A 144,179-nucleotide genomic window follows, 5' to 3' on the forward strand; every position below is an offset into this window, starting at 1 on the left:
TTTGACCGCTATGTGTTTACCAGTTCCATCTTTTTTTTTTTTTTTTTTTTTTCAAGCATTGTAACAATGACAACAAAGGTTCCTGTAACCTTAATCACTCTGTTTTCCTCAGCCTCACTAAGTACTCACTTTAATCCAAACCACAGTCCTTCCCTAAACATCAAACATTATCGTTAGCATAGTATGCTAACAGTTGTAGGACCACACTGGAAGCCTGTGTATTTGATCTAAAATGCTACCAGTATGTTGCTTCTGCAATGACCAGTGTCAGTTCTCAGGACATGATCACTCTCAGATTTCAGATGAAGGTCTGAACTCTCTGATCATTTATTAAAAAGGACAAAAGAGTAATATTCTAGCTGAGTTCACAATATGATGTTGATAAAACTGTCACACCATCACCCCCTCTAAACCATCACTGAACACGCACATTTTAATCTTGAAAGATGTATTTGATAAAAAAAAAAAAAAAAAGCTTGCATAATGCTCACTGTAATCCCAGTGATCACAGCTGTAGTGTGAAATACAGGCGATAATGCTCTTACCCAGTAGATTAAGGTCAGACTATAGGCGTTAACATGTGCCAACATGCTAAAGTGGGTATTCCAACAGAGACGCATTTATCCAATGCAAATAATGTTCCTGGAAATCAGAAATGTAAACATAATAATCTTTGATAAGTGGGACTTAAGTATATAATCCTTTCATTTGTCTGATAAGGAAAATTCTCCTCTGAACTTTTAAGCTTCAACATAAGTCAAAGCATCCCAAAAAATATGGGCTTAATTTTTTTTTTTTTTCTCTTTTTTACCCTTTTCAGATGAGCGTTTTATCCTTTGGTGTTACTGACACAAAATGGTTCATTACAGAATGCTTACTGTGTTATGTGCTGTGGGTGTTGTGTTGGTACATCAAAGGTGGGCCGTATCTGTTAACCCTTACCTGTGCCGTAAACGGGTCACCACTCTGGGGAGGTGATTATTCTCTAGCCTGGTTAATGGTCCTTACTGACAGCACTTAATGAAAATTAATGACTAGCTTTAGAATGCTGTGCACACAAATAGAGCGGCAACTGTGTTTTGCCTTAAGATCCCATATTCAGAAGCCAACCACAGTGAAATTAGATAGATAGATACATAGATAGATACAGACGGATGGGGGGCGCTTGGAGTTTACAAAATCTTATCAGCATGTTTGTAGCCCTTGCCAATTTGTCCCATTCAAAAATAAATCAAACTGCCCCACTCTAATACCCCAAATTTACTTGATGAAATGAACTCCAGGATGTATTTCTGTCTAATAATAACAAATTTCAGATCTTGGCCAAGCCTCTGATGAACTACCTTGGCACTATTCGTGCTTCATCATCCATTCATTGGTCGGCCCAGCTGGCTGCGGAGAGAAAGCAACACCGGCTAGAAGAGATCAGCCCCAGCCTTAAGCCTGTGTGAATCCCATTAATGAGTATTAATGGATGTCTTGGAATGCCGTGATCCCCGCAACATGGATGGGATCTACAGCCTCTTAACCTGACTGAGTCTCAAAGATTAGGCCTGACTGGATTTACAGATAGATACACCCTCGCTGTTGTTGAGACTTCATTGCCGTCATTGCACACGGGCGCACAGCTTGTCTGTCACATTCTTGGACAGTGAATAAGCAGTGAGTCAGTAGATGGGTGTCATCGAGTGTGTGATGGTTAATTATTAGATTGTTTGCCTTATGATGAAGTTTGTCCCGTCATCTTTATTGATTAGAGTCGGGGCTGTTGACGTCACCTGCTGGTCTAATAATAATACCTTTCAAAAACAGCAAAAAGTTGGAAAATATGAAGCTTGTGTGAAGCTCCCTTCATCTTCAACTGTCTCTGCAGAGGTCACAGACCTTGTTGCCCACTTTGCTTCATCCATCATCTCATTCAAATTAGCTTTTTGCTCAATGTTTTTGCTTTTACCGCCAACATTACTTGGGCATTACTACATTGTTTTGGATTGACGTTTGTGTCTGTTTTTTGTAAAGTCATGTATGTATGAGCTTGCTGATTTTGCATGGTTGCCTAGCGACACAGTATCAACCTGTTGTTCAGTTTACTGTCCACGCTGTTTTGATTTTATATTGGATGAGTTTTTAGTGTTTTGGTTAAGATACAGATCTGGAATCAGTCAAACTATGTAAAGATCTGGGATCCATATACACAACTGCACCACCATTCTGAGAGACCTGTTTAAGACTGCTATTTTGGTATTTCTGGTATTTTGGGATTCTCTGCAACACAGTTCATTAAAGAACAATTTGATCATTTTTATGAGTTCACAGGCTTTCACCAGCTTTGGTTATTCGTGGGGTTTAGGATGGGAATCTCCAAAAGTCATACATGAATGTGAGATCATTTGACTTTGGAACAGACTTGTGAATATGGTGAAATCAGTAATTTGCTTCAATTACTCAATTGTTGAGATACAAAAAAGTGGTCTCTTGATGTGTGTTGAAAACCTAAATAGCATATTGTTAGAAAAACAACTACAGTGTGGAGCCTTACGTGAGGCAGAAATGAACCAAAAGTCAAGTGTGTACAATTCTGTTCAGCTACATTACCATAAAAACAGGCAGGTTTAGTGGTCCCCCTGAAGAGAAAAGACTTTGTTTGCTATGTGATTTAGGTGAGAACGAAGACAAAGTCCAATTCCTGTTTTACAGTTCATTATGCAATGATTTAAGGTCTACTGAGAAAATATTCTTAATTTCTGAGTTGTTCTGGATGAATGATGATGAGGGACTTAAGCTCCGTTTTAAGAAGGGGACCTTAGTGTGGCAGATTTTATTCATAGAGCATGTGACAGGAGACAAAGCTGTTTGTCTGCAACATAATGTATGAAGTTACTTAGATGTCTGACAAATGTTTCACCACTGAAACTGTAAAAGTATTTTATGTTGTATAAATCCATTTGGGCTGGACACTGGTATATACAAGGCAGACTAACTAAGACAACTAAAGTATTGACTGTGTAGCCTGAAATGATGTGTATATAGTGGACAGTAGTTGAACAGTTTGTGTTGTTTATGTGGTGTGCTTCTATTTCTGTTCTTAAAAGGTCACAATTTTTGTGCCAAGAGGGGCACATTGACATTACTGTTTGGTCCACATATTTCACTATAATACTCACCTGGTTCGATTCTGTTGTCTTGCGGAGGAATGATTCATCCGACCTAATCAGCAGAATAAATGTTGGCGTTCTACATTTCTGCAAACCACCATTATGTTGACACTTTTACATACATTTCAATTTTTAATTGTATGCCATGACAATGCTGTGGTTACGCCCTGAGTAGGTATAGGCACAAAAAACACTTGGTTGATTAGGGATGGAAAAGATCATGTTTTGTCTTAAAATATCCAGCTTTGTCACCACAAACGCAGCTTAAACTGTAGTCTGCTGCTTGGCAGTCATCTCACCCAGCTGTCACGCCACCACCATCAACCCCTCCTCCTCCTGATGTGAAACCTGCTCATGCACATGTAGCAGTAATCTGAACTACCTCACTTTGATACTTGTTGTAGAAACAATGGCATCACATCTCAGACATACATGTTAAACATGTCCATGGTTTGCAGAAACATGCAATGCCAACATTTTATTCTAGCAACTGAATGTTCCAGGTTCAAAGAGGTTCAAAGAACAGTCCAAGAAGGCAGTGTTTGGTAGATTCATTAAACCAGTTATGCAGTATTTTAAATGCACAACACAAAAATCAATCATAATTAAAAGAGCAACACAACAGCTGTTTAGCTAAAAGTGCAATTAACTTGTTTTACAGAAAGTCACGACAGACTTGAGATCATGTGCTATGAAGAATATACAGGGGAATAAGTAATGGTAAACATGACATTTGCCCCCGAGCCAATCTGTAACAAGTTTGTTTTGGCCTGTAAATCTAACCTAGATCCCAAAAAAGTTGGCATGCTGTGTAAAACATAAAGCAGAATGTGATCATTTGCTAATCCTTTTTGACATATACTCAATTGAAAACAGTACAAAGGCCGAATTTGAATTTGATGCCAGCTTTTCAAAGAAGTTGGAAAAGGAGCAACTAAAGACTGGGGAAGTTGTGGAACGCTCCAAAAACACCTGTTTGGAACCTTCCACAGGTAAACGGGTTCATTGATAACAGAAGTTCAGTCTTTGACAAGCAACTTTTTTGGAATCTAGGTTATATTATCAGGCCAAAACAAACTTGCTACAGATTAGCTCGGGGGCAATTCCCCTGTATATTCTTCATAGCGCATGATCTCCAGTCTGTCACGACTTGCTGTGAAAGAAGTTCATTGCACTTTTAGCTAAACAGCTGTTGTGTTGCTTTTTTAATTATGATTGATTTTTGTGTTGTGCATTTAAAAGACTGCATAAGTGGTTTAATGAATTGACCAAACATGCTTATTATTAAGCATTCCCCAAAGTTGTCCTGTTTTGCAGAGTCAGAGTAGCCTTGGCGAATGTGCAGGAGTGGTGAATATTTAGTAAAAAAAAAGGTGTCACATTCAGCAAGACAAACACTTCATATACAGTAGACGTAAGCATCAGAGCATGAACACACAGAGAGCATGGTTGTATATGTAAAATGTGCATGTCAGTATGCATGTATGAATTAAAATGTATGTATGTATATTGGTTTCAACTATGTTCACACATATGTTCCTGGAGAATCACAGTGTCTTTCAGAGATAACCAATATTTCTGTGTGGCTGGTTTGTTCTTGTGCTATTCCATTGGGGCCCAGCCAAGATATTAGCAGTCAATACTTGCATGAAGCATCTGAAACCAGTGCAATTTATAGGCCTTGTTTCTGCTGATACAGCCTGGCTGTCAGAATCATCAGTGTGTGCACACAAACACCGGTCCTTCTGGAGGCACGGAAACACATACAGAGCAGACACACCACACACCCCGAGAATGAGGAGGAGGAGGAGGAGGGAAGAATTGAATATCTCTCTCTCTCTATTTCTTTTGGCCTCTCGTTCTCTTTTTCTCTGGCTGTTTATCTTCCCCTGCCTCTCCCACCCCTCAATACTTCACGCTATTCAGAGATTATCTTGTTTTCCTCCACTTCCACGGCCGCGAACCCCATCAAGCTGGGATTTGTGCGGAAAGCTGTCATTCAGAACCTTTCAGCCGTGTTTTTACAAATAATCTATAGCATTAAAGGGAAATAGCTGAGATTATTACGTGCATGCTGCGTGGAAGAAGTAAAGAAGAGAGAAGATATTATTCAAACGGTGTGAAACAGAGTTTAGAGTTGCAAGTGTCTTGCATCACGAACAGTCAATATTCCTATACACCTCTGGCTTTTTTTTTTATGACTGACGTTTCATTTTAATAGACCCGTTTTTTCCTTAATCAAGTTTTTTCCTGCTCTGTCACAATTCGTGCCATTATTACCGGCACATTTGCTTTTCTTTTATTCACAGCTAGCGTTGTCCCTGTGGATTAGTGTACACACTGAATCTCTTCCAATTCAGAAATCATGCATTTCAATTTGCCACAGTGGATATGCCAAAAATCCACAGAGATAGATAAAATAGGTTGTGCGAGGTTTTTAAGCTATCAAGGGCTGATAAGTCAAACTGATTAACCCCACAGTGGTTCCTGATCTAACATACCTGTTTGTATCAAGCTATACTGTCAATAGCACGCAGTGATTTGATCTCTGCCTCCAGGCCCTGTGATAATTACCCTGTGAGAGCATCAATAAGGATTTATTGGTCTTCGCTCCATGGTGCACAAAAGAGCCTGCCTTTAATCTTTGTGGGGTGAGAGTCTTCGACTTGTTAGCAACGTGTGAGAAGCCCCATCGTTTCTTTATCCTTGACTAATCATTAGTGGAAATTAGCGTGAACGGGGATGGAGTGAGTGTGGACGCTGTGTGAAGAAAAATGTGAAAAGTGAAAGGTACTTAAAGGTAGATGGTCACCATCCATAACAAATGAGGCACGCATGACCATGAGAGGCCAAGGACAAGGCAGTCCATTGAGTGTTAAGGGAAAGTGAAGCTGAACAGATAAACACATGATAGGAAATTTGAAAGTGATTTTCATAATGTGCACCTAGTGTGAATCTTTCTGTTGTCTGTGCCTGTGGATGTGTGTGTCTATGTCTATGGCTACATTTGAGGACAAAGTTTTGAATCCTTTTGTTTGAGAAGAGCTTTTAAAAGACTAGAACTAATACAGCACCGTCACAATCATTTAACTTTTGACTTAATTGGGGTTAGATTACACTTGTTGCCTTTCAGGTGCATTTTCAGCGGTCCACCTCATGGTCCACCTAGCAAAACAAACCTGAAGCATCTTTTTAGGCTTCAAGTTATTTGTCTGACTTGCGCACGGAAATACATGATTGTGTAATGGGCTGTGAATGCTGTCAAATTGGATGTATTAAGAGTTGCTCACCAGGCGAATACGCCACAAAGGGTTTTGAGGCATCTGCAGTTTTAGGCATGTGCAGTACAACGCTTTACTGGCTGAGCTGGCACATATTCATAGCATGAAAGTAATTTACTGCTATGGCTTTCTGGAACGTCACCATTGCTAAATCATTGGCTCAGTGCGTGAGAAAAAGCCTTTTTGGGTGAGGGTGGACTTCTCGGGCCTGCAGTACTGATTGTAGCCACAACGTGGATCACAATCGCTACAGAGCTGTCACTCTGACAAATTTCCCAATATTTCCCAGTCACTTAATGTTGTTGTGATATCATGTGATTATGAGAGCTGATCAAATAGAGTAAAAGCAGGAAATCACAAGCACATCTTCCAATGAGGTATTCTTTTAATTTCACTTGTTCTTGTCAATTGATTTATTTGACAAACTGGCACAGTAAAACAGAAATATCCACCAAAGGTCCATTAGCTAAAATGTCAGGCTGGAGCAGCAAAATCACTGAGGTTAATGAATTCAGAGTTATTGATTATACATGTAACTTTTCATTTGTAAGAATAATGTGCCATTTCTCCTTAGTGTGTACACAGTACATTCAGACCTTAAAGCAGTTATAATCAATATTTTTATTTTTAATTAGCACTAGATCATGCCTGTGTGTAATGCGAAAGGGATCACTTGCAGTGATGAATCTACAGATAATTATCACCCAACTTGGCAGTACCTGTTAGCATTTTAGAGTCTTTACACTCATGGTTTGGTTTTACATTTGGCAACGTTAGTGCTTTGACTCCTGACACAGCAAGCAGCTGTTTTCAGCAAATAAACTCTAAAAAAAAGCCACTCCAGCCAGGACCAAACGGCAGACAAATTTAGCGACTAGTTGGTGAACACAGTGGATTATTTAGCAGGTTAAGAGCCAGATACTTCCTTTAGGAGTTGATGGAGATGAAACAGAGCTAAAAGAAAGTGACAGTGTACTTATTCACCAGATGGACACACAACTCCAAATGAATCATAATATTGCTCCGTGTCTGCTGAATGTGTAAATAAGCAACTGTTGGCTACAATTTCTCATTCAAACTTGAAACTTTCCTCTGGCTCCAAGAGACCTAAAAATGCAGGTTTAAAGTAAAGGTTAGGTTTAGGCATGGTTAAAGGTTAAAGTAGACTCAAGGGAATGAGTGAAAGTCAATTAAATGTCCTCTAAAATATGCCAAACTGTGTGTGTGTGTGTGTGTGTGTGTGTGGGTGCACGCCTGCTTGCGCGTGCATGCATCTGTGTTGTGCATTCCCATACCATCCAAATCTAGGTCACACAAGCCAGTGCGTTGTGCCCTTGGCCTAAGTGTGTGAACCCCGAGGTCTGAGGAAGGTGACTCCCACAGTGTGTAATTAAACAGCAAACTGCCTCACTAAACATGGACGCTGCCCTACTGAGCGCCTCCTTGCTCTGGCATCTGTGCCTGACACCAGACTGGCTTCCTTCGCCCATTTTTCATGGCATACTTCATGCAGTCAAAGAAGTCAACAAGCAAACCGGGGGAAAAGAGCTGCACCATGCCATCAACCTCATGGGTTATAAGTCAGGAACTTCGGAAAACACAAAGAAAAGTTTGTTTCACCTGAAGTAACACATCTCAAAGTGCCTCATTATGCTGCATATCCCAGAACGCTGAGGTGCCATTTATTAGAGAACAGCAAAGAGCACACTTTGAAGATGAGGCTTATGTATTCTTTAGAAAAAATGTTGTGAAATGTCAAAGACAACAGCACTGAAAGAGGATGTGGTATTCGCTCAGTTCTCTCAGCTCCTTTACTTTACACTGTCCAGGCAAAATGCCAACTTAAGATTGATATTGAGACATACGGAGATAAATATACTTATTTCATGTGTATTTACGCCACCAATTTATGTGAGAATATAGTATTTTGCTTCTTATATTGGCAAAGCTGCAGATATTTTGCCTGCTAGTGTGGACCTTATTGTTATCAGGTTGCATAAGAACACTTGGTCCAAGTGCAAGGAATCTAGGAAAAGATTTCTATTACAACTTACATCTTTCTGTTGCAAGATAGTGACATATGTTTCATGGATAGATAGATAGATAGATAGATAGATAGATAGATAGATAGATAGATAGATAAAGATTAGGAAAAGGCTGCATTCATTGACGGTTAATTAACCTCTGCAGGAATCTTCTTTGATGCTGAGCCAGAAATCAGAGGTGCTGTACATGTGACATGGTACAAGCACACAGAGCACATTTGACTACAACAAAAGGGCCACATCGCACGAGTTCAAAATCAAATACTCTCTCACCGAGCTACAAGTAATGAAACCTTATATTTGTGTGGGTTTGAAAATGATTCTGTGCATTGGTGTTTAACCACGGTCACCCGTATGAAATAGCCTGAGACCATCTGCGATTTATGATTCGCTCCCAGCCTCTGGCAAGCCAGGCTGAATAATTTACATTGTGCTGAGGTCTACGTGCCCAGAATGTCTGATGCCAAAAATAGAGGAACGAGGGGAGCGAGCGGGATGAGGGGACAGAGTCAGACGAACTACCACTACTGTTGGGATGTGGCGTGAAGTGGGTGTGTTGAGGAAAAGGGAGTGGGTAGCATGCCGAGTAATTGGCCAAACATGCTGAGTCACATGGAAATGCTCTTCAGAGCCTTGCTAATCTGTGCGCCTCCAGTGTGTCACCATGACACCATAAACACTATGTGCAGGAATCTCGTTCCCCTTCCTCTTCAGCATTAGAAAGAGACGCTCACACCGTCGGTGATCCACGTGTCAGCAATAAAGTGGGTGGATGTTTCCTTCATCTGTGAAATACTATTCATTCAGCTCAGGTGTCAAAAATGGGAAACATCAAACAAGCAAATGAAGCTCTGCATAAGTCTTGGAGTAACAAATATACACAAAAGAGAGGTATGGAGAAATGTGCTTTGGACTTTTGAGGAAATCTGTGGCAGTTTGTGCGGGAGTGTGTGTGTGTCTGTTATGTGTCTCTGTGTGTACAGGTTTGCAAAAGAGTCTGTTTTCTCCCCCAATGCCTCCTGGCTATAACCTTGGATGGCTCTGACTCTCTCACAGGTGAATGCACTTTAACAAAGGTGCAGTCCCACAGCTCACAGCCCTCCCAAAGGCCCCAAAAACTGCAAGATGGGGGAAAAACCAAAAACATAACAACGACCCTGTTTTCCATGGCTATCGCATGTGTTCATTTAGCAAAGGTCGCAAGTTAAAGTCATAAACGCTGCTCGAATTATAGAAAATAATGAGATACAATAAGAGCTAAATGATATCGCCTCCACAGAAACACAAAATACTATTTGTCACTAACCACATAGAATGTGTCCTTGAGGATGCTTTTCTTGTGTCTTTGAACACAAAAGTAAGCAGGCAAACAGCGATAGCGTTCGGTGATAATCTTCAACTTGTGCCAATCAGCCAGCCTAATCACATTGGGGATTTAATGAAAGTGGAGGACCACAGGCAGCACAAAGTTAAACTAAAGCAGATAAGAAACTCCAGTGGCCTGTAATTGGACCTCATTGATCTGCTGCGTTTATAGATCCTTATCATTTTACATTATGTAAATTCTTCCATATCGCAAGAGCATTAGCTGACATCCCTTTTGTCTTTACTATTGACCCCACATAGCTGGAAAGGGTTCTCTGAATGGGGGAAAAATTGGGGTAAAAATACACATTGTAAGACTGTGTTTGGTCTTGGTATTCTTTCTATCTGATAGTACCAACATGAGACCACATCACAGCTATGCAAGTTACTTTATGGCTTTCTCCTGTTTTTTTTTTTTTTTTTTTTTTTTCCTTAGATATGTATATTACCCCCTAGAATAATAATCTTGTGTGTTGAATGTCCCTTGAACTAAACTGGAAACTATCTGCCTACCCATGTTCTACCCATGTGAGCTTATGTCCACAGAGACCCCATGGGCAGTTGACAGATGGCAAGGCACTGCCATACACAGATGCCCACCTCTTATCTCGCACATCTTTGCCAAGACAAAACACATGAAGCAGGCATGGAATCAAGCAGTCGGGGGAACAAAAATCTGGGGAGAAATACTCAAGGAAGGAAGATGAATAGGAAGGATGAAACTCTTATACGACAGTGATAAAAAGTGTCTAATCAGCAGAAATTGTTGTCATGTCTGGCACAGACACAAAAGGCTAATTATTCTCTGTGTTTATGCAGATTTACAACTGACAAATCTTATGCTTTGAATTCTACTAGTGTAAGGTACAGAATGAGCTTAAATGACCACATCAATAGGTTTTCAAGTTTTAGCTACTTCATTATAAATCATGTATACCATAGCTTTTTATTGGCCTGGCTCTGAATGCATGTATGCCGTTTCAGAAGGCTTGTGTTGCAAAGCTTGGGAAGCAAAGGTTTTCAGCCTTCATATATATAGACTTGTGTAATTTACCATACTGTCCCTCAATTCCATTGTCAGCTATACCTCCCTCAAGATGTCATCAATAAAATGAAATGATATACGTACATGGAGAATAACGCAACAGTGCAACAGACTAATTATCACTATATATTGTTGAATTCCTAACAATAATACAAGCTTTTCAGTGGGCGGAGAAGAACAGCATAGACAACGTGATAATGAATTCTCAAGTACGAAGAACACAAAGTCTTCACAAAAACACAATATTCTGTCGGTGTGGAAGGCAATGAGGATGCTGACATACTGGCCAAACGATCTCTAAACTCACAGGCAGTTGATATACAGGCTCCATTAAGTAAATGTATACTGAATACATTATAACAAGACATATGCAAAAAAAAAATGTGCTGGGACATTAGTGAAACAGTAGGTTGGTGCTGTTGGAATGCAGGGCAGGAACGGAGAAGAGGAAACCACCATTTCCTGACGTGCAGGTCTCAAACACTTCATCCAGTAGATCGGCACCCAACAGGATAATGCACACATTGCAATCAGCCAAATCTATAGACTGCTGGAATCTCGTGACTATGATAAGAAACAACTGGAAGAAGTATCAGCTCTAAAGGAAGCAAAACATTGCACTGGGAAATGTCATATAGTAACTTTACTACTTGAAAGGTATTCTGTTCGTATCACTTCACACTGCGCTCCAGCAGGTGCCGGTAATGCACCTTTGCAAACCACAAATGCACTGAATTATCTATCAATGATCAGATTGAGTTACTCATCATCACAACAGACTACTTGTAAAGGAATTGCATTCCTTTACTGATTGTGTAACAGTAAAAATAATTGGTTAGATTCCTCATTGCATTACTTTGTTATTGAGCACAGCTCCATCAGAGGTATCTGCTTTGCAAATGTAGAGACAGAAAACATGACATTGTGGTTTTTACAAGCAGCCACACTTACTATCAACACCTTATCTTAACACTAGCCTGAGTGGCTGCATGCAACACTCCATTGTCTCATCCTCACAGTGAAAGCCCCTCCAACTCTGAATAAAACCAGGTGATTCCTTATAGGCTTACCACTGGCTAACATGAGCAAGCCAGCAAAGAAGACCAGGCATCACATTTCCTCCCTTTTGGTCAAAGGGGAAACCTCCAGCTCCTTTGCAGATCAAAAACATGCAGGTCCAGTCTCTCCACTGAATGACAGACAAAACTGATGTCAACCCTTCCCCGATAAATCAAGAAACAAGCCCACCCCCAAATTTATGAAGCAACAAAGCATTACACTACGTCACTGGAAAAGTAATCACATTAGTGTAATGCATTACTAAGCAATGCATTACGGCACTGCTAACAAAAAGACAAAAACAAATATGGACTTCATGATGGATTTAACAACATAAGCATGTTTCCAGAGTCTACTGATGTATTTTCCTTTTGTAAAGAAAGTAATGGATAACCGGAATGCTAGATGAAAAACATTCACATTTCTAAAACAATGTTTGGCAAAATGCTTTTCCTATGTTTAATACATTGGATGTGTAGCCAGGGAGCTAAAACATGCAAAACCACTGGTGCAGTCTTTTCCCTCCATATTGGAATTCTACTCCCCCCCTCTGCGATCAATACAAAGAGTGTGCTTTATCCTGTTTGTTTAACATGTCTCAATCACTTTGTATATGTCTGGTATCATGTATATCCAAGCCCAAACACCTCAGCCCCAACCTGAGCTGCAATGCGTGGAACACAGCCCTCCAGATTGGAACCCAGCTTGGGGTAAAGGTTAATGGAAGCGACCTGCAAAACAGAGATTTACAGCTACTGCATCTGCTGTGGCAGACCTTGGCATCATAAGATCCTTTGTACCAAAAACAACTTTTTAAAGGGAAAAAAAGCAAAGGGGAACAAGAAAATGTTTTATTTTCGCACGGCACAGTGTTGGCTGTATAAGCTGTCCCTGGATATTTGCTCGATGATTCACATTCATAGGTGAACTCGAGAAACTCAGTGTCAGGTTGAAAATTGCCTTGAGGCAGGTTAAGATGATTCTGCCAGGCTTAAGATCAGAGGAAATGGAAAAAGAAAAGAACACTAGAGAGAACAAGTCCCAGTCTAATGTGAACATGGGAAGGACAGAACTGAGCTGTCTCTCACCCTGGAGATAGCCTGGAAATATCTCCAGTTGTCAGAATCACTTAGACAGAACACATGCACCATGGAAGGCCATACATTTCCAAAATACAGGTCGGTCATCAATCCATCCACAGCCAGCTCATTCATCTTTGTATCTATCTTATAGTCCCATTTTTTAAATGTAACTCGTGTCTCTTATTTTCCCAAAAACCCAAGACAAAAAAAATATCTAACATTCTATATTCAATTTCTATTTATCAAAATGGAGCTTTGTTACTAACAGTAAGAAGGATAGATTGGCCCATACACATTTCTCTATTTATTTGGTTCCCAGCAGCTTTACTTATAAGCTTATGAATTGCTTTCGGGGAATACAGATTACCTCTATTTTCAGTCACTGAGTCACGCAATCAGACATTTATTAGATTTAATGCAATCTATTTGCTGTGTTAATTCTCACAAGAATATCCACGTTCTTTCTGTGTTTCGTGTTACATTCACAGTCCCCATACCATACTGTATTTGTCGATTTTAATGTGTATACACACACATTTTTGGAAAGCATGTGCAGGATGTTTGTTCCATTTTATTCTATCAATAGCTTCAGAGAGAGCTGAAAAAGAAGTGCTATTGAAATCACCGAAGGCTTCAACATTTGTGACCTGAACGATTATTCAACATGTGAACGTTGCCGGGCAACAAACACAGTTCCAACCAGGCAAGGGGTTTTGGTAAATATCACCTTTAAAACTATATTAAAACAACCGCAGTTTGCTACACATCGTCAAAACAAAGAAAAAACATTTTACCTGAGAGCAGAGCAGAAGAGTGTTCTCTGTTCAAAGCCTTTAACGCGTTATTCCATTTAACTTCTTTTTTTCCCCACAAATGCTGAATACTACCTGCCTGACAGATACTTAAACCAACAAGCAGAGGATATTCATTGGTGGAGTAAAAAGGTGAGGGTAAACGATACGGTTATATTTCTTGAGGAGAGAAATCACTTCGAGCCTGTAGGCTGGCACTGTCTGTATCTCCATAACTTCACAGGGTATTAATTGTTTCAGCGCCGTCAGCAGAATGGCCTCTGCTTGTTGAACCAAATCCAGAAGTAAAGTCATCAGCCAAATTGCATGGGAGCTGATAGTGGGACTGAGCCACGGTGCAAGATGCTGAATTTTAAGATGATGTTGGAGAAGTTCTGGCATTTGAGAGGTGCGCTAAGAACTGGTAACCACCACTGAGCGGATGAAGGGGTGGGACACTAAATACTCTGTAGGTTGGTATCATGACAAAGTGCTAATTCATCAAGACATGATTACTATTAAAAAAGCTGCGATAGAGTTGTCAAAGGTGCGGCAGTTGTTGATATTCATGTGACACATGCTCTAATGGCACTGATTTACAATGCTGCTTAGTATTCGCAAACATCTTATATCATCAGGTGAAGAGGGGCATTTGGTGCCAATCATGCTCCAGTGATTATCTGAGAATCAGTGCGAGATGTTCTGCAGGGATAAACCTCTGTGCTAGCTTAAAATGCATCTCGGACAGATTTCATTTAAACAGTCAGTGAAAGACGCACAACTTCCTTAGAGCGATGTTCTATTTAGCCTCAATGGGGCTTCAAGGGCATTTTGTTGATGATAACCAAAGATTAGTAGCGTTTTCCAGACCTTTAACTTAAGTGAAATTCAAAATACTACGAGGAAAAACTACTCCATTAATAGTGAAAGACCTGGATTTTACCTGGAAAGATATTGGAGAAATAAGTATTTCATCACTGGAATCTAGTGGAGTTCAAGCATAGAAAATGGAAACACCCAAGTAAAGTGGCAGTATTTCTGCTTATAAGACATTTCATTACCAACTTGTAAATTTGCCAAATCATTTCTTGTAGCTACTCAAAAGCAATTTTAAATGCCATGGGTATCAGTATTAGGCCGGCTATGTTCAAGCATAAAAGAAAGGGGCAACATATATTAGTAACCCAGTGCAGATGCAATGCACATTAAAAATTCAGCTGCCTATTTCCTCCTTAAATACACCCAAGCTTTAAAAGGCAGCTGGGGTGACACAGGGGGAGGCCGCTGTCGATTAAGAACCATTGCATTTCCAATAGGGGTTAGTGCAGAATGTTAAGTATAATTCTGTTTATGAGTTTTGGTTCAGTTGTTTCTCATAACCTGTTTACCCAGAAGCTAGCAATCAGTCCCTGGGCAGTTCCAGGAATCAGGCCGCCTGTATTCAGTCACTCAAATGCACCATTTCAGGACCATGGACAGCGTCCTGCAGCCCTTTGTATTGGCTCACAGTGTGTGGTTATGGCTGCTCTCACAATGGGCTGTTTGTGAGGACCCACAACATAATGTGAAATGTACAATCACCCCAACCTTAACCAAACCTATTACTAACGGTAAGCCTAAAACTGACCCTCAAACAACCTTAAAAATGTGTCATTTTCCATAAAATGCCCTGACTCTGTAAGTCTCACACTACAAGCACACAGACACACACACACACACACACACACACACACACACAAACCTTTCACAAAAGGACAACCAATGAATTCCTTATTATCTACAAATGCGTGTGTTGCATTCATAAATGTTTAATAGTGAACTGTGATGACATTTATTCAAGAAAACATAATTTCCTTTACAGCAAGCAAATAATGAAGCGGCTAAAAATGAAGGAAGGGCTCTCTTGCAGTATTTGGTTCCACTGTGGTGACATTTGGGTTCCGTCCGTGGCAACCTTCCTTAAAATCGTGCCACCGTAACATTTAACTCACGATGCACCCTCGGACAACCTCACGGGTCGCAGTCTCACCAGAAGAGGGCATTCCGATTCTGCCTGACAAAGTTGCCTTGACATGCAGACGTGATTAACAACAGCGTCATGCTGTATTTCAAACCGAGCCACAGCGAGAATGAAGGGAACATTTGGACAAAAAGGTGGATATTTGGATATCTGACTATTCCGCGAGACTCGCTGGCAGCGTTTCACAGAGACTTGTGGATAAACGAGCGCTACTTTCCTCTGTGCGCCATGCGCGGATCAGACTGAGCATCCTTGAGAACAGAGACGTCGGGGGGTTTACTTGGGAGAAGGAATCTAAGGGTTGCTTGGCTCCTTTGGAAAATTACGTCCTGTTTTTTTTTTGTGCATCATGCCAGCGTATTTGTGAAGCGTTGTGACAGGATATTCGGAATCTCCTTGCTCATGTGAGACTGACATGAATCACTTGGATGTGGCTCCGTTATTGTCTGCGCCTACTGCAGTACTCTTTTTGGCTGTAACTTGAAAAAAAAGAGAAAGATTCTTTTCCAGCGAAAACATGGATAGGGACTTCTGAAACCGGATTCCTTTCTCTTTTACCAGTTTAATCTGGAGTTGGAAGTAAATGACATTCGCCCCGGTACATTTGAACGGTAATAGACGCAGAACTAAACCGGATAGCACATCCAGGTCCGGGAGAGTAAAGGGCAGGTGCGCTTTGGAATCGGCGGCTGCGCGGAGAGACCGGGCGAGTGGATTAGGACGGTACCTGTCTGTGGAGAGCGCGTCATGCGGATTCGGATGTCGCGCACTAGAAGCCATTAAAACCTGTGGGCTGGAGCTGACAGATAAGCGGATATGGGTAAGTTCTGTTTCTGTTACCATCTTTTTCATAGCGTGGGCTGTTGCAAAATACACTCCAGTTGTCCTCCTTTGTCATAACGCACCACAAAATGCCTCTTCCGAGCACAACCTGGTTTGAATCAGACGCTTGCATCAAAAATGGTCGTTCTTTCAAATGCGCTGTTGTGACATCTAATCAGGGTTTTGGTGTCTTTCGCTAAGTGCTTCTGGAAGCTTGAGGAATGTGGCTGAAGCCCGTGCTGTAGCCTGTTAGTCGCAGAGCTGCAATGTGTTTTTCCTCCATTTCCTGACGGTATGGTTTACTAGAGACTAAGGACACTTTTCTTTTCTTTTCTTTCTTTTTTTTTTTTTTTTTTCCATTTCACAACGCTGTGCGCTTCACGATTCGGCTCGAAATCAAAGCGAACAAGCCTTTCTGTCTGAGTGAGGACTAACCTTTTTTTTTTTTTTTTTTTTTTTTCACCCTTTTCTCTTGACTAGTTAGACTGTCTGGCTCATTGACATGGACTCAAATGCTAATTACGGTAAATGTTGGAAGCCAGTCAACTTTATAAAGCGTGGTCCTGCATAATCATTGACTGTCCTTAATCTGTACGCACGAAGCCTATTGTCCAGTTTCAGCTCACTGCTAACGCCTCCCCAAAACTCTTGTGGGCTGAAGGCACCGGTCGTGCAGGTTTTGCTTAGCAGACTGATTCTTATTCAAGAAAGCCGTCGTATTCTGCACCTGCTATCAAGAGGGACTCTCCGAATCGAGCATAAAACTGTGCGTCCATCGATCAGTACTCTGTAGTGTCTCTCTCAGCACCCCTCTCCTTTAGTAATGCATGGTTATATTTCTGTGCCTGTGCGCGTGCATGTGTTTCCCCATGTAATTCTCAGTTACATATAATCAGAATTTACCATTTCGCCCCGTTCTGTTTCCCACGTGCGCACGAGTTACACACTCCAAGCCCACCACATCACCTTCTTGGACCCCTCTCTGTCCTTCTCTTGGAATTGAACTGTTTTCTGTTTAACATTGTCTCACTCCTTTTCCCCAAAAAAATCTAATAATTTGGGTTTGTTCTCCATCACTTGCATTTTCTTGGCTTGATACTATCGTTAAGGAAGCCTAATCTCCTCAGCCATTCTTAACTGTTATACAGATGGCCAAGTTCACTGGTGGTGCTGTGCCATTAATTGTGAGGCCGCATGATATATCGACCCACAGTGGGTTACTGCACCACATCAATATAAGCTACAACGGCACACAAAGCCATACAGTACTGGCTGTGGGAGCTCAATTTATGTGTACTGCAAAGCAACCATACATGGTTAATCAAAGAAGTCTGGTTTATGGGCCTGTTTCTAAATTAAATATCAGAGCATGTCAGAAAACCCTGCGTACTTTCGGTGCAGTGACTGACTGAGACTCACACGCACATGCAGGTGGGCACATGTGCCTGCAAACACATTTGTGTCCAGGTGCACGTCCCAGCCCAAAATCTCAACTTTTGTCAACCATGTAAGCTTCATGTTGTAGCCCACAATTATTTGAAGATTACATGGCGCTGTAGTCTCAGTTATCCACCAGTGTAGCTGACTGTGATGCTCTTCATTAACAGCGTGCAATGCACTTATGTTTCATGGACCATATTATTAGAGATCTGCTTTGCAGAAAGAGGACAGTAGGGTAGAGATGATAAAAATCCACAGCCAGAGTTGCAGCTGCAGATCTTTAAGATAAAGTTAGAGACCCCGCAGTAATATTTCACACGCATTTCCTTCATCTAAAACATGTTTTTGCTGTGAACCTGTCAATAGATGGAACAGATTACTTTGTTTAAATGAAAATCAATGTGATACCAGTCTCACTGGCTCGTCTGCCAGTTCACAGTTGCTTCATATAGGCAACAGATGACCTTCTGCTGGCCTTACAGCATCCAACAGGCAGCATTGTTGAAATGTCAGGTGAAGCAGGTGAGGGAGGGGAGATCAACAGTGCCTTTGAGGGCAATATCTTGGCATTTATTATTTACATTTGCTTATTTTAAAAGAAAAAAAAAATCAATAGCTTGTGAAGCACCTGGGACCCAGCATCCATTATCTCCAGTGTAAGTTTATCCTGTTCACATTTGTAAGGGCTGGATGCATAGAGCTTCAGGCTGACTACACTGTGGAAAGGTTGGCCAGTAACGCTTGTAAATATGTGTTAAACCAAGCCAATATTCAACAATGTTTGGCAATTGCCACAGTCAAAGAAAACCAGACATAAAATAAAATGTAGCATGGAAGAAGTAGGAAGTTACAGACCACAGGTGAGCATAAGCGCAGTTCATTCTGGTAGGTTAAGAGGATGGCCCACGGAACAGTTGATGTACAGGGCTTCATCATCATCATCAACAACAACAACAACAACATGTGTTGTTGATGATATAGTGTCTCTGCAATGTATTAAGCCTGTGCCTCCGCCTGATTCTGACCCAAATAAAGCCAAATCTTAACTATGTGAAGAAGTGTGGAGTGATCAAAATATCTTCACTTTCCAAAAACTCAAGATCTAACACTCAAATGCAGTCCTCACAAACAAAAAATATATCCCCCAAGGCACACTATATGACTTCTGTCTACTTTCAGAACGATTGGTGTTGTAGCATTTTGCACCCTTTTGTCAGGGCTGTGTTGCCCACTGATGAACCTTTTGGTCAGCTTGACCAGTATTGATACCTGACTTGGTAGAAGAAACATACACAACCCTCTCAGTGACTTACAAGGTTACAACCTAGTTGATATTTAACCCCACTACCTGAACCAAATTTCCTTAAGCAGTGTGTCACTTAAACCCTATTTGCACAGGACTAGTATTACCTGGGGACCTCTTGTAATTTGTGTGTAATTGTGGAGGTTTTCTGTGCCTTTAATCCTGTGTGAATCTGCCGTGTTTGGTAAAAATTTGCTGCTAATTACTCACCATATTTCACCAGACACAGAGGTTGTGATAACATTAGTCATATGGGAATAAATTAAAGCATTTTGAGTGAAAGATTCAGGAAGCTCATATACATATGTGTGTGTGTGTGTGTGTGTGTGTGTGTGTGTGTGTGTGTGTGTGTGTAGGGTAATAGTCCCTGTGGTGCTCTTCTATATTCCTCCTGATCAGTGCTACAAATACAAGACAGGCGCACCAGGACACAATGTTTTCCAACCACTGTTGAAATGGGTCTAACTTGGCAGGCCCTGCTATCATCTCAAAGATAATTGGAGACTAATAGGATGGCTTAGGTTTGTCTGGGGACGTCCTTCCCTATGTATTCGGCTGCTGTCCAGTCTCTATGTGCAGTCAAGGCTGAGGCTGGTAGCATTTTGTCAATGACAGGCAGCAAATAGCAATGAGCCACTTGTGTGCACTCAAAGTGCACCAGTTAGCGAGTCCATTTGCCAAGTTATTAAGCTACATTTGGTTTTATTTTAGGTCAGCAGTAAAGTGCACTTACTCTCTCTATGTGTTAGGGTTGAGAGGCAGAAATAGCTATCTTCTCGTGCTGAGGACAGCAGGGCTGTCTGCTGCATAACTAAGCATTACGCACATGCCTTCAGACAAACTTTAGCTTCGACCTATCCAGCCATATTAGATTTAGACAGATAACTGCAGCGGGTGACATAGAAAAATGAGAAGCATATAGCGGTATATTGTCATACCAAACAGTAAAACGAAAGCAAGAAAACTGTTCATCCTAAAAGTTTGATCTGAAAGTTAGCGAGAGGGAAAATAAGATTGGGGAGCGAAAATGGAAATCAAAAAGGGAAGTGGAAGGGCTGAGGAGATTTTTTTGACCGCATGCATAAAAATAGACTTCATATTATAAAAACATCCTGATGGCTGCAGGGTTCAAGGACATGCATAACTCGCATATTTTCAATTGGATATGAGAATGAAAGGAATGAGAAATTGTTCATCTAAGTAGATATGGCATAAGAACAGTAATGGTGAGAGGTACATAAGGTAAGAGGTAATAGAGTCACAAACCCCCATGAGTGACACCTCAGAGGGTGACTTGTGCTCCTTTGTGAATAAGATTAGAGGAGTAGTGGTGAAGGAGATGGCTTACAGAGGCATTAGCGCGCAGAGCGCTCATTAAACCACATACAGTGTCAGTAAGGGGAGAGAGGTGTCTTGTGAGGCAGGCTCAATCTGAAAGAGATGGCGCAGTCACTTCTAATAAAGCAAGCCTATTATGCACATGGGAAATAAAAGCAATACAGGGGGGTTCTGCATCCTCCTGGGATAAGAGTAAAACACAAAATGTAGAAAGCATGCATTCATGTTTAACAGCTTACACAATTTGTTCCCCAGTCAAGTGTTGTCTGTTACAATTTATTTCAGTTCACGTGGAACTTTACACATGGGCATTGTTCTATATCAGTATTCTTCTCCTGTCTCTGTCTGTTTCTTTATTGTAAGCCTTTGAGGCACAGTGTTGTTGGCAAATTAGTTAAAGTTACATTCAGAAACCTGAGAAAAACAAATTGGCTGCTCTCAGAAATACTGCATCTTGTGATCACTGTCTTTCTCTCTGCCATATTTATGAGAAAGTATCACAATTGTGGGATCCAAGATGAAGAAACATGATTGATGTATCTGCTGGTATAATCAATAGCCAGCACAAATTATCTGTACAGTTCCATGGTTCCCTCCATCTGTAAGGAATGATGAAAGATTCATGTGAAAACAAACAGTAAGTGTGTCTCTCTCTCAGTCACACTCTTAGGCACACACAAACACACGCATACAATACCCATATGGGATCAGCAGATGCTTGGCAAGGAGCGAAATGGCTATGTTAGATAGCATATGCTGTATGATGCCTCTCAGCCACTCTATGTCAGGGAATTATTTCTGACAAATCCTGCAAAGATTATGGAAAATGCTAGAAAACTGTAATCATGCTCACTGCCTCAACAACACCACAAGTATCCTTAAAGCCCAAAGATTCCATGTTTTAGCCCCAGTTCATCATCATATAACATTAATTTTAATTAGTTGGTGAATTCAGCATGGGGTCTGCCAACACATCATACATTTTGCAAGCTAATTCAAATATGGACTACTTCCATCCTGACACATCAGTTTTATCTCACTATAATAATGGTAATAAAGTCCATGCTTGATTATATTGCTTTGAGAAACACACATAAGTAGTGAACCCCCCATACCACCTCCTCAAGGGGAAATCAATGTATCTTAATGACAGATCATTAGTGGCTCTGTAAAGGGGAACGATTTTAATGGAAACAACTCTGTCTCACCTCCGAACAAGGAGTGATATCACGGGAAGCTACTGACCACTTTTCTTCACTTTTCAAATCTTATTTGAAATGGAGCATCTACCCCAAAAATTTAAGAAATGTACCTCATACATATGCAGCCATTCTCCACAGATAGGACATGTCAGATTTGGCTGCTGTGCTGCTTTGGTTTGGTTAAACATGAAATGGCTGGAGTCTAAATTGAAATGCCTCCAGGATTGTATACATAACCATCAGCTCTTGAATGTTAATTTGCTCTATACAAGCTGCCTTTCACGACTTATCTGTCACTTGCATTGGTGCAATGATGGTTTGTGGGATGACTGAATACAAATACAGATAAAGATACGATTGAGTAAAATTGCAAGTCACTTTGCTTCAACACAGGTTGTCAATGTGTATTCATATGCATTCATCTATAAACATGCAGCGCAAATGACATCAGTCCAAACAGCTACGACCATGTCATTTGGATAATATGTTGACACATTATGAATTTTTCTTTACATCTGAATAGAAAATGTTTTTGTAATTAAAATAATACTGCAAATTATACCACTTAATGACCACACATTATTGTCAATTGATCAAAACAAGCAATATTATGTAGTGTGTAACTACTTTAATTAATCAGCTTTTATCAATCAATAAAAGCTTGCTGTCATTTCTGAAATAGGGAACCTAAGATACTCACAGAGCAGAGGTGAGACAAGAATGAAACAGTGTTGTGACGAAGTCATGTTTTATAGTTTACAGTCTCAAGTCATTTCCAAAATCGCAGTCATGAACTTTGAGTTATAAACAAATCATGCTGTACCCCTGGTAACATTCTTGCCTCTGTCACGGAGGACAAGTTGGTGTCAAACCAGCTTCTGTCCCATCGGACCACCCGCTGAATATCTGACCATAGGATTCTTATATGATATATGATATGATAAAATGCTCACGTGGTCTGGGAGCCACATCATTCATAGTCACAAGCTAGACAAATGCACACTTGAATCCAATAGTTAAGAAAAAATAATAAAAAAAAAAAGCTTGCGAGATGTCCTTTGGTTTACATATTTTGAAGCTCAGGATGTATTCATCTTTATTAGGTAAGTCTCCATTGCTACAACCCATGTAGAAGTTGTAGAAGTTGCGCTGGAGTGTTGTAGAAAAAAAATATAGCTGCAGATAATGTTGGTTGGAAAACACCAGGTTTGATGCATTTGTGTTCAGCACATTCTCCTCAGTTGCATGGTGTGATATGACTGGACATGCGTAGGTGTAAATAGGTGTGTTGAAGGAATGGTGAACATTGGTTAGTGTCGGGGCGAGTGTTATTAATGTATATGACAACCTTAGAGACTGAAAATGAAAGGGATGAATTACAACACTGCGATAACAGTTGAGTGGATGTGTCTCCAAGATCTAGAAAAATACAATCTAGAAACCTGGAGCTGGAAGGGCATCATATTTCTGCATGAATCTGTCAGCTTTGGTTGTGGACGAAGGGAACAGACCTGGTATGGAATGTGGTGGAAGGAAGATGCAGAAATTGTACAGAGGAATATGAGTATGAATCTGAAGGACTACTGATTTGCTGCACTGGTAGGAGAGATCTCTGAATGGTAGTGTGACCATTTCAGAAGATAGAAAAAATCTTGAATGAAGAAAGCCCTGAATACAGGCTTTCATTTTTAAGTTCTGGCATCTCCACATCAATCAGGATGTAGAACAGTCTCCCTTTGTTTAGGATATAGCAGCAGCTATTTCTAATTTTTTGGACTTTCACATCACAATGTTATGTTGTTGGTTGACTTTGCTTTTCAGCTTTTTTAATGTTTTGACAAAGGTGCCCTTCCTATTCAGATGCATTGCCATTGATCTTTACAGAGAATATCAGCTAAAAGCACAAAAGAGTTTGCTTTTTGTAGCAGGACTGTTACTTGATAAGTACAAACCAAACCATCCAAATCATAATTAGATACTTGATGCTTGCCTCAAGATAACTCTTCAGAAATGGTAAGCAAAGATGCCAAGATTGTTGGGTCACTTGGATCTCTTCCTCTTGCATCAACGCACATAGTTTGGGGGACAACATCATTTCCAATACTGATCACAAGGAAAAATAAGATACTTAGTGTGTAGCATGCACTTGTTGAGTTTTTAGTAAACTCATCTCTTAACCTATTTTTCCGTTCTTGTTTCCATCTTCCCCTGTCTTTCCCTATAGGCTCTGCTCTGCGGCGTCGCTGGCTAGTGGTCCAACTCCTCATGCAGGTGTGGCTGGCAGCAAATCCATCTTTAAGTGAGCGCCCATGCCCCAAGAGCTGTCGCTGTGATGGAAAAATTGTTTACTGTGAGTCAAGCGCCTTTCGCGATGTCCCTAAGAACCTCTCAGGAGGCTGTGAAGGCCTGTCTTTACGGTACAACAGCCTCGCCAGTCTTCGTGCAGGCCAGTTTGTAGGCCTCAACCACCTCATCTGGCTCTACTTGGACCACAATTACATTGCCTCTGTGGATGGAATGGCCTTTCAGGGGGTCCGCAGGCTCAAAGAGCTGATCCTGAGTTCCAACAAGATCACATCGCTCCACAACACCACATTCCACCCTGTCCCTAATTTGCGTAATCTAGACCTGTCATACAACAAATTGCAAGCCTTGCAGCCTGGACAGTTCCAGGGCCTGCGGAAGCTTCTCAGTCTTCACATACGCTCAAACTCTCTAAAAATCATCCCAGTGCGTCTGTTCCAAGATTGTAGAAATCTTGAATTCCTGGATCTGGGATACAACCGTCTGCGCAGTATCACTCGGAATGCATTTTCAGGCCTAGTCAAGCTCACTGAGCTGCACCTGGAGCATAACCAGTTTTCAAAGATCAATTTCTCTCACTTTCCTCGTCTCTACAATCTGCGGGCACTTTACCTGCAATGGAATCGAATTCGCTCAATGAACCAGGGCCTGACGTGGACCTGGGCCTCCATCCAGAAATTGGATCTGGCTGGGAACGATCTGACGGAAGTTGACGCTGTAGTTTACCAATGCCTACCAAACCTGCAGACCCTCAATCTGGACTCCAACAAGCTGACCAACGTCTCCCAGGAGGTTGTTGATGCCTGGATCTCCTTGACTATGATTAGCTTAGCTGGGAATGTCTGGGACTGCGGCCCTGCAATCTGTCCTCTGGTGGCTTGGCTGAGAAATTTCAGAGGGGCAAAGGAGACCACCATGATCTGCGCCTCCCCCAAGAAAGCCCAGGGGGAGAAAGTGATGGATGCTGTTGAAGCTTTTGGTGTTTGTCAATCAAACCCAGCTACAACTCTTACTGTGAGTATTCCTCCAACCCCATCCAGTGTCCCTGTGCAGACTGAACATCGCCCAGCCATTCTGGCTTCACCTACTGGTTCTGGAAAGAGAGGAGAGGGATCTATCAGAGGCCCGACATCATCAGCTGTTACCCCACCTGTGGCACTTCCCCCAGAGCAAGACTTGGAGCCTGTGTCCTTCCATAAGATTGTGGCCGGAAGCGTTGCCCTTTTTCTATCTGTTGCGATGATCCTGTTGGTAATCTACGTGTCTTGGAAACGCTATCCTAGCAGTGTCAAGCAGCTGCAGGAGCACTCGGCAGCAGCCCGCAAACGCCGCAAGAAAGCTAGAGAGACGGAGCGCACCCTGAGCTCTCCACTGCAGGAGTACTATGTGGACTACAAGCCCACCAATTCTGAGGCCATGGATGTGCTTGTCAATGGGACCGGACCCTGCACCTATACGATCTCAGGCTCCCGAGAATGCGAGGTATGACCCACACCACCGCCACTCCTCCTAAACAAAACTCTGTCCACAGCGAGACGACCAGAGGTAATTATTTACTCTGCTTTGATAGATGATAAGTCTGCTACTTGATTACTTAGCCTTACACAGCAGGTTAGGTAAATACTGTGTATGGATTATTATTGAATGAAGCAGAGGTGGTTTTAGCATCACTTTTTTGTATAGTAAGATATCTCTTGTTTTCAGATGGGTGTTTGTATATTCGCTTAAACCCTAATCTCTGTCAAGATGCAAATGTTTGTTTGATTGCAGAATTGTACAGAAGTACAGATAAATGGGACTGATTATATTTCCTATTCTGCGTAATCTTGAGCTTAAGATACGCTGTTTGTGATAAGACATTTGTGGTTGTTTAGGTACTCGATTGCTTTCTTTGTTTGCATATCACAAGCTTTGTGCTTTGTGTGTTTGCTCTACTGCTATTCAGTTTTTGATTAGCACTATTGGGGAGGGAGAATAGCTGAATTTTGGAGATTCACTTCTGGACACTGGGTGTGAATGCATGTAGAGACTCTCATCACTGAATAGAGCTTGCCCTGAGCTGATGACTTCACACTTTTCTTGACATAGATATGACTCAAGATAGTTGTTGGAAAATACACCATCACCATTACCTTTCTGTGTTTCCTTCCTTTGCACATTGCCTTGTTGAAGTTACTCACTTGTTTACCCACTGGCTTAATTGATTTGTCACACATAAACTGGAATGCATAATTCCACTGGCCATCCACACTTTAACTCACACAGAGATTGAAAAAATACACATTTTGTGATACACACACACACACATACACACACACAAAGAAAGAAGTAGTGTTTGATAGTCCCGAAAGGAGTGGAAATTCTTTGAAATGTTGCGTACACAGGCAAGTGAATTTCTTCAAAACAGTATTCACAGACTACAGCAGTGTGGGAATACCACTTTTCTCCCCTTGCTTTCAGCTGCTACACTCTTGTGTACCTGACATACTGTACCGTTCTTGGTTAAACCTTGTACTCTACTGCTGAGTTTTTCCAAGTTTACCCAGCTACAGCTAAGCAAAGCTTCTGTAGAAATGTATTTCTCATCACAGATTAAGTGGCCCTGGTATAACAGGGGGTGAAGGATGGACTGAGCCCACTTGGATGATCAGACAGCCCACTCACTGAAGCTGTAACCCAAAGGTGTAAGACATATTTTTGTTGAGCTCTCTATATATTTACCAGCCCACTCATACTCAGTGTAGTTCTTTCCCCAGCATTTCCATGGCATGAAATTCTAGCAGGCTCTCTCTGGAGGAATGACTGTAAATGCAGAGGTTTAAACAGTGCGGAGGAAGAGGAGGAGGAGCAGCAGGGCTCGATCCTCCACATTCTTTTCCATTTCTGTCACTGACTGTCTGGCTTTCCTGGAGGCAGGTTATCTCTAATATGCCATACGTGCAGTTCGCTCACACTGGTTTGATTGTAAAGAGGGACCACAAATCACAGCTGCCATTCTTGTTGTTTGCCCTGCCCTCCCGCATAGGGACTTTGAGTGCCTCCTTTCAGCCCACGGTACAGATTTATATTCAGTTTGAATTTTTAAATGTAAATCTGTACTTCATTCTATACACTGCCAAGCAAATTTCAGTTTGAATTATGCAGTTTTCACATGACTTCATTTTGACCTCTTTCATGGCTTCAACCCAACACGCCATGCTGTCTTCAAGCCAACAAAATACGTGCAGTGTCATCTTATTTTCACTTCCAGCCACAGAGCACAGTACGATCTCAGCCAACAGTATGCACAGGATGTGCATAGGCTAGACATCATCGTGCATAATCCAGTACAATAGCAATTGACAATATTATAAAGATGTCATGATTTTTTTCAATGCAAGAAAATTCTGCAGAATTGTTGTAAGGGTATTTTGGACTCCATAAGCTTATACAGGTGTTCTTGTGGCTGCGCTCCATAATTTAAATAATGAGTAAATCTAATTAGGAAGTTAATTTGCAAAGTACACCACAGGAGACAGCTGCCCACAAGAATCATATCAATATGAAAAAGGCATAATGATAGTTGCAATAAAGATTAACTTTTAAAAGAGGTTATGATGAAGAATTGGTATTCTCAATCAAAGATAAAAACAGTTAAATTTCTATGTAGTTTTGATTGTCTTTTATCAAGGAGGGTAGTTGTAATTCTAGAAAATGTAATAGTAAAATCATCATGCTCTGATTATTTTGATTTAATCTACATAGAAGTTGTCCTCTGAAATTAGTCAAGCATTTTGAAAATAGCATTCATGCCTTTAATATATATATATATAGCCCTTAGTTTCTTAATCTTTATATGGCCCCAAATTACAAAGCTGTCTCAGGGGTCGATAAGATTAGTTCAACCCATGTGTTGGACCTGCAGTCCACACTGAGTTTTCAAATCAAAGGTCTTAAAATTGTAACTGTATATGTTACCTGTGTTTGTTAGAGCATTTTTAATGTCAATAGTAATATAATATTGGGTCAACAATGGATGGCCATTGTACTGCAGATCAGGAGGCATTAACAGTTGTAGAGAGGAGAGGATACTGTCGCACTAGGTGAGGGCAAAGAAAAAAATAATAATACGTTGGTTTCCTTCCAGTATGTCATATTACAAGGGACAATAAATGGCTGATTGTCATTCGCCCCATGCCAGTTGGATCAGACTATTATCAGACTCATACTGCATAGACCTTATCTACGATGAAAGGTGCCACCCGCTTCCATTCAAAAGGACCCCACACAAAATACCTCACAGCCTCTCCATCAGTGTAAGCTAGAAGTGGGCCTGCTGTTTACCATTGGAATCATTGCATCTATCATTAGCCTTTTATCTTGACTTGACTGAACTTGGCAATTTAGCTGACTCTTTCATCCTGTGAGCCAAATAAAGCAGGAATTAACCCATACTAAGAGGGCAAAGGGCCAAATCAACATTACAGAGCCAGCAGACTGTGACAACTCTGGGGCTGGAAATATTTGTGATTCATCAATGAGCACTCATATGAAGAAAATTGTTAAGGAAGAAATAAGAGCCAGAAGAAAAGCCGAGTTGTCTTTAATAATTTAGAGCCAAACAGGAATAGATCTTGAAAGTAAAGGAATGTGATAAATTCTTTATTCTTTACAGGAACCCCATAAGCTTTCAGAGGGTGGTCGCGAGTCTTCCTGGCGTCCTTATTGACACATCAGCAAAAAATACTAATGGAAATTTCACTGTATCACTGTGAGCCAGGTTTAAAGAACAGAACACATATGAAATAACTCCACATAAAGCAACCAACAACAGTTAGCCAGAACAAGAACAAAAAACTGTCAAAACACATACAAGAAAACAAAAAAAATAACCTGAAAAACAAAGATTTACAATTTGACCATAGGTGTACAATTTAAGCCAGTGAGTCCTGCTTTTTTCCAGGCGATGTATCGTCTTAAAAGGTATAGCAACATCTCTTCAACTTTGTCCTGGCTAACCTCATTAAATACAAAGTTACCCTATTATCTAAACTATAAGTCGCTCCGGAGTATAAGTCACATCAGTCAATGCGTCATGAACAGGAAAAAAAGTTGCACTGGACTGTAAGTTGCGTTTATTTAGAAATTTATTTCACAAAATCCAAGACCAAGAACAGACATTTAATCTGTAAAGGCAAGTTATTCAACAACACAATAGCACACAGAACAACTGGCTGAATAGGTGTCCCGTATGTTAACGTAACACATTAACAGTTATTCAGCTACACAATAGCATAAAGACCATACCTGGGAGTCTAAACAGGCTAAATTAACATAACAAGCCAGCGAGTCCAACAAGCAAGTTACTGGTAAGCAAGTTTACCAAGATCCCGATCTCATTCCACATCACTGAATCCATTGAATTCGTCATCCTTGGTGTCGCTTATGAACAACTCCACCAACTCCAGCGGAAGATGAAGCGCCGTCTCCTCTTCTGCGAGGCTGTCGTCAGACTCGGCATTCAGCATTCAGTTAATTTTTTCAGTGGTACAGGGGCAGCATATAGTTGTCACAAGCCTAGAGCGCTCTCTCGCGGCTGTAGATGGTAATGTTTACTCCTTGGTTTATGTCAGTCAGTATGAATTAACATTTAAAAACATCTTAAATTATATATATTTTGATGTATAAGTCGCACCTGACTATAAGTCGCAGGACCAGTCAAACTATGAAAAAAGTGCGACGTATACTCTGGAAAATATGGTACATGTTTTATCACTTATTATGCTTTGAACACAGTCGCAAGTTCATTTTAATGAATCCAAGATCTCAATTATCCACCTTGTTGATAAAATAATTAGCAACATCGCATTGCCTGCTGATGAACTGACCTGCACATTCCTCCTGTTTTTGGAAATTGCCTGACACATAAATTTTATTAAAAGTTAAAATATTTTTTGACAATAATTTATAGAGCTCTCAACTTGCAATAACAACTTCTATCTAAAAGAAAGCACCCTGATTTTCTGAACATCAGAGTTGTCAAGTAATCATCGAACCATGGTGCAAGTCTGACCTTTACAGACCATTTTCTGGGTAAATGACATTATGCCATTTTTCAGAAGAAACGTTTACATCATGTTCTTGACACATGTCAGACCATTATACATCTTTTAACATCATTCAAACATGAAAACATGAATCAAGTTGCAGTAGCTATGACCTACTGTCACTGACACTGCCTGTGAACACAACCCGCGTATGTTAGTGAAAATATGATCAATGCAAGTTGAAGTGTTTGTGCCATTGATGAGAGTATAAATTCTAGTAGATTGTGTCACAGCCTGGGTCAGATTGCAGACATTGGCGAAAGACATCAGAGTTTTATGAAATAGACAGTTTTTAGAAAAAACAGTCAATATTCAAGTCACCCACAAGGAAGAAATCCTGACTTTCTTATTTCTGAGGCTACATATGTTTAAGTGTGAAAGAACTAAACCCTTCGTATACAAAAACAGACACAAGACATAAACAAGAACTTCATAAAGAAATACAGAAGACAAAGTCCTGTCTTGATAAAGATAATGCTGCAGGAATGAATGAATCTGAATAAATAAATCTCACTAATTTATGAACGGAATTGGCAAGCGGCAGATTATTCAGGTCATGTATCTTATGCCACAGATGTTCACCCGAGCAAATACCAGGCCTTTTGTTTGGGTGGAGTAACGGGTCCAGTGGCATCATCAGCTGATGATTGAATTTGTGAAGGAAATGACTGACAAATGACAATCATCAGCACAACATGTAATTAATGTTAGTCACACACGAAGCTTGTAACGAGCAGTCGTAAAGTTCAAGTTCGAGGGAGAGTTTCATTTCTTTTGCCTCCTCTGGTGAGCCATTTAGTTTCCTGAACACTTTGCAGTCTGTTCTGTTTGTTTTGTTTCTGTTCTGTTCCCTGGTAACATGCTTGTCTGGCGATGTCTTCATTTTTCTCGGTCAGGTGTTGACGTACACGTTGGTGCCCCTTAGCTTTCTCTCCTGCCCGAGAAGAGCGTTTTTTTCCACTTTCTGCTCGCAAAGCTAATTAGCACATTTCTTGCTCTTGTTTTTTGAGGGATGACATGCCTCAGTGTCATTGCTGTCCGCAGGTATTCCCTTTCTGTCAAAGAAAGCCAGGATCTGTTGCTTGAGGGAGTCCAGGTCTAACTTGGTTAGAATAAAGTACAGTACTGCACGTTGGCCTCAGGTTTCTGACAGCACAGCTGAGCTCTAGCCATAATATGAAGCCATATTGCATGAATGTCTACTTGTGTAAACACATGGAGGAAGACTAAGTGAAGTCCTGGCACTCTACTAATTCCTGTCACATCTGCAGTTCTGTCCCACGAGCTTCCTTTGTCCTGTCCCCGCACTCTCCTCCATTTTGTTTCTTCAGATATCCTTGAAAATGCGTTCTCTCCAACCTTATCTGTCCCTCTGTCTCATCTTAAAACATTGTAAAAGGGAGACAGAACTATCAGTCAGCAGTCCACAAAGTCCTGAGTTCATCTCAGACTGTGCTCCGATCTTGTTTCTACATTTTGTTGCTCTCGCGTGGACATAAATCACTCAGCAGAACGCAGCAGCACCTGCTGCACTCTCCCCACCTCACAGCCTCGTCGCCTCTCCTCAGGCTCAAAGCTCAGGTCTGCTCATCTCTGCTGAGTGGGAATTGGTTATTCTTCCTGCGTCGTCCTCACCATTCCTTTCATTCAGATTCTGTTCCATCACCATAACTCACCCTGGACCTCTTCACATGATTGTCCTTTATCAGTCCCCAGATCCACCTGACATGAATGTGAGTTTGGCAGCCTTTTTTGTGAACTGCCTGAAGATGGTGTAGTCCTCATTTTCCTATGTCACTTCAACCTTCTTACAAAAAGGATTATTTCTATCATTTTATTTCTATCTTCCTTTGATCTTTCTCTTTCCAGCTGTACTCTTAATGTGTCTGAGCCACTTTATATATCAGAATATCACTTGGCATCCTTTGCCATTTTTTTTTTCTAACCCATTTTGGTGGGCCCACCACACCAGAACATTTGTGGCTTTTTTTCCCCCCATAATTCCTTCCTTCCTTCTCTCCTCTCATCTCACTTTATACAATTTCCATCTGTCCAGCAATCCTATCATCATCCCTTGACCTCTGCCACCTTCCACCATGATCTGCTCATTTGTTGTATCCTGCCCCTTGGCGGTCAGCAAGCGAGCGAGCTGAGCAGACATCGCTTTTTGCAGCCGACACAAAGTGGCTCAAGTCTTGCTCTTTGATAAGTGTTTTAATGATATGCCAGGCCTGCTCTGCCAACTACCTCATAGCGCTACCTCTAATTCACTCGGTACCTTCTCATCTTACACAGCTTGTCCTGAAAAGTACTGAAACTCATTTCTGCCAGCAGCCCTCTTGACTCCACCTCCTCGTCCCTTCTTCTGATAGTGCTGCTGACCTTTTCCAAACTGCAGTCATCCACTTACTATAATGTCACACTGCATACCAGCTGTCTTTTAATTAATTAATGTTGTTCCTATTTTTTTAAGAATCCCCAACTCGTCTGATGCTGAATACGAGACAATTTGTATGGCTCCTACTTTTTTTTGAATGCACTGCCCTTTAACCAAGTTTCCGAATAGGTCCGACAGAGCAGCACAAGAGAAATTGCACAGATTCTTTACACTGGCCTGCTGCCTTTAACATGGGAGTAATTAAAAGTTCTGAAATTGCTGACCTGTGTCATTTGCTTGAGATCACTCTTACAGGAATGTCACTCAAAAGGGGAGAAAAAGACATTGCCAAGTGGTCTGAGGACATCATTGGCTTTTTTTTGGACATTTATAGTGTAAATGATTAAAAAAAAAACAGATTAATGTTATGAATTGATATAATTGACTGAACTGCAAATACAGAGCACAGATAAAGGAGTATTGGAAGGGTAAAAACAATTTATTGTCACTAAAAGTTTTAATAATGTTCACAAAGAGGCAATCCAAAGCAACCCAGGTGGAGAGCGGGCAGGTAGGTAAAGTGAGTCAGCATTTTACTCAGGTGGTGGACTGGAGCTGGACAGAGACAGCAGATTTGAGACCCGAGGTGATGATCCAGGCTGGTCAGAACAAAAATCTGTTTAAGACTGGTGTGGAGATCTGGGTTTTTGTCATGTGGTTGATGAGTGTGGACTGGCTGCAGCTGTGTGGGCTGATTGGCATGGGGAGCAGGTGTAGGTGAGCTGAGATTGTAACAAACAAACACAGGGGGGAATGACATGATACAGAGGGATGGGGGGGCACAGGGAAAGGGAGGAGGAAGGGGGCTTTCTGACAATTAATCCACAATGAAGATAACTGTTAGCTGTAGCCAGAATGCTTGAACTTCATTGTATTAAAAATATTGGTTCCTCCACTACCTGTTTTCTTATGCTGATGACTGATTCAACTCTACTTTTATATTCCATCCTGGAAAGAAATTCAGCAAAAAATATCTTGTACAGAGTAAGCCCTCACTAAAACAACAAAAATAGTACGGAAAAAAAGAAATAACAAGGAGGCACCTGAGTAAATCTGAATAGATACATTTAGATGTATTTTTGCACTAGCGTGAGAGTAGATTTATGTGAGTGTATGGAAATTGTGTGTTTGTAAGGATGAAAAGACAGAGATATTGAGGAAAAATGTCTGGTCGGGTCCTGAGGACGACGAGGCGTGGGGAAAGAATCAGGACATGTCAGGACAGCTGGGTCAGGCCAGAGTATTACTAATTTATTTCTAATTTATACTCCCTTTCTTTTATCTATCTGCATGTCTATTTCGGTTTTCTTTTGTTTCAATTTCTTTTCCTTTTCTTTTTTTTCCCTCCTCCTCTGCCCTTGCCGTCTTTTATCTCAAGCTGCTCACAGGCCTGTGGGAGGTTCCAGGCCCGATGCAGGTCAGATCCCCTCCAGAGCAGCCCCCAATCTGTTCCGCACGGTCTGTTTTGCGTCAAAGGGGCAACTTTCTTCTTGAAAGAATATTGTTTTGTTGAGGAAACGATTGCCTCAATATTTTGCACAATTATGGTGCCAAAGTGACATGTTTTTTATGCCAGACCAACCACCCCAACCTCCTCCCTGTGACTTTTTGTGGTAGTGTCGAGTTTCATCTCTCATATGTACACACAACGGTGATTATCTGCAAGGAGACAAGATCACTTATCAGGAAATGTAAACAGGTCATTTTAAAGGTAGGATCCTCTTGGATGTTGGAAGTTATAGCCACAGTGTGAATTGTGTCTATTTTTGTGGTTTTGCCAAAGTCCTTATTTTAGAAAGGTCTGAAACAAAAAAGTACGCAGATTTTTGTAAGATGTCAAAATATCATCCTGCACCATTGTACAGTGGTAGGCTAGCTATCTCTTAAGGTATGAGGCTCTCTCCCTCCTTCCCTGTTTCTCTCTCCCTGTCTCTACAGTCCAAGGTCATGGTGTCAGATTGTTAATTGCTCAGAAAAAAATCAACACAAACACTGGGAGGCTAGCCAAGGGCAAGTAAGCTATCTGTAATTCAGTGGGGAGGCTGAACTTCTCGATGCTACTGTCTTCAGTCGACAATTAGCCATGTGGGAGACTTCAAAACATGCACCGCGCGTAAGAGAACATCTCTCTCATCCGCTAATCCTGTCTGTTTCACACTCCTGTTCCATGCCGCTGCTTTCTGCACCGCCGTTTGATCCATGCTTAATGAGGGTGTTAGATCACCAATACAGCAATTACATTACCTGGAAAAGAGGCAAGACTCTTTTCTTTTCCTCCCAGCCTTCACAATGCAACCCAAGAGCATCATTAATGCTAAGCTTCCTGATGCACTGCCTCTGTTATCATTTCTACTCATACTCATCTTAAAATCTTTTACAATTTACATCTGATGTACTTATTTTGTACCTTCTCGCTCAGCAATTATTATTTCTCCCCTCCTGGTCTGTTCACTTTCAAAGCAGTTTTTCAAAGCTGTGCATGATTTGTTTCACACCAGTCTCTTGCCCTTTTTACTTGTATCACTACTGACTGATGCAAGTACTGCTGCTTTACACAGCTTGTTCTTTCCAGACCCCCCATATGGATGAGAAAACAAGAATGGCATAGTGTAAGTCTATGTGATTGTTCCTAAACTAGTATCTTTCCTACTACTACATTTATTGCAGCATGTAATATAAAACTCTCCCCATTAGAAAAACTGTGCAGCAGAGGTGCACCAAGCACATAGCAAGCATCCATCCATCCATCCATCCATCCATCCTATCAAGCTAGTTCTTTGAAAGCCTTAGTTTAAAAACTTATTTTAAAGGTCCACTGTGTAGGATTTAGTGGCATCTTGTGGTGAGGTTGCAGATTGCAACCAACTGAATCCCCCCCCCCTCACCCTCCCCTACGGTGGCTGCTAAAAATGCAAAAAACATGAAAGGTGCTCTCCAGAGTCAGTGTTTGGTTTGTCTGTTCTGGTCTATTGTGGAAACAGGGCAGACTCTGTGGAGAGGACCCGCTCTCTATGAAAATATAAAAGGGAGAAAGGAACTAACAAAAACAGAGGGACTCGTCTTTTCAGGTGGTGCACTAATGACAACATAATTATGATTATCATTTTCCATTTCTGCCGGTAAATCCCCGTAAATCCAACACAAATGGGCTTTTAATAAAAATTACACTTAAGCACTCAATTTAAAAAGTAAGTGTGGAAACAATGGCACCTCTTCTGCAATTTTTGGACACTTCTCATTAAATTTCTGGCATTTCGTTAAACATTTTAACCCTTTGCATGGTTAGTTGTACAGTTGTAGGTACCTTGTTTGCAATATGAAATGCATGGCAGTTGCGTGGTATTAAAGGAAGGTTCCAGGACATTAGTGTGAGTCCAGCTCATGAAACACTCATTTTTTTCTCATTAACTACATGATCACATTCAGAAAGGTTGGACAGCCTTACTTTCACCTTGGCCATTAGTCACCAAATTCAAATATGTGCAAATCAGTAAGTCTGAGGGAAGAGATGAGTCATTCATGGATCTGCATCTGAATACACCGCTAAGTACCTGCAGCAGTACATCTGCTCATGTTTAAAGTGCTATAAAATGAAATAGTAAAAGGCAACCAAGTCATCCCTATGATAGGCATTTTAATCCATTTTTTTTAATCTTAGGAACACTCACTGTTGAATGAAGCACTTCTGCTGAAGTTGCGCAGACTTGTTCATTCTTTCCAGAAAATGATGTGCGATTTAATGAATTGACAATGAGTCTAGTATAATTAGCCTGTCATCCTTGCATAACGCGGCTGTCAGATGAAAATATTTTAGCTTTCCAAAGTCAATTTTATATTTCTATTTAATAGGTTTCATGGGGCCTAGTGTCAAGAAACTTACTTAGAATTGAAGACTGCATCTTTCAAGGAACTAAACTCTCAATTCATTACTGCTAGGAAGAGTTGGTATCTCATTTTATTGCTGGTCCTAATTAACTTACTACTGTAATTAAGAGGAACTCTCCAAAAAGAGAGGGTAGAGGCCTTGTCTTTGCAGTTCTCTGTGGGTGGACAGAGTATTAAGAATAAAAAAGACCGCATATCTACAAAGGTCTTTCTGTTATCTGGCCTGCTTTTCCTTCTCTTTTTTTTTTTTCAATATGTTTCTAACCAAGAACACAAAGCACATGAACGTTCCTATTTCTCTTGCAATGGTGCTCTCTTGCTCTGTGTTTTTTTTTTTTTTTTCCGTCCTCACCCAAAAGTCATGTCTAGACCCCTTGTAGGGGGTTTGTGTGCTTGGTGCACCCCCTTAGGTGTTCTCACCTAACCTATTACTCCTCTTGTCAGCACTGCGCGGGCGTGTGCACACTTTGCATGATTGACATCGCCCTGTATCTCCTGTTGGATTTCTTGTACCTTTTAGCATGTGAGCATTTACTTCATTGTTATTGGTTAGTTCTCATTTCTATTCATGGACTTTAATGTGACCAGCCTTCCATACAATGAAACCACCCCATAAAAGGGATGTACAGTAACGTCACGGGTCAGATGCAGGTAATAGATGGATAGTGAGCAATGCAGCAGTCTGGTAGTGTGCTTATATAAAAAAAAGGTGGTGGTGCATAATGCTTGTGCTTTTATTGGTACAGACAACATTGAACCCACCCTGTTCAATAGATTCAACAGGCAGGAAATGATAGACTGGCGCTCGGGGGTTGAAGTAGAGTAAGACAGGTAGGCAAGAGGAGCTGGCAGAGAAGCACGTTCAACAGGACGGAGCAGCCGACAGGCGGACAGGAGAAGCAGTTAGAAAGCCAGAGAAATCAGGCAGTCATCCAGACTCGACAGCTAGATTGGCAGGCGTCCGTCCACAAAGACACACAGGCCTTTGTCCACGGACAGCTGTCCATCCTCTGATCGGTGATGGCTCAAAGCTTTTCTGAAGTAAGATAATAAGTCTGAGGCAAGGCCCAGCAGATTGGCATGTTTTCCTCAGTGGTCAGATCAAAACTGCGATGCAGCAAAGATGGTATGTGTGTGCGGGTGAATATGTGTGTGTGTGTGTGTCCTCAGAAATAAAGGGCACTTTTGATCATCAAACTTGTTTTGTTAATTATGCAACTTGGATTGAAAATTACAGCTGAGATGAAAACGCAGGAATACAACTGGATTTACTCCCAAAGTGTGCCTGTAACACTGAACAGAATCTGCACGAGACCACATAAATGATTGTTCCTTTTCAGTGTGTGACACATTAAAAATGCTGTTATTGTCCATTTAAGTTTACTGTAGTGCTGAAGCTGAAGTTTTTGTCAATTACAGTAAAAACTGCATGTCTGATCTCAGCTCTTTGCTTTGTATCTTAAGCTTTCTGTGGGATTTTCAGTGGTTAAAAAAAAAAAAAAATCTAATTAGCACACACGATTTAGCTGCTTCAGTTTCATATTGCATTTGAACAAATCATGTATCATGCATGATTCAAATCAAAGGCAGCCAAGTGAGGGTGCCACTCCTGACATTTCCACAAGTTACACCACTCCAACAAGAATCGTAACGCAGCAGCAAAAGCAATCAGACATCACATTTCCAATACTGCTGTGATGTGCTGCCAGTCTTTTATGCTGTACATATAAAGAACTCACATGAAGGGGAGTGGGTGAGTGAAATATATTGATGTTGAAAATCTAATGAAATTTCCTATGCCTTTCAAGTTTGATCCTTCTGCAGCGTGTAGGTGTCAGAGCAGGCTGACTGCATGTGCTGCATCCACTCATGCCGGCGTACAAAGTAACCTTCATCTCCCCAGCTAGGAAATTCTCAGAGGCTTCATTCCGTTGTTTCTCCTATTCCTTCTCAAGCACCTTTCTCTGCTGTGTCAAGCACATATTATTTTTAGTTAATTACCTGTCTCTGTCAACCTCCACTCTGTGGCCTCACTGCATCGGTCTGAACGCAGGTTGTCTTCCACTGCAGGAAAATGTACACCTCTCATGATTGATGACTTCTAGACTTCTTTTCTCCCACAGCTTCACTTTAGTATTCTCAGCCTCACCGTGTCCAAGCTACGAGGACCATATAAACACATGCTGCAAGAATAAGTCCCAACCTGTGGTCCTTTTTCCTTTTTTTTTTCATGTATGGTGTTCCAGCACAAACAGAATGATATCCCAGGACATTTGTGAAGAGAGAAAGTGGAGGTGAGAACAAGTGGATACAGTATTATAGCTCTCCAATACACATTCTCAAGCAATTTCTGCCCTACGATGCAACACGCTCCATGTAACAGATGTCATATATTTAGAGGCCATAGTTCACTGTAAAATATATAATGGTCCCTCATATCGATTGAATTAGGAAGGTAATAAAAAAGCTCTGCATTGACAAAACTGACAATGGGTGCATTGGGATTGATTGTGCCATGAAGCCAGTGAGGCTACTTATGGACCGGGACCCTTCTCGGTATTCATCGACTGTCTCTCCAAATGCTGAAAAGATCACAGATAATGATGATCATAAAAACACAAAATGAGGGAGAGTGCAAAACCCACCTGAGCCTTGTTGTCCGTTATAAATCATGACACCTGCTATGTCTTTAAAAGAAACAATAACACTAATGCTAATTTAGAGTGATGACATTCACATGATTTCAAATAACATTAATAATCACATTGCCGTCATGCTCAGGATTTGACTGTATTTCTTTTGGGTTGTCTTGGGGGGTGGTTATGTGTAAGACTAGCACAGTAGCAGTGTATAATACGTATTATATATTATTACCAGTTGGCTCGCTCACGCTATGGAGGATGACACGCAGAGTCAAACCAGCCTTTCTGGGGTATTAACATTTTTTGCCCCCTTAGGTCAGCTTTCCTCAAAAATTCCAGTATTACATCATCCGAAAGAGTGGAGCCGGTGCAGCGCTGGTTATATTTCTACACCGGGACAAGGTGTCTAACTCCACTTTTAGCCTCCAAAACAGCATTTAATTTCTGTGAAGTGCCAGCATGATGGAGTTTAACCTGTACAATGTGCGTGAATGTGTTAGCAGCTCAGAGTACATTTGAGGTGTCTGTGCTGCCTACCAATAGCATTACACAAAGCAGTTTTTATATTTTTTCCCAGAAATACTACTTCCACCCAGTTTGCTGTGTATCAGTTAGTTTAATAATGTAGTTGAACACACGTTTATTTCAGAATATGTGCCATGTAGTACAGTACCGGGTATTAAATCTAGATTTCTGCACAGGGCTTCCTCAGGATCCTTGGATTGACTAATTTTGTACGATAGTGTTTCATATTTCCAACTCTTGGGGAGTACTGCTGCATATGTGAAACAAAGAAAAGAAAAAACTTGTATAAATCCTTTTGTGGCTCAAGAGGAAGCTGCACAAACTCTGATACATTGCCTCAAGTGATGTGATTGAGACGGTTGGGTCTGAAGACTACAAGTGTTGTGGAGTGCGGAGTTGGAAAGAAGTAAGCTTATTAAATCTCTATCTTGCTCCTCATCTCGGTTGGAAACTAGCAGCGCAAGGCTACATTAGCTCACTAACGCTTCTAACACAACAAACCCTGAACCTCCGAACAGTCAAGAGGCATTGTGAGTAATGTTGCCACCAGGAAGAATGAAAAAAATGGTCTCCGATTTGGCTGCGTTGATTTTGATCATTTTTAAAGAATTGTCCATCTTAAACCTGGGGTCATTAGGGGCCTGGGCACCTTCCCTCTTTGCCTGGTTGGTAATACATCAGATGTTTAGTCATACTTTACTACATTTCCCTTAAAAGCAGACCTCTTTAAAGCAAGATCCTTAAGTGTATCATATGTGTTTCTGCAGTAGTTACCAGTGAATCATGTACCATCTGAGAGGCTTACTCAATTTATTATACATCCAAAAGAGGAAAACAGTTCCACTGCATATTGAACTCCATGTTGCCTCTGGTTACCCTCATAATGACTCATGCAGTAAAAGACTGTTACACTCTAAGGGCCTTAAAAGGACAGTTAGGAGTCTTTGTGCTACAGAATTAATGTTCAAGTACTGCTCATCAGTATTGAATTTGAAAAAGGAAACTGAAAATCATTATCAATAAGCATTTCCCATGCCTTATGACTGTTGCACAGCTGTTTTTGAGACTGGTCGTTGGAAAATAATAGATAAATCAATGATGAAAATAATCGTTATAGTTGTCCCAATGGTTCATCCTCAACCTGTCTGTCCTTCATCTGCTGTGTAAAGTGGATTCAGTAGGTGGAAACATCAAGAGACTTTGAGCCTCTTTCATCCACGATGTGTCTGTTATTTCATTTGTTCATCGTATCTGATATGCTGCCTTTGAGATACGATCCCCACTGCTATTTGCCACTGATTATAATCATTAACAAGCAGTCTGTGTGTCAATGAATGAGGTCACTACCCTCAGTGTTAAAACATTCATCAGGCAACGTAATTTACTGGGTGCACTCACCAAGTCTTTGTAACATGGACATTTAAATGGGATGCGTTCCAACGTGCATCACAATGAAGGCAAGTAGAAAATTTTAATCACCTCAGTCAAACTCCTTCAACTCTACTGTGATCTATTGGATTGTTCACTTCTGCTGCTAAAGCACAACCAATGTGACAGTGCAGCTCCTGCCTTAACCGAGCCCTTCTGTGTCTAAAGAAAGATTCCAGCCTTTAAGCGACTGCGCTTTTCAGAGTGGAAAACCACCGCTGAAGTAGTACTGAACCAGTGATACTTGAAGTTCTACATTCTCTCTTTTTTTTTTAAACAGAAGAGATGCCCACAAATTAAACACTTAAGCAGATTTTTTTTTTCCCCGTCTGCTTTTAATCAAGGCAGGTGAGGTTTTTTTTTTTTTTTTTTTTTTTTTTCCCAATTTTTTCATAATAAGGCACCACTGCAGAGCCGTAATCAACATCAGGCTAACCAGCTTTGGGTTAACAAATTGATGTTTTGGACCTTTGACCGCTATAGCTGATGATGGTAGAATAATCTGCAAATAGTGCATGGGTGCTCTGGCAAGATTAAAGTGGTGGGTGTCAATCTGGTTATCCTTTCAACCGTGAATTAAATCACCTGCAAAAAGGATAAAATGCATACAGAGCAACACAGGGAATCATGAAAAATACAGCAGATGTGCAATAACACATACTTCAAGGATACAGGCGACCTTACTCCATGTCTCAGAGTTTTTTTTTTTTCTTTGTTGAGGGGACATGTTATGCTGTCACCTGAATTTATCAAGTCAGCTGCAAAGGAAGGTGTGGTACAGAAAGGGCACCGAAAATGGAAAATCACAAGTTGAGCCAAAAGATAGAAGTAGACAAAAGGAGAGAGGGGAGAGAAATGGGTAGGTGGACCGGGAGTGATGTAGGATTTAAGGACAGACAGAAATTGATATTTGGATGGAAGAGCAGCAAAGAGCACACACACAGCCGCTCTCTCAGCTCTCTCCGACCTGAGAGGCACAACCTGTTTGATTTAGTGCCAATCAGAGTTTTTAATGTCTGTGCAGCGCATCATAATTTATTAGGATTATCATAAACTTGTGCTGGGAGAAGGAGCAGGGGCACTTGTGCCTCCCTCTCGGAATGAATTACTTGCTGCAAGCTGGAGTGTCAATCAGGCCAGAAATGGCGACACCAGCTTTTTCCCACTTTGTTTTTTCTCCAACCTTTCCATGCAGCCTATCAAAGCCAAGACCCGCTATAAATATTCATCCCATCATATTCCACCATGGTTCAGGCCAAGGATATGAGGTGAAGGAGAGCTAAAGGCAGGTTTAAATTACATTCTGGACTGGAGGGGGGCGTCTCTGTCATCAACAGCGAGGGGAAGAATTTTCTTTGGATTCATTAGTCGAACCAAAAACTGTAGAGGCAATTCATGTGTCCCTCCTCTGGCCAAAATGTATAAAGAATTCAACTTATATATATATATATATAAATACACACACAAGCTCAAGAGAGAAATTCTAATTTCTTTAAGTAGAAACTAATTTAGAATGGCAGCTTTTCTTCCTTCTTGTGGATGATGACTACAGCAAAATGTTAGTTTTATCTCTTAATATCCCCTTAGTATCTTCATATTATTGCTATTAATACATTTAATTATTAATCAGTTAGCATTCTTACAATATACACCCCACTGCTCTTCTTTCATACATTTCCAATACTTATTTGTATGGTTTTCTGACTGAGCACCCCCACCCCTGCTTAATCTGAACACTGGATAAAGGGGACACTTGTGTCTTTGGTTGGTTTTGTTGTGATTGAAATGAAGACAGCTAAGCCTTTTCATTCCATTTAGATCACACAGGAGAAGGAAAGAGCCATTGAAAGCATCTTCTTGAATATGGCGACAAAGCTTTTCTTGTATCTGTCCGAGACTGAGAACCCTTCACCTACTTTAGCCTCTTCGTCATCATGGACTGGTGTTGAATTAATTCACTCAGGGCAACAAATGGGTGAGTGCTAAGAGAAACAAAGGTGAAGGTGCAACTTGAGAAGACTGTCAAGACCACTAGCTTTATCCTTTTATTCGGCATCACAATGTGGAATAACTAGCAAATATCGGCTCATTTGGAGTTCATCCACTTTACAGCAACCTCAAAGTCAATGTCTGTAATTGACAACTGTAAAAGGAAAAAAAGCTGTTTTTTTGCAGTGCACAGTGCATGCTGAGTTGGTAGCACCATGAGCACTGTAATACAAAGTAAAGGCCGTGTCCCTCAACTGGAGCACATTTCACCTTATTGCAAATTTAAGCATCATTAACCAAATGTGGCTCCCAGTAAATTTCATGCGCACAGGTAAGCATAATCTATCCGTGCAAGGTTATGGCTGTCCTTTTTAGATATTTACTGTAATTTACTGAATTTACAGCATAGCGTTAAACCCTATGGTGGCCTGCGTTGACAGTGAACACATTCCAGTGAATGAATGGAAAATCTGTGGAACAATAGATGGGCTGGCTTTTGGGAGTTTGTTTTGGGCCTGTACTGGCATGAAGCTCAGTGGGAGTATGAGAGGCAGGCAGACTGGAAGCCTAATTAATCCAGCCTTCCTTAATTAGTCTCTCTCCCGTCCATGACGCATTCGCCAATGTTCTGATGCTCCCTTTCCCTCCTCTGCTCTTCCTGTCTTCCTGATATGCTCTCTCTGTCTTTCTCCCCCTACCGTATTTCCCTGTCTCGTCCTTCCTTTCTCTCCTGATCTTTCTGGTCTGCCATCTTTCCAGGCTTGACCGAACGGTGACAATATGTTCCGAGGTGATAAACAAGCACACGCTGCTGCAGAGGGCAGCTTAGGCAAAGCTATGGTTGTCTGTGCTGTTGCCTGTGTTGCCACTAGAGGACCAGACAAAAGCCCAGCTGTAGGTGGCAGAGATTGCCTGCGCCACATTGTCTTTAGAGATATACGGTGCGTCTCACAATGCAGGTGGTCACTGTGTGGTTGGATGGCACCATGCCCCGAGAGCTGCACCTCCTGCGTGCGGATCACGGCAGTAATCTGCACACACTGGCACAGAAAAAGACTGGATGCATCCCTCCAGCATGGCGGGACAACAGGCCATGGCAGTAGCTGGAAGCAGGGCCAAGGCTGCTGTGTTGAAAGATGCAGACTTTAATGACGCTGCGCAATGCCGAGGCCCGGCCCACTCACTCTGTGCCCAGAATAATGAGGCAGTTATTCCACCAGTGGCCATGACCATTCAAAATGACTGCACTGTGAATACTGATCAAGACTAACTGTTGACATTCTCACGCACCATGCTGGCTTTGTAATGAGCCGCATGATTAACTCATCAGGGTTTGCTTGTCTTTCTTGCAGGAAAGGTAATATACTCCACTTCAAATGTAGAGATTAGTATTATAGATAATCAAAAAGTACCCAATTTATTAGTGTTGATGTCAAGCTGAAAACATTTTTAAAAAGGTGGACAGAAACATGACTCCAAATGAACGCTCATGTTGCTTTGTGTCTGTATGCATGGGCAAATGCTTGTATATGGTGATAATATGTCAAAAAACATGAGCAGAAAAATCCATATGCTAGTTTTGGAGGTGCAGATGGGTTGATTTTGTTAGTTTTGATGGAGACAGGCTATTCCTTCCCCCTTGTTTCCAGTCTTTATGCTAAGCTAAGATAACTAGCTGCATGCTGCAGGTAATTATTTACTTTATTACTATTCCTGTAAACAATGCAGAGATACATTTAAAGCACATCAATACACTGCCACTGACTAAATGCTCATCATGCTAACATTTTACACCTCAATTATGTTTGTGTTGAAAGCATAAGTAGACTTACCATTACAAGAATTACCAGACAACATATGAAGAAAAAGTAAATGGAGTTAAGTTTGATGGGATATGAGTCACTTCCTATCCCACCTTAACTCCATGAGGTAAAAAAAAAAAAAAAAGAAAAACCGATGAAAACTGATAGAATAGAAGGTGATAATTACCTGAATCAGATCTGCCATACTGCCAGTAGACCATAATTTGATAAATATCTTAAGGGATAATTTCCCATCTTTTTCCTCTTTTTTTTTTTTTTTTTTTTCCCTGTAAAGACGGGCTATTTGTGTATCAAGGTCATATTGCATCCCTGCTGCATTTCCAGAGAACACTTGCCAGTTTTTTTCTTTCTCTCTTTCTCTTCCTCTTTCATCTTCACCCTCTAAATATATACTATATATATATATATATATATTTTTTTTTTTTTTTTTTTTTTTTTTTTTTTTTTTTCTCGTTCACATTTGAACTCTTATTTCCATGGGGGTACAATCTGAGATTGAGACCAGAAGAGGGTCGAGGTGAAGTTGTCTTTTACACTCCAGAAGCTAAAAATCCCTTTTCCTCCAAGCTCCACTGTAATAATGATTCAAATGTCAAGTCTCAGTCGTGATTGCCTTCACCATATTAGATGAGGCTTTGGTGGCATTTTGCAGAGAACTTGGTTTCAGATGAGCTAGAAATCCTGCAGATTATTTCAGATGGCATTTCCCTAGTTTTCAGGTGGAAACTTAAAGGTTTAGGAGATTGAGACGTTAACATTTTTAGCAGTGTACTTTAGCTTGTTGTAAGATAGAGCATATCATACAGCTCAGCTCCAGGCAAGCCATGGATCGAGTGATTCTTCCAAGAAAGAACATGGCCAGAACACAAGCTTTCTCTGGTTTGGTGAGTTTGTTTCTAACTCTTACCCCTGCCTGTAATCCCAGGTTACTCCAAGGCTGTGTGGGTCTGAGATCTGGGAGCTTTCAAGGTTCTTGCACTCTAACTGGTGTATAGTGACTCACCACAACACTGCAGTCTGCAGATTTAACCATCACAGTCCCTGAGCACCGAGCGTAAATCTGTTTAGTCTGCTCCAGTTTAATGTTTCTTTCTCCCACATTTCTTGTTTCTTTGACGGTGTGATTCACCAGCTTTGCATCTCCTCTTTGAGAATATCGAAATATTTTTTTGGTGCATTTTTTTTTTGGCCTGTTCACTGTGGCCCATTTCTTCTGTGTGGGTTTTTGGTTGCCTTTGTGCTTTTATTTCTATAGCACTCTCTCTTTCCCAGGGCCTCCTCGGCATCATTTGCATGGCCTACTTTCTGTACGGGGTTTGGTTAATACCCACAAGTAGACACTTGAGCAGTAAACACTTCCTTTGCCGTGACTACCAGTGGGCTTTCTGAATGAAGTGATCCACTTAAGACGTGATCTCTACAATGTGTGATATGCCATCCAGGACCATACTTCCCTTCAGGATCTTGACCAATCAATCACACACTTCTGCAGGGTTGGGTGAATACACTTCTTTCTAAAAGAGAGACACTTAATACAATAACAAATCAACTCAGCTCTTCTCAGTTGTCATAAATAAGATGGCACACTTTATATTATGGTACACACATTCACCATTAACTAGTTGCTTATTAGTATGCATATGACTAGCAGTTGGCCTTTTATCAGTCATTATGAAGCACTTGTTAATGCCTTGGTCTATTAGGCCATTAACTAAGTGTTTTCCCTCAATAACCTCAATCCTAATTAGTGCTTATTGATAGTGAGTAAGGAAGTCTTTGTACATGAATTAGGATCTCAATAACATCAACCTAATCCTTAACAACCTTAACCCCCTAACGCCCACAATAATGCATTAATGAGTGCTTTATAATAACTAATAAAGAGGCGATATGCAACAAATATGCATGCTAATGAGCAACTAATGGTGAATATGTGTAATAATAACCACACTGCTATTCTGACATGCCTGCTAATGCGACTAATTTTAGAGCGTTGATCTTGTCATCACAAAGATAGAGGAGTACGAAGTCAAAATACTGAGTCCTTTGTGGAATCTGAGTAACCTTATCAGAACATAATGAAAAGCTTCCTTTTGTAGCAAGTCAGAAGTTCAGAGAGATAGGGAGTGAACCTTCTAAGCACTGCATGACTGGCACAGCACAGTTTTTATCAAAGTACACAGGGAAAAGGAAAAAAAAAAAAAAAAAAAAACTCCAAGGCTTCTGCCGCTAATTAAGGTTATTGATCCCACCCAACAGATTTCCAGCAGGGGACTACGCACTACATTTTGACATGCAGTTTGTCCAGGTTCTTGAACATCACAGAACAGTCACTCCCACAAATTGTGGCGCGATTATTTCTACCTGTCACAGTCCCTTCTGAATTGAGTTTCAGATGTGTGCAACAGCTGAATCTAGTCAAGAGCAGACAGCTGTGTCTCTTGACACAGAGAGGAATCTGTGTTCCTGCTTGCAAATCCATGATTTGTTTTCCTCTGTGCTTATTATGAAGTTAAGATTCCTCAAAACACGTTTGTGTGAGATGATTTGCAATGGTTCCCTGTTCCATAGATTTTCTCACATCATATTCCTTCCATATTAGTTTTGCGCCAACCATCTCCTTTCATATAAATATGCAGTTACATTCACCGACTTGCACTATGTGCCTAATAGCAGAGACAGTATGTATATTTTAAAAAAAAAAGAAAAGTCAACCTGTCAGCTTGAGTGCAATTCTCTATATACCTCTAGGGTATTTCAGTATTTCTCCTTAAAATGTTCCCTGCAGAGATGAGAAAGAATATAGATCCATATGTAAGTGTCAAATACAGCACTTCATAACAAATTATCAGCAGCATTCACACGTGTGCGTGCATTTCTCCAGTGTTTGAGGGGGAGAAAAAAGAAAAAAAAAGAAGAAGAAAATAAAAGGATCTCAGAAAGCTAATCTCCCACTGCATTTGCAAGGCTTTCTGGGACACCAGAACCCCAGGAGGAAGTTCCTTATACACTATAAACAACTTCTCAGAGTCAGAGTTGGGGTTTCTTTGAGAGAACAGGAGATAGACATGGAGGTTTGTCTTCCTAAGATGGGAGCAGCAAATAAAAGATGGGAAATGGATGAGAGATAGAGAGGGGAGAGCAGGGTTCATATATAATGGCTGACTGGTAGAGAATGAGAATTGGCTGTTTTTCATTTCACCTGTCGTTGTAAAGGAAGCGCCTGTCACAATGAGGGCAATGTCACCAGGACAGATGATGTTTCCATGACAACCCGAAAATGTTCCTCCGTCTGTCTGATTTGTGTTGAGCTGTTGCATGGGAAACGGTCTTTAAGCAGGGACGTGCTTCCCCTTCGCAGAACACAAATGAGAGGAACACTTGCTCTGTCCACACCGTGATAGCAATGTTTCTCTCTTTTCACTGTCACGTTGCTCCTCAGATCTTTTCCTCCGTGCCGCTGTTTAATTCTGCTCATATCAAGCTGTGCCTTTTGATCGTCACTCTGCTTGCTCGCCATCAAGCGCTGCCGGTGAGAGTAAAATTATAGTCTGTTGCGCCGTGGAGCCACTAATGTCTTACATCTGCTTTTAACATCTTGGCGAAAGCCAAAACAACCAAGTTGTCATGCTCAGATTCTCAGACGCTCCACGCTCTGCCAAGTGTGTTTTGGTGTGAGCCGGAGGAGATTCGACTTTGTCCAACAGAACAAAGAGTGCACAGGTTAAGATCCCAAGGCTGACTATAAAGATAACAACAACCCGTCGGGTTTAGGATGTTTCCTTTGCTCTTCATGAAATCCCCAGGATGAAATGTAACTGCGCTGTGATCCAAGATAAGGCGATGCTGCATACGGACAAACAGCGGCGATTCAGTCCATCCTAGTGGGTTAATAAGTGCTGCAGGAAAAAAAGGGAGCGTCCTAAACTTCTGCTCACAGTTATCATTACGTTGATTTCTCACTCACCGTATCTGCCGTATCTGGCCATGAAGATAGTGTTGACTTTATTTGCCCAGGTTTATACCACTACCCGGTACAACTAATGACTCATATTTCTTTGTGGTGCTCAAAGGCTTTGAGGAATGTATTAAAAAGATCACAAACATCAGAATCAGTGCTGAAGTTGTGGACCACAAAACACAGTGCCAACAGTGTTTATAGGGACTATTTCTTGAGTAGAAAGTAGTTCCAGGGAAAAGTTGATTACCCAGGGTAACCTAGACATTATTTAGGAAAAGACAAATTTATTTTTCTCTGCTGTGAGAAAGATAAAAGAAACAAAATCTTAAAACATCAGCAGGTAAAATCAAAAACTGTCTGCATATCTGGATATAACTAGATGTAAGTTGAAAAAAAAAAAGTTTTCTTTTGTGATTTGGGTGAACCAACACTTTATCAGCAACAGTTTAGTCAGCATTTGTGGGAAGCTTTCTTTTATTAGGGGGAAACTAAGTGATGGCACTGATTCAGATAAGATCTCCCATAAAACGCCATATAAAGTGTTTTGCGGTTGTATTGTCGAGGCATTGTTAGCTTGTGCACAATCAGATCTGATGTAGAAAGAAGAAAGGAGTTATAGCAGAATCAGAGGCCACTTTTCTATTGTCACGCAGTTGGAAAATGATGAGGCCAATCTGTTCCAAGCTGAGAGAAACAGTCCCCTGTAGGCTTACTGATTTTAAGGCAGTACGTTTATGTTATGTTCCACCATCTCTCATTTTGGGAGCTGCAGGTGGGCTTTTTTTCTGGAGCACAGATTCTAACTCCCCACCCCCTCCCAGCATTGAGTCTCTTCCCAAGGTACTGACAGACCGACGCTAGCATGCACTGTTTTCAAGATGTATTTACTTTGGGCAACAGTTATACTCGAGGTCCATTTCACTTTCAGTGAAGCAGATTATTAGGTGCTATATCAGTATATTACGTTTTGGTTTCAGAGTCATTTCATGGGTATTACATATATATTTATTTTCAATAGTGGATAGTATTTCTAGATGTCAGCGAGGCAATCAAATAATGGTGGATTTAATGATATGAACCCAGTGATGAATGACACCGCACAGTTCAACCTCCTCAGAGATGCTTCAGCCTCAGAGTGCAGCCATTGTAGAAAACAAGATGGCTGGTACAAATGGAGAAGTGAAGCGAAGCACTTATACGCATGCTACATATTGATTCCCATCCGAGCCGCACATTATTCATTATCCGTGATCCAAATCTTGACCACAGAGCTTCATTAACATTCTGACAAAGTACAATTTTAGAATTATGCAAACCTCAGGCTGCTTTTAAGTATCTCTGATAGGTGATTTGATTTATTCATATTGAGACATGAACTTGCTCAAAAACATATGAAGAGAAGAAGAAAACAGAGCAGGAAATGGTGTTTTAAATATAAGGCAGACATCTTAGAGTTTTTTTTTTTTTTTTTTTTTTTTTTGTCCAAGCTATTAAGGCTGAAATAAGGGCCCATTTCTACTGCTCATTGATCAGTTTCTCTTTTAATCAACACATACATGGATTTCTATTTAAAAGGATGTCACTTCATTGATTACATGGCATTCAAACATCCATACTGATCTCTTTCTTTTACCATTATTACATGCACAGATTTTTAACTACAGCTATGTAAATGTTATTGAGTGCACAGTCGGTGTCCATGTCACTAAGGAATCCATATTTTCCCACATTTTCAGAAATGTCATGGCTGAAAAATGGCATGAAACTGTAAACCAAAAAGCATGAGGCTTAGGTTTGATCTATGGTGGTTGAATCACCATTAACAAGAAGAATAACAAGGATGGAGAAGGTTATGTTTTAGGCAGCTTTAATGTTGCAGTCCATCCAAAAAAGTGCAACTGAATGTTCATACAAGTCAAAAATCCAAGTCTTCAGTTTGTATTTTGCCATGTTTGTTTTAGAAAATGTGCTATAACAAGTATGTAGTTGCCATTTCCTTACAGTTTGTGTGTGCCTGACAGAAGTCTCTGTGAGCATGCTGCACGAGCCTACTTCCCCCTTCTCCTTTAAAGTGTACTGTTCTGAGATTTGCCATGCAGCCATCAGTTTGCTGCAGGCACCCATGTTTTCCAGAGCAGATGCACAGGGATCGGAAGTCGGGAATACCAACTCAGAACTATCGACATCCGACTTGCAATGGATTGCAGCATCACTGTTCCCCGTGCCTTTCCCAGCTCGACATTAGCAATACTTCCTGGTTTTGGTACTAAATGATGATGAAATAACACAGAGGCACAGAACATGTGGCCCTTTAACACGCTTGTCTAAGCTGCTGGTAAAATATTTAAAGTTCTAAATATGTAAATAGTTTAACTTTGCAAACACTGTAGATGTATTTTCAGTATGTCAACACAATTACATGACTAAACTTCTCCTAACGTCCCTTCTAAACTTAATACAAGCACAAAAAGAGCTGAGAGACAACCAGCTGCAGCCTACAGATATCTTGACAGCACATGTGTGTCTGATTCATGCTTCATGTAGATGCAATGAAAATGATTCAGTATAGTTCTGGTCATGTTCATTTTCTGATGGTCAGAATGGGAGGCTGTCTAACAGCTCAATTTACAATAAGTGTCGGTGAGTGCAGGCACTTGGCTGTCTTGAGAAATGCATGAACCCTATGGGTGCATCACCTCTCCGACTCCCACAAGACCAGCCATGCTCGATTCAATCAGTCTTGGGTTGGATTGTCAGATCGAGGGGTCAGAGTTGAAACAAAACTCTTAATGAGTCTCAGCAGAGACAACATTAGGCTGTGGTCTCTCACTTCAGCATGATGCAAATACACTGGAAGTGTGCATTGATTTTCCCATCATGTCGAGGCCATTCAGCAGCGCAAATCCTTTCCCAGTCTCTCCCAATTAGCTTTCGGCCCGGGGAACACTGTCGATCCCCATCTGCCCATCTGCCTGTCAGTGGCTTCATTCCACTGAAGAACAGAGATAGGAAAGGGGAAGAAGGGGAGGAAATGAGCGAGAGAGCAAGCAAGCAATGGATAATTCTGTGTTTGGCGGCTACAGGCGAGAAGGCTTGGCAGATCTGTCCAAAGCCAAAGCCAGTAGGGGTGGTTTGGAAGCGGAAGGACTCCCTGAGAGAGATACTGTTGTTTGGATGATAGAGTGAGGCACAATGCCCACTCACTCTCTCCGCAGCCATTTATCAATGAAAACACAGGACTTGTTCTCCATACAGACTCTGCCAAGGAGGGATGCAGATTTCTCATTTCTGTCTCAGTTTTATGTCTCCGTTTCTGTCTAACTTCTTATCTCCCCTTGGGATGAGGCTATCACTGTGCTGCCCTGAAGGTTAGGGAATCTGGTCCAGATAATAGCCTGTCTAAGAGGACTTCAGCTGAGTCTTTCATTCTCCCAAAAGGCCTTGGCGCTTGAAGTTGGCAGAGCCAGATGGACGTTGTGTATGATTGCTGTCTCATCATTCTCCTCTGGCTTCTTCAGCAACTACCCCCTGAAACAGAAGATAGTTCCCCTCTGAACCGAAACGAGTGACAGAATATATCCTCACAGTAACCATGCATGCAACGTTGCTCCATATCTTCAACTGCCAAAAACTGGCCACGTCCCGCAATTGTCAATTTGGGAGCTGGAATGAGAAATCAGTGTAGAGAAAATGAGTTAAAAAAAAAAAAAAGAGTTCCTACTGTCAAATTTAATTTGACATCCAGTTTTCTCCTCACAGGGGTCTTCTGCCTTGCCCACCTCCCACAGCTGAATAATGTGTAATTTTATTTGTATGGAATAGCTGTTATATTCCATTGGCTATGAGTGGTTTCATCCTTTGGAGTTGGCTCCTCACTCATAACAAGGGTTTGTCCGGGCACGTATAAATGAGAGTCCATGCTGTTATGGCAGCTTTGTTGTCCTCACTCTCTACACTCATTGGTATTCCTCTTCATTTTTTGTCTTGATGGGTGGTGTAATTACTGAAGCCACAGGGATGCGGCTGTATTTGTAGTTTGTTGAAAGCCTGCTGGGAGTTGCCGACTAGTGGGGAGGAGGAGAAATGCATGACAACTGCCCTTAACCTCATCATTCAGTGCGCAATAGCAAATAAAACCCCGAATTTGATGGAAAAAACAAAACAAGAAAAAATGCATGCACACGTACTGATGTGGAGACATGATTGGACACCATCGTCCATGCACACAACACGCACTGAAAAACACTTATATAAATGCGTGCTCACACAGCAGGGCATGTCGACACACTTTGTGGAAATGTAGCTGTCCGCCCCTGCTCACAAACAGATAAAGTCGCCATTGGCCCCGGCTGCAGGCCGATAAATTTCCCCCCACATCCCTTTATGGGTTGTGCTTTTTATTTTGCTGCTGGGGTTTTATCTGGGGGCAGCAGTAGCTGAATCCGCATATCCTGGCCTTGGCACAGCCAGAACTTCGCCTACAGTGCATTCGTTCTCACATGAGGAATGAGTTTTTTGATGAAACGGCCCACCGTTCTCAGGCCTGATGGAACACCGCTATGGGTTTACCCACAGTGATCTAATCCACAGCTGGGCCCAGACACCGGCTGATATACTAGTGCAGAGAGACAGAGAGAGATTGAAGGAGCTGAATAGAAGAGATGTGGAGTAAGAGCGGGGGATTGAACCAGAATGAAAAGGATATACTCTGCGAGGAGAAACAGCGTGAGAGGATCCTCCATTAGAGAGTCCATATTTGGCATGTGTACGTGTGTGTGTGTGCGCGTGTGTGTATGTGTGTGTCTGTATCTCACCCATCTTGCTGGCAGATAAACAACGCCTTGCATGACTGCAGGCATACTGGTGGGTCAGTAGGGTGTGTTTGAGGGGGTAGAAGGAGAGAATAAACATCAATAACAACAGCCACAGTAAGCAATGACATACAGCAGCGGTGGCGGTGGTGGTAGTGTTGTAGAGAAGCCCAGTGCGGTGGCCCTGCAAGAGCAGAGGCTCCATTCAGGAGCGTGGGTATGACTCATTGGTGGGCTATAATGACCACAGATGGCCATTAGCGAGGCATGAGGTGAACAACATAGGCTCCGGGCCCCTAGTGCCACAGAGGTGTACGCTGCTTGGTTATGACAGGCTCAAACTTGATGTACGTCTAACGAGCCCCCTGGTAAATTGTGCTTGTGCGCGCAGCGTCTCCCTTCTTCACCTTCTGGAGAAAGTGCTACAAACATGGCCACTGGCAGGCGGATTCCACATTGTGGGGACCATTTACTAATCTGAAATGTTTAGACTATGTTTCTGAACTGATCCTCTGGCTTCCAACCAGTTACAAATTGAGTTTGTCATGTACTCTAGTTTCTCAATCAAACTTTGTGTTCTGAGTGGGATTTGAGTGGGATAAGCACTTCTACAGGGTACAAAGTAATCTTTCACTCACAAATGCCTATGAAACTCATAGTTTTGCACATTCTTGAATAAATTTACAGTAAATCTGTTTTTATGTTTTTGTGGAATGTCATGATGTTATGTCAGTTTAAATTCATAACAGGAGCAGGAGTTAGTATGAAGGGTTAACAATGTTAGTCAGCTTGCTGCACATGAACTCAAGAGTCATGTAGTTTAAATGAATGCTGGATTCTGCATTGAAATACATAAAATCAAGGTTGGGGAACATCCAGAGCGACAAACAGCTTCCCTTCCATCTTGCCTTTCTGATTGTGTTTGCCGTCTTTTTTAATGACTCTTCTCCTCCTTGCCTCCTTCCCTCCTCCCTCATATCATCTGCTGAGACTGAGAGTCTCAGTGTGCTGTTCAGCTCACTTATGCTCTCAGTGGTGCTCTTAGTCTCCAGGTGTGCTCTCTGTAACTGCATGGGAGGTGTTGAGCCCCTCTCCTGAGTGGGTGCTCAAATGCTTTACGGAGTTTGGGGGGAGTTTGCTGCTCCCTCTATTATCTGTAGCCCGTCCAACATCCCTGCTTTCTTCTCCTCTTCCTTCGTCTCCCACCTTTCTCTCCAAGCTTGTTTAGATTTCCTGCCACGTTTCATCATGGCTAAGCTGAACAAATCCCTGCATATTTCCCTGAAAATTGCCTGATGGAAGAAGGGCTGGGAAAATTTGGGTTTTATTTCTTTTAAAAAGAGTCGTTGAGGGAGGAGAGGGAAACAGATTTATCGATGCATTTAAAGGACTATTGGCATACTATGTGTTCTCTTCTATTTACACACTCTAACTTAAAGGAGCATTTATTAAGTGCCTTCAACTGCACATTTTCTAAGTATCTGTGTGTTGTTGTCTGCTACAACAGTGCGAAACTCAATCCTCTGCTTGCTACATACTGGGAGCCATGTATTATGAATAGTGTACATTGTGCTAAGTGTGGGACAGCCAGGACCACACCAGAAAGTGAATGCTCCATGTAAGAGCATGGAAACTATGGCCCTTCATTCTTCTTCGTCAGCTTTGTCAGTGTTATTTGGAGTTTTTTTTTTTTTTTTTTTTTTAGTTTCACTGGCCATTTCTTGGAATGGAACCCAGTTACACATCTGTTCATGGATTTTGCATGTGCTTCACCACATTCAACTTGAAAAACCTAATCCAAATCAGTATTCACATGCGAGGAATCTGTCTTGGAGACTCGCTCAAATTGAGCAGTAGCAGTAACACAGTTACTTAGAAGTCATATGTGTGTTATCTTTCTATATTTACATTCACTACATATGTATTATGTAAATAGAAATGCAAAACTCTGTGTAGTCAGCATGGTGTACACTAAACCATTACACCGCACAGGATTAAATTTGAAGACATAGCTTGTGTGAAGACATAGCTTGTGGCTTGTCTCCTGGGGAATGGAAAATGAAGACAAACATTATGTTCAGATTTATGTGCAATTTATGTACAGTTCACATTAAATATACAGAACCATTCAACAGTTTGGAACAGCCTGCTACAAAAGCTTCATTCAGTATAGTCACACAGCTGAGAGGTCTACTCTATATTTTTGAATAGACTTTCATGCTTTTAGGTTTTGAAGAGTCCTCTTTATAAATAGATGTTATTTTCTAAGATTTTTTTTTTTTTTTTTTTAAGTAATGTTTTGTACATGGAGAACAAAAGACTGTACAATGGTCCAACCAGACTGACAAATGAAAGGACAGAAAAGAGACAAAGATACTTCTGAACAGTTAAATGAGTACATAAGACATCACCAATCATTGGTAAAAGACAATGAAAGCTTGATGTCAAAGGAAGATTTAAAGGGCCAGTGTGAAGGATTTGATGGCATCTAGTGGTGAGGTTGCAGATAAAATAAATAAAATAACTACTCCTCACCCCCAGAAGAACCTACGGTAGCTGCAAAAAAGAGTCAGTGATTAGTTTGTCTGCTCTTTGCTACTGTAGAAACATGGCAAACTCTGTGTTAAGAGGACCCACTCTCTCTGTACATATAAAGAGCCCATTCTAAGGTAATAAAACCAAAATGATTCTGATTTTCAGGTGATTATACACTTATTAAAACATTCTGCCAGTAGATCCCCCTAAATCCTACACTGTGGACCTTTAATTAGGCACAGATTTCTGCTTCGCACAATAATTCTGTGTTGCAGAGCTACTTTTAAAACTTAAAAATAGAAAGAAAATGTTATTTGGGTTAGCATTATTGAAACTGGATCACAGAATATCAGCTCAACATGCTATGGACTGACAAATACACAGTTTAAACCTATTCAATCTAACCACTAAGTCGACTCCAGAGGGCCCAGAGAAAAACAGGTTCTCAAAATATTCAGAGCCCAGTTGCACCATTGTGGTTCAATAATGATCTAGGGTCACTTAAGCTTTTCTGGACAGGAGAATCATCAGGAACATCGACTAAATGGAAGAAGAAAAATGTCATGTTACAACCTGGCTCAAGTGACTGTGTAGATAGGGAGATACACTGATTGTGAAAGTTATCCAAGTATTTTATTAACTCAGCTGAAACCAAATGGAACCAAATTAATGTGGCACACTAAAATAACCAAACATGGCAATGTGTGAAGTCAGTGAAGGGTGTAGGTGCATGGCGCAAAACAAAATCTAAAGGGAAGATAAGGAACCATCACCAAATGGGTCGTGGGGTGTGTCTGTGTGGGAGAGCAGAGAGAGCGTGACTTGCCTGCAGCCAGGACTTATGTAACGTGGGTGCATCAGGCACCACAGGTGTTCCCAATCACACCAATCAGCTGCCTGCAGAGCAAACAGAGGTACAACTTCAAACCCCAAGAAGACACCAGGGGTCGTGACAATAAATATACGTTATGTAACATGGTTCAGATGCCAGGTTTGAGATGATTTGGGGGATGGTTTATTCAACACATAATACAATTAAACGCACTGTTTCTGTCTCTGAGTAAATGTAGGAGGCAGAAGTGAATGGATAACAGCTTCACCACCCTAGGCAGCTACTCGTGAGCAAGTCACTTACTTGAGAGTATTGCTGGTTTTAGAGCTATTCAGCAACCAGAAATAGAAGACAGTGGTTAAACTGGGCAGCACTTATGCATCAGAGGTTCAACAATGCACTTTATAGCTAAAACAGTTCTGCTTGGAAAAGAACAAGAATGACCATTCAATTTTTTTTTCCCCGTGTTCCTGTCAGATTATGCCAAAGTGCATCCATGGACACAGATATTTCTCATTTTCCGGTATGGTTTGAAGATTGTTTCATAGCTTTCTGCATTAGTGTCTAACATGACTAAACCTAGTTTGCACCTTATACGTGATCAAACACTTCTCATCTGCCGCATCTTTTTTCCTAAAGCTCGCAACTTCTTCAAAGAAATGCCTTGCAAAGCTAGACTGTTTCCAGATCTTCACACTTTCAATTTTTCCAGCCTGTCCTTCCTTGTTAGTCAAAACAAGAGTCTGATTCCTGAAAGTCTGCTAATAGGTTCTGGGCGTCCTTCGTGGTCCTTTATGGTGCATCAGGCTGGTGATGGAGCAGCTTTGCTTGACTCAGCAGGTATCTGTCTCCAACTCCTCCTCTCAGAGGGAGCTGGACACCAGGCAGACAGAAGCCTGTGGCAGGGCTGGAGAAAATGGATCACATAAAAACAACACAAGCTGACTGTAAATGAGCATGGGAGCAGACAGCGGGGAGTGGGGCGGGCACAGAATGGTGGCTGGGTGAGGCAAGGGAGCCAAGAGGCCTCAGACCAGACTCTCCGATTCAACATATCCAATCATTCACACTGCCTTGAGCCACAGCGGGGGTGTTATGGGATTCTTCAGGATTTTTTTTCCTCATTGACTCTCTCTGTGACTGACAGCTATCTACATTGATTGACACTGAGGGAACTAGCAGCCTGCTGGGGTGGGGGGGTGTGCGCGCCAGGCTAATTGACTGTCTTCCAGCTGGTTGATGGCTGGCTTCGGAAGAAACGGCAGCCCACCACCATTTTTCTCTGCAGATAGGCTGGAAATGATGAATCCTGCTGGAATGTTTTGGCAGAGATGCATGAACTCGGCTCAGTGATTCTCACTTTGTCTTTTCCATAACTATGTGGATGTTGTGAGTCACCACCACCACCACCCTGGGTTTTTGGGGAGTTTTCTTTGCCGTTATAAATACTGTCTCCACACTCCAAGGGCAGAAATTAGAATTAGATGGAGCTGAGGGGGTCTACTAAATAAAGCATTTCAGTGGTTGAATTATTGAACAAATAGAGATGTATACCTGCAGCAAGACAGCAGGGCTTGATGGTCTTGCTGGAGCACAGCAGCAGAATCAGTCATGTATTAAATTATGTGTTCCAATTATTTGCTCCAGCCTACAACATTGGACTAGGAGATTTTTTTTATTATTATTATTTTAACAAGACCATGATTAGTAAATAATTGATATTGCACACAGAACATGCACATGCACTGGAAGAAGAAGAAGCCTTGAAGAACCCAACAAGAGACCATTATTACAAATTCTGGTGTATAGTGGTGTTGGATAGAAGAATGCATAATGTGTTTATGTAAAATATTACATGTTCTATAAACTGGATCACCATTTTATCCACCAAATATAAAAGCCCACTTCAGCTCCATTCATATAATTAAGAAAACTAAATTACATATGTTCACTTTTGCTGCTGTCCAGTCCACCAATTACTGCAAAACAATCTTTGTTAATTAGATAGAAGTTGTGTGGCAACAATATTAGCAGAAATAATTGTCTTGCTTCAAGACCATGTCCTTTCTATTCTCTATGCAGAACTCTAAAGCAAACTTTCTGAGCTGGGGGATTATAGCCAGTGCACCATTTCAGTACATTTTAAATATCCTCTTGAGTAATGCTGATAAACAATATCTAGTCCAAAGCTAATATCCATTTTCATTTGCAGTAGATACACAACGTCTGCACTGAGGTCATCCTATTGATTTAATGAGAGACACTTCAATGGGAAAAATGGCATTCATTGAAGCCATACACAGAGGGTTGAAATTGATTTTACAAGAAGGCACAGTCATTGTAACGTTACTGTAGACTGCAGCTATGGAATCTTTAAGACAAATTAATACATTTTATTTAACTCTCACCACAGAAGATTGATTTTTAAGGTGAAGGTTTGATGAACCATAAAAACATCCTAGTCAACTCTTATGCAAGCCACTTGTCATTGCAACTCAAGAGTTGAGAGGCAGGAGGACCTTTGCTAATGCACCGAGAATGTTTCTTTGCAGAAAGGAAAAGTGGCCAGCGTGGAATTTGGATGGGCCATCCAATTTTCTGCTTCAGTAGATGTCTGTGGGTGTTAGCTGTACGTATGGAAGGCCATGCTTTGGTGTTAACACATGGAGACTTCAGGTCAGAGTCAGCAAAGAAAATACATAACCAAATAACTAATAGATAGATAGATAGATAGATAGATAGATAGATAGATAGATAGATAGATAGATAGAGGCCCTGACTGACTGTATGAAAGCATTAGGCTTACGAAAAGAGTGCAGTGTGTGTGTGTGTGTGTGTGTGTGTGTGTGTGTGTGTGTGTGTGGTGTTGCTCCACAGCTCTGGCTCAGGCCTCGGCATTGACAAGCTGTCCACATCTCACTGTAATTTAGAGACCTTACCCCAGAGAGTGGGTCTGAGTTATAACATTTCTCTCAACCCGCCCTTCCTCCGCTCTCGCTCCTTCCTCTTCCCTCCGCCCATCTCAGCCTCTCCATCTTTCTTTTCCCACTGTGATTTTGTTTACCCCTCGTCATACTTTGGTGAGCGCAATGCCATCAGAACTGATGGTCAAAAAACCCAAATGAACCGAAAAGAGAAATAACTAGAATTATCCTTTTTCAATTTATCACCTCATTGTCTTCACTTAATGCTCCGTCTTCTGGTTTGGATTCATTCCTCTTCTCAACACCTCCCTACCAAACTATCACATGTGGACTGTTTACAAGTCACACCTGTCCTATATTAATGCTTTATTGGCTTAACCCATGCTACTTTGGGCCCAACAACAGCTGGATGGGTGCCATGCTCTGGAAGGAAAAATAGGACATTTCAGCTTTTTTTGTTCCCTCATTTTTCCTGCAAGCTTAATGAAATTTTGAATTTAATTTTGAATTTTCTCTAATGGTCTTGCATCATCTTGACATGATGTTAGGCAGATGGTTCTGTGTCTATTTTTGGCAAGTTTATTGGAAAAGAAAGTCCTCTGTTCCTTCCATTGCAAGGGGGACTGCAGAGGTTAGTAATTGTATAAGCTTTTCCCATTTTCTTCACAACTAAGTCCATCCTCTGTGGTTTGAACCTTCTTTATAAAAGCATATGTATCCAATCAGCCCGTCCTTGATCAGGTGTCCCACAAGACCAGTTACAAGTTGGTTTCTTTACACATGACTGAGAAACAATTACAGTAAATGAAAATGGACATCCCCTTGGACGCTCAAAAAGTAGTTTATCAAAACTCTAATTTTGGACCAGCAAATTACAATGTTATTTTGTCCCCACTTATACAGATGCCTGTGATCAGCTTAACAAGAACTCAGACAAATTCTATAGTGTTCAAAGTGGGAAAGGTAGGAAGTTAATTCCAGAGAGGTTCCACGTGCCTCATCACTGTTGACATTTCCATCTGACAGCGAGAAATTAAGACCGGCCACTTTAGATGCTAATTTAACGGCTTAGCACATGATTTCCCTTTCTCAGTAAAGCTTTACTCCCACCATAAAGCTGTCGCGCTGCCTTCATATCCCGCTTCCTTACAAGCCGAGGTACAGAGGTACACAGCAGTCCTCTTCCCCCACCGAGAGGAACAACAACCTTCATTATGTTTAGTTTTAATCACTTAATCCGTGCTTTAATACAGAAGTAAACAAATAAAAGCACATCTAAGTAAATGAACAGTTGGGGTTGTTCTGTAATAGCTCGTAAATCTTTCAGAGTTTGTAATGAGCTCCTTTCTCCTCTGGGCTCAGCAGCAAGAAATCAGCACTTCACACACGAGTGAGAGCGCCATGCAAGCAGACTCCCACTCTAAATGTGTACTATTGAGAAGATTGGATTGTTTGTTTGGGGAAGTTGTGTTAATCCGTTTGAGCAACTTACACTCCATTTTGATGAACAATGAACATCTCAAGAAAGCGGTACAGAAATATAGCTTCATAAAGCACCAACGGTTGAGATGTGATATATTTTGTTTACTCCACTGCATTGATGAGAAGCGCAACGTCAGGCTGTTTTCACTGGGAAGCGTCTGAAACATGCATGGATGGAACCACTAAAGCAGATAAGTATCATGTCTGTGTGAGGAAATTGTGCTGTGAAAAGCGTGTGCATTCCAATGTAAGCATTAGATACGGAGCAATAAGATGAGATGACCACCCTTTCCCTGTATCCAGGCAACAAGAAAACCACATAACATTTCCCTTTCTCTCTCTCCGGCTCTGTCTCTAACTCTTAATCTCGTTTGCTCCAGGGAACACCCCGTCTTACTTTTAAATTAAAGACTCATGTATAATATTTTTTGTCCTTAAATTTGTGCCCATCTATTCAGACTTTCCCTTGAAACCCAAAACTCTGTGCTGGCGGATTCCTGGTGCATCATCCGCTGAGCAGTGATTGTGTTTTATGACTCTCCTTGAGGAGTGATGAAATGTTTACCAGTGGGCGAGGAGCAAACAGGGTGCGGGGGTGGGGGGTGGGGGGGGTGATGTGTGGCAGGACTGGTTCACTCCTACCACAGGAGGGATGGAGAGGGAGGAGGAGGGGGATGAGATATAGGTGGAGTTTGATGTCATCTAGGTACAACCCCCACTGAGATAAATCAAGTGTGGGTGCAAAGTTAGTTAGAACGGTGTCTTTTTCTTAATGCATATGTGTGTGTGTGTGTCATCTCTACAGAGTTGGGGTCACTTTTGTTTTTCTTCTATGTCACTCAACTGATTTGCTATTTCTCCTGCTTTACATGTTTCTGTTTTCTGCCCACCAGTCTTCAATTTGCAATCATTTCCGGGAATCAGACTTACATAACCTTCATTTACCCAGTGATGTCTGGCATTCAGCATTGATGCTTTGAAATGGAGTTGCCACAGAAACAGTGCTGGATTTTTGCTGCCAGAGAAAGAAAAATGACAGCTTGGAGAAATAATTGTTTTTAAAGGCACAAGGGGCCATTAATTGTTCTGAGTATTATGATTAATTTCTCAGTCGGTTATTATGAGGAGTTATCGGTTATTTGCAATTAATTTTGCCATTGGGATCTGACATGCCAGCCTTGAATACATGTGATGAAATAGTATTATGTGATTTACACCCATCTGCTCTCCCCTCATGTGAAATATGTAATATATACATATTTTTCTAATAATAAGCCTTTTCAGTGACTCATCTTTTGGCACATTTCTCACATCTGCCCTCTACTATAACTATTTCTTCACTAGCCTCATCTTTCTCCACCTTTTCGACATTTCGAGAATATTAAACTGGGGATTATAAGAGCTACCGATGCATTATGTGTTTTGACTCTTTGTTTATTCTGCCACAGAAGCTTTTAGCTGTTCAATTTGATGCATTGGTGGAGTTGCTATGCTGATAGATTAAATACTTCATTTGCCTTTTTTTCTCCTGCCACTGCAATTCCCTGGTGTGCATAGCACAGTACTAAGTGACAATATACAGTATATGTTGCAATAAAATGACAGCATTGAGAATATTATAAAGCAGCCCTCACACACAGAGAGCTGTTTCATGTGCTGGTTGCTGTTGTAAATGCAAACATTACTGCTGCAAGTGCAGAAAATAAACCCCACAGTTTTTTCATTGTATTTTTTTCAAGTAGAAAAAAATGTTAATAGACTGCACAGGTGCTCCCATAGTCTCCAAATTTACTTCACACTTTAGGTAAAGTAATCCATGCAGTTCAGTTTTTAAGGGACAACGTATGACCAGCGTAAAGAAGCCGTGCAGGTGTAGCTGTGGGTACACATTCCACTCATGTTTTAATTTATTGCTTGAGCAGCAAACCAAGTACACCCACTGGAGTACCAAAGTATTCACGCGTTTAGCTTTTCTTAAAGTTTCAACTTTGACAATATGGTGGCTGCGGAGAATTTATCTCCTGCTGCACTACTACTAAAATTTATTTTTAAAAAAAAAGGCCCTCTGCCACCGGCTGCAGAAGCATTCATTTGGGAGGCGATGATTTGTAGTATGTTGTATTTTTGCTTTTTCTTTTTCGCAATAATATGTTGCACATGCTTTAGGGTGTGCAGTAGGTGCTGAATGCAGCTAAATGTGCCAGATGACCAGACCACTACAATATACTGACTGTGCTATCGCTTTGCAACCATACTTAAAGCTGCAATCATTGATTTTTGGCCTCTAGGGGCAGTAGAACTTAATAACAAGCTTGCAGACACATAACTCTGACATAATCACCATATAAAGCTGTTGAGACCCACTGTTCATCTAATGAATATAAGTCCAGTGCTCACTGTCCTTTTGGCTCTGTTTTTTTTCTCAGTATCTAGCTCTTAGCTGCTATGATCCACTTTCTCCGCTGGCTGATGTTGTCTTCTGTTTGGAGATGGGAAGTCAGCATACAGTGGGTTTATCAGAGATCAAAAGCTCTGTAGAGCTGCAGAGTTGGGTGATTATTCCCTGCAAGTCTCACTGCAGGTGACCCTTGTAACATTACACTTTGTCAATTGATTGATTTTTAGTGTATATATAAGTGTAAGTATATAAATGACTATTAGAACACACTCTTAAGATGGGTACATTTTACCTTTACTTGGCTTTCCTTTTCATCTTCAGAAAAGCAGTAAGGCAGCACAGCAAGTAGGCTAGAGAGGGAGATGAGACACTGACTGCCTGATAGTTCCACATGATGGATGTGGCTCACCGGTGACAATTCATGCTGACACCCCCAATGACAAAGCCATGCTTTATAGTGGCCGACAGACTACTACCTGCAGCCTGCCCTCTCTGTGGATGTAGCTTGATATTCTCTGCAGTGTAAAAATCACTTGTGCCACATTGCCAGTGATGCTGTTGAGAAGTGCTGCCATGTAGAGGTAAAGCGGGGTGGTTTCTAAAAATGTCTTATACCCAGGCAGGGTCAGCCCATGGTTTGATTCCCTCTATGTTGGAGGAGTACTGTGCCTAGTGGGCAGACTTACAGGGAAGAATTACTAGGCCAGTTGTTAATTATAACTACGCTGCATTGCACAAGCGTACATTCGGGCACCTCTGCGCTTGAAGCGCGTGTGTGAGTAAAGGCGAGGGTGGGGTGTGTGTCTGTTTGTGTAGATAGAGACATACTTTGTGGATGTTTGCAAGTGCACCTCATGTCTGTGTGGAAACAGCATCTTAGTGCACATAAAAAAGAAGACTTTTCTTCAGGTTTCTCAGAATCTAGCATTAGCATTAGCACCTGAATGTCAGATATTGCTTGCAAAAGGAGACAGAGAATAGAGATGTAGAAAGAGTCACAAACACAAAATCAAAACACACACAAATTATGTTTCGTTTGGGAAATATAAGAAAAGAGGCAAAGACTTTCCTGTCAAATCTCGCCTTTTGTAGATGCGTTCCATGACCTTATTTTTCCTCCGACTACATTCTTTCAAGAGGAGAAACCTGCAGGGGAGAAAATGAAACGTCAACACCTTGTTGTCTACTTTTCCATTGTTTTGCTCTTTTTTTCTTTGTTTTGTGTGCACCATACTTTGTGGCAAACTGAGACTTATTAGAGGGCATGAGAAAAACTGAGCAAGGATGATAAGCTCAGACTCCCCTTTAAGTACCTCTCTATCCATTAAGATGAAGATTATAGTTTCAAAGCTAATTGTTTTTTTTTTTTTCCTATCCTTATTCATTTCATGGAGAATGTGCTAGAAATCAAGAAGTGTGGCCCTTTCTTTTCAATTTCCCTCTTAATAAATTCCCCGCTTTTATCCCTTGTCCCTAATATAACGGCAAATTAAAATTCATTGAATTTCAACGTGTTCATTAGGCTCTGAAGGTGAGCTCTCTGTGAGAGGATGTGGTGCTTTAGAGGTACTTGTCTTCCTCTGTGTAAGTGAATGACAAATAGAGATAGAGTGTCAGAAGTGAATGCAGAGCAAGTGTGAAAGAGCTGGTGGAGCAGGCCTCCCATTTGCGGACATATTTTCCCTTCATGCCCAATATACTGTAGTGCTATTATTAATATTGTGCATGCTTATAAAAAAAATGCATTGCCAAAACACACTAAACAGGCAACATATAGACCACTTTTTGCTGTACTCGCCAAATGCACATCGTGAGATACTAGAGTCCAATCCCCGTTGCTTATTTTTGATGACAGTGAACAATTCAGTAGCAAATTTTAGGTGCGTATGTGAACAGAAAAAAAAAAAAAAAAAAAAGGTCTTGGCAGCTGTTGAGGATTCATGTGCAGAGCAAACAATAGATCAGTAACCATGGCTTCCTCAAAGAGACAGCCTGCAAGTAAATAGTCACAAGGTCTGCAGGGATAACGAAATACCAGGCTGTGAAAATGTGCTTCAATAGGAAAGCATGTTCAGTCTGTGCACTGTATTGATAGCAGCCCTGTCTAGTGTCACTCAGGTAAGTCCTCTGTGTGGTTACGAATCAATCAAACAGTTCTACCATCCTACCCCTCCTTGTTGATGGGTGAACATTTTGATTCCTCGGCTTTAAGTCTCTTCTTATAAACATTAAAACACCAAACATGCTATATATTTGACTATATATTATGATTATATTAATAATAATGCTATCACTACTATAGCCTCAGCATAACTTGGCCTCTATGCTAATGTTAGCTTAACTTGTGATTGGTTTTGATAAGAAGCTTTATCTGGTCAGTGTTTCCTACTTGCGCATCTTGTGCAACAGATTCGCTCTCATTTCAATCTCTGCAGCTGTCTTCGTCAACAGTGCTGCCTCGCATTTCTGCTCTGTCTCATGGGTGTAAATGTGATCTGAAACATTTATTTACACTTCAGTTCTATTTTTTTCAACAATACGCTCATAAAAGTGAGGTTGATGACTAAATAAAGCTACTGAATAAATATATTTTTCTGCACTTTGCAACCTAGGCCCACAGTGTGCTACTCTGTGGATAGAAACAGCCACACATGCACGCACATACACAACTCTTTCTGTAAAGTGGAGGTATAGCAACGTCCCCCATTTCCCATCATGCTGCGCTGGATTGAAAAGTTTGTTGTTTTGCATTCCAAGATGCACTCATTACTTTGTAACATTAGTTTTTTGTAATGTGTGTATTTAGAACATGGTGGTTTATGTGGATAATTGTTATTTTTGTGCTGGTTTATAGTTTTTAGTTCGCTATTACGTCACTGTATTGAATGACAGAGATTTCACTGTCATTTCATTACTGGGAAAAGGTAATAATTTGTTGTTACATGTTACTTTTGTGAGGCATTACCTCCAAACCTGATTAGGGGTGTAACGCTTCTGGAATCAAGACTGTGACACAAATGTTCACAGTCGCTGTCGCAGTAATGTCAACCTCTGTGCCAACAATGTTGAACTGAGGTTTATCTGTGGAAAGACTTCAAACGCGTCATTTATGGCATCACCTGAATGTGTCAATCAGCGGAACGAGACAAAAACAGATTCTTCCAGCTGCTTCAGACCAAAGCAATAGCAAATGCCATGAGTGTTTGTCACTGCAGATATGTGACCATACTCAGTCGGAAGAATACAGGATTAAGTTTATGGTGAAAGTGCTTGAGCTCTGCTAATGGCTGGCTATTGCTTCTGTGTACTTGTCCTTTCAGATTTGTTTTTACCCTCATGCAAAGCAGCAATCAAGGTGCTCGCTGAAGAGATATGGATCATTTCTTAATGTATCATAATACCTGAATTAGACTTTATACACAAGCGATTATTTTTGGTCAGTACTGGGCAATGAGTACAATCCCAATTGGTGGTACCCATTAGTTTAATTAAACTTTTAAATTAAACTTCAAATTAACTTTAATTAAATGATAGCATCTGTATATGTCATAAGATTTCTATCTGATTAGGTGTGTTTTTAATGAAATCTACATGTCTTGTATAAATTGGTTGAAGTTTTAAAGTTTGAGGTGCAAACATCACCTTATGGCTTCCATCTACTCAAATTAAGAGTAAGGAAAGGCTCGAAAATGACAACAGTTTCGGTCCTTTCTTTAAGTTTACAGTGTCAGACCAGTATGTGCTGGTGGATGAGCACAATAATGTGTTTTGAATGATTGCAAGCAGCAAAAAGGTCATGTTTAAGCATAGTCATTACTCCACAACTGGTATGAAATGTCATCATGTTTAGCTATGACTGAAACTGCAGAGGAAGCATGTAACAACTAATTAGATTTTCAATTTCATTTCAACAGATTTGGTTCCAGTAAAGCAGGAATTGGTACAGAACACCCATACATAAATGTAAATGCTGTATGTTAATCCAATTTTCTACTGTCTGTACATCTATTGTAAGTACATTTTAATGCAAGTAACTCTGTAAATACATCAGTGCCGATATATAAGAAGCCACTGTTTTCACTGATAAGTTGTGTAAGATTTGTGACATGAATTAAGTATGTCGAAATCCCAGTAGACTCTCACATATATAATGCATCTAAGCAAGGCCATCAATTCCCACCTCCTAGCTTTTTACCTCCTTGTTTGTGCTGAAGGAGAGACAATGACAAAGAGAGCATGAGAGAGATGGAGAGGGACGGACAGAGAAAACAACTGAGTTCATCGGGTCTTGGCCTACTGTGAAGAGAGCGTGGGGGGAGAAGGGTGTGTGTGTGTGTGTGTGTGTGCGTGTGCGTGTGCATGTCTTTTGGGGTTGGAGGGTTGATGAGAAAAATCAAGGACAGCCGCCTGTGCCTTCCCTAACTCTGTTAGGCCAGACTGGCATTTTAATAAGGGCTGCTGAATACCACCGCTTCATCCCCCGGGGAAGCCGAGCACACGCATTCACACATCTTCGGCCACATGCACACATAGTATAAAGAAGGAGGTAGAAGCACAAATCATGCGTAGGTGTGTGTATGAACCGAATAATGCCTGGTATATATTTAAAACCTCCATGTATTATAAAGATACAGACACGCTAGTGAATATGTTCTAGATATTAAATTACTTCAGAAGTAAATCTATAAATGGTAAATTAAGGAGCTGGCAGAGACAGCCACTAGGGAAACCCCTGCACACTTTGTAATGCCATTACTGTCCATACAAGAGCAGCGAGGGTGGGCCGCGTGAATACAAGAGCGCTTTCACATTTTTACATGTCAAGCACAGAGCTCACTGACAATGAGGAGAGGGAGGGAACAGGCAGGATGCAGCGGCGGTGAAACACTGCACCGGGCTTGTATTAGTGTTCGCTGCCTATCAGCAGCCGACTGCAGCATGATGTGACACATCCAGAGGTGGCACATCAGGCAGAGGAGACTCATCTGTGAAGCGTAATGCAGATAGATGAATGCTGCCTCATATTGACCAAAGCAAATGAAAGCAGAGTCATACATAATGTTTACACATGCAGTGCCCGCTCCTACGATCGATCTTGAAATGTGGAAGCGGCGGCGATGCCGGCTTGCTGTGATGCACTCACTGGATTGCTGCTGTCACACTCTTTACTCTCAGCAACATCCTGTGTCAAAATGTGTGTAATGCATCTCCGCACGGAAGCCTGGCCCGGCTGTAGTGCAATTCTCTCCTTCTGTCCTCTGAGGCTGCTTTGATCAACACCAGGAAATATATGAAATGCCATGAGCTGCATATAGAAAATTCAGAACATTTGTATAGAATTTTTTTTTTTTTTTTTTTTTCAGCAAGAGTGAATACAAGAGTGCTGAGTTTGTATGATGACTTGACTGGAGCTGCTTGCAAATGGAGCTGGAACCAAACTAATATGTTGACCTTTTAAGCTGACAAGTGTGTAATGTGATTGCATGCACGCAGCTCCATTTCTATTTTCTTGAGACTCCTTTTCACGCAGCAGGGCGAGCAGTTTGTGAGAGGGATCAGAGTGGTTGTGATACCATTCGCCCTTTTAGGCAAGGAAGAGATGAAACAGAGCAAGGTCCTGATTGAAGATAAATCCACTCTGATTAGCTTTGCTGTGCTCCTTATGTTGTTGTTTCTACTCCTACTTTTCCTCTTCCTACTTTTTTTTTTTAACTTGCCACTCCAGCTGAAATGTAAAGTCATAAAATACCGACGTGCTTCCGTAATGATTCGCTCTGTGGAGCCTGGTTTTCAACTAAAGCTGATTTCTAGACATTCAGAGCGGTGCTTGTCTAACAGCTAAGAATTTTTTAATTTTTTTTGTTAGATAGGTGTGTGAATTGCAATCCATGCATGCCAGCTGGGACATGCATGGAACATTGCGAATTACCATATGCATTACATTGCATTCAGTCCAATTATTAGTATCCCCTGAAGTTAAAAGAAAGTATTGTTGCATTCCCCCTCTACATCTTGATTTATTCATTTTCATTTCCCACCAAGAGCTATGGAGCAAAGCAGTGTCCTTTTCTTATGATGTTATTGCTTCCATGTGGTCCTTATACATACACCTATGCATAACCCCAACATGTATAGGCTCTGGCTCGTCCCTTTACATTATTGGAATTGCCCAATGGGCATTGACAGCGGGGGTTTAATGAATTAAAGTGGACATAGCTGACTCAGTTCAATCGATAACTGGTCCCCTGTGGAGCCCTCAGCTCCGTGCGCCAGAAGCAGCAGAGAAGGGGGGAGATAGGAAGACAGAGATGGAGTGACACAGACAAGAAGAGATGAAAAATGAAAGAGAGAGAGCGGAAAGGAGCATCCAAAGGAGAAGAAGAGGAGGGACTAACCCTCAAGAGAGAGATGATGTGAAGGGAGAGAACCGGGGATGGAGCTGAATACAAAAATGAATGGAGAGGATGAATGAGGTCCGGCTGATGAAAGGGTTAAGTGTTTGGCAGTTCCTCACCCTAATGGCTCCTGGGGCTTCTCCTGAAGAGGGCTAGTTTGTACTATATCCCCTGAAGATCCTGTGAGATACACACTTGATTCCTTTTTTTTTTTTTTTTTTTTCCATCCCAACAGCAGCTTGTTTGTTCTTTACAGCACAAACAAACTGGGACTTTCTAACACATGTGGCCTCATTCAGTCCAGCACTCATAGAACCAACATTTGTCTTGCTCTTCATCGCAGTGCTGAAATCATAACTGTTGCAGCCTTTTGAGCAATAAACGCTTTTCACTGGTGTGCTTTGTTCCAACATGCGCTCTGGCAGTAAGAAAAAGCAATTTTTTTTTCTGTTTAGCATAAAAAAGAGATTAAAGAAAACTGTTGGCCATGAAATGAATTACATAAGATAAAATTCAAAGTATAACCATCTTACAAGGCTGAATGATCCCTCTCTCCAGGGTGCACACTGGCCTATGGGAGGGATTCCAAACACCCACCAATAAATGGATTTTGGCTGTTTTAGATTTCACTGGTGTATGTGAGAATAGATGCTACATAGTATCCAACAGAGCCCGCTCTTGAAATAAATGACAGTGTTGGTCATTGGCTCGCACCACTTGAAACATACTATGTTTTGGTTGAACAGCTAATAAGGGCAGACATAGTCTGACACTCTCAAGGGGAGTTAAGACAGAATAAAAAGCAAATTTCAGATGCGGCACATTTGCATCCAGAGACAACAAGATGAAAACACACAGCTCTGATATGTTGTTATCTTACAAAAATGGTATAACTGATGTGTGTTACCTACACATCCAGCACACATTAAGCAACGTCATCATTCGTTGACCACAATGAATGTGAGTTCAATATTCATTCTCCTTATAGGTCCCCTTATCCCTGTTTGTTGCAGAAGCAGCTGCTTGAAATGAGGTTGATGAGTGCAACTGGACTGAACCATACAGTTAATGTGCCATAAAACCAAAACAACAAGCTAAGGAGGCTAAAATCTCAGAGGGGCCACAGAAACAAATATTGAGTAGAATGTCATAATTTGATTAAGTTTTCCCTCATCAACCTCATTGATTTTTGTAAATATATGCTTATTCTGAACGCTTCAAACAACAAGGACAGGAGCAACTAAAGACTAGGACAGTTGTGGAATGCTCCAAAAATCACCTGTTTGGAACATTCCACAGGTAATCAGGCTCATTGGTAACAGGTGATAGTATCACGGTTGGGTATGCATCCCAACTTTTTTGGAATTGGGGTTGTATGAGGACTTGAGATGTCAAGGTTCCAGCGCTGCTTAGGATACAGTGAAATTATCCAAAGTGATTTTTCACATTTCACATTTCTACCTCTGTCTTGCCTGCTCTTAGCATCTCCACTCCTTTCAATCACAGTCTCTCTTTTTCATATTCTATTATTTTTGTTTTAGCTTACCCCCGCCCCGTGCTCTCCTTCCGTATTTTTCTGCCTTGACAGGGAACGGTTTCGCCTGTCATGTCACACTTGTGACTGACTGTGTGATGGATGGTATTCTGGTTAGAGCTCTGCTCTGTTTAAGGCACACAGTGGGACAGAAGCACCCCGCCACCTCCCACTCTACCTGTCACGCACCGCACCCTGCTCACGTCACCCTGTATTACTTAGGATTTTCTCTTACCGCTCCTCCTTTTCAAAGCAGCCTTGCTGTGGCTCTCCATCCATTTGTTGGCTTTTCCCTCTCGTCTGGCACTATTTTTCTTCGCGCTGTGCATCTGTCTGCTGCAGACAGTCCATCATTGTCTTATACTTTGCACTGTGATTCTTCCTGCATTTGCATTTTGCCATCATTCTAGCATAAGGTGATACTCTTTAATAACACTGTCTCCTCCAGTAAACCTATGAGCTGTCTGGTTTTTACATTTCTTAAAACTTCTCTGCGGTTCAACATTCCCCTCTCTGCACTGGTGTATTTCAGCAAAGACAATGTAATCTAATGACACCCTTTTTACACATTTTTTCCATTAGGTACTCCACTCTACCATCTTTTTGCTCCCAATTATTTCCCTGTGCTCGCCCAAATCATAGTGTGTGCAGCTGGACAAAGTGTTAAAATTTAGTTATGCTAACAAGGAGCAGGGCAAACGCAGCCTTTTCAGGCGTTGCTCCAGTAATGGGTCCTTGACTGATTGACAGGCCTATTCTCTGCCCCTCCTGAGTGACAAGTCTGCAGTCGCCGCTGCAACGTAGGAAATGAGAGTGGAATTACAATACCAACCATGTCACCTCCTCAGGGGACAGGAGAAAGGAAAATACAATCACAATCCCCATCAAACACACACACAACCACTCACACGCATGTACACACACACACACAGACACACACATGCAGAGACAGAAAGTAGCAGTTTCCATTTAGCTTCACTCTGGTGGAGGAAAAACACACATACCATTGGCGCACACACACACACACACACACACACACACACACACACTCACACATCCACACACATACAGACTCCAGCAATGTTTTACCTGCCATTAAACTGGCTTGCACTTGAGCTTAAAATGACATCAACCTCAGCTGTTTAGGCAGTGAAAATGACTGAAAAGCTGCATGTCTGTGGACCTGGAGTCATTGGATCCTGGTGGGTTTTGTTCTCATAAGCCTTTCCAGAGGGACAGTGGTTAAAATCAAATAAACTTGGCCAAAGTCAGACCATAATATTTCATAAATTTACCAGATATTGTTATGCTTGGGGACATTTGGGACCGCAGCTTAAACACTTTAGAGGGAGTGACAATGTGAATACAAGTGGAGGCTAATTCATGTCATCCCCATCCTCCTGAAGGGAAGTTTGAGTGAGTGTGTGTGAATGAGTGTGGTTTTCCTAGAAAGGACTGTGAAAACACCCTTAATATTTCAGGGTGTCCCAGGGATTTGTTTAAAGAAACTGTGAAGACGACAGGAAGTCTCTCGGTCTCGCTTTGTGTAGATGAGTGTGTGCGTGTGTGTGTCTATGTGTGCATAAGAATGAGAGACACTGAGTAAAAAGAAAAGAGCGAGGCCGTGCAGGAGAGCTGAGGTATGTTGTCTGTTTACGCCACATGAGAAAATGCAAATTCAAATCCACAGATTTTCCTGCTGTCAGTCAAGTCTAAGTAATATAATCCTTGTAAGCAGGAGGAGGAGGGGGGGCTGGGGGGCTGACCAAAAGATCAACGACTGAGTGAAGCCACAGGAGGAGCTTTGCAGCCTTTGTACAGTTCATGCTGTGATTTCACCATGTGCATTACTCCCTCTGAGTCATTACCAGGTCTGGTTAATAATAATGCTTGGGCAGATTAAAGTCTAAGTGGGGACATTTCCTATTAAAAGCTTTCTATTATTTCTGCTTTTACATAGAGACAGCCACCGGCCCGGAGTCTGTTTGTGCTGCATTTACTGTCATTCCCCTGTCGCATTGCCTTCACTGCCTGTGGTGCGAGCGGGGGTGTTTATGAGTTTATAAAGACTCATGATGCATCATCATGCTTTTATAAATTCAGACATGAAAACTTACTGCCCACACGCCCTTTCCTGATTGCACCCCACCGTCAACCCCCATCCCACCCCCCTCTTTCTCACCATCCCAGCGCACTCATTTAACCTTGTTAAACCCTCTAAACAGAGTCGCTCAAGGGCTGTTACATGCCACAGCAATCTCTAACTGGGGATTCATTTCCGTCACCGTTAAAGGGAAAACCATTCACATCAACCGTATATAATTTACAGACACCAAGCTCGAGATCTTAAGAGGAGGAGGAGGAATGGTTATTGTTGTGATGTGGACTTGAAGATGTGGCCTTGGGGGCAGGGGTAGAGACAAGAGACAGGCCGGTTAGCGCTCGGAAACAACACTGGGGCGTTTTGTGGCGTGACAGGCCAACACAAGGTGAAGGGTGTAGGGCTGTAAGAGCAAAGGAGAGCCAGCGGTGGAGGCAGAAAGACAGATGCGTGTCTTTAGAGTAAAGCAGCAGCTGGACGGGTGCACAGCCACCATAATGAACCCTATTGAAGGTGAGCAGGAGCCAGGTGGCCAGCGTTTCAGGGGTGGACAAAAGGCAATCAGCACTGTGCCCTCTTTGTTTGTCTCTGTGTATGTGTGTGTATGATGCAGACACTCCTGTACAAGTGAAACGGGGATCAGTCAGAGAATGGAATTGTGTATGGCATTGAGAATTGCTTTCAGGGGAGCCGGAGTGTGCCGCAGTAGATGGACTGGTATTATAGCCTCAGCAGACATCTATTGGAAAATCCCCTCAGAATTTGTTGTGGTTAGAATAAAGTCCTGGTGTCAAGAATAAGACCGTTCAATAATTCTCCACTGTAAATTGATAGTTTTGAGTGTATTGCACCTCATAGTGTCATGGGCCTCTGGAATTGTTTTTCGTTGAGCTATAGGTTTCCAATCTTGAGGTTAATGATACTTCTATTTTATTCTTCCAACTGCAGCCATCTGTACTCTTGAGTTTCGAATTGGGCTCATGAGCGCACCTGTTTGAATGAATAATGGTTGGCGCAATATTGTGCTGTTAAGCAGCGTCATATTGGGAAAGAAATGATGATTGTTTCCTTCCTAGAGATGCTCTCGGCAGCCACAGCATGGGGCACACTCCATAGATAAACCACCAGATGTTTCAGTGCTGTAGATTCGGCTATGAATCTTCTTAACTGCAGCTCAAGCCCCGAATGACAGAACGAGTATATGGTCAAATCACTGTTTGTGACAGCACCCCACAATTTCTGCTCTCTTAACAACCGCCATTGATGGTTTTCCTTTACTCATCTCCACCCCTCAATTCCACAGCTCTTCTACACATTTTCTACGGGGTTCAGCTCCTGTGGCACATGGCTATATTTCAAACTGCACTGTTTGCTGGTGCTAATGCATTTAGTATCAATGGCTAATTAAAACTGCAAGATCGCTTTGGTAAAACATCTGTTCCACTCTTAATAAGCAGGGCTGTCTTGAAGCGATTGCGTTAAGTGTCGTTAAGTGCTGATCAAATGCTTCCCGGTCAGTGGTGGTAAACGTTGCTGAATGCTGAGTTGTGCGTGCCTTCATTTCAAACACATTCCATACCAAACTGTCTCTTGCTTGCTGCTTGTTGCTTTGCTCCTTTATATGTTTTTTTTTTTTATATGTTTTTTTTTTCCATTGTGTTTATGTTCAGGGTTTCTGTTCACGTCTGTTTAGGGATTCATAGGAGCCTTCAAGGCTAACTGGGCTCATTTACAGTTTCTCTGTAAATAAAGATTAAGATACAAACCAAAAAGAAAGAACTGGATATGATTCTGAATCTTGGTTTTCATGTTATTCTTGTTATGGACATCTCATCATTGTCTGTAATTGGCCTGAAAATGGTGGAGGTAAAAAACCTTAAACTAATATACTAATATTTTAGTGTGGTTGTGTGATCTGATCCCGGCTGAAATTTACATCTGCACTGATTGCAGATGGTTTGAAATCATCTTAAACATGAAGCTTCTTGCTTTATTTCCACTGTGTTGTGTTGACTTACCCGATGCCAGTAAACGCAACAACAAACGCTTCCCTATCTGGGGCACCCATTTACATACAGACACGAAAGGGCCAGGAAAGAGAGAGAGACAGTTGAAAGATGGAAAGATAACTAAAAATGATTAATTTGAAAGTCAGAGAGCGGAGAGAAAAGAATCTCAAATGGGAAGGGAATTTTAAGCGAGGTGCAGGAGACTTCAGAGGGACTGAAAATGTGTTTCCTATCTGGGTCAGACAAAGGAAGCCCTGACATCTGACTGACCTTAATGGTGGATATGGTGAGATAATGTACCTGATGGTCTCAGGCATATGGAAGCAATCTAGCGTCAGGCAGCCAGTCCGAACAAATGATCAGCATCAGCCCTTTATACAGTGCACATACAATGCATCACAACAGACACAAGGATCTGCACTTTAAAACATGGAGGTTTTTCAGTTTCTTAAGTGGTTATATATTCTTCAAGAGGTGAGCACACATATATCATTATCTTTTATTTAAAAGTTTGAGACTAAAGATTATTTCGTGGGTAGTTGAATGCACTTTGTCAAACCATAAAAAATACAAACTGAGTCATGTCAAGGTTTACAGACTCTAAGAAGTTTATTGCCCTTGTGATGGTCTTTTTATTAAAACTTAATGGATTTGGTTGGCTAGGACAAATCTCAAAGTTTTTTTTTGTGTTTTTCAAGATTCTCTCTCTCTTTTTTTTTTTTTTTTAACTGGACTTTCTGTGTTTTTTTTCTCCCTGCCTGAATCACTCCAGTCTGAATTACTGTATTTCTGTTTTATAGTCTTTTCTGTGCATCCCTCTATGCAAGCGCTCTGTCGCTTGTCCCCATATAATGTCTAAAAGGCACCATTCCAAGTCCTATTGTGTAAAGCATTGGTGTGCATTGCTGAACTAATGGCTTTTAAGATGTCAAAGGGAAATGTAGCGCACAGAAAAAGAAAACTCCTTGCCCCTGTGTGGGTTCTCATCTAAAATTGGTTCCTGTGCACTGTGCACTCGGACGGCTGCCATCCATTCTGCAAGAGACCTTTCTCCCTCTCTCAAAGAATGGTTAACAGCAGCAGGCAGCAATGACAATTCAAGTGGATGCATATTAAATCTGTTAATGTTCACACCGCCTCGTGAACTGAAAAGCATGACATACAAAAGATGTTCCCATATCTACGTGGTTGTGTTTTTGCAGCTTGCGTCTCTGCATTTTACTCTTGGTTGTGGCACTCTCTAGTGTGTAAAGAGTGAGTTCCTGCCCATTAAACTGTGGCAGTGGGATGGATCTGATCCCCTTATTTCCTACCTGGCTTGCGTCCAGTCTGCTCTCAGGTGAGCAACGAAATCTCACATCCGCTACGGTACCAGAGAAGCCATCAGCTTATACAATGCTTCTTTGCTCCGGTAATCTTTTAGCAGACAAATAAAGGGCTGTGCGAGTTTTATCAGCACTGCAATGCTCCCTCTGAAGGCTTCCTCTCAGGAAATGGAAGAGGAAGTGAGGGGTTGTGCACCATCAGTTATCAGATATACAGTAGTTGCCCTGGGATATTACTCGCTGATAGATTCTGAATAAGACATCTGCCAAAATGCTTGGAGAGCCACTTCTCGCATAGGTGCTTCACAGGAGAGCAAGAACTATTTGATTCCAAGATTGGAAATGCTAGAAGTTGCAATTGTTACACGTCTTATCGGTGCAACATAGCCAAATTGCATACAGCCGTCCTCATCCCCACCTAATTTACCAAGCTATGTGGGTTAAGAGGATGTGTAACCAACAGAAGAGGACAACTCTACTATATCCACAACACTTGCACCAACACATCTGACAGGTGCTAAAATGAGACATAAGGGCCTGTAAAAGCCGGACATGGAGAGCAAGGGAGCTGAGAAGCTGCTGATTCCGAGAGGAAAGACAGAGACGCTGCTGTCTGAGGCCACAACCCCAACAGCATCACTATGTACCATTTGTCTTCATGGATATGACAGTCCTTAATTATTTCCAGGGGAGGCTGAATGATTTGTATTTCAGTCGATGAGCTACGGGCCTTTTCTTCAGCTAGTGTTAATGATTTAACTAAGTGCCTCTCATGTGCTTTATCTGCATATGAATTCTGTTAACCATGCTTTCAATCCCAGCATATTCTCACTGATAGCTATATGATTCTCTGGCTCCTGTTTAATTATCATTATCATTAGAGTATAAGGTAATTGTATTACTATCGTTGCTATTGCTATAATTGGCTTCATATGTGGTCCGATGGCTTTACTGTGTGTTTTTATTTATTTATTTATTTATTTTTATTCATTTATTTTTTAAGCGATGTCCTTCAGTCGACAGTATGCTAATGGGATTCTTTTTGAAAATCAACCTGGAAGCTTTGAAGCTCTACTTCTCGCTCCATTTCGTGTTCTTTGTTTTGTTTGTTTGCCTTCTACATTGGTGAAATCTTTCCTGAAGCCCTTTTTTTTTCCCACTCTCTTCCCCTCCTATTTCCCAAGACATTGCCGCTGTAAATAGATTTACCTTTCCCCATAGCAAAGTCCTTTCTGCATATGTTTTCCCTCCCCGACCGAGCCTTTCATCCCAGACTATCTGACTCTTTCTTCTTAACTTGAGACTAAACTGAGGGGACAGATTGATTCAAGGTGTCACGTTAATAACAGCCCCCCTCTAGCATCTCAATTCTGCCATTAAGTTGGGTTCCATTTATATTTCTACACCATTAAGCGCTGAAGCCTGACATATTGCTTTATCTGTGTCTAGTCAATTGTGTGTTTCCCCTCTATTTCATTAGAAAGCAAAACAAACAAACTGAAAATATGTTGAGATACCAAACTTATGTATGCATCAAATGAAAATGTGTGAAAATAGCCTGTTTAAAAATGTATTAGCACCCTCTGCCATCATTAGTGTCTGACTAAGCTGACAGTGTTACCTTGCTATTCATAACATTTAAATCTTCCTGCCATATGACAGCAAACAATGTAGGAGTGGTTTCCAAAATCCCCAGCAATCCATCTTCTTAGTGATTACCACAAGAAATGGCTCTTAACTGCTTGTGACAGCCAACATGAAACAGCGAGACAGATGTCATAAGTTATTGTCGTTGGCAGTCAAGAGGCATTATGCAACTTTAATGATGACTTTCATCAAGCTTCACAAAGCCCCGTCGACTCCAAACGAGGATGCTGTGTCGCTCGCTGTGCAATGTCTCCTCATCCTAAATCCACTATCCAAGAGCATGAGCTGCAACTAGAAGAGCATCGCTTCCAAAAGACTTACTGGAGCATGGCCTCGAGCCACCTTGAACTATACCACTGCTCCTCAAATAACTCAAATGGAGGTCATTTTGCAGAGTGAAGTTACTGTAAGCACAATGGATGTACTCAGTCCGCAGCGATGGCCTGAGGAGTCTGAGAGCATAAATGAGGCCTGGTGCGTTATATTTCAATCTCCCTCTTCCTCCTCTCTCTGTCTTTTTGCACACATGCACAACATGCTGTCTCTCTGCGTTGCTCTTTCTCTCTCTTCCAGGTTTGGTTCTTAGAACAGTTTGCAGTGATGGTGGCAGAAGTCCACAAACTGCAAATCCTACTCGTTAACTTGCAGACAACGTAGTTCCAGTTCCAGTTCCAGCTTCTCTTTAACCCACCAACATGTCCCTGACTCTTGCTCAGCCTATTTTCAACCCCATTTCCCAGGGCTAAATCCTTCTCCGTAGGACTAGCATGTCCCACTGTCTCACATTACCCTCGGTCACCCCGGCCCCGTTACGCGCAGCATCAGGAAAACCCACTCATCTACGAATGTTTCCCCTTTTTACGCATGGTTAACGCCTGGCCACAGAGATGTAGTCCTCTGCCCAACTCATCAGGCTGCTTATAATGGTAGTCACTCCTGACAAGCCACCCAGAGAAAAAAAGGGAAAACGAGGGCAGTGACAGGTTTGCGTCTGGGTGGGAGGACACAACGAGGTGAGGAAGCAAATTCTGTTTGAGGGCGATCTGGTTTCTGAACTTGACGAAAAAATATCATTTGCCAAAGACCACCGAAGTGTAATGTGCAGCCCTAATGAATGGGAATAGCAAATGAGGGACTGGCATATACAAACACAGGCTGTCTGAATAATTCCATTAGAAAACAGTCAATGTTCATTTGGGCCATAATTAGGCCCCCTCTCCCAGAGACTGGCCTGATTGATAGTCAAATTGCAGGAGATTGTGTTTACTTTTTCATCCTATCTAGTTAGGAATTCTTCCTACATCTCATGTCTCATGTTCTCTCTTTCATCCCACCCCCCACTCCCCCATCCGTCTCATGAATAAACCAACAGAATAGCCGGAGGTTGATTCTTGGAAACAGGGAACACAATTATTGTAAACTCTACGTACACCTCTCTAAAGGGAGGACAGGGGCAATGGCAGATGCGTTTCATCACCATGGGTGTGTGCATGGATGTGTGTCTGTCTGCTTGCTTTTAAACCCCCATTAGAAATTTCATTTGTCCATCCATTGGTGACAAAACTGGCTCATTTGTTCCTTTCAAAGCATTTAGATATTCCCAAAAAAATCTTTTACTGGTGTGAAGCATTTTGAAACAAGAGTTATCTCTTTCGATTGTGCTGAAGTGAAAAATGTTAACTTTTTCCAAGGCTCGTGGTGTTATGCTTTGTGAGAGCAGAGGAATGGCATCATGGTGTCATCATGATCCTTGAAATCTTTAGCCTAAGGGCAGCACATGGTACTTGCTGTGCAACAGTGTTTTTGCAGAGGGGGAGTTTGCCTTCCAGTGTAGTTAACATACGACACATTGCACAGAGCACCAAGTGGGTGGTATTGCCTTTACTGCTGTGTTGGATGGCTGTGGTGGAAACAAGCGGTAACCTCCGAGGCTGAAAAATGAAGTGCCAAAAACTGCCGTTCCTCGAATGACCACTTGAGGCTGGCTCCAAAAGCAAGTCAGTCTCCTTAGACCCTCATTTTAAAGTGCCCAACTACAAAGTTGGAGTTATGGTTAATTCTTATATAACTCACTCATTTGAATTATATTAAGGCTTAATATTATGTAAATTTATGGACATGGCTGCTTTGAGTGACAGCTAGCCGCTGGTTTCAGCAACCAGGCTTCAGCTCCAACCACACTTCCCCTCTTTGCCCATTCTTAGATTAGCTGGGAGTTTAGTGGAGTCGGGCACTGCCAAGGTGGCGACAGCCAGAGCCACTGAGCTTACATACTTTACTTCAGTATTTCCATTTCCCTCTCCTTTATTCGTCATCTCCTCTAGATTTCAGAGTAAAATATTGCACTTTTTTCATTCCACGAGAGTTATTAAATACCTTTAGCCATTAGTTACGTTGCAGATTCAGATCAATAATTCAAAATATGATCAACAAATAAATGATGATATATTATTATCGGTTAATTTCACCTGGGGGGATATGCACTAGCAACCCAAGACTATAAAGCATTGTAAATTAGCTCCAGCTTGACCGGTTGCAACATTAAAATGCCTAACACATTAATGCATTAATAATTAAAATCCCATAGTCTCATGTATATGATTCTGAAATAGGCCATTCTGCAGAATGAGTACTTTTACTTTTGCTACTTCATATTTTTAATACTTTCATATTTCTACTTTGAATATTTTAAATGCAGGACTTTCTGCACTGTGGTATTGGAACTCTTCCACCACTGCTGGATGGCATGAGCTGTTCTCACAGCTCACCAAATAATGATCCCCCCTTTGTGTGTGCCCTTTGCAACCTTAAAATCCTGTTAGATCCAGATTACAGCCGATTGTGGGGTGAGTCAGTCAGTTGAAATCAACTGATTGTAATTAGCTGCTGTTTCCCTGTTTTTTGAGACAGTGCTTGGAAGTTTTATTCGCAAATTCATCCATCTTATATTTCAGCCGCTTCCCATTTCCTGCAGCCCTACTGATTCCCCATTCATGCAAGACAAAGGGAGTAAAGAATAAAGAATAATACAACACCCTATACTTATCTTTGGCTATTCCACTACTAAAAGGTCCTGTGCATTTCGCGAGTGCCCACGACAGCAGTTTTGTTTTCTTTATTGTTTGCTCAGGACGCTGGGCTGATGAAAAACGCAGCCTGCATGATCCAATGGCAGCACACTCACCCTTGGCAGCCATGTGCGCAGTCGGAGTGTGCTGGCAGCGCCTGCAGTAATGACTTAATATCAGTCCACCCACGGCGGAGCAGATGAGAACACAGGTGTGCAGATTGTCCCCTGTCACATGGCACTGCAGGGCCCACACACGCCATTCTCCATTAGTCAACCCACTGCCAGGCCATTAATATATACACCGACATTAACACATACTACAGTATATACATTTACCATGTTTATGTGTTTTCCTTCCTACAGCCTTGAGTGGCTATTTTTCATATGAAGCATGTGCAGCACGTTGCCACGAAGGCACAGAAACATGTCACAAAATCACACCATCAGGAGAAGACATGCACTGTACCTTCCTTTATCTTTCTCTCCTGCTTGCTTTCACACTCCCTCCTTCTGTCTCTCTCTCTCACTCGCCCACACTCTCTCATGTGCCTACATAACCACATTGTCTAGCGCAAACACAGCAGGGGGAGAGGAGAGGGGAAACGGTGATGACTAGTGATGGGAATGTGCCTTAGCCTGTTCGAAGCCACCCCAGCTGCCCCGAACACGGCAGACGGACCCAGCTGCTATCACAGCCGCGCATGCCCGGCTCTGTCAGCAGGTCAGGGTGCTTCACTGGCTGCACTTTGTTCTTCCTCACTAACTGTGGCAGCATTTTGTGCTTTAAGATCGAGCCAAATTTATCTTCATTTCAGGTCTGCTCTGATCTACCTCAGCCTGACACCCAAGTCAACAAAATGCTGTTACATTTTTGTAATTGGCTCCAATGGAAGCAAGAAATAAGTGTTTAAAGAATCTAGTACACAGATCACAGTATGCTGCTGTATATCAAAGATATGACACAGGTAAAATCATTGCAGTCCATTATAACTCTCTTCTTGTTGGAGAAGTTTTGGCTATTGTTTCTTTCACACCACGATAGACACCATGTTCCCAGATCTCAGCAGTTACTTTGGTGAGTACGGTGTTACCATAAGTGGTAGAACAGACAGCCAAATCTATTATAATACGCCTTAAGTTTTAATAAAGGCGAATTATCCTCTAACACCCTTCATCTGACACAGCCGCGGCACACGGCAGGTGACAGATGTGAAGTTAAGACACAGGCAAACACTTTTTCGCGACAATCTGAACAGCATATTTTGCGTGATATAACTTCATTGAAGTCATACAAGTGAGAAGAGAACAACAGACCCTCAACAAGCTGATATGACTAGCTGGTATACGCCAAGCAATTATACCCTGTAACATATGACTCAGAACCAAAACTGCATCACAACATGGATGTGTCATTTGAGTAATTATTCAGCTGAAAGTGTCATCCTCCTGGGAAATAAATGTAAACAGCTCTGTATATTTTTTTTTTACATTTCTCCTCCTACACTAGAGCTCCTGGAAGCAGTTACAGCATGTTGGTCTCAGCTGACAGTTCGAAGAAAACACATCAAGGCAGTTTGACTCGCAGCTGGACACCCAAACACTTGCTGTGTTTGAGAAAAATACAAAAAAAAAAAAAAAAAAAAATCTTGCCATGTGCTTCTGGCTTCACAGCTGAAAAACATATTTCTATAGATGAGGGTAGAGTAGGAATGCGTGATGAAAATTTGATGAATACAACCAAGAAGATCGTCACACTGACATTGAAAACCAGTGGTTATTGATTTGAGGGGTGAAACATAGTTTTCTGTTTCGGGAGCATCGTTATCATTTATAGATGATGAGTAAAGCCATTCAAAGCAAAATGTAATGATATTAGTTGAATCAAAACGGTAAACTACAAAGTAATATAGAGCAGCTCAAGGCAATATGTTGACATCACACGTCTGCATGAGGAGGAGCAAAAAGGTCAGCTGTAATAAGCAACATAACATGCTTAATTACCATATTTGAAAAAGATTTATGTGGAGCTATTTAATTTTCAGCATGTGTTTGAAGTCATTTGCACTATCAAGATGATCTCCTCAGCAGCAAATTTAGCCCGTAACAAGCAGTGACTCAGCCAAGGAGCTCAGCGTCTTCAAAGCAGTGGATGTACAGTTCCTGCAAATATTTATTTTAAGGTGGATGAGTTTGAGTAAAGGATTGCAAAATCCAAAGCAGAAACATTATTTGTCATCATTGAGACTTAAGTAACGCTGGCAGCTGTTATGAATGCTTGCCACACAAGGGCTGTTAAAATCGATGAAATACAACAAAAAAGTGATGTCATATCCCTAATATCGGCATCGGCATTGGCCCCAACAATCAAGAATCGGTCAGGCTGTATTTCGAGTGATGAAGACCTCATGTGCTTGGGGGACTACAGTCATTTTCATAACATGAAACACCAACTAGTCTTCGCTGTGTCAGTTCTCTTCTCCATGCAGTAGATTCTGTATCAAGTATTTACTTCATACAGGGTTTTCTTTCATCACTCACAAAAAGAAGTACGTAGAGGTAAACACGTTATTTTTCCCGCAACATAGCTTCAAAGAAGTGCCATCCATGACAAGCTCAAAGAACAGGGCCCTGTTCTTTGAGCTTGTCCAAACACGTTTGACTGAACACAAGGAGCTGACTTATTTATTGTTTCTTTTCTTCTTTTTTTTTTATATTTTCCCTGTACAGTAGGTGTATGTGTAGGTGTGTGTGCATCTGTGTGTACTTTGGTGTGTGCGGAGCTAGAAATGAGGATCCTACTGAATGCTGTTGCAGCCTTTGTGTTGCGATGTTGCCCATGTGGTTTTCAGACTAAATAGATTGTTCTGTCTCTGTGAATTTACATAAGCTTGTACTTAAAAAAAGAATATGTTTTTTGAGTGAAGTTCAATTTGGATGTACTTTGAAAACAGGGCACACAGGAGCAGAGTATGTAATTTGCTAATTAAGTGTCGATTGAATTAACCTCCTCATAGTACACCATGTGTCACATTTTGATGTTTTGATGAATTTTGTGTTGATTATTTGATTGAAAGGTTGATCACTGGTTAACTCCTCCTGTGTTGAGTATCAGCAATCACTATGGTGTTTTCCCTGTTTCGGTAAATACAAAATGCAGTGTTATTAATTTTCAAATTGCTATTATAGAAGTAATGATAACCTTATGACATGTCCAATACCTCACAGCTTCACCAATGGCCGACTCGTATCATTCGTAGGAAAGCTGAGTGGATTGTGGGTGTAGAATTCGAGATCAGCTTGAAATATGAAAGACACTGTTGTGCAAGTTACACGTTCAGAAATAGTACTGGATCGATAAAAAATAGGCACCTCTTGATGAAGTATGAAAAGCCACTGAAGTGTATGTTACCTTGTCCTCAGAATGTTAAAAAAAAAAAAAAAACATTCCAAAGTTCTTTTGAAAGAAATGCTTTTGATAATTACAGTCGCCTGAAGTGAGCTAAAAAATTCTGAAAATTCAGGTTGCATTTGTGATACAGTTATTTTGGAGATATGCTTAGACTTTTTTTTAATTCATGCATAGAGTAAAAACATGAAAAAGCAGAGTGTCCAACGCATGTGGAGTCATGAAATATACATTGATCCTGCAACAGTGACAGCAGTCTAGTCCTTGGAAATGCTCAGAAAACAGGGTGCTGCAGGGTGGTTATATTCTGTGCCAACATTACAACTTTAGCAAAGAACAAACAGGAGATCTAGGGCAGGCTGATCACTTGACGTTAACACATACAGATTTTGCTCATTTCACAAGAATTTCAGCACCTTCATGGCTTAATAGTACCAACACATGATTAAAATAACATTCACAAACAAGACTTAAGCAATGATAAACATTGTACAGTCTTTTATGTTTCCAGGAAAGTTATGAGGATTCTGTTTCATTCAGTATTTATTATCATTTTCCTTCTATAGCTGGAGGGTATCAGTCATCTTTTCCACTGAGCCTAGATAGTGTCTATGAAAAAGCCCGTAGTTGGAGGGGTTCTCTGGAGCCACCATTTAGTGATAGTTTTCAAGCTTGCAGCTATAAAGATCTTTGAAAAATGCATATCAGTATTACATAGAAAATAAAAAAAAGAGCAAAGTGACATCAAACCAGTCCAAACCCAATATCTTTGCAATTAAACATTTTCTCCGAAAGGCTTGGATGTATGCACAAGGCCAATGGGTCCATGGTCATGGTCCAGTGCTAATCCATGCTCCCTGCAGCAAGGGTACTGGGACCCAGCTAAGTTCACTTTTTCCTTGGCAGATCTGGAAAAAAAAAACGGAAGAATCAAGTTTGTAGAACAGATATGTCTCCAAGCTAAAGAATTGGAGGAGGTGCACCCGTCTCTACCCAGACAACCCTGCCTCTGAGACATTACATCTACTTTCATTTGCAACAGCAAATATGTTTTTGACGTGATGTGTAATGTTGGCCAGATTACTTTTTTAATGAATGTTATTAGCATTAAAACTCATCTGAATATTTCCTGATGATGGCAATATTACAAAAAGGTTTTTTTGTTCCAGTTTCCAAAACTGTAACTATAGAGGAGGCAGATAACAGAACACTTGTTCTGTGTGAGTCGTGAGTCATTTTGGATGGCGCCGACAAACTACCTTCAGTGTTTCATCGTCTGTGTTTGAAAACTCGCTTTAAACCTCCATCTCTGCCTTTGTCTCTATGTTTCCTTTGTTTCCCTTTCCATCATGTGGAACACATCCCCGTACTTTGAAGACATGAATCTTATCTTTTTTTTGAAGGAAAATAATTGAGACGGTCTGTTTTCTCAGGGTGTAATAAGATTGACTCAGATGACACACCCGCTTCATCAGACTAATTGCCCTTCCTCGCAACTGTGCCACGGAGGGATTTGGAAGAACCCACGGGACATCCAAGACAAGCATCGTCTGCTCATCCCTGTATCCCCTGTCTCTTTAATATCCCTTCTTATAAAAACACTGGTCTGGCTTAATTGACTTGGCCCCATCCAGAGTAGCTCTTCCATATTACTGAAACCTAAGCTGCTTGTGAGTGTCATGAGGCAAGCCAGCAAGGCCCGGGGAGAAAATATTCTGCGACAGCTCCTTTCCCCTGAGCCCTTATTGTTCTTCCAACAGCACCATTTTCTGAGAATGGAACATTTGGATGATTAAAGGGATTTGGTGGCGCGCTGTGTCATGTTCCTGTAATCTCCCAGATGATGGATTAGGGGTCTGCCCTGTCATACTCCCCTAATCTGGCCCCCATGACGTATGTTTGTGAGTCCCGGTTGCTGTGACACCCACTCCGCCTTTCCAGAGGCCTCTGCTGCTTTGGAGGAGCAGCAGTCGTGATTTGACCCAGTCAGCCAGATTCTTGAATACAATAGCATCGCATGAGCGGCTTACAGGCAGTGAATGCCTGGCACATATCTCTCTGCATTCCTGAACTATAGCCGTCATGGAGCGATTGTTAAATATCCTCTTTTTTTTCCCCTCTGTTATATTTGATCCATATATCACTTTTCATCTTTTGACATCAGAAAAAAAAGAGGGGTGATAGATAGACCAAGATAATTACTATTCAGAATATTTTTAAACCCAAGGGAGTGTCACACTTTGCAGCTGTCATAATGCGCATTCTTACCTGACACCAATGATTTGGCTGGATTGTCTCACGAGACTTTGACTATGATAAAGTGGAATGATTTTGAAATTAATAAGGTGAAATAGATAGATGTGAGCCTTGGCCTTTGCCTTTTAAGTGGCTGTCATCGTTTTTTGAAAGGCTTCATAAGGAGAAAGAAAGAGAGGGAGTGAGAGAGAGAAATAGAAAAGGGACAGAGGGGATGAAGCAGGAGAATAGCTTTCCACTACCGCCGCCCCTAACAATAGCGCTGTCATCTCCCTCCAAAGAGCAGATGCCCAGGTTCCCGGTGGCACCTCCAGAGAGAATGTCAGCCGAGAAATAAATCTCCTAGCCAATTTATGTGAGGAAGGTGAACTTTTTACTAGCTTTCCATGGTAAAGGCAAGAAGGGAAAATCACTGACAGCTCTGAGTGGAGATTTTCTTTCTTGTTTCCTAGTTGACATGGCATTTTTATTCATTGGACCTCCAGAATGCACTCTTGTGCAACATGGGGGGTGAAAGAGAGTCAAAAACAGTCCATGTGAAACTCCCCAGACAGCACATGGTAAAAAGTGAGAAATGTTTCTTTTTCCAAGAGAGCCCTGCTGATCACTTGGCTCCTTTTTTTTTTCTTTTTTCTTTTGTGCAGCAAGATCCCATTAGAGGCAAGCTGTAAATACTCATGCGAGTGGCTGAAAGAGCACATTGCATTACCTATTTGCTGAACAAACATGTGACCCGCACACTCTTTTTTTTTTTTTTTTTTTTTTTTCCCCATTACAAGCATCTGCAGTACATGTAATGTGGCATTTACCTCAAGCTAGCAAAGTAAAAAGAAAATTCAATGGCATACTGAAGCACATAAAATTAGCTGTAATGGTCTATTTTTGTCTGTTTTTTTTTCCTAGAAAATGGAGCCATGATCTTATCAAATGTGATCCTGAAAAACTGTAAAACACATATTTGGTTGCTGCAGCAGTCAGTGCCTTATTCATGGGTGCACTCTAAAAACACACTGTAACACGAGTGAAAAGTGCTTGGGAATGAGTGCACGTGTGCACATATTGATGTTCCATTTCACGCCAAACAAAGCAGTTAATACCCTTGAAAAGAAGTGAGAAGAGAACCAAGAACCCCGCACGTGTAATTTACAGGATGAGAGAGGAGAGGAAAAGGTTACAGAAATGCAGTATGCATTTACATAACAGTGCCACCTCAGAAATGCCATGCTGTGGAGAACACCCACAATGCTACTATTCCAGAGCAAAATCCACTGAAACAAGACTCATAGTCTACAGTCCTGCGCGCTGACCTCTGAGGCTGTGCATGCTAACATGCTGACAATGACAATGCTGACATGCTGATGTTTAGCAAGTATAATGTGTGCCATGTGTATGATCTTAGTTTAGCGTATTAGCATGCGAACACAAAGTACAGCTGAGGCTGATGGGGATGCTATTAGTTTTGCAGGTGGGCAAATCTTCACGGACCGAAGTGCAGACTTGATGGTAGCATTAAATGAAAACATAAGGGATCCATTGCCTGACAGTTCAGTTACAATTACAACCGATCCTGAGGGGGACCTGAATGTCTGTAGCAAATGTCATGCCCATCCATCCAACAGTGTTCTAGACGTTTCACTCAAAACAGCAAATGTTAACATCACGGTGAGGAAAAGCCAGGAGAGTCATTAGGCTTAATCCTCTTGGGACCATGAATGTCAGTGCAAAATTTCATGAAAATTCATCCAATAGTTGCTGTGATCTTTCCATCTGGATCAAAGTGGTCAACTGCCAGAGAGACTGACATTGTCATCATAGAGACATGCCGCCAGCATGTTGAAAAGGAAGAGATTTACCTGTCACTGTCACTCAAAAAACTAAGATGCCTCAGATTCAGTAAGCGAAAGGTTCGATTTTAAACATAGATGGGTGCACTCCCAAAAGTACATCAGTGCTAATATCGAGCATCTTGATTGTACCACATTATGACAGCAGTAATTAAAAGAAGAAGACAAAGGCTCTCATCAGACTGTGACCTTTACAGCATTTTTAAAAAGTTTCCATCACATAATAAAAGAAGCCCAGACAATTGAGACAGTAAGTGCAATTAGTTAATAAGCAGCCTGATGCCAAGTCCCATCAGTAAAAGTGAAACATGATGTAAAAGATGCATTTTGGAGATGCTCTGGCATTTAGTTAAGAAGTAAGAAGAAACTGCGGCTGGTAAAGTTTTGAAGAAATTGTAAACTTTTTCACACTTTTCTCCAAAGTCCCGCGCATTTATTATGAATTGGACCCGTACGTGTGTGTGTGCTGCTATTTTTGTGTGTGTGTCTGTGTTTCCTGTGGTATAACCCAAGCTGACAGCCTTGTATTCTACCGGAGGGGTTCACACTACAGAGGTCAGCGACTGCTTTCACTTGTTTCAGTGATGATGAGATTTTGCACTTAAGAGCACAACTCTCAGGTCTCACCGGGCAGTGCAGTGAAGATACGACATGACTATATAGCTGTAGCGAGAAATGTTAATTAGGGAAAACATGCTTCCCCATCTACCTCGGTGATGACTCAGTGACAGTCAAGGCTGCAGTAGCAATGCAGTGAAGAAAAAAAAAAAAGCTGTTGTGCCCAATTTCTTTCCAGTAAACAGTTTTTTTTTTTCTTCATCATTTCAATTAAACTCGATGTGAGCCTTTTTGGCCTTATTGCACGGGACAAAAGTCAAAAATAATCCAGAAAAATCATTCATCTTTGTGACACTTGCAGAGTTCAAGTGGAAAGCTGGTGCAGAGGAGGTCTTACTCACGTCCATCCTCTTCCATCTGTCCTGCTTGGTGAACTCTCCGGGCCCCAAGGGGGTCTGCCCGCTAGCGTGGCACACACTTGGTGCAGGGAGCTGCAGTGCCGGCTAGTTGCCGGGCAGAGTTCACATCTATTTCTGTCTTTAGCGACGCATTTTGGGGTGGCTCCTTCTCGGCAGGATGTCAGCCATACCTATAAGGGTGTACAGGAATATAACAGAAGCTGCCACGGCGAGACCAGAAAAAGTCTGTTCTTCTGTTTTAATGATCCGGGCCCATAAACAGACACATCACCTGCACTGTCTTGGCACAAGGAGGCTCATTAGAATGTGCATAAAACATAAGGTGGCAGGGAGATGTACAAATGGTATGCTGTCCCTCCACCGGAGCTGGTGTTATTATGTGCATATCATTCCTTTCTGTGTGAATATATTCAATGTATCGTGTTCAAATGTATGTGAACCTACTTAATTTGACTTCCCTCTCACCTTGTGATGCTGTTCATGTGAAACTGGTTAGATTTTCGCTTCATCTGTTGAACAACATGGCAGCATGTGAGGCAGGGGTGCTTGGGATGCCTTGATATGGCTTACACCGTGTGCCTGGATGACAGGCTTATTCTCTCTCACTCTGCCTTTTTCTCTTTCATATTTCCAAAGTGCAGCATCCATGGAATTCACTGTTATTATCCTTTGAACACTGGAGGACTATTATCGACCAAGAACATTAGACGTACTGTGTAGCAAATTTGCTGTCTACTGCATGATGAGCTCGGCTTTTTTTTTTTTTTTTTTTTTTTTACAACAAGCCCTCATACCTAAATGATACCATGATACCATAGGTTGTTTGTTGATGTCCTCCGAAGTTGCCCACAAATGTGCTTTGGTTCAGTTTCAGCCGCTAAAGCTGTTTGGTTAAGGTTAGAGAAAGTTTGTGTTCATGGTCAAAAGAAACCAACCTTGACTGCTGGTGGGTGACCAGTAGGGGATGGGATCTGAAAACCAGTTGCTGGTGTCAACATCAGACAAAATGTGCAGGCAACTATCCTTGCAGTCTGTGTTTCAATTCTTCCTAATGATGTTTCATGTGGTTGAGGTCCGGTGCTCTGCATAAGTCAATCAAGGTCTTCCACATCAAACTGGTTTTATCATATTTAAACAGGAAATTGACTTTCCCAACCTGCTGCTGCAATGCAAAAGTACACATAGTGTACGTGTTTTGTCATTTTGGGTGAGCCAGCCCTTTATTATGGGAACCACGCACAGGCTTTTTCCTCTGACTTTGCCTCATTCGCTCGTGTGTTTGCACAACGCTGCAACCATGAAATTCAGAGTCAGTATCCATCGAACACGGGAGGAATATTACAGACTAAGCACATCAGACGTAACAAATTTGCTGTGTGGCATCTCCAGTTCTGCTTTCTTCAGCTCACTATTTTGATAACAGTATTGCGTTAGTCTCCAGGTCGCGTCCCGCATTACTTAGTGTATTGTTTGTATGTTGGGGCATTGTTACAGTCATACTGTTGGTAATCATTGCTTTTCAGCCAGTGTATTTGTGAGTGTTGTTGTGATGTGTTTATCTGTGAATGAACGTCTGTTTGATTTTCTATTTTGTAGCCCCCACGCATGTGTATACATGTGTAAGTGTGCGTGTCCACTGTGGGATCGTGCTCTCCTCTGGACATGCCAAGGGGTGGCTTGGGTGATAGGATACACTGCTGCTGTCGGCCATCCTTCTGAGATAATGTCATAATGGGGGGGACAGCTGGCAGCTTTGTTTCCTGTCGGCACAAATTTTCTACTACATCAATAATGAGTGCCACAGCCCAGCCATGAGCGCTGCAGCTCAGTAGGCGCATGACTGTATTCTCATGTGTCCTCTCGTTCTCTCCTCTTTCTCCTTCTCCCTGCATTTCCTTCCTTGCTCACTCTTTTTTACCTTTCCCAATTTATCTTTATTCCAGCCCCTTCACTCTTCTTTTTTTCCCCCCTCGCCATCTCCATTCTCATTTGTATGTGTTACTCTGCATATCAATCTTTTCCTCCTACACAAATGTGTTTGTCCTCATTCTTATTCATATTTCCAGTTGCCTTTACATGCTAAATGAAGCATAAAAGCAAGTGAGGTTCACTGTATCTCAGAAAATGAATACAGTTCGGATATTAGAAAGGGTTTTAAGGACTGCTGTCGAAAATGTGGTATTTCAGAACACATACAAGTGTAATTCACAGATGATATGACCTATGTTTATGTGCAGAACTAAACAGAGCCTCTTTAGCATAAGTGGAAAACACAGCAGAATGGAGATTACAAACATCTGAATACTAACGATACTAGCAAGCCTTTAACAAAATGATCAACTTTTGTTGGAATTTTAATTTTGTTGCTTTTGGCACACTTGCAATTTTCTTTGGCTTTCTAATATAATTTTGCTTGATTTTCTACAGTCTTGTGAAATATGTGCTGCATAATAAAATACCAATAAAAACCTGATTCCTTTTAAGGTGCTGTATTACAGTCAACGAAAGTTCTGCTCTTAAAGCTTTGTATAAATACAGGCTATGGAAGCGACAGGGAAGTAAAACGGGCGGTGGGGGCCGTGAACGTGACTGCTGACATGTTAGAGCATTGGGGACCAATGGGTGGCATGACAGCGTGACACTTAAATGCAGTTCAGGATTTCATGAAGACACAGCAAATCTCAGTGATATGTCATGGTAGCTGTCTTTCAAAGAGCAGGAACAAAACACAGCAGAAAGTCAGAGTGCAGTGACTGAATAGGGAACTCCCTGTTTCTCAGCATAACCACCAGAAAGTACATTTTACTACATCGAGTGCTCGAAATGCTATTTCCTACGCATGAGAGCTACAGTCGCTTGGAAAATAGCAAAATGGGGAACTGAATTTCATTAATTTTCTGTTTATAAGACCACAAATGAGACAAGAATTTGGAAAACAGCAGACAACTCTGGAGTGAAATGTTTCTGGAGGAGTTACGGAGTTTCCTGTTGGGCAGATAGCTTTTCTTTCTAAAGTGACTGCTAACTGCTGCTGACTTTAGCTGCCTTGAGCTAGTTAGCTCTGTTAGCTGTGCAGCTAGCAATCCTATTAGCTGACTGCACGGACAGCGAGCTATCCATCCCAACTTTTAAAATTTGATCCAGTTTCAACTAAATCAATGAATAATGAAATTGTGTGTTTTTGTACAATTATCAGTGAGACTTTAGCATCTATTGTTTTTCAACCTAATTTCTAAAGAGTGAACTGATCACTGATAGACGTGTCTTGCTGTGTGGCTCTCTGTACTACAAATATAATTATGTGGTCTCGAAACATGTTATTTTTTCCTCTCTTTGGCCACTCAGAGGCTCTGTATTTATCAGTTTGTCAAGCAACAAGAAAGATTTTCATCAACAACGTACCATTGCTGATATAATTTCATCCTTAATCTTCCTCTGGAAAAATGCTCTCTGTGTAACCTTTCATCTTAAATCCCTGTGATTAAATCTGAACTTTGACACACAGAGACATGAACATGATAACAGTCAGATCTACCATTATGCACCCATCAGCAGACGGAAGCCGGCTCCCACTTATTGCATGGCGAGAAACGCTGCATTCCAATTTAATGTTAGAGCCACTCAGATCCCTGGAACTCTTCGACCTTCAACATGAGTATGACATATACCATCTCACCCTAGGCAGTGTTGATGCATTGCAGAATTGAGACATTATTATATTTATTATGTGTCATTTATCTGAGATTTAGATATCCAAACTGACTGCACGACTAAAGGAACCCGAAAGTAGATCATGATGATATGTTTTGATCCCAGACTGTGAGGCACTTTGTTGCCATTGTCACAAATTCATTTTATAGCGCATATGTGGCATGCCTGTCAGCCAATTTGATCCAGACTGGAATATTTCAACAATTATTTAATGGATTGTACTAAGATATTGTACAGACATTCATTTTCCCCAGAGAGTGAATCCAGATGATCCCCTGACTTTGCCACTAGCAGCACAAGCAGGTCGCCGTTGATGGCTTTTACTGAAATATCTGTTGCTCAATTCTTTCATCAATTTTTCTTTAGCGTTTTCTGTAGAATAGGTTATACTCTTTATAGTAATTGTGATTTATTCCCATTTTATGAGCTTTGGCTGTTTTGCTTTTTCTCCTGGTCTTAAAATGTTTTAATCTTAATATGTCTCTGTAAAGCACTTTGTAAATTGGTTTTAAAAAGCACTCTATTTAAATAAAACTCATTATAATTTAGCCACCAAAGCTGCATTATCGCTGCTTTGGTTTCCTTGTACCAGGACTTAGGAATGAACCTGTTTTTAACTTAGAGAGACAAATCACTCCTTCCAAATGCAAGAGTGTCAAAAGGAAATGTAAAGAGCTATCTTATAAGCCTGCAAGCTGCCCTTCTGCTGTAATTAAGCTAACAACTGTTTGAACAGCGTAGGCCATGAGTGCTGGATCAAACTGTTGGCTGCAGTTTCCCAGCATAGACTTGCTGGTATTCTGCTGCTAGCTGTGCTGCTAGCTTTGTTGTTGTTGCAGATTGTGGGGGGACTTTGAAAATGTTAACACACAGCGCAGAGCAGGAGAGGGAGCCAGCCAAAGCCTTGCTGTAACCAATGGTGGAATTATCTAGAGTCAAACATCTGGTGAGTTAGGCTATAGTAAGGCTGCCAATATATTTGACTGATGTTTTCCTTTCATTGAATATTGAGTACCGGGTCATGTGGTCCCCTGCTGATAGGATGGAGATCCTTGCCTGACCACAGCTAGAACAAAGTGTTAAGACCTGCAGCAGCATTTGATGATTTTATGCATTTAATTTATTTATCTCACTTTTGAAGTCAGCAGCCGTGCCCAGGCTTCCACTAATCCTCGAATATGTGAAATTTTCCATCATTTTCATATGTTATTACTGTACTATTAGTATCCACTGAATTTAAGTATTGCCTGTGGGGCATGTTTGTTTTGGTGAAAAAACAGAATTCTTGCCATTTTATTGCACAGCTATGTTGAATTTTCTGTCTGTTTGATATTTTGGTTAATGGTCTCATTGTATAAAAACCATAAAACCAACAGATAGCTGTGCACATGTAATGTACTGCTCAGTGTTGGATAAGTATTATGCGTAATTAAGTAGGTTCACATACATTTGTATTATAAGAACTATGCCTTATCATGATCAGACAATTAAAGATGTCTTTTAAGGTCCTTTGACGTACTGCTGAAGTGCACTGGTTCTCATCTGAACTGCCTCTCTGAGCACAAAACAAAGCGGAGTCATTGTGCAAAAATGCAGACCTGATGCCTCATATTAAATTCAGCAAACCCTAGCTGTAGAAGCACGCCGCAGAGAAATTTGAACATTTACACGACTTGCTATGCATAAACAGTGTAATAATGACAGCTACTCCAGGGTGCCACATTCTGTGATTTCAAACAGCATTTCACAGCCACAAATGAGACAAATCATCGCAGTAACATGGCAGTGAAAACCCTCTTAACAATTTTGCATATTTTTCGAAGACACTCAACATGAACATATTGTTTTTGTCATCTGTTTTGCGAGAACCTGCTGCTTCCAGTCCTACTGCCATTATAGTAAATTTTGAAAAAGAAAGCTAATAAGCGGCTGTTCCTATCCTGCGTTTGGGTGAAATGTGTGACGCTGGGTTGATTTCTACAGGTTCGAAAATAATCCATTGTACCTGAAATGCTAGCTAAAATGCTTAGTATTAATTGAGTTGACTTTGCATCAGACACTTGCAAGAACTTTTTGATGTGTGTCTGGAGAAATTGCCATGGAAACAGTCGTCTTAATGCGCAGGACATGAGCACACAATCAGACCACTTAGCAAGCAAGTCAGAGGAAGGTGATTCTTGGCTCCCTCTCCTCCCTGTAATTCAGTTACCACTAGGCTGTCATTTAGTTCAGCCAGACTGACAGGGCTTTAAAAGTAAGGAAGAAACTGCAATTACCCTGGGAGAAAGGCAGTAAAAAAGCAGGAGTCATCAGGCCACTTTCATGTCTATACTAACACACAGGAAGTGAGGGAATGGTTCCATGTTACACATCAGACTGAAGAAAGCGTCTTCTTTTCGTTTTTTTCCCCCCTCTGCGTCGAGCACAACGTGTTGTATTTTGAGGCGTTTAGATGTGATAAGAGTCTTGTAACATCATCAGTAGACTGCATGCCATGTACATCGGTGTGCTACACATCAAAAACAGCCGACATCTGGCATTTGATAAGGAGCTGATTCTTATACAGAGATTTGTCTACCTGAAGACATAAATCGGACACATTCTGCAGAGCTTGTGATATTTTTTTTGGAGCAGATTTGTCTTTGGAGCTTTCACATCACAGACTGGACCTTTCTAACTTCTTACTGTCTGTCTGTGTTCCACTTCAATCCGTATTTTATTTATATCAGTGTTTAATCCACGATGGCAAGATATACCACTGCAAGATACGTTGCGGCGTTCACTCTAAGTACCCGATTAACACACTTTGTGGAAGAAAAAAAACAAACCCATTCATGTCAGTACTCAGTTAAACTGCAGCATGCAAACACCATAAACACCCTGTTCAAAATCAGCAGAATTTACCCTCTACAGTACCAGATGTCTTTGATGACTGATGAGGACAAAATGCTGGTAAATCATCTCAAATAAACACACTCCTTATTACCTCAGATCTTGCCTCATAATAGTCCATTTTTCTTCGTCAGTATCAAAAGAAATCAGGCTTATTTTGTTGCCTGTTGGCAGCAACAATGCCAAAGTAATTCTGAATTTTTCTTCGTTTTCATGGAAACAGTCTACATGTATAGTGCGTATCACATGGAAAATGGTGGCGTAACTGGGCAGACTAACCTATCCTGGTACAGACACGCGCTGTTGTGTAATTACCCAGACAAAGAGTTTTACTATGTTAACTTGTGCTCAAATTGCAACTAGAACAGAAACAAGAACAGGCATGAATCTAAAACCAAATTACCCTCAGATCATCCCATACAGATGTAACAACACGAAAAGGAACAACACTGGAAGTTTTTTTTTTTCTTTTCCATTAGACTGTGAGAGATAACAAACTATTCAGACAAGGACATCCAAATGCACTCTATTAAAATCTGACAGGGTCTCAATAGAGTATGAATCTCAGTATTAGTATTACTGTGCAGTATGATCATGTCCTGAGACAGCTGTGACTGTATTAATGAATATCTTTATTTCTCTAATATCCAAAAACGTCAGAATTTGTCTGTGATACCATTGCAGAATGACTCCCTGAGAGTTTCTGTCACCTTTGACCATCCATGGTCCGTCACCAGTGCTGTTCCCACAGATCTGCACTGCACGAGAATATTTTTTTGTTTGTTTGGTTTTTTTTGTACCAAAAAATATGAGGCACAATATATGGCTATACAGTATATGAATCTAATTCTGGAATGTAGAAGCAAAAGGCTGAATATCTGCTTGTCGGTTGGGCTGAATGAGCGATTGATTGTCAAATTTGCAAAGACAGCAAAAACCAGTCAGTTGTGCCCTGGCAAGCTGACTGTCACTATCAGCCAGATGGACTCTGGACTGCTAGTTTGGACTGACACTTGACTTGGCTGGGAGCATTGTGGTAAAATGCCTACAAGCTACAGCTCCACTATTTGTTGTTTCCCAGCACAAAAGACGTTTTTAAAGACATGACATCTAGCAAAGTGTTTTTACACGAGTCACTATTGAATCTGACGCTTCTTAACAACATGTCTGTTGTTGTCTGCAGTCTGCCAGCTCATTACTCAGCTAGTCACTGGAGGACAGGCTTGTCAGGTTTGTCCCGACATTTCTTTGAGCCGAGAAAATTAAATCATGACAATGATTTACCTCAGATGAAACATCCACAACGTTTTCATCTTGAAACCGGCTTGCGGAAGTATTGGAGAAAAGTGTTGAGGAGGGTTTGAGGTGGAATGTAATGAGAAACGCGGTGTAATGTAAGGACATGATTTTAAAATGGAATAAACTATGAATTAAGACCAACTTCTTGCCTTGTTGCAAGCTAAGTGTCCATTGTCGTCCTTCAGCTGCTTCACACTAAGCCATTGCTCTTCATTGGGAAGTTGCACTGTGAGGCAGCTGCAGGGAGTTTGATTTTCCATTAACAGAACCCACTGCAAAGGATCCACCATCAGCAGCTCTATGGACCTGTGCATTATGTTTAATAGGGTTATTCATTCATTTCTCAGCAATTAGGTGGCCCATGGTTCTGATGACACGAGAGGCCATCTGATTCCTATAATAGCTTAAGGATGGAGTTAGATTTCATCGTCCATAGTTTGATCAGTTTGAATCCATTTTCCTTTAAACAAAAAGAGACTAATGAGGGTGATGCAATGAACACATACTTCTACTGCAGCTCGTTTGTACAAGCTCAACTAAACAAGAGAAGGAATGGGATGGCATAGGCAGGTACAGATGAGGGAAAGAGAGAAATGAGATGAGGTAACACAACTCAGAAGCACAGGAGGGAAGCGAGAGACAGTGACTGGGAGCCTGACAGTGCATGGAAACATATCGCTGTAGGCTTGGACAGACTGCCGGTCAAAGTGCACCAGACTGGGGTATTTTGCTGTTAAAAAATTCTGTCAGGTTTGGATCCCCCCTGGACCACCCTATTCTGGTTGTGTAACCTCATCTGTTAACAGAAATGCTCTGAAATCCTGCAGTGGCCCTACCTAAAACTCCTCAGGTGGTGCAAGAGTCATTTTATGGTTTGGAACTGAGAGTGTAACTGTAATATTAAAAAGCGATGCTGAACTAAGAGGGCAATCACTCAGACTGAATCTTAAATAGGAGATCTTTGATTCACTGACAACAGAATGGCTGAGGTTTTTGTTTCCATTGACACTCGGTTCATATTGTATATTGGTGTGAGGTGCATTAATCCATTTATTTTTCAAACAAGATTCTTATTATGCAGTCAGAGAAGTAGTCGCGGCATCCCAGCAGGCATAGGGTAAACGGCAAGGAATGAATAATGTGCAGATTTTTTTTATGCCTTCACATATCTTTGGTGCGTAAACAATGTGTTGTGTTGTTGAATTGAAACATTTTCTTTGACCAGTGTTGTACTGCAGCTCTTATGGCATCCAGCAGAACTTGTCAAAGCATTGTGAAATAATGTTTGTTGCTCATTGTTGCATTGAAATATTAATTTGCTCACATTTTTATGTTGCTGAAAAGATGCTAAAAACAGCACAAATGTGATCATTTACTCCTAAAACACGAGCCAGTAGTGCCTGTGAATGTGTATCTGTGTTTGTGTATGAGCATGAAATGCACCATTACTCATAGTGTGTGTATGTGATATGTTTCTGTACAGTACGTGTGTGTGTGTGTGTGTGTGTGTGTGTGTGTGTGTGTGTGTGTGTGTGTGCGGCTTGCGCCGTCTGTGTGTTTAAGTGTGTGTGAGGGAGAGTGGGTGGGCGGATCACAAGGAGGAGGGGGTGCTGATAGAGGCGCTGTAATAATTTCACTAAAGGCAATTTGAATATTGTTGCTCCATTACAATAGCAATCACCAAGAGCCACCTGATGAAATATTTATCAGGGATTTGAGGATTCAGGCGGTTTTAATTACCATTTGCTAAACAGGCATCTCGCAAGGTTTACTATGGTGCCATCAGTCCTGCCATTCAGCGTTTGCTTGTCTCTGTTTACAGCGACATGTTTTGCTCTGTGTTCAGTCTGCATTAGGAGTAGAGGAATACAGTAAACTAACATAACATTAAGCCATCAGTCTGTCTACGAAGCCAAATGTTTGGTTTTCCTTCATTTATAGTTGCTTATAATACTGTATGTTACAGTCCAGCATGCATATGCATAAGTCCAAAGATTGGCTATTGACTTAAACTCATATTCAGACTTCAGATAGACATCTAAATTCAGATTTCTAGACTATCTTCATCAGGGCTGAGTTGCTATGAATTCTCGGCACTGTATATTAACACTGAAACAAAACAAAGCAAAAAACAGTCAAACATGTCAGGCTGCTCAGCTCCGTTCACCCTAGCAGAAAATGTTTGCCCTCTGGCAGTTACAAGAATATTTTACTGTGAAACTTCAGTTAAGAGAGCAACACAATGCAGTCATACAATAACACTGCCATTAGCGCACAGACCTGTGGCAGAGCCGAGGTGCTGTGGCTTCCTGATGGAGTACTTCTGATAAACTCATCAGTTGGGCTCACAATGACGCTGGTGATTTGATGCATGTTTACAACACATTACAAATTAGTCCATCTCTATTTTTGTCAAACTGTCTAACTTGCATTAGACTAATCTCAGAGCAAATTTAAGACTGGCCCAACACTACAGAACCAGTCTAAAAAAATCCTTGTGAAACCAGCTTCAGTTTGTTACATAAGTTTGTCTCCAAGGGCTTTACAATCTTGAGCATCTGGCACCATTAATCCTTCGACCCTGGATTCAGATAAAGAAAAAAAAAAAAAACTCCACAAAAGAAGCCATCTTCCATGACAAACATGCAGCAGGTGTCACATTGAGAGTGGGCAGAAGTAGCAGTTGTAGAATTACAGCAGAGAGACATACTCAACGATATACAGCAGGAACTTAGTGGTAGAAATGGTGCAAGGTACAGAAAGACAGTTACAATATTCAGCCACACAATACAAGATAGCAACACTGCAAAGTAACTGTGGGTCAAGCTAGCTGGAGATCAAAGCTGAAGGGGGTGACAAGATGTAAAGTGTGTTGGTAGATGATTGATGGGATACAATAAAGACTATGTGATTCTATTCCAACATCATTTAGGTGATGCTGCAATGCAGTAAATTCAATACCAAATGATAAATCCAAGAGAGGTAGAAAAACAGACACAGGTGGATTTATATTCTGAGGTGGAGAATTACATTCCTTGTATCAAAGTAAATGAAGAGGGGTGGAACAGGCTCCAGACTGCACTTCTTGTCAAACAATGGTAAGGTGATCAAAGAGGTTATTTGCCATAAATTCTCTGCATTCCAGATGAATAGCTTTCTTAGCGCTGCCGAGTTTAGTGTCATTTGCATTGCCTCTTATTGAAATTCAGACTAGAGATGTTCTCGCCTCAAAGGAACTGTCTGGTCAAGGTTTCTCAGTGAATAGGTTCTCTCTTGAGGGATTTGCTCTGCCACGAGTGTATGCAAAACTGTCCCTCCAGGGGCTGCCTGCAACGACCTGGATTTTCCCGCGATTACTTAAGCCCTATGGCTAATTACCTTTTCAGATGAAAACATACGCCTCCTCATTAATTCAACACTCCACAATCTATCATAATTACTGCCAAATAAGTTGTTGTTATCGCTTTAATTTAAATTAGTGGCTGTGATTCTGTCTCAAAAGAATTTTCATGTACACTATGCGCACAGTCGATATATTTTATTTTATTTTTTTCTCCCAGACATGAGCTCTCTCTACATGAAGGCCTTTAGCAGCAGCTTGCAAGTTATCATTACAAATAAATTATATACCTTCACCAGTACAATCATTATATAGTAGCTGTACTGTATCTGAATGTCTCATCAGAAGCCTGTCAGTCATACAAGTATAATACCACTTGCACCACTGAATAGCATCGGCAGTGTTGGTTCAAATAAATGTTTTTTATTTTAAAAATCTTTTTTCTTTAGATAGAGGATTAGTACTATACGTATTATATAACAGAACAGCACAGGTACACACGCAGTGCCTCGTTGTGTGTGTCTTAGTAATGCAAATCTGCAGAGACCCAGGAGCAAGTGAGAAGCGTTTTGCCAAGCAGTAAACAAACTGGTATTTCACACATTTCATTAGGAGACAGAAAGTGTTCATTTCAAGAGCTGAACTATTAAAAAAAGTTAGGGGGGGAAAAAAAACTTCTGTTCCTGACCTTATCTCAGCTTTTAAAACAGTCCGACAAGGGTAAAAAATCTGAGAAGAGCCAAGGGAGAGTGGCAGAAAATGACTAACCACGAAGGCCACATGCTGCTTCGAGATGCTTCGCGTTGTTTGTTTGTATCAGTAAATATCTAGCTTTGTTAAAAGGCCATCTGTGTCCGAATGCTGTTGAGGCGGTGCATGGTGAGTCAGGATGGGAAGCAGATAGAAAGTCTGCATATCAGTTCTGGCCGCGGCCCAGCTCCCTTTGACATGTCTTATTAGTCGGGTCTTTAAAAGCCTCGGCCTGCCTTCCCAGGCACACTCCTCCCCAATATCCCTGATTAAAGTGCGACTGACGCTCCCAGTGTAGAGCCAAGTTGGCCGCACAGCGTTTATGTTGGGTCATGCTCATTACTCAGACACACTGCCAGTGCCGCCACGACTGGAAGCAGCACATAATGCAAGACATCGCCAGCCAAGGGATTTGGGAACTTTGAATTCAATATAGGACAGCAGAAATGAAACTACAAATTGTTCTCCTTTGACACAACCCGTCATTCTGCCTTCATTTGGGCACTCGGCAGCGGGTGCAGGTGATTTATTGTATAAGTGGAGCTGGAGGCAATTTAAATTTGTTTGTGAAGCCATTAAATAACATCAGCGTGCCCTGACATTGATCATTTGCATGTATATGGATAACATAAAAATAAAAGGACATATATGGTGTTAGGTGTGCAAGGTCACTGTGTAAAGCACCACCCGCATGTAATGTCACTGATAGGTGTTCAGATTGAGTTTGGATTAAAAATTACTGTACTGTGTCACTTTGTGATGGCAACTAATAAATGAAACACCCATGAATAATCATTTAGTCATAATGATGATTATAAGAAAGCTTTTTTTCCCCCTAAGTTCGTCTGCAGGAACACAGTAAATATGATCATACTGAATGTAGCCTGAGAGGTAAAGCCCAGGGCAGTAAAAGTCCTAACCCCCTTGGCTCAGACGATTGCTTGAGTATTCATTTAGTTGATTAATCGGTTGACAGCTAATTAATCTACAATGCAAAACAAAATAATGCGGAACATTTGCTGCTTCCAGGTTCTCCAATGTGAGAATTTGCTGATTTTTCTGCGGCTTCATATCAACCAGATGAATATCTTTGGGTTTTGAACTGTTGAACAAAAGAAGCTGTTTGAAGACGTGACGCTGTCAGACATTGTGATGGCATTTGTCCACAGTTTTCTGACATTTAGGAGTAAACAAATGATGGCAAAAAAAATAATGAACAACGATAATAATCACGAGCTGCAGCCTTAATCTGCACTGACAGAAGTGAGACAACGTGAGGCTCTGAAACAAACCTTTCCAGCAGTGAGCACATACTGTACACTGCAAGCTTTCTGTCTCATTTCCGTTGTTCCACAGATTCTCAGCCCCCGCCTTCATTAGTTGTGGTAATTGCATGTTGTGCTGGATGTGCTTGTGTGTGTGTGTGTGTGTGTGTGTGTGTGAAAGCAAACCGGGCAGAGGAACGTGTTGAGCATTGAGTAACATTTCATGGCCCATTTGCTGTGGTCTGCAGAAGCTCCTTTACTGTACATACCGTAGAGTGGGAGGAGGTTGTGAAGAGCCGACGGTGGGCACTCATTGGTGCGTGAAGGGGGCCTGGATCCTGCTCTCTCCTTCTCTGTCTTCCCCCTATTTTCTCTCTCACTTTCCCTCGCTTTAAAGCGCCTTTCTGAATTGAGTCCTACATGTATTTGTTAGGGTGTATCTGTCTGTGTGTGTCAGTGTGTGTGTGTGTGTGTGTGTGTGTGTGTGTTGTGCCAGAGACCTGTAATCAAGAGTCACTGCACATAAAGGGACCTCCAGTCATTAAGGAATTAGTGGGAGGCTAACGGCTTGTTTAGAGAATCAATTAGTTTAAAATGTGGACATGTGGGCTCATTTTCACACTGAGCACTACGAGGGAATGTCAAGGTTGTACATTCTGCCTCTGAAGTTAACTGACCCTTTATGACTCTTCCACTAGTACAGTCCTGGGAGGCCTCTTTCATCCCAGTCAATGGGAGCTGGTCTTAAAGACACAGTAAAACAGCAGTCAGGGCATCTTTAGCTTCTGTAATGTGACAAATTTCCAGGTCAAATGGAACATAATGGCAGGGTATAGTTTCAGGAAAGATTTGATCAGGCTTGATTTGACCGCTTGAAAGTGGCCGTTATTTAGTCAGTAGGGCGTCTCTGGAGAGCAAGTGATTCCTTGGTATTTTCTTCCTTCGATTTATCTTAAAAGAGGATGCTCTTGTGAGGAAATGCTGATTTCCCAGCACCAACAGTCTTACATGGAGCCTTCGATTATGTTAATTACCACAGATGCTAACACATAGGCAGATGTGTGCTACTACACACGCATAAGTCTATTACACACACTTACCCATGCAGCTGGGAAGTCTTCCTCTCGGGATGTGCTGTCTGAAAACAAACTGATGGTGTTTAGCTTCACACCCTCTCAGACACATCCATGCACACTGCTCTGCTGAAATCCTGACTGGTGGGCTCCGTGTCATTGATGCCCGCCTAGCAACATCTGTGCTGACTACCCCCGCATGCTGGAGCAGCGTACATTTGAAAGACAACACTCGCCCACACGGGGATGCACAGTCACGCACAAACACACGTGCGAACAACCACATGCACAGGCAGCCCCCGCGCGTGCACAGACACCGTTTGCAGAGGGCACATGATTATGGCTTAGTTGTTTCAATTAATGGAGGGTTTTTAGAGTTAATTTGTAGGTTCATGATTCATACTTGGTTCAACACATAACAAACCACTGATGAACGAGAGATGTCTGTATGTGCATAGCCCCCCGTGGACTGATTAATACGTCTACTGTATGTACATATTTACACACCTTGCGAATGCACTGTTAACATTACGGCTTTTTGTGAACTGCAGTTGCTTTGCATGTTTGATCTCTTGCTTTACTGAAGTGCAGCCTGCTGACGTAGATACTGAGCAGTGCCGTATTTTGGAATCCCTTTTTCACATCATAACATTGTCATTATTTAGTTTTGTACTTAATATTTCTAAATGTTGACAGTCAAGTTTGTGTGTATGAGCAAATAAGCTATATTCTTGATTATATCCCACTTGTAAAATGATTTAGTTTCTCTACTCCTATTACGACCACATCCATCCCTACTACTACTACTACTACTACTGCCACTACTACTACTACTACCACTACTACTGCCACCATCATTACCTATATCTAAGACTACTTCTGCAATTACCACCATTACTCCTCCCACCCGCTTTGTGAATGGTCGGCAGGTTATTTTAGGCATCATTGTAATACAAGTGGTCTTCTGCACATTATGTTCTGTTCTCAGGCTTTTGAAACTCTGGCCTGCAACAGGGGGCCTCAGCCAATCACAGGTAATTTTAGACACAGAGATTTCCTATTGGCTGTTCTATAAATGCAGATGCTTGTGCACCTTTCTTCAGGTGGTGAAAGCCGAGTCTCACTGAGACAGACTTATCTCCACACTTAGTTTAAGTGCTGTGCCAGCGCTGGAGAAAGTGAAAGTCTGATTCAGTGGCAGAAAATCCTGCAACTTGTGATAAATTTCCAATTGCTCCCTTCCCTATGATGGCGTATAGCACAAAACAAGTGCGCCCTGGCTCCACACGGAGCTTTAGGCTCATTATGTCCAATACTGTGGCGCTGGTATCGACATGTGGTTCAACTTTTGCTTTCTACAGCTTTCAGTAATATGACAGTTAAAGTAAAGATAAGCCAAAATGGTGGCTGCCCAGTGCAAGCTTTGTCTGAGGAGGCTGTGCAGCATCAACAGGGACCTCTCACCCTGTTTGACCCTTTATTACCATTCCTCATCCTTACACCTGCACTGTATATTTACACTTACACCTGTAATTACCTGCTGTAACTGCTGCACATGCTGTATGTGTTTTTGTGCTGTTAATACTAATATTAACTATTAGTAATGTTAACATTGTACCTTTTTAGCGTATTCACTGAAATGCCTCACTGCTATTTAAATATCTCCACACATTGCTCTGCACTGTACTGCTTTTTTGCACTTCTGGTTAGATGCATTTCGTGTTCTCAGTGCTAATCAAATCTAATATAATATAATGGCAAAGGAAACAATGTTGCAGTGGGCGGCAAACGTATGAAAAAACACAGAGCTCTCTCCGAGCTGCGATTTATTCTCAGTGGCAGTAAGTACTTTGTACAACAACACAGAACTGTGGGACATGGTTATACTGAAAGAGTTTCAGCAGTATAAACACTGGACCTTTACATCAAATATGTATCACAGCCCACTTTAAATATAGATGGACCAAAATGAATTATGGTAATTTATCTCTAGACTTCTACAAAGAGGACTAGAGGGAGAAGAAACAGGCAGAGAATAGAGTAATTAAACAGTTATTTTCAGTGAATTGGCCGTAGTTTGTTTCAGTGATTTCCAAAGATGAATAGTGAGCCTACAAATCGTTTTTAGTTGGAGTAATAACGCAGTGTAGACAAGCATATATAAACATTAGAGAAAAATAGCAGTAGTCAGTAACAATAGGGTTATTTCATAATATATGAAAAAAAAAGAAATAAGATCTGTTATATTTCTGGAAAACTCAGTGTGATATCCACAAAGGGAGACAAAAAATGAACTTCCCACTCCAAATGATGCAATATCCAACAGAATTCAAGAGCTTACAGACAGAAAAATGAAACATTAATGAAAATATAAGAAAAGTAACAGCCCAAGCAACATTTCAGTGGGGGTCCGGTGCAGCTCCTCTTCATGTTGTTATGGTCGTGTGTGCCACAATACGGTGACTTGAGAGGATCAAAATGTTTGGCTGGGAGAGCAGCAGACTTTTGAACCATAATACTCCTAAAGCCCAGGGAGGCATTAACATTGTCTGCCTGTGGCACAGTTACTGCCTCCTTAGCTGCTCATAAAAGTGTGAATGCAAAAAGAAACACAACTTCTGAGCACCGCTGGAATACTGTAAAAATGAATTTATGGGATCTGGGGCTTTTTAAGGTACTCCTCTAACAAATTAGAGCTGTTGCGAGAAGGTGCTGTCAAAACTAAGCATCCACAGATGGATGAAGGAAATCTTTTGCAATTCTTTGGTCAGGTTTTTGCATTGTCGGGTTATTAGGTGTGTTTGTGTTTGTGCACAGTGGTGCCATTAACAGAAAAAACATGCTAACAATAGAATAACAGCAACTTAATTGAACAGCACCAAATTTTCCTCGCAACAAATGTAACACAGCTGATACTGACACATGCAAGAAAAGAAAGCCATAAAATAAAAAGCATCAAAAGTGCCTCAGATAAGACAGTTTAAGATTTAAAAGATAACTCTGGCTAAGTGTTGGGGGAGATACATTAGCAAAGTAATATCTGGCATTACTAACAAGATTTCTGTTTAATTATTATTGCTCTGCACGAGCTGTTCCTCCCAGGGTGCAAAATGTAGATACATATGTTTATTCAGCGCCTTTTTATTGGGCATCAACCTTCCATCTATGCATGTTTGCCGAAAAAACAAACTTGATGTGTAAATAAATGCTGCGAGTCGTGGTTAGACCCGTGATACAGAGCGGAAATGTGAGCCTGCATGGAGCTGCTTCAGACAGTTGCATGGATTAAAATGAGAGAGTATCTGTTGCGTGAGATATGCATCTGATACAGCTTGTCAGCAAAATACCTGTAAAAACCATCATAAGGCAAGCTAACCTTACCACAGAGACCAGGTTATGCCGAGGCTATAGTAGCGATTGTTATAGTAGTATATTATATTGTAGAGCTATTATTAATACTAGACAGAAACATTACTTTCAAATGAAAGTAACTGGTAATATGTAATACATTACATTTTTTAAGTAACTTGTCCAACACTACTCTGGCCTGATTGGCTTAATGTCCTTTGGCAGGTTGTTTGAAAGCTTTGGCCACCCTTGTGTGTTCAGGCGTACAGAGATAAAGGTCCAGGAAGAGGCAGGATGCCAGTCATTGTCACTTGAAGCACATGCAGGTACCCGTGGCAGAGATCCAAAGGAGCAAAACTCATCCAGCAGTGCAGCTTGTGGAGTTCAGACGACTTTTGTTTTCTTCATGCAAATGTGTTCTGACAGGTAGAAGCTGCAGTATGCAATGATAAGATAATATACAATGATACAAAATACAGGATGCACCTGCACTGATTAAGGCTGTCACACACACAATGCACATGAACAGGAACAGAGCTGCTTTGTCCATGAGCCGTTTGTTTCCAAAGGAGATGACAAATCTAACGGTAGCGTGACACTGAGTATTGCACCTTGCTCAGATTGTGAATTCAATCAATTTCAACTCTAACCTTGTTTGCTGGTGACCTTTCAATGTACCCTCGAGATGCCAGCTGTCCATGGGTATGACCTAAATGTGTCCAAGAAGAGCTCTTCTTCAGCGCTTGGCTCTTACATGTCTTCTTTTCAGAAGGAAGATAATTGCCAGTCCTTTCTTTTATTTTAAACTGAAATACATAATTCATACAGACTGGATCATTGTTTTGCCTTTCAAATGTCCCAGTGCCTTCCTGCCTTATGCTACCTGGCGCTTAGTGACATGACTCCCTGTACTGTACTCTGTGCTCCACCTTGCGGTAAGCGCAGCCCCTACTGTACCTAAAAGACAGATCTGGGACTGTTTAAATAATGTTGGATATTTCAAAGTAAGGACGGTATATACAGCAGTTACTCCTTATGAAACATGACAACCAGTGGTAATTTAACAAATCTGTCAAGCACCAGCAAAATACTATGTCAGAGCCACTTTTTCCACATAATGGCAGCCTCATTGGACGCCCATTCAGAGGTGAATATGTAAATTATGTGCTTAAGCCGGAGAAACAAACCGGAGTGCTTGTTTAGCACTGAATGTCTGAATTGAGGGAGCGTTCCTGCCTGAGGATCTCAGGTTGCACTCATCAGTACAAGACTAGAAAAAGGCATTCCTGAATGCTGATCACTTAAATATTCAACTTCTAATGTATGGCAGTGCAAAGATGCTGAAATCTGAATGATTGACTTTTGGTGAGTGACTTTTCAAAATTCAGACTACAGGACCTCTTCTCAAATTTCTGCAGAAACCAGCTGCTGCTACATGCAGGTAGCCCAGTGGGAACTGAAGTTGCAGGCAGGAAGAGGATTTCATTGGTGGATTTGGTGGATTTCATTGGTGGATCAAGAGAACCTTGATTTGTTTTCAAGTGTTTTATTCGATTCGTAGTGGAGAGATCACAAACCAAAAGATGTCCCTGTGATGTTTCCACTTCTCCACAGTGTTTGGTCTGTTAGGTAAACCCCAACTTATTTTTCATTGGGACCCAAACGACATATATCCAGAGCATTTGGAAAATAAATTTAAGTGCCGATTTTGTATTTTTGTTACTCTGACCAGATGTTATCCATTTGCATATTTGGCTCTCTCCACTGTCAACAGACTATTCAGTGTGAGGAATTAATAATTTCCTAATGCTGAGAGGCACAAAGAGAGGCGGAAAGCATTCCTAATGAGCGAGCTGTACCTTGCAACTGCACGGATGGCCGGTGAATATCAATAGCACCTTTTGTTCACGGAAACTGATGTAAAGAGCGTTTTGGGTCAACAACTTTGTCCAACAAGCCAAGTCAGGCTGTTTGATATTCATGCATCTTTCAGCGTCACTTGTTGTTTTTTCACAGCGGCAACGAATGCTGAAATTTTTAGGCAGAATGTCAAACTGGTAGAAAAACTCTTATCTTGCTGTGTCTGTGGCATTTTCTCTGTTTTTCTGTCCCTTCCTCTATCAAGTGCAGTCACAGACAGGCAAACATGCACAAATACAAGACACACACACTCACACACGCTCCGCACGAGGCCAGATTTACGCCCTGACAATTTGACAGAATCCACTGAAATGGTTTGACTTAATATCAGTTAATTAATTCGTTGGACCTGGGCAGGGAGCCGTGAGCAGAGCTGAGGTGGACTGGGGTGTGTGGCAGGAGATGAGGTGGTGGTGGTGGTGTGGTGGCGGCGGCGGCGGCGGCATCAGGGTTGGTGAAGGGTTTAAACTGAAAGGAGAATGAGGGGAGTAATCCACTGAGTGCCTATAATGTAATGAGTCAGCCTCGCTTAATGGAGTCCATTTGAGGAAGAAGGAGGTATGGACGGAAAGAAGGTGGTAGTTCTGGAGGTGCATAAATGTAGCTGAAAAAAGGCAAGGCTGGAGGACTGAAGGGGGATTTTCTGAAAATACTGCAACCTGTATTAACACTAGACCAGACAAACATGCTCTCAGTAGCTGCTTTATATATGAATACATGACTACTACTTTGTGCAATTGCTAAATGTTGCACTGAATCATGGAAGTGTGTTACAGTAAAGCTCGAGGCTACAAATAAGACTATTTTTATCTAAAACAGAACTGGTGTTAATGCTCTCAGAGTTGCTTTATCTTAGCCCCATGGTTCAAGATAATTCCTGGGCTGCCAAGCTGCGTTAGCTCGGACTGTTTCCATTTGACTTTGAAATCTGTGCTCACACACTCACACACACACACAAACACACACCAGCCCCCTTTCCATCCAGAATATATCTGCATTTCATTGACACAGACAGTCCTCTTTAAAAAATATAAAAATAAAATCTGCTAAATTATCTTATGTTCCCTCGATTCGTCCAATCACAAGTACTATATCTGATCCTTTTAATAAATGCACAAGGACATTTGGGGCATTTTTTTAGGTTACTGGTGCTGAAGACTCTTATTTCTATATCCACTTTATTTATTTAGGATCACTTGTAGAGCATCATTTGCATCCTATTTGCTCCCGTTTCTCTTGCACTTTCATTTAAAGGGTCAGTTCACCACATTGAGAAGAATATTTTCTCAAAATCAACAAGAAGATTCTTTCTGGTGAATGTTGTGTTTTAATGCTTTGGAGGAACGAGATTCACCTTAATTACATGTGAGGGACAGCACAACAGAAGACAGAGGAAGATATATGAAAATCTTGGCCCTCAACACCACAACTATCTACATAACTTGATACCTACATGGATATGTGGGAAAAGTATGTCTTTTGTAAGTGTAATGGATTTTGGGGGATTTTTGGAAAAGTGGATCTGTATTGTACTTTGTCGAGCACTCTCAAGATCTGGTTACCATCATCAGTTATGGTTAAAAATAAAATGTCAAGGATGTGCATGAAAGATGGTGCAGTTGTGACACTTGCTCCGCTTCCAACACCTCCTCAAGAGTCAGGGGTTGTATTATTCATGTCTCCCGTGTTGGTGTCATAGCTCCTGCTGTTGTTGTGTGTTTCTTGTCGCCTGTGTGAACTGATCTGATGATCTGTCGCTCTGCCAGGCTGCGGTGTTTAATCCAGGTCAGCTGCCATCTTACCCTGCTGTTTTCACGGCATGTTAAAAATCTCTTAATTGGCCTCCTTTTTAAGGCGAATAAGTGTGTGATTTAAAGTTAGGGAGACAGGGTGTCACGAGAGTCTCATCTGTTTGTTTGGCGCCGTTTTAAGGTTTGGGGGAGAGGCAGCACAAAACCAGACACATAGCCAGATGTGATGTGTGCTCCTGGCTGTGACACAGCAGACATAGTATGTGACATGGCACTGGAGAGAGGCCTGTTTACTCCAGCTCTTATACCAAAGGTTGAGCACAAAAGCCTCTGTGGTTTTGTCGTGTGTAGCCTGCTTTGTGTGTCATTCACACATGCATGCCTATCTAAACATGCAAAACACATTCTTCTGACAGTCACACTCAGCATTGCAGTGCAAGTCGTGGGCAGGAAGGATACTCAGACTTCATCAAATGCTTCACACATCTGTAAAAAGCAGTTGTCGCAGATGCTTCGAAGCACACATTTTGGAGGGTGTTTGCAGCAAATGGGTTTTGGAAAGCTGGAGGCTCAGGTGGTCACCATGTGAGGATGATTACAGAGGGCCAGCAGTGAGCTGCCAAACTAACTGTGCTGTAGGCTTGGAGTCACACAGGCACAATGAAATGTTGTGTGACAAATTAACTGCATTGGAAAAATGAAACGTAATTCAAAAGTATGTTTTCTTTATTTGAAAAGTAAACAGCTGTGGCTGCCGTAGCTGCAGTTTATGTCGGGCTTTTTTTTTTTTTTTTTCTAAACAGCAATTAATTATTCTTTATCTGAAAAGGTCGGTCCACTAATACATAATAAATAACAGCAACTGGAGCTACACTGCAATAAATGGTCCCAATAAAAACTGCAGGACTATTGGATTATTATAACACACTGTTTCTGGTCAGTTTTGCTTTTCAGCTTCTCAAATACAATTTGTTGATACCATGGCAACCACAAATTAAATACCTTAATTGAATTGGGGTGAAAAGCAGAAAGCCTTTTTTTGTGATAGCATCCTCTTGTGGAAGGAAACAGCTTTCGGGTGTGTGGGGACATCAATAAACATCCTTTAACTATCTGTTGTTGGTATATCTGATGGACACAGTTTGCAGTGAAATTCAATCTCTAACGTTTTTTTTTCTCTCTGTCACCTTTTGTTCTCTCCTCTCCTTTCTTTTTTATCTTCACTCTTGTCCAATCCTGCACGTGTCATCTACCTCACATTCTCCATCTATCTTTTCCTCTATACTCTGTCTGAACAGGTCCCCCACCAGTTGGGTGCGCTGACCTTCTACCGCTATGAACAGCCTATCGTAGACTACTGCCAGGCCCATCAGCCCCTGCGGCTCAACATGGGCTATGAGGGACCCCCACAGGGCCTGGAGGGCCTGGAGGACCTGGGGCCGTGTGATAGGGGCACTATACAGACAGTGGCGCTGCCTGCCGTGCCCTCAGCTGCCAGCATAGGTGCCCCTGTGCCAGGGCCGTGCTCTCCTCCAGCAACCCTCAGACCACCGCCTGAAGGTCCCAGCGGCGGTCCTTTCCCTCCCGCCGAGCGCACCGGCACACTCAAATTTGGACGCTAGCAGGCCTGGTTGTTTGAAGTGGGGCAAGGGCCTCAGATTCACCGTGACTTTGAAATGAAGGGGCAGGCGAGCTGGTTATTCAGTGGGGCCTTGTTTTCAGAACATGAGTATGTGAACCAGAGGATAAAATTTTCTAATTCTGCCTGAAGGGATTTGGCATCTGAAACACACAGTCTCACCAATATAGAGAGGGAGACATCCTTGCAGATCGTTTTAATTTCTTTTTCCAAAGCACCTCATAGAAAAAACTCCTAACTTCTGAATTATGGGAGGTAATCCAGCATATGACGAAAAGCATTACCTTGTTCCCGAATCTGGTCTTTGCCATATCCCCGACAACATCGTGGGGCACATGTTCACAGCATAACAACAGTCCACTTGCACTGAGTCAGGAGTGGAAGGGAAAGTGCAATAAACATGAGTTCTCAATCATAGAAAGTAAGAGCAGTAACATAAAAGATTCAAGAGACGGAGCTGAACATCACGTGAAGAGCAATGGGCTTCTTACTGTGATTATTATTAAAATATCTAGTCTGTAGTTGCTAACAAAAGCAAATCCATATCATCATTTCATAAAAATGAGTCATTTTCTCAATACAAGTAACTATATTGAATTTCTCTTTCTTTTGTTTAACTTTCTTTTGTTTCTTTAGATGTGGGATCTCTTGCTGAATTCCATTATAATGTGCATGTCAAACCAAAGAGTTATATTTTTTTTTCTTTTAATGCACATAAGCTGCTTTAGCTGAGGGCATTCTTAAAATGCCAGTTGGTCTACTAAACTAGCCTCTGCCAGTTCACATTCATAAATACAACCAAATCCCCTGATGGTTTCAGATGAACTGGGCTTGTCTTTACAGATTAGCAGAGTAACCATGCGATACGTACATGTGAAGTAGTAGTGAAACTAAAATTTCAAAGCTATTTATCATCATGATGTATTTTACCTGGTCCTCCCAACGTCAGTTCATTTGCTATCCGTGATCTCAGTGATGAACACAGAAACACTTTTAAAGGAGATGTGATATGTTCCACACGTTTCTTTGACATACAGGGGCCCTTTTCACAGCAGAATGGCAGGTCTTTGTATATGATCATATCCCAGCTGAATGATTCACTATGCTTTAAAGAGGTAATCATGGGGAATTTATGTGGTAAAATAAGTACATTTGAATGCAAAGTATTGTACATATTATTAAAAAAGGTCTCCACTTTACTGAAGGTCGAACCACTCTCACTGCCCCAAACAGTCATTTGAAACATTGTTGAGTCAATGTTTGACTTTCATCACTCTGGATAATTTGAAGAGCACCGTCTTGCTGGGTTGGTAAAGCTCTGGCCATGTGCTCCCGTTTCTCCTCCACCGCAGAGAACAACAGTGCCTAGTGGGGACATGTTGAACCAGCACGTTGACTTCTCTTTCACCTGCGTATGAACCCATGGGCTGTACTGGGAATATTGCCTGACATCTCCCTGTTTTTTTTTCCAGAAAGCGTGTCTGCAGTGCAGGACTTTATTGCACTCAGTAACCCTTTGGCCACCGCGTCAAGCACTGCTACTCACTGACTTATGGAGCTGATGAGGACTTCAGATACGGCTGCGATGGCCTTTCAGATATCACCTCCGGCTTAATCCAAGCAGTGCACTGGGGTTGTTTTCTACATGTCAGTGGTCATACTCTCGGGAGTTGTGGAAACTGTGCTTGGTCCACCCACAGCACAGCTGATTGATTATCAGATGAAACTGCGAGGGGCCAAAATTTCCCACAAGAGTGGGTGTATCCTCAAGATAAGAGAAAAATAGGGAATTCCTTTCTTTTTGTTTTGTTCTGTTATTTTGTCGTTTTGGCTCGGAGCATAAGAGACAGTTTTTGAGGTGTTCAAAGATGATGTCAAGAAATTCTATAAGACTAATCAAAGGACAAAATCGAATAGAACTTATTTATCGTGTAAATAGTGAATCTTTAAAGTTGAAAAAAAAAAAGTATGAACTTGACTTCTTCTGAAACACAAACTGCTTGTGAACAGAAGAGGAGCCTTATTCACTTTCCAGTGGGAATCTGTTGCCAAGATGACTCGGTGAAGAGGTTCCTACTGAAACGCTCCTGTTGTTTCAATGATAAATATTTTTCTATCTGCTCCCTTCACCACTCTACCATTACACACAAATTATGTTCCTGAGATTATTTCTCAAATCCAGTCATTTCACTCAATCACATGAAGAAGGGAAGATCGGGAGCCCTATTGTTGTGATGCACTTCAAGCGTCAAACGTCAGAGAGGTCCATATTTTCTGTTCTGACTTCAGACATGTTTCATCTTGCAGGAGGTGGCTGTACGACGTGTCGTTAGTGACATCCCAATGTGCTCCTCTTGTTGAAGAGTTCTAACACCATCTGCCATTTCAAGGTCTACTCGGGGAGAAGAAGTGTGCTATTCTTTATACCAAGAGTTTAACTTGTGAAGGATGTTCTTTATGATGTGCCATTATTTTGTTAAATGTTTTACCAAAAACCAGCCCCAAAACAACAAGCGACCCAAAAGTTTTCATGGTTTCATGACTAAGAAGGGTTTAGCCCCCTTCGTGTACAGGACAATGCATAAAAAGCAGTTGATTCGCTCAGTACGGTTGCTTAATAGTGCTGGTGGAGTTTACTTTGTAATAGCAGCTGTGCCAATGTCTTTATAATGGGAGCTCTCTCAATTCTATCCATGTATTGTCTTGCCTTGCTCTATATCACCCCTGCTAACTCCTTGGCCTGAATTTCATGTCTGCCTCTTGGTGACTCGGGTGAACCTGTTTAATGATGTTCTATTTCTGTCCGCATGCCGATATTTTGGGAAAGTATGTCCAGTTAGGGAGGAGCGCTGAACCAGAGACAAACAGTATGGGAGATATTTTCTGTCTGGAGTGTCCTAGAACCAGCATCACGTGTCATGGACAACTTCACTGTTTTTAAAGCCACTTGTTTGCTGACCCATTCATGCCTCTGTCTTGCCCAAGGTAGAATTCCCTGGCACTATACAGGCCGTTAAACAGGAAAGAGGCCTGTGTTGGGCACTCACTCCTGGGACAGACTTTCCCTTTAATAGTCTCCTGCTGAAGCCCAGCACCCCATATGAAGTAATTACTTCTGTTTTCAGAACAGTGATAATGGTTCAATTCAGTCTAAACACAATGATCAAAGCTATTTTGCCCTTCATGTGTAATTAGAAAATGCTAATAAAATCTTTGTATGTTCACAATTAAATCAGCTACTAATAAGTGATTGATTAATCATGACTACCTCCCTGATAAAATCCGATATGTTCAGCGGAATGTTTGAATCCTGCTGCCAGTAATTATTTAGTCTTTTGTCCATTTCTTTTGCCATTAGAGAGCTGGAAGCACAGGCGCTGCATGCTAATGATGCATGTTTGAGCTGAACTCCGTGAACGGCCGTCTGTGCTAGCCCCACAATGCCAACAGGCTTTATTTTCTCTTCTGCTTTGTTTGTTTATGGTTTTGTACACCCTGAGCTCCCCACCCTCCTTCACTCTTTGAGTTTGGGCTCAAGTCCCCACTGGGAACATTTCTCTCTTTTTTTTTTTTTTTATCTTCCCCCTCTTTTCCTTTTTGCTTTGGGTGGGGTGAATAAAGGTCTGAAGAATTGCAGTGAAAACTTTCATATTTCAGTGTTAATGCGCAAAGGAAAAGCTAAATGCAAATCTCCTCGGGGAGGGGGGAAGCAGAGGTGACGGGAGGGGGGAGCCAAAGATGCTGTACAATAGGGAGGATATAGAAGGACAAATGGTAAGTGCAACAACATTTTATTCTGTTACAATAAAAGCTTTGTGATGTTTCTGAATGCCCCAGTCAGCTTTATTGCCACTGTAAGAAATGACACAAACTGCTTCGGCCAAGCTCAAACACACGCAAGTCACACACAAGTAATCTGTAGAGCTACATATGACACAGATGAAACAAGAGGCATACTCAAATCAAGTTGCATCTTCTAAACTGTATGTATTATGCATGCTCCCATTCAAAGATAAACACACTCATCTGTTGTTTGAACTGAATTCATAATTTACATTAAGCATCCATTTTAAAGTGTCTGCATTTAACTGCAGAACAATCTACACATAAATGCATCCACACAAATGGAGAAACCGACAAACACAGGCAACGCCTTGATGAATGATAATAAAGTACTCCAGCTTTTGACGCTCCCATTCATTGCAGTTCACCCAAGGCCATCGGTGATGGTTCAGTAGGCTCTAATCCATTACCTGATAAATAGATTTGAAAAATGAATTCTGAGCCAGACGTGGAGTTGCAGCTTTTCTTCCTCCGCCATACATCTGTGTCTTACCCGCAGGCAGCGCTGGGGCATACCCATAGAGCACACAGTCATGACTCCAGAGAGTCAGTACGTATACACACAGATAGGGGGAATGAGCAGAAAAAAAGAAAAAAAGCTCCCCATCTGCCACGTCCAGATTCCAAATTTGAGTTTCTATTTTCGTTAGTGTGTCATTACTGTGTGTGCAGACTGCAAAGTGGTAAGAATTAATAACTTTGTCATGCAAGGCATAAAGACAGACTGGAAGCATTGCTAGTGAGTTAGCTACCCTGCATGTACCCAGATGGCCTGTGTGTGTGTGTGTGTGTGTGTGTGTGTGTGTGTGTGTGTGTGTGCGCGTGTGCGTGTGCGTGTGTGTGTATGTGTGTATCTATAGCAGCACCTACTCCTCTACCTCCTCTGAACCAACGTCACCATTACTGATGTTCAGGCCAGCCCGGTCCCCATTGATTGTTATTGTTCCATGCTGTTTCACATTAGCAGGAAGTCTTTAACCTCTGACCGGCATTGTCCTGACTCTGTTTTTCTGCCATTGCTCATGTCAGAGGGGACACAAAAAGGGAAGGCATGATCATTAACCTCTGTCAGGGAAACACACTTTTTCGTTTGTCTGACAAAGCCCGTTTACGCCCCTAATTGGATTTAATGTGAGCACTGAAAAAAAGAAAGGTTTTTTTTTATTATTTAAATGGCCTGCATTCTGCTCCTGTAGTTGACTTGAGCATGCAGTGAGAGAGAAAGCAGAGAGAAACTGATAGAAAGCAATATCAGAATTAGTCCTTGGTTCCTTGCAGGCTCAAATCAAATTGCTGCCTCTTAAACGCTTTCCACATAAACCAGGGGATCCCCGCTGTCCTTCTCCCTTTCATCCATTTCCTACAGATAGCACTGACTTCTGTAGGGTGTAAATATGCGCTGCATTGTTTTCTTTGGTAGTTGGTTTGTTGTTGATTTTTTTTTTTCTTATTTGGATTTTGGTTCTTTTTACTGTATTCAGACCTAAAGCATTTTTGTGGAGACCTGGTCCAAGCGCAAAAATATGGCTCTTCTTTGAGTATATTATTGTCAGAAAATGTTTTGTAAAAATTTTGATGATGATATCAGAAATAAACATCTAAAGATGGGAGTTGTGGTGTCTTGTTTACCAGAATATATAGTATATAAGGGGAATTCTACCAATTTTAAAAAACAACATTAGTTATCAGGCCTATGTAGTAATATCATTTATACAATCATGTTTCATAGAGTGGTGAACTTCGTTGCTTTTGAGGATGCCCCTTTCATACCCAATCATGACACTCTCACCTGTTACCAATGAACCTGTTTACCTGTGAAGTGATCCAAACAGATGTTTTTGAAGCATTCCAAAATGTTCCCAGTCTTTTGTTGCTCCTGTCCCAACTTGTTTGAAATGTGTTGCTGGCATCAAATTGAGCATAAGCATTTATTTACAAGACTCAATTAAGCTGATGAGGTCAAACATTGAATATACGGTCAAAAAGGATTAGCAAGTTATTACATTCTGTTAATTTGTTGCAGAGAGTGTCCCAACCTTTCTGGAATCAGGACTGTGCATGTTAAACTTTTTAAGGACGTTACCAGAACGATGTTATCAAGTTGCGTAATGGGAAGTGTAAGATCCAGTGTCTTCTGCGTAATAATAGCTGCATCGATTGTGATCATTCTTTTCAACTTTTTGAAATTGCATTTATAGTAATGTCATTCACTCTAATCAAACGGAGTGTAATGTGGACGGGTCATCACAGTGCTGGCAGTTCTACCAAAATCTTCTGTTGCCTGGTTGAGGGGATTCAGTCACCCCAAAGCCGTGTGGTAATTGAATCCCATACAACATGCTGTAAATGCCCTTGGCTGCCTGCAGCAAAGAAAGAATACAGGCCTTACTTGAACCCCTTTGAGGTTTGCTCGCTCTCCACTGCCACTCCACTCATCCCCTGCAGCATCGATCACTCGACTGGCTGGTCAACCTTGCACACAGCTTGGCGTTGGTTAAAGTTAATTTAGGGTTAAAATGTAGACACAAGTAAAAAGAGGTTATCATTCATTGTCTATTGTATTATCAACTAAAAACTTGTTCTTTGCTTGCAACAGGCAACACTCATGGATCCATACTCCTCCTTCTGGCATCTTTCCTCAGACTGGGTACAATCAGGTTAGACTTCTTGGCAACTCGTCAAAACTGACAAATGTCAACTGTGACAGTACCAACACCCAATTGGAACATAAGAACAAGATTCTCATGCATCAAACACAACAGGAATCCCAGTAGTCACACATTTCAAGCAGCATTTTTGCAGTCTAACAGTGACCGATGCATCCAATCACAACTCTGCTGTCTCTGTTGTTATTTGAAAATCAGCTGACCCTTCACAATTCATGGCACTCATGCTGGAAGTCGTGATGTGTGGTCCCTCACCACTAGGATTACATGGACAAGACAACCAGATACAAGCTGCCAAGCAAAAATCATAATTGACTTATTCACTTCATTTACTAGCGTTTCAGGTAGATAACCTTTGACAATGACTGATACAAGAATGATTCACAGAGGAGACAGAATAGTTGTTTCCCCCTGTCCACTGGGACAGTGATTATGATTATGAGACAGCAGTATGTCACCGAGCAGAAGCTTGCAAGAAGAAACAAAGGAAACGTCCAAAGAAAGGTAAGCAAAATCCACCAGAAAAATGTGATCACGCTAAATCACATTTTTATCCTCTGCACTGTCTCCAGGTACTTAACAATGCCAGCTTTTTGGTGCAAGCTGTTGATGATTTACCCTGAAAACACACATGGTAAAATAAACTTGTTTCGTTCTGCAGTTGTTTCTGTGCCCTTTGGAAGATTTTACGAACTCTGCGGTTTTTACAGAGAACCCAACTCTGGCTGTTTGGAACAAGGCTCTGTTTTAGATGTTCTCGCTGTCTTCTCATTTCCTTGCTTTAGTGTAAGGATTTCATTGGCAATTTGCACCACAATTGTGTCAGGGAAATTTGTTTTAGTCAGGGTAAGATGTCCTAAAATACATGCAAATTCTGCTGGGCTGGACCGTAACTGACCAGTTAAAGACATTTCAACCCTCATCCAAACATCTAAACTAAAACTAAAATTCACAGTAATGAGTGTAATCTGGACCTTCCACCACCTGCAGGACTGCAATCACAGAGTCCAAAGAAAGGGAACACAATCACACTCAGCAGGCTTTGACAGCCTGTGGTTAGCCTCACTGGCGTTTCCTCAAAATAGCAACACAATCCACAAAGAACACCATAACAACAATAAACACAGACCACAATGTGAGCCACATTGTGATCTGTGATCACACTGTGACAGTTCCCCCAGGACTTGTGAGGAGATTGTCCTCCCTTGTGGATTGAGTTTCTCAGAAGTTCCACACAACCTACTGGGAGTTTTGAAACCTGCCAGCAGGCTGAAACAGTGCTTCGGGCTCATCAATGGTCGATGTACTGAAACCTCATCTGAGCTGTAGTGTGTATGCTGTTAAGTTCAGTGAGGAGCATGTATAGGAAGAAGAAACAAAGCTTTTCAGATGGAGAAGACCAGAAGAGAGGGCTTTGTTCCACACCGCAATGTTGCAAATTTAGAGGAACAAAATATCTTCAAACCTTTTACAATCAAAGTCCTGTGGATTTTGTTTTATATTTTTGGAAAAGTTACCGCCTGGCTGAAATAAATCTACACTGTCACAGTATATTCAGTTCTTGTACCTGCTGCCATTGTCTCCTCATCTGCTCACCAGCATTTTTCCACGCTCAGCCAGGCCTACCTGTCTGCTCACCTGAAGACACACCTGAGGCTCATAGCAATCAGTGCAGTATTTAAGCTGCTCTCCCGCACTCACTGTTGGCCAGACTGTCATTGTTTTCATGCAAGACTCTACAGCAATTTCATATGGACTGAGCTCTTGTTGCCTTACATGCCTGTTTCTGACCCCACTTGTTCTCCTGTTCCCCAGTAAATATCTCAACTTTTGTTTTTTGTGGCTGTAGATGCACTCATCAATTTGGTATGGCTCTCAACAGTATTCAGGAGGCCATGCTATGGACATGAAACTGGCCCAAGACACAAATCATAATTTACAAATCTCAAATTTAACACACGAAACGCAGCATCATGGTTTCTTGTATTTATCCTAAATTGACCGAAAAAAAAAAAAAAAAAGTCATGGAGAAGAAAATCTAAATATAATCTGTGCCAAAGAGCAGCTTCATGCTTGCAGAAAATCACAGACAAAACTTTCAAGCAAAGACAGCAATGAAACAACGATTTTATATATACCTACATTACCCACCGTGCAACTCTACCACTGACTATTAAATCAGAGATTTGGGTATTATTCTTGAAGCAGAGATGTGGAGCAGATTACAGAGGTTTTACAGATTTTCAAACGTGTGGTTTTCAGCTCCAACCAACATTGCCTCAGGTGACATCACAGGCAATTTATCAGATGTTGTGCAGCTCCCTCTGGAGAAATAAACGGCTTTAGAAATTTATAATTTTTTTTTTCCACATACGCAGTAGTACTCCCCAAGACCTATAAACAGCGTTTGATGTGTAAAATTGGTAGAGTTCCCCTTTAAGATGCCAAAACAGAAAGGAGATTGATGATGCAAAATGCTGTCAATCTTAACAATTGAATTGCATTACACCACTGTGTTGCCGGCGACGTTTCTGCAAGTGTGCTTCTCCTCTAACCAAGACGCACAGTGAGTCACCAAAATATTGAACAGGCACAGGCGAGGAGAAAAACCTGAAGAAAAATGCAAAGGCAGCGGCCAAATAACCTACATTTCAGAGTTTGTGTTTATTTTACAAACTTTTGGGAGACTGCGCTGTCATACAAACACTCTGGAAGTAAACTTGATGAATGCAGCTGACTTGAGTGAACCAAATACCCTGAGCGAAAGAGTACCGTCAGTGTCACAGACATGGGAGATCCGTCTGCTTCAGCCTGCTGTCACTTTAAATGCACACATCATGCCATCACCGCCTTTGAGGAACATGACAGGCCCGCTCACAGTCCGGCTCACGGCGGTTTTCAGGACATGAGGTCTTGCTATCTTTTACTTTTCTCCTCCAATGATCACACACCCTCTGGAGTAACGTCAACGCAATCGTCAAGAAATTACCCTGTACTTACTCATCAAATGTTTAAACCTGTTGCTAGGTACCAAGTGTCAGTTAGATGATGACCCTTTTGCTAACTGCTAATAGACATGTTTCACTTATAATTCAGCACTTGTTATCACAAGCTGAATTATTAGCATTTACCCATTTTTGCAGAATAAACACATAACCAAAGTGTGTATATTTATCAAAGTTATTACAAGATACTGTGCAAGATATACTGAAATGCTGTGAGCAGCATCATATCAAAGCACACCACATATGCCCTGCTTTGGAAGGGTACCAGCTTTTCCTCCACAAAGACACACCTTATCTGAAAGGTTAAAAAAAAAAAGGTCTGACATGGCTGAGGGGTCAGCCTCTTTCAGCTGATTGCACACAGCTCACCTCATCTCAGGCTGTGTGAAAAAGCCCGTGGCTGGTGGTTGATTGGCCAGGTCAGGTGGCTTGGTAAGTACGCAGTGTCTGATTCTCAGTGACCTTTAAAGCAGTGTGATGGTGGTGTGGGGCTGAAATTCTCAACTGGAAGGGAATGGAAAATTCATGGGTTTGAGACACTCTGAAGTTGTTTCTCAATGTTTTGCAATTCTGTCCCTCTTCTCTCTGTCGATTCCTCTTTTTTTTTTCTTTTTTTTTCTTTTTTTTTTAAACCCAGCAATGATTTCTATGGCACTGGTATCCCCACATCCACTGTAAGTAATGGAGCTCCTCGAGGATGTAAAATGTCCTGTCCTTATACAACCTCCACTGGCTTTCAGCAATATCCTGCCACAGTCTGGAGCCACCTTAAGTAGATTTCATCCACAATTGTTGCCCTCTATGGAAAGCTAGAGAGAGCCCTTTTCCTGTTCCCTTTGGCATTTTCCTTTTACACACTGTACCGTGCCTTCCCCTTGACCTGAAATGAGCAGTCAACATTTAAAAATAGTTTACATTTTGCTCTATTTGCTCTCAATTAGGTTTTTGCTTTCATGCAGTCTTTTCGTGTGTTTCCTAGTGTATTTTCAGATGCTCTTTATAGAACACCCTGTCTAGAAAACATCAGCAATCAGGCAGGGAAAAATGAAGAATTGTGGCAGTGTAAAAAACATTAAATAGAAAATGGAATTTTAGCACTAAAACAATATTTATTTCAAATGTTATGAACAGCCCCAAACTGTATTTATGAAAAGAGTCACAATCTGAGCAACCTCTTTTGAAAAGCTATTAGGACAATCTTATAGTAAAAGTGCAACAACAAATTACAAATTAATAGAGAATTGTCTGTCCGACATGAAAAAAGAAGTTATGATTATGCATTCATGCTGGAATTTCAAACTTAATAATATTTTCGCAAATTCTTTTGTAGCTAAAGTGTGCTGAGACAACATCTCCTCAACTTTGTTGTTGTAACTCAAGGCTTTCTTTTCAAACAGAGAGGAGAGCAACAGCAGCGTGTTAGATGCCAGCAGGGAAGCTTTAAGCAAGGGTTTTCCACCACAACAACCCACAGTTATGGGATTCAGTAGAGGGAGAGTCCACCCCTGTGACAGAGGAGAGCAAAGCTTGGCTGCTGGGTGTCAGGCACAGATAGATTTGAAGATGCACATTCAAGGTCACCAGGGTTTCCTGGTCAAAATCTGAGAGATTTAACCCAACAGATGTTTGTTTCCACCAGAAAGCTGGAGCAGCAGAGTGTAATAGAGGGAAAGCAGGGACACAACCCAGCCCCCTGATGGGAGGGCGATGAGCTTACGCTTAATCAACAGCCTTCCCCTTCTGCTACAGAGTCACATAATGAGAGAGAAGTCAGTTGAGAATGCAGAAACTTGGAGGGCTCCATCAAATATGATGTTGGTATTGTACACATTTTGCATATGAACGAAGCTTGCAGGAGGTGCAGATGAGAGTTCTTGACCTCAAGGTCAGCAGTGGACTTGAAAGCTTGGCTTCAAGAAATGCAATGAAATGAGGTTCACTGATGTGCAAATAGTGCTCTGTGCTTGAAAAGTAAGAAAACAGCCCTCCTTAAAACAAAGATTAAACGATGGATGTGGCACTATACTCAAACACATGCTTACATTTAATCTTGATCATTTGGATTTCTAAGTTCTGGCACCTTTAATTAGTTATTTATGCCAAATAGTATAAGTTGGCATCTTAACAGTGTATGAGGTTTGTCCCAACCACATTAAGAACCAAAGCCCTCATTAACTCTTTCATTAACTTTGGTTCCATCTTCCTTTCTTTTTATGGATTTTTGTCCTCAGATCCAGATTAAACAGGGAAAACTACTGTGCTCATTATTTAGAGGTTTGTCTCATCACGCAATCTTTGATTATCGCTCCAGTAGTATAACACTGAATATTTCTTATGGCTAACTTGACTGCAGAGGCCTGCAAGTTGAAAACTTGTGCTAAATAGGTACCCAGTGCCTTGAAAAGTGATGCCAAGGGGTCCTGACCAAGAGTCCATCTGTGGGAGTGAGAATGTGCTGCTTTGGTAGCGAAGTGGATTCTTCCTGCAGCTGCTTCACAGAAATATTCTTTAAAACTGTTGAGGTGGTTTCATCAATTCTTGATCAAACTCAAACTGCATCATTGGTGAATAAGTCATTTTCATTCAACTTTGCCCTGTTAGACAAATTCCAACCAAAACGCTGTCAGGAAATTTAGTGAGATCCGACTTCAGTTTCATTTCAGCAGCTCAGTGAACGAGTTGGACATTTCACCTGAGGTTTCAATGTCTGGGTTGTTAGCCTGCTGTTTTTTTTTTTTTTTTTTTCATTGCAAACCATCTTGAACTCCCTCATGTGGAGGTTTTAGTCTCTCTCATGGGGTGCAATCACTCTACAGAATCCAACCTCCTTTACCTGACTCAAAGCACTCTTGTCTAAATTGGTGCTTCTTTCTGATGCAGAGCCTCTCAAGGCAGAACACACATACACACACAACTTACGCATTATTTGAAAATTTACTGAGGGAGTGCTGCTCGAAAACTCACCACCGGGCAGGGTCTTTAGTACTGAAAGGAAGGAATGGACTTCATTTATAGCATAACAAAGCAAAGTGGAGCAGATCAGAGAAGAATGAGGCTCCATGGTAAGTGATTTCACTGAAGCTCCAACACAGCGGGGAATTTTAAATTTGTACTGGTCATAACAACACAGCTTCCAGGTAAAAACATGGTATATCAGGCCCATTCGAATGTGGGGCAAGTGGGTGTTAGAGGTTGGGTTGATGGATAAGGCTTTAACTGTAATTTAAGTGTAATAACACAAAGCTGCTCCCTACTTTAAGTGCTGTCAGACTTTTAACACATTTTTCACAAACAACTAATGAAAAACCTTTTACCAACCTTAATCACATTCAGTGGTTGATTACACAAGGTAATTTTACATATCCAACTATGGAACCCTCCCCCCCATGTCAGAACAACTTACAATTGTTTAATTTAGATGTCCACTTGGTACCAGTTTTTAAAATAATTTATTAAACTTTAATTCCATTCATGTATAACACAAACAAATTAGATGAAGAAATTGAGACATTGGTATAAATATTTGCATTCAACTTAGATGAACCTGTTGTAATGTGTGACAGAGGAACAAGAAGCAGAACCCAAATGCAAATGAGGCATCTGAAGGTCAAAAACAAAGTAATCAGTCCATAAGGCAAACAAAATCCAATGAAAAGGGAACAGAATTCGAAACCCCAAAAACAAGCAAGGTCCAGAGGTAAAACAAAGCATAAGTCCAAACACACAGGGAAACACTGTGCTGGAACTCTTGAAACACTATGTACAATGGGCAAACTGGCAAAAAGTGAGACACACACAGACTTAAATACACTGGGAGGAAAACGAGGGACAGGTGAAAACAAATGAAGGATGGGTGACACACAAATCAAACAATCACAAAGGTGGGAAAACACAGGAGGTAAAGCAAAAGGTGACACGAGGTAAAGTTTCAACATAAAACAGGAAATAACAAAACTTGCGGGGAAAGCTATAAGAAGAGGAAAAAGACAATGACCCAGCAAGAGGCCAGATAAGAGTAAATCTCTGACTGGCTTGAGTCTTGGCAAGAGCCCTGCGAAATAAAAGACTGCAAGACAGATGCCGAGCTGGCCTTGGGCTGGTAAGTAATATTAGCTGGCTTGCTATGTCTTCTGTTGTTGCACTTGCTTGATTTTTGGCTGCGTTAGCAAAGCTGTCAGCACGCTAGTATTTGATCATGAGCAGTGTCATCATAACAAATGCACGTGTACAGCGACAGTCCCTGTGTTTCCATCAAGGTGTTTCTATGAGCATTTTTAAATATCGCATTTGAAAAAGTTTTTACGTTGCCTTGAGGTGGTTTTTGCCTTTTTTGAGAAAGTCTTAATGCTTTAAATGGGAGATGGAAACATTTATGCCAAAAAGTTCTGATGTACCAAACATAACTCACGTGACAGATTGGCTGTTTCCACTCCAAAACCCAAAGAAGAAGCTGTTTCTGCTGTCATGGTCTTCCCGGATATTCCCATAATGCTCCTTGTCTTAATAACTTTTGTCTCCAGACAGCATGAAACATGGCCAGTTGTAGCTGACATGTAAGAACAATTACAACTTGCCCAATGAAAAAAATCCCTGCAGTCCTCTTTCCATTTTTCTCTCGGGCGGCCACTTGTGCTGTTTCTGGTTTTCAGCATTCTTCTCCCACTCTGTTTATTATACCAATGCGTAACGTAGCTTAAACTGCAAACTTCTGAGAAAACTATGCTTTATATAAGCAGATTTATTCCCTTAAAATCAGTTTGTGAAAGTGAAACTAATTTGCATTTTCTTTGTTTTTATTTTTTCGCAACATTTCAAAATTTTGCTTAAAATTCACCTGACAATGGATGGAAACACGGCGAGTGGTGTGTAAGTGAATTGCCGTCCGAAACTGTCTGACTGAAGACGTGTTACAGGTTAAACCATCTGAGGTGACTGAAATGGTGTGTCAGAATGGTATTAATTGCATTTAATTTCATTCTTGGTGGAATAAAGTTAAGTTTCTATGGGTTTGCATCACATTATCTCTCTAAGCTGTCATAGTTCAGTGTGTTCAGACTGTGCTGGTTAGAGGTCAGGGAACAGGACAGCCAGTATAAAAGAAGTACAAATGAAGAGCTGTCAGAGTCTTTGAATTGGTTGTGTGCCCAGAACATGAGCTTATTAATAAATGTGTTTGTGTTGTTGTATATTGTTTGCCTTTATTCTATTCTTATCTATTTGTTAAAAGTTGTCTTTAGGGTACTTGACTTGCATTACAGATAGTAAAATGATTGAGGATAAAGGCACAGGAGAGGAGAGTATAGGAAACGAGAGGAGTAAATCCCAGCTTGATAGACTGCGATGTGGCTTTTTGATAAATGTGTGACCTTGGTTTTAAACTAAATTCTTTGAGGTCTCAAGAGAGGTGTGAATATTTTAAAGCTACATTTCAGAGTTCACTTGGGTCCTCAGTTTGGGAAATTAATGAGAGACTTGTCTGATGTTTGTATTCAGTTTTCAGTTTTAGCCTTGGCATTAAGTACCTCTTGTGCAACAACATGTGTGGGTTGGCTTTTCTCTGAACGGCACAGTCCAGAGATATACTTAAATCAGTCTTTTCAAGTTTGGCAAAGTGCAATTATGCATTTTAATAGGCCTACAAGGACCTGTGTGTGAATGAGGCTTTAATTTTTCCATATTATGTATATTTTGATCAGCGAACATTTTGATCAGCAAACATTGAAAGCAAAATGGAAAAGGTGGCTTCCAGTCGTGGCAGCAATATTAAAATGTAGTGCTGGCAGTCACCATGTCTCCTAGTTAGTTGTTCAAACCTTCCTGTCTTGCTTCAGAGGAAATATGTTCTTAGGTATTTAATGTTTAAGGAACATTTAGCCTTGACCTGTCCTCTGTTCTGGTTCTAGAGGATTGCATGGGCATGAAATGTGGTCCCTTCTTTTTACATCTTGACCGATGTAGCCCAGTGCATTACAGATTTACAGCTAACAAAACCAGTCTGAACCCAGCCCAGAAAAGGTGGGAAGAGTAAAGCTCCTGAGAGGAGACAAGGACAAACTATCCACATACAGTCTAACCATTCTATCTTTTTAGTTTTATTTTGAAACAAATCTTTATTTATATAGACACTGATATTTAGATTTTGGAAATGGACATCCCTAAATGACAGACAGCAGTTGAAGCTAACATAGCAGTTCTGCTGTTTCCTGATATGATGAAGCTATTTTTAAGATTTGATTAGGTTTACAGTAAAAAATACTCCTTGGTTAGGTTCAGGGAAAGATCATAGTTTGGGTTAAAATAAGTATGGTTTAACAATGATCCTTGTAGTAGGAAATGTGGAATCGGCATGTCTCCCATGTAAAAGTACGAGTTTTTGTTTACCCATCCATCCACTCCGACCATCTCCCCACACCACATGGCCTTCGTTGCTCTGCAATAACAACACTTGACTTCCTCCTTTGCTCCTGTCATAATTCTTATGGCAGCCAGAGGGCTTTGTCACTGCAGCGCAAACATATGTCATTTTGGGGTACTTCCTGAAACAACTGTCTGTCTTTCTTCTTGGGAGGACCGTTGTGCGACCGTACACATTAGCCTGCACCACCCGACCCTCCCACGCACATTTGCAGCTGCAAAATTAATAAATATGCACAAGTGCAAAACAGTGGTGTTATGACTGACAAAAACGCTTCCAAGCGGTTTATTTGTTGATAGTTTATTTCCTGAAGGAGTAATATCTGTTGGAATATTATGGAGTGTAGCCCTGTGTGAGCAATTCAGAAGCATAATGTGATAAATACTGAATATTGAATAGAAGCAAAACACCCCACTAAAACAGGAAATCCTTATTTATGCTCTATTTACTGTATGTTTCATTTCTATCGCAGACACTATCACACAATCTTATTTTTCTCAAAGGGCCAATAAAGATAGACTTGCTGGGTAAAAGCCAAGTATGAAGATGAGTGAATGAATCTCACAAACGGCACAGCAGTCCTGAATAGTAGTCAAACTGAAACACTGAGCTCCAACACGGTGAACAAGTCTGATAATGATCATGTACAACGCGCAAGTCTTTTCACACTCTTTGCACACAGTACAGTCAAATACAACGTCTACATGCTGCCCTGAGGGTCAGTCTAATTTACCTGCAGCTTTGTCATTTCCATTCTCACTTGTTTTTTTTTTTTTTTTTGTTCTTGATGTTTTTTTTTTTTTTTTTCTGTGTTAAGAGACGATAGGCTTATAAAATGGCATTTAGGCAGGGGAATGACAGACATCTTGACCTCAGCTGCCAGCCAAATAGTCCAGTGCAGAGCTGCAACAGGCCACAAATTTACCTGCATAATAAGCAAGATTTATGAGGGCAGGTTAGTCTCTGCAGGGCAGGGACTGTGCTGGTGGGGGTCTAATGGCCGGATGGGAGAAAATCATCAAAAAAGACCAGGAGGAAGCTTCATAGTCCCTGACCTGTTGACTCTTGCAGCACTCAGACCGAACTGTTGTATTCTCTCTTATCTCTTAGCACAGAAAGTCAACTTTGTACAGTATTCAGAAAGCGTCTCTAAAAGGGGTGGTGCATTTAGATGTGCTCTTAATATTTGTCTCTTTGTCTTTGACAGACAATTGAAAGTATGTCAGTGGGTCTTTTGAAGCCGTTGGGTTCTGCTTCCACAATCTAGTATTCAGGCCTTTGCAGCAAGAGAGATAGATCAGATTTCACTGACGTGTAAATTCAACATGCTCAGCAACCATTGAGGAGAAACATTTTAATTGAAAAGTGATCCAAAAAAATGAAATAAAAAATGTTTAAGTTAAGCAGTAGAGTGCAACTGATCTCTGCTCTCGCTCCAGACTGCAGTCTAGAACTGATTTGTGGTCATCATCAAGGGCACAAAAGGATTCGAATCCCATATTGTCCTAAATCTGTCTTTGCCAACAAAGCTCTAGAGTGCGCCTCTCTGTTCTTTCTAGCCATCAAAAAACTCTAAAAATGTATGAGCTCAATGCAGGAAATAGATCTTAACTTCAATTGAAAAACACACACGCACAAAAAAACTTTGTCTTTGAAAGTTTGTGGCATGTTATTTTTGGTAAAGCTCTTGTTTGCATCAAGGCCTCCAGCTTCTAAAGAACTGAATCAAGCCTCCGGAGAGTAACAAGTACAATTCAGCTCTCATCACTTCACCATTTAAGTAGTTACAAAGCTCAAACTGAACACCGTTATCAAACAGAGAGAGAGAGGGGGGCTCTTTTTTGGACAGCCTGACTTGCAAAGAGCTCTGGACCTGTGATGTATTTAAAAATGCATGCGAGTTTTGAACGCAAGTTTTCAGCAGTCAAAGCAAATAATATCTTAATATATCACGCTCCCGAGAGAGACTAAATTGATTAATGAGCTTTTTTTTGTGCTTGTTGTGGACTGCACAGGCAGCAAATGCATCAGATTTTCAATTACTGTAACTGCACGGTGTGTAGAGCTCATAGAGAAAGCAGACAATACACCTTGTTCCCTGTAGATGGACTTTCTGAACCGTCCATGTATCGCTACATTTACTGAAGCAATAATGCCTCTCAATGAGCAACACTTGAACCAAACAGTACAATGGATTCAAATCCATAGCACCCTCTCAGGGATGCCAGAGCAATATAAAAAGACTCCACGTCGAATGCTCTGCTGGTGGCCGAACCCACTGCTCTGTAATTCTCATGATTGTTTTTTATTACACCATCCCCCGCCGTCTCTGATATATTAATCCGTGTGAAGTTATCCACTCATTAATACTACAATGGAATTACTCAGCTGACCACGTCAAGTCTATCAAATAAATAAGGACAATGCAATCAGTTTACTCTAATGACTAATGAGCAGGTTGGGTCTTGAATAGTCGCTGATATTAGGCTTGTAATGTTCAAAGAACTATATTATTCCTGGGGGCGTTGTGGGGTGGGGGGGTGGGGGTGGGGTTAACACATGAAGTTGAGTTTACTCATCACACAGAGTATTATTAAGCTTGTGAAAACAGCCTGAAATGTCTTCTGTGGCTCTGGAGGGAGCTTCTCTGATGAGATTATCAGGCTTGGGCTCAGAAACTCGCAACATGTTTGATTCAAATCCAAACACTCCACAATTATGTAAGAAACCTTCACAGTTGTTTCTCTCCTAATAACAAAATTTCTATTATTCAGACCGTTGACATTGCCAGCAGAAGTATCAAATATCACTGATATGTTCATTATAAGGAAAACCAACATCAGAGTTACTGCATTGTATCCACGGCCAGGCGTGTCCCAGTTTGCTCTGATAAACTTCCACATGCTTTCAGTCTCACTTGGGTACTGTTGACAGTTACTAAAAATACACCACTCAAGTCAGGTGAGTGTGGGTCTTGAGATGGTCTCCTTGTCACAAACTTTGGGTGAGAAGTTTGTAAGATGTGGGCATTCACAAGGCACTGTAGGACGCTCTTGAGTTGCATAATGGGAAATGTAGGATACGGTATTTTAGGGGTTTAAGACAGATTAAATCAGATCTCAGGCCCAGCTGCTCCTTTTCAATCTATCTCTTTCACTGTATTTCATTTTATTACCACCCTACTTCCATGACAGTGATCTCACTTTTGCAGATGCATATGTTCTTTGGTTGCTCTGTCTCTGTGTTGCATGTTTTCATTCATGCCTGATAATGTTGCAAAATGATATGACGTACAGTTAACCCCTTACTGTTGTGATTTACTGTTATGTTACTTGTACTTGTTTACTATTATTCTGCTAGCATTTTTTTCTCTTGAATGAATTAATGCAATTAGATAATTAAACCAAATCATATCATATCAATCATTGTGCATAATAATAAAATAAGATATCAAGCACAAGATTAATCATGATTGACTGTCACTTTAGCAAATAACTATTAGTTGTAGATTTATTTTTCTTTTCTAGAGCTCAGAGAGCTGAGAGATTTAACTTAAACGTAAAGTAAGTACTTATTTTAACCCAAACCATTATCTTCCCCAAAACTGAACCGAGTAGCTTTGTTACCTGAACCTAACCGAACAGCAATCATTTCACGTTAACCATGTGCTTATTATTGTTACCATAATGATGATGCTAATGACTATGACGATGAATGATGAATCTCACCTTTCCTTCACTTCCAAAAATGTTAGTTAAATGATGTAGATGCACAGATATGGCACACAAAGTGCCCTTAAAAGCGACATGCTATTTATACGCCATCCCATGAGATCACATTGCAGAGAGACGTTTAACCACATCGTATTATATGCTCCGACTAAGCTGAGACATGATGCATGAAGTTCTGGCCCTGCAGTGGTGGCAGGGAAATTATTTGAAATATTTGACAAGATGAAAATTAGCTCTGCACTAAAATACAGAGCTGAACTTGAAGCAGAGCCTCTGCTAGCAGCCCCCGAAGCGAGGCCAGGTTGTCTTGGACACTATACAGAAGAGAGAAGAGTGAGGAGAATGAATAGAAAGCGGGTGAGAAAGGAGGATTAGTGGGAGATGGCGACTGACAAGACTGAGACAGACAAACAAACAGCTCAACAGATTGACCGGGGATGGAGGGACAGATGAAAGACTCAAAGAGCGACTCAGCCAAAATTCATAATCTTGCCACAACATAGGGTAAAGAGAGTTATTTTCAAAGTCAGTAACCTTTGATAAGTGCCGCTCTCCAATATTGACATAAGGATCTCCCACATGAGAAATGCACAAAAGGGGAAAAAAGGGACTGCCGGGAAGAAAAAGATGATGTATTCTGAGCACAAGATACCTGCCGCCGCTTAATTACAGGATCAGTGTCTTAATTACCGTTTGTAATCAGCCAACAGAATGACTGTCCTTTCACTCATTACCTGAAGCGTCAGTGTTACAACAGACTTTTCAAAGCAGCCTCCTCTGTGGACACGCCAAATGAAAGATATCAATATCCATCACTTGGGTAAACATTGGCTCTAACTTTAAACAGCACCTGTGAGAAAAAAGGGGAATGGGGAGAGGAGCTGGCTGGCACGTAGCACAGATTTCGACTTGGATATAAAATGATGATGTTTTTGCGGCAGGTTGTTTCTATTTTGGAAGAAACCAGTGCTGGCCTGATGGGATGTCGTTTTTTTTTTTGTTCTTTTTTGTTGTTTTGGGGTAAAGAGTAGGTCATTAAATTATATGTAGTGGTTTTCAATTCCATTGTCTTCTTTGCATGTTGAAATATAACTGGTTTATTTTTGTATTCTAGCGCTTGATTGCAGAATAATGAGTGCTGAGTGATCAACCTTAAAATTTTTCACCACCAGTAGGGAACATCCCACTGGAAACTATCATATAATATAACTATTATAACAAGCTGTGTTGCATTATCAATGCAAACACAACAGCAGTTAAATACATTTTGAATGTGATTTGTCAAAAAGAACTCACTTGTTTCATTTAATAAGGCAGCAATAACCACAAACCTGTTGTGGAGACGTAATCTTTTTTTTTTTTTTCCCAGGTGAAACTTCTGAGAATTTCACATTTGCTGAGCTCAGTTGTCAAAGCTAGATGCGGAAAATGTAAACATGTTTTGATGAAGTTGGCGTTCAAGTGAGGAGATGCTGAGAATGGGGCAATTATTTTTGACTAGAACTGTCATACACATCATGTGCTGAGTGAAACACCAATGGGACCACTTAACAGGCAGTATTAGCAATACAAAACACTTGGCTGAAAATCCCAAACACCTAGCTTCAATTTCATTTGCCGCTCTGTGTGGTACAGCACAGGGAGGAGAACACCTGTTCCTACATTTGCTCCTGTAAAGGCTCTAGAGACATAATTGAGGTCCAACGCCGGGTTGTAAATCTTAGACAGTTAGTTTTTTTTTTTTTTTTTTTCCTCATGCTGTTTCTGGAATGCCAGTGGAATGCCTACTAATTAGTAGGAGCCAGGTGTTAATTAGCCAAGGCGAGCCGGGATCGGTTTGGTTCCGATCCATACTGCTGTGTCTCACGGAGCTCCAACTCTTTGATCTCCCCTGCAGGGCTGAACGCGCCACTGTGCTTGTCATTTCCAATTAGGATGTTAAACAGATATTCCAAAGATATCCCCCGTGTTACCCCTGTCCTGTCCTCATCCCAGTCAGATGAGCAGAACAAGAAGGATGACAAATCGGCGGAGTGAATATTTTCTCTTCTGTCAAGTCTTCTCCTTTCAGACAGGAAGCTTTAGCACCGAACGCAAATCAGCAGCCGCTGAGGAGGACACGGGGAGAATATAAAACATAGCAACAGTTTTCTGTCGATTTGGATTAAACTGATTGAATTCTTTTTTTTTTTTTCTTTCTTCCTCAGCAGTTATTATTTCAATGTTTAGAGAAAAGACAACTCCGCAGTAAGTTGTCTCCGCGCTTTTAAACTGGCCACTCTCTGGCCGAATGTTCTGTTTACACAATAAATGCAAGTTATTGAGGGCCATTAAATGCATCATCAAATCCAAAAGTGTCACCAGTAGAACTGAGGAGTAATTCAAGCCAATCAATAACCACATTATGCTAATTAGGAGTGGGTTTGCTGGCATGGCCCTCAGAGGCTTGCATATGTGCACACATTGCTCGGGAGATGAAATGTAGAATGTACAGCCAACTGTGTGTGGGACTCGTGGTGCAGGTGACATAGCACCTCAGTCCCTCAGATACCAGTGGAGGAAAGTAATTAAGTATATTTGTTTACTTGATTGTTTCCATTTATTGCTTCTTTATACTTCTTTAACTTGATTTTAACTTTAAGAACATTAACCAGCAAAAGTAAGTCTGAGTTTTCAAAATGTTTCCTCAAACAAATCTTTGAGTCAAAGGGGTTTATCTTGAGATTATTTCTTATTTCTAGTTTTGACTGAATGCCAATAATTATTTCATTTTACCTTTCCACTTTTTTTTTCCCAATTTAAAGCCACTGTATGTCATACTTTAAAAAGTCTTAACTTGGAACTCAATGGCGCTATTGTATTGTAATCACACAAAGATTTTACACGTCGTGGCGTTAACCTAAAATATTCAACTGAAAGGCAATCCTGTTAACACCCACACGCAACACAAACAATATAAGCAAAAACTTTGCTCCATAGCACCACTTTTCTACTCAACATGTTACCATTAGTATGCAGACAGGCTCCAGATGTTTTTGTGTACATAAACAGATGCAAAAAAGCTGTAACTATTTTGAAAGTACAGCGCAGTCCAAGGCAGCAGCTCCCAGATGTGTAAATATTTGGATGACTGAAAGCTAATGAAATGTGAGCCTGAATACAAATTACATGTGTTGGGCCATGTCAAGTCCTATCATTAATGTCATACTTGCTAATTTAATGGCTTGATGTTTTTTTTTTTCATGGACATTTGTCCTGCTTAAGGCAGTCATATGAGCCTGCCAAGGTCTTCTCATGTCTTGACATTTTATTCTGATTTATGAAAGAGATGGCACAGTGTGAATATGCATAGAAAATGGATTAGTGGCTACAGAATTTTACTGGTGTCTAATTTGCATCTCTGCAGTGCCTCAAATATCTTGCAGCAGTTGCTGCACTGAATCGTGTAAACACCTTTGTTTTGTACGATGAAAGGCAGGTGGGGAGGTGAGGCATTTTCAGAACAGCATGCAAATACAGAATAATAGCGGATTAGAAGAGGCATATTTGCATATGAAAAAAAAAAAAAAAAGCTGTTCACTTATGGGGAATGCTAGATGCCTACAGTCTATGGATGAACACTCCGATGAGTAATGTGTCTTGTGGATGGGCACGTGCAGAAACAGCTCATGGGTTTTCTCCTCAGTAAGATCCAATTGAAAGGCTTACATAGAATTAGCCTGGCTCTGGAACTATAGGATTTGGCTGCACAGACACAAATGACAGGTCATTTAACATGCTGCCGTAATGTTGTGGCGTAATGTGGTAATTGTTTGTCTGTGTAAATGTGAACCTGAGTGTTCCCATTTTGAACTGCAAATCTGTGTGAACAAACCACAGAGGAAACGGACGATTAATTGGATGGGTGGCACACACACCCGGTGTTTGCACGGTGAATGGAACGGATGGGTAACAGCGTGCAGGGAATTTCTGGCTACAGTAAGATGTACAATTGCAGCTTTTAGGACACAAAATCTGCATGTGTGTGGGAGGAGAGAGGACGCGGGGAAAAAAAGGGACAGAAGGTAAAGAAAATCCATCAGAGACTGAAAGGCATGTCACTCAACAGAAGAAGTCAAGCAGGTTTATACACAGAGAGGGAGAAGAGGGGCACAAAGGGAGAGAGAGAGAGGGAGAGCAAGAGAGGAGAAGGTAGTGTGAGAGTAAGGCTGGAGGGAAGACCAAAATAAATAAATAAATAAATAAAATGACAATTGAATAATACACCTCTCAACTTGATTTTGGAGTAACGGTGCTTCAAGGATGGAACGGAAAATGTTAAAATTGAGAACGTTAAAAACCGAGAACAGAGAGAAACAGAGGGGGAGGAGAGTCAGGGGTTGAGGAGGAGGAAGACTCTGAGAGTGGTTGCCAAGACTACAGCACAGCATCAGCAGCAGGATAATGAATGAATAAGAAATAACAATGGCATTTCAAAAAATAATAATGATAATAAATAAATATTGCTGCTCCATTTTCTAATGGTGGTGGGCTAGTCTCTTTTAGATTAATCGCTGCATGGATTATGATTAATGCATGGAAAAAGTGATTTTTTTTCTACTCATTTAAAAGAAAATCAAACCATTCTGAATAAATGGCGGGATTTTAATGATTTCTGCACAGATTTTAGGAATAAAACTATTATTTGCTTCTTCGCCACAGAATAAAGACCCTGCAGAGGTTACATGAACCTCGGGACATATCACCTTTGTCGAATAAGGATGTATTACGATAAATCACAAAGGAGACACATGAGTATCAAAAAAGCTGCCACCACATTACAGCACAACCAGTAACAGGCTCATAGTGAAAGCCAACAAAAAAATAAAATGTAATGCATTAAGCACAGACATTTTCCAATGGTCACTATGTCCCTGTTTTTTGTAAAGCCTGTCATTCAATCTGGGCTGGAGACCCTGAGGGCTTTTATCAATCAATGTCTCTGCAGAAGCAATTATAAGAGGAAGCACTTCCGCTGTAAATCCAAATCATCTTCATGCATTGCTTCTCAGTAAATGTTAGATGGCAAGGCAGCAATAGGTGGAAATTGAAAAGCACTACACAGTCATGCTTCAAGGACTGGAAAAGAGTTGTTCATTCAATCAGGAAAAAAAAAAGCACCCAGATGCTAATTGAGACAGCATGAATCACCGCACTCATGCTCATAGAAACTCCTGAACCTGCACACTGGTTGCTGCACATTTCTCACAGGAGGTCACAGACATTTTCCATATTTTAAGACTGTATCCATGTCTTACCATCTGTCTTTCTCTCTGGCTCTCTTTCTCTCTCAGTCAGTTGTGTGATAGACTGACCTAGGGATATAAATGACATGAATTCCTATCTATCATTCCTCCTCCGTTCCCTCTCCCCTTCTACCTCCCTTGTGCTGTGGAAATCAAAGACTGCTGAGCCAAGGGGAAAAAAGATTCCATCAATCTTCGCCTGTCCCTAACAGTCACGTTTACCTGACAAAGTTGCACAGCACTCTGTGAAATGCGGTTCCTTCCTGCCAAAGCCTTGGCTTATGCCCCTGAAATACAGTTTCTTTCTTTATATTAAATTCTGTTTAATGGGCTGCCTTGGTGTCTCAGCAAGCGTAGGTGCATAATGTGAATTTGCAAGAATCTGTCTCATGACCTTCGTCACACGTCTTCGTCTCTCTTATTTTAAGCTGTATTTATTCAGGGAAGGTTTGCTGAGCATGCAGGCTCACTTTCAACAACACCTTGCTTAACATTCATACAGTCACACTTTGGCTGAGAGCTGCCTTGCACTGATACAGTCTTTACTGTTGAACAGTGAGCAGGTCTATTGGTGCAGCTGGGACTTTTCCTAAAGCAGGGGTGGGGAACCTCCAGCCTCTAGGCCCTACACGGCCCACAAGGCAATTCATAAATGCAAAAAAGCATTTACTGTTTGTCAGTGGTCAACAAAATAAAATAAAATAGTACACTAATACGTTCTTCCGAGTGGTCCCTAAACACAACAAATGGAGCGGTTGATATCACATTAGCACATCACGGCAGCTGTCAAGAAAACAACAGTAGATGTGTGAGTTTTATGCTCTCCATGAGAAATGGACAAACAATTATTATGTTGTTGTTGAAGTAAAAGACAAGCCAGCGTGCTTGAGTTTGTGGGGATGCGCTGTGAGTGATGAAAAGGGGTTATTACGGCTACAAACACGCAAAACAATGAACTAAAGGACAAATGCACTTGGGTAAAGTTAACAATGCGCAACAAGCAGCTTTCACAGACAACATTCTGACAAAGACAATGTTACACAGGCAGGTTTTTATGGTCAGTGAGCTAACAGCTAAGAAGCTGAAACCTCATTGAGAAGGAGAATTTGTGAAGGGGAACCGTCTTGCTGCTGCGGAGCTGCGAGCACCGGACAAATTGTTCCAGAGTGTTTGTCTGGAATAATTCATAAAAATGAAGGAAAACCTGACATGGAAACTCAGTGATAGCAAACGTCTGTGTGATCTGGTCTTCATGGTGGACATTACCAAGAACCTCTCAGAACTGAGCCTCAAGCTCCAGCAGCTTCTCAGCTCTCTGCTGCAAATGTGAAGACACTTAAGGTGAAATTCAAGCTGTGACAAGTCCAGCTGGGAAGAGGAAACACTGCATTTTATCTACTCTACAAGAACAAAAGCCTGCTATGACATTTGAATATGCTGGTGAGGATGAAAACTCCTTCAAGCATTCTGTGAGAGGTTTCAGGACATGAAGAGTGAACAAAAGGAACTGAAGATATTTGCTGCTGTTTAATGTGGAACCATCTGATGTGCATGAACAACCTGCTAACTGTGAGCAGCTATTTTCAAAACTGACTCTTGCTAAAAGTCAGTTCTGCCCAAGACTGATCCAAACCTGGAAAACCAGCTATGAGTAGCATCATCATCATCACTTCCATCTGACACCAGACCCCCTTACCTAAGACAAGCAGTTCCAGCCATATCATAGTGTGATATGTGTTCAGTTATTTAGCATGGCCAGGGGTGCTGCTGGGGGAGGGCGGCCAAAGCCACTGTGATGCAATTGCTAAGTGCTCCCCAATCACCAGTGGCCCCCAACTCCACCACTTCTTGGGGGGCCACTGAGTATGGCCCCTCGAACGATGTTTTAAAAATTTAAATAGTCATTAATAGGAAAAAAGTTTCCCAGCCCTGGTTTAAAGGGTCCCACAGTGGCAGTTGTTGAGTTTATATAGCACCTTCTAACCCACATGTCTTCTAAATCTGTTGACATCTACCTCCAGTTGAACCTGAATGGAATGGTTATGGCTTTCTTAGTTATTCATTCCTTATGCTGTTATTGTGGTGCAGTTCTATAAGATATAGTATAGCCAGTAATGGAAAGCATTACAAAGGATTCCTCAGGTCTCAAGTACATATTTGAGGTTGAATGCAAGTTGAAGTGCATTATGGAAAGGTGGTCAGTTGATAAGTTGTCAAGATAGATAGATGAATTGTGAGCATGAACAACACCCTGAGGGCTTTCAGCACAGCATAGAAAACAGCTTTATTAGAATATGAACAATATAGAATGTGTGTACATCTAACCTCATGTAACATTTCTGCTATTTAGGTCCCAGCATGATAGTGGAGTATGTTTACACCGTGTCAAATTTAAATCTCCATTTGGATGTGCCTCATTAAGGACAGTATTTGTGGGGGAGAGGGCGAGTTATTTGTTGCTGTAATCATCCTGCACTCCATCCATGCTGCCTGTGAGGAGATTCATCTGGAAGAAATTGGGGACAAACTCCACGGCCTCCATTCATACAAAAATGCATTCTATACTTTATCAGAAATTTAGGTGACTCTTCAGCACTCTGAGTTACACAAGTCATGTGGATATCTTCCAAAGTTTCATTCCTTTTAATTTGCTATTCCCTTTTTTGTGTCTCTGGACATCCCTTTTCCTTGCTGAGTGTTGGCTGAGGGATTGCAAAACAAAAAGGGACTTTTGCACTAAAAAGACTGTAACTTTGGAAGATACCCACTTGTTTTGTCTGACGCAGACTGTTGAAGACACACGTAAACCTTAGCTGAACTTTGGAATACATTATTGCACAAAATGAGGACAGTGCGTTTTGTCCATCCTTTTCTTTTGAATCCCATTAGAAAGAGATTTCTTCACAGTCAGTTTGGAGCAGAGGAACAATTACAGCAACCACTAACTTTTGAAATGTACATATCGTACAGGAATGTGAGTACTGTCTTAACAGAGATGTGAATCTATCTGTTAAAACTAAGATGCAAAATGTGGCAGATAATTATAGCTCTGCACTGGGTAAATCGATTAGGAGGGCCCAGCCTGTTCTCCTTTCAAAACAATGGCCTTGCACCAAAAACACATTGTTGTGCTTGGGCATTTTGTGAAAGCTCAGTACTGAGGCAGCCTCACTGATCTAATGTGTCTGTCCCTATATGTTATTTTCAGTCTTTTCAATGAGAGGTCTCTGTTTACCTGTTAATCTCTGTCAGACACTGTCAACTCTTGGGGGTTATTTCACCAAGCAAGATTAGCAAACAGATCTATTAAATCCTGTTCAGATGTGCGGACTAAATCACGACTTGGATGTGATTTAGACTGACAGACTGGTGATTAAAAATGTATTTCATTTAAATACCTGCATAGATTGATGAAATCTTCCCAACTCATTTTTCCAATCAGAGGCATTCTCACATTTTGGGAAAACTGTGACAAAACTGCAGCCACCGAGGGGAAAAAAATGCAATGCACAACATTCTGTTATTACTGGACTGATGCTAGAAAAATGTCTGGATGATTGTAGGTTGTCCATGTGAATTTATAGTTTGTTTTGTGTAAAAGACACAAAAAGAAAAAATCTATTTTCTTCAAATGTTCTGTCACATTCCTGATGAGTAAAATGTGGCTTATGGCTCTTCACAAAGAACCACAGAACTATACTTTATAAAACAGATAGTTCCGGTCCCTGATTAAGATGTGTTGGAAGCTGCCACTCTATAAAAACCCGCCTTTGACTGCATTACACCAGTGTTACTTTGCCAAACAAATTATTTCAATATGTCAGAGTTTGTTATGAATTTCAATTTACTGGGTGGGCTAAGCGTGGATGAGGGGTGGAAAGACATGGCTAAGATAGAGGAGGAAGATAAAAAAGAAAGGAGACACGCTCAAATTATTAGGAAAGAAACTCAAGAGCTGGAAAAGTCATGAAGCAACGCTGTGACTGTTAAACAGACCATGTGGTCAATTCGCTGTTGTCAGACCTGGTGTGCAGATAAAGTTGTGGCTGATGATTTGAAAAGAATCACCAAAATTCCAGACTCTCCGTCAGAGTTATGCCACTGTGAAAAACGAGAGAGGTGAACCCTATGGTTTACTTACTGGTGCCTCAATTGCAACAACAGTTTAAATACACCTGTAGAGAGTCAAACACAGGTGTGCTAACATGATTAAACACTACTTCAACAATTGCACAACTACTGGCAGTATCCAGATAAATGTAAATAATCAGCCCATAGCAACTTTTCAACCCTCTTTGTGTTTTCAAGTGGTATCATTGTTGGCAATGCTGTCGCAAAGACAACCAGATCACACCTACCAAGCACACAGGATGCACTGCATTTGTTTCAAATTTTAGTGAAGAAGTGAACACCACCGCTTCACAAGAAAGAAGCATTTTCATCGAAGTGAAATTGGCTCAATTTTATATGGAGTAATAGTGTGGTTTTTCACAAACCAGTAACTACAGCAGGGGTTGGGGCCGGGGTGGAGTTTATTCGTTCATTTACTCTGTAATGGAGGCCTGAAGGTAGATGGAAATGGTACCAGTCTGACTGGATCAGCCTTCATTTTCCCGGGACATCGTATGCAGTGGAAGACAGAATTAGTTAAACAGTTTAAGGTTTACAGGGAACCAATCTAAACAGATGGTGTTGTTATGCTATAGCCATTACACTGTGCAATCAACACTCACCTCATAATGATCAGTTAAAGAAAAGAAACTTGTCCATTGCCAGTTTAAATATGCTTTCCACTGCCTCGATGTGTTTCTTGGCAACCATTATGCCTAACGTCGCTGACGAACTACATTGCTATATTGACGGGAAAGTGACTATTCCTCATCAGCAAATTACTGCTCCTAAATTATTTTTTGTTGCTATGTGTTTATTTTATGACTCTTGCTGTGTACATGAAGTAACTGTTGTATGTTAGCAATAAGCCATGCGAGGCCATGGGTTGCAGTGATTTTAGACCAGCTAAGGAGGTTTTAGGCTCTCCACTCCACAAGGTGCTTGAAAACACCCCTTAACTGTTCTGAAATCAGTGTAAACCACACCCTGTTGGGGCTTATTGCTTAATTACAAAGAATGTGTAGAATTTTCTTTGATTAAAATGCAGATGGTCACTCGATACTCCTGTCTTCCCCAGTGTTTTGTTGCTCATTTTTCTGTCCAAGTACAGCTTATCTCCTCTCTCTACCATTGTTGCTGTCACTTTTCACCGAATGCCAAGGTTTGAAACTCATCTGTAATACTTTAAGGCCGTCAGTCTCACAGAATTATTTGAGTGGATTGACTTAGTTGGTCATTATGCAACCGTCCTGTATGCCCACTGTACATGAGCAGTTCTTCTCTGACATACTATGATGTGGAGATATGAAATTGTCTTCAGCTAGCCACTGAATGAATTACATGTAAAGGGAAATTTATTCAAAGATTGCTTGCAGAGTCTCAAAGCTGGAGTATATCTGTCCTCATTATTCTGATATGATATTGCCCTAAGACAGATCAGACAGCAGATGCTAACTACTCCACTAAGCTTGAATAACCCCTAAAATCTTTGCCCAGCTTTATTTTTCATTGCTGCGTTGATAATGTTCTTGCAGATATGCTTATGATGGTCTTTCTAAGTA

The 144,179-nt window shown here is 41.2% G+C and overlaps 1 protein-coding gene across 2 annotated transcripts; it reads left to right on the forward strand.

Moving 5' to 3' along the window:
• Positions 1-15,864: 15,864 nt before the first annotated feature.
• On the forward strand, positions 15,865-119,015 carry LOC143337776 (leucine-rich repeat transmembrane neuronal protein 4). Of its 2 annotated transcripts, none has more exons than XR_013079202.1 (3): positions 15,865-16,663; positions 24,173-25,797; positions 113,222-115,517. XR_013079202.1 is itself a non-coding variant. In XM_076757641.1 (3 exons), exons 1-3 carry the CDS (start codon positions 16,660-16,662, stop codon positions 113,543-113,545), a joined length of 1,890 nt encoding a protein of 629 aa, XP_076613756.1. In that variant the 5' UTR covers positions 15,865-16,659; the 3' UTR covers positions 113,546-119,015. The 2 variants fall into 2 exon arrangements, 1 of the variants encoding a protein (XP_076613756.1); XM_076757641.1 differs by having other exon boundaries at positions 24,173-25,734; positions 113,222-119,015.
• Positions 119,016-144,179: the final 25,164 nt, after the last annotated feature.

This window comes from Chaetodon auriga, chromosome 19 (genome assembly GCF_051107435.1).
Source record: "Chaetodon auriga isolate fChaAug3 chromosome 19, fChaAug3.hap1, whole genome shotgun sequence".
NCBI classification, from domain to species: Eukaryota; Metazoa; Chordata; class Actinopteri; order Chaetodontiformes; family Chaetodontidae; genus Chaetodon; species Chaetodon auriga.

Excerpts from the sequence above, each read along its gene's own strand:
- LOC143337776 (XM_076757641.1), top strand. Across the intron at positions 25,735-113,221 it reads CAGGCTCCCGAGAATGCGAG|GTCCCCCACCAGTTGGGTGC; the intron begins GTATGACCCACA and ends CTGTCTGAACAG.